We start from the raw sequence: 144,179 nt of genomic DNA, 5'->3' as shown, positions 1-144,179 counted from the left end.
ATCAGATAGCAATTGTTTTTAAGAAGCACTGTGATGTTGCAGTGCAGTGCTCAGTATTATTATTAATCATCTTCAGGGGCTATGCCATGGCTTACTCCACTGAGGCCAGTAAAGAGCTTTGAGTGCCCCAGGTGCTATATATAAAGTGCAAAATGGTATGAGCTGAATTCAGAGGAGATGGAAAGTGGGATACATTTCCTCTGGAGCCTCTGCTTGCCACTCCGTAGACAGCTACAGGGGAGTGGGTTAACGCTGAGTGACTTGAATAGCAAGGGATGCCGAAGGAATTGGGGTGTATTGGACAAAGCTACATGCTGAACCCGGGATAGGATATTAGGGGATCAGGTTTGAGCAATATTACTTAATCGTCTGAGGGGCTCAGGATAGGAACAGCAAGGGATACTGAAGGTCAGGATTGAGAAGTATGGGCAGATCTGGGCAGGATGCTAAAGGTTGAGACTGAGGTGCGTTAGCACAGCTGTGGGGAGGAAGCTTGCTTTATGCTTGGCTCTAAGAAGAACCATTAGTCCTTCGCTTTCATGAGCATTAAAATCACCCTCAAATGTATTTTGGAGGGAGGAAGGGAAAAGACCAGTAAAGTCTTATGGACGAGACATCTTTCATCTCTTATGCTCCGGCTGCAATACATCTGTTATCAGTGCAGCACCACAAAACCATTCTTGCCTGTGGGATGCGAGCTGCGGTGACAACAGGTGTTTAGTACCTGGCAGGCAAGCTCTTTAGAACAAACCTTATTTGAAGTGCTTCCTTCTGGAAATCGTCGGCTGTAGTGGGTTTGATGCTGAAAATGTTTTATCTGGCATTTCAGACAACAAAAATAATGGGTAGGCAGAAACTGCAGCCACCAGAGGATGGCATAAGTGGCAATTTGTGTAGTGAAAAGCTGCATTTATGTAGCTGATTTAAAGATCACCTGTTTGTGCCCCTCATTTTTGTAGTGGCTAACGGAAGCCTGAAAGTTTATTAAGAAAAGAAAGTCTGTCTCTTATATTAGGACTATCAAGACTTGTTTCACTTATTTTTGCTGCAAAGCTTTAGAACGGAAGTGGAAGCTTTCTTAGAGCTTAAGTGAGGAAGACTTGAATCTTCCACAAAGAAAGTTTTTCTCCCAAGCGTTTGCCAGTTTTTTGAGTTAAATAGAAGCTAACAATGAGTTTTAAGCAGTCTAACTAAAAATCCTTTCCCAGTGGATCACTTTTTATTCCCTTGATTCTGGTGATGTCATAATACCACTAGATCTCCATTCATCCATAGAGATGTCCAGCAATAAGCAGATTGAGCAAGACTTGGTATTTCTAATATCAAAGCAGACAAATCCCTCTCCCCACTTTAAAACAAAAAAATCAACAACAAACCACAGTGCAGGCCTCTCTTTGCTGCAATGAGGTAATATTAGGCCTTGTGCACACTGGGGATTTCAGCTATTGGTGGCTGGCCACAGGTGCAAATTGTGGCTCATAGCACTTTCCGCTACCTATCCTAGGGGTGGGCATTTGTGCAGCTATGCTGGTGTCTATCCAACAATGGCTGACATTGGGACAAATCTGTAGAAAAGCCCTCAGAGCCCATTAACTTTAATCTCCTGATTAAGTCCCCAGGTCCTGTATTGGGTGGGGAGAGGGGCATGCACCTGGAGGGCTGTGCCAGGTGGTTTAGAGGTCCTGCCACTCCAGTGAAATATCAGCACATCATAGTGATGCCATTGCTTGGGTGGCATCTGTACACATTGTTTGATTAACAAAGGGCTAAACAGTATGCCACTACTGTTAAAGGGGAGAACCCTGATGGCCCAGTGCCTGTCACAGGCCTTCCTGTCTCACCCTGTGCCCAGTTATTCTGGTACTGGGGGTCCTGCTAGCAGTATGGGATGAGGTGCTGGCAGGTTCCTATTTATTATTATAATGCCTAGCTCAGACATAGCACTTAAGAACATAAGAACGGCCATACTGGGTCAGACCAATCGTCCTTCTAGCCCAGTATCCTGTCTTCTAACAGTGGGCTGATGCCACATGCTTTAGAGAGAGTGAACAGAACAGGGCAATTTATCAAAGCCATCCCCTGTCATCCAGTCCCAATTTCTAGCAGTCAGAGGTGTGAGGACACTCAGATCATGAGGTTGTGTCCCTGACTATCTTGGTTTATAGCCATGGATGGACCTACCCTCTATGAACATATCTAATGATTTTGTGAACCCAGTTACACTTTTGACCTTCACAACGTCCCCTGACAATGAGTTCCACAGGTCGACTGTGCATTGTGTGAAGAGGTGCTTCCTTATATTTATTTTAAACCTGCTGCCTATTAATTTAACTAGGTGACCCACGGTTCATGTGAAGGGGTAAATAAGACTTAATTATTCACTTAATATTATTATTATTATTCACTTTCTCCACACCATTCATGACTTTATAGACCTCTATCATATGCCTTCTTAGTTGTCTCTTTTCCAAGATGAACAATCCCAGTCTTTCTAATCTCTCGTCATATGGAAGCTGTTCCATCCTCCTAATTATTTTTGTTGCCATTCTATGTCCTTTTTCCAATTCTATCTCTTTTGAGATGGGGCAACCAGAATTACATGCAGTATTCGAAGTGTGGGCGTACTATAGCTTTATTTAGTGGCATTAGCTTTGGACTTAACTATTTTGAGTAATTTTGTATCGTCTGAAAATTTTGCCACCTCACTGTTTAACCCTTTTTCTAAATCATTTATGAATATGTAGAACAACGCGAGTCCAAGTAGAAATCCTTGGGGGAATCCCACTATTTACTTCTCTCAACCATGAAAACTGACCGTTTATTTCTACCCTTTGTTTCCTATCTTTTAACCAATTATAGATCCATGAGAGGACTTTCCCTCTTATCCCATGACAGCTTACTTTGCTTAAGAGCCTTTGGTGCAGGACCTTGTCAAAGGCCTTCTGAAAGTCCAGTGGATCACCCTTGTTGATGTTTGTTGACCCCCTCAAAGAATTCTAGTAGATTCATAAGGCATGGTTTCTGCTTACAAAAGCTGTGTTGACTCTTCCCTAGCATATCATGTTTATCTGGGTGTCTGATAATTCTCATACAAAACCCAGCCCTCCGTAACTAACATATCCTGGAGCAGGTACAGTCTCAGAGGGAAGAGCGCCACCAGTTGTGTCAGAAGCACCAGTGCCTGCAGCGCATAGCTGTTCTGCTATGTTCTTGTTCAAAACCCTACTTTACCCTGACCTTGTTTAGTTCAGAACAAGATGACATGGCAGCAGATCGAGTATTAATTCAGCTAATCCAAGAGTTAGTACAAAAAAAAGGTTAAAATGCAATTCTGTTCTTCATATCTAGGTCACTTGTAATTCTGGATAGTCTTGCTACTTGGCAGTCACTATACCATCATCAATAAACCGTCAAGCCATCTGAGACTGCAAGATTAGCAGCTATGGTGCTGGTTAGTTTATTCTATGCAGCTGAGATGAAGAAAAACAGTCTAAGGACACGATCTGCAAATTATCTAAAACATGATGTGAATTATTTGTCAATTTCATTCAGGTGGCACTTAACCAGGCCAGACTGTACTTACTCCATGAATAGCCAGAGAAGCAGTGGAAGGGAAAGTCATAATCGATTTTTGTGTTCTTAGATTATTGTTATCCAGACTAAACAAAGATTTGTGCTTTTATTGGTGTTCTCCCTTTGCCTCCATTTTAGGCTTGACTATTACACTGTGACGTTGTCTCCACAGAGCAATATTGTAGGAACCTGTCAAAGAGAGAATCTCTATACCCCTAAATTTTAATGCTCCTCCTGACCTTCATTTAAGAGAAACCTGCCATTCTATTTTATTATCGACTTAGGTTGCAAGACTTTTGCGGGCTGCAACACAGGCTGTAAAGAGCCAGGCATGCTTATGGGGTTATATATAAACTATAATAACAAAATACTATGTTAACTTGGAATGTATGAAGGATCAAACTCTTCCAAATCTAGCTGGAGTTTCAGATTGCACTGCTTCATTGCCAAGGATACTGGCCCAGATCCTTAAAGGTATCTAGGCTCCTAGCTTACATTCCAGTTAGGAAGTTAGGAGTCTAAATACCTTTGAGGATCTGGGCCATTGACCCCAGGTTAGCAACAAGATCTCACAATGGACCTCAGGTCACATCTGAGCTATCAGTCACTTTGGCTGGTTGGACTCTTACTTGACTCTTAGTTGAAGATCGTGCTGTATGTAATTGGAAAGAGGATTAATCTCTAAATTTGCAATATGGTCTCTGATCTGGCCTGTGAACTCAGTGTTCTGACAATTTGACCATCTTTGATATGCTCATTCCTTGGATTTGTACCAATGTGGAATTTGATCCGGTCTCATTTAACAAAGCTGGTCTTCCCATAGCTCTATTGCATTTTACTGCCTGGTGCGCTGGAAGACTGGTCTTTGAACAGATGTCTTCTTTTGTAAGGGCTTCACTGCACTTCTGCATTGATTTCCGTTTGCTGCACAGAAATGAATACTCATTGAACAACAGTGGACTTGTTTTCCCCACTTTGAGAAGGGGGATGATAATGGTGCCCTAGCTCACAATGGGCTTCTGAGGATTGATTAGTTGAGGGCTGCAAAGCCTTTTGAACATGAAAAGTGCTTCCACCCCACGAGAACCAAATCCTCCAACCAGCCGTCATCTCAACTAGCTGTTCAGGGCGCTGGGCTGGCGTGCAGGAAGAAGGCTGAGAGGGAGAAGTCTACCCACAGAACATGGCGCTCCATGGCGGAAGTAGCACTGTGGGGATCCACCCTGCCTTGACTCTGGGGATTCAGCCAGCTGTGGATCCTCTGTCCCTTCTCTGCACAGCCCCCTCCAAATCCTGCCCCACCTTGGGCAGCAGCATTGTCGCAGTGGTGCTGCCAGGGAGTCATTGGAGGGCCTGGAGCAGTGGGCAGGGTTAGCTCTGTGTATCTCAAACGGCATTGCTTTTTCTGTACAGGATGTGCCAGCTTTCCATCAATATGGAAATCTCCCGTTCTCAGAAGTAATCCCATATGTAATTATGTTATCATTATTTAACTTCTTTCGATAGCCTCAGAGTGTGTGTGGTGCTTTACAGAAGGCATGATAGCTAAGTTTTTAAATGATGATGAACACGTGTGAGCTGGTAGAACAGCTCAGCAGGGAGGGGAAAAAAACCCTGTAATCAGCAAGGCCTTTTCTAGTTAGCGTTTATAACAAGAAAGTAAAGTAAGCTATCCTCAGAAAGGAAACCAGGAACTTTCCATATGGTCTGATGAGTATAGAGACCTTCCTTCCTAATAGCATTTTCCCCTTCTGTCTCCAAAGCAGCCACTTTATAATCCTTCCCCTCGGCACCTGTAAGGGGGAAATTAAACTGGGATTAACCCCTTGTTCACTGAAGACAAGGTAGCAGCCCTGTGCCCTGTTAGAACACGGAAAGCCATTTATTAGTTAAAATTGAAAATCAGAAACAATTTGCCCATTCTTCTCTTTGACGAGCTGAACCCAGATAGCACTACTGAACTGGAGACAGATTCTTCAGACAAGATGTTTATTTCAGAAGGGCTCAGACTCCCACTGGCTCTTATTTATTTCTGTTCCCTTCAGAACAGACCGTGTGACGTCATTGATGGAAATTGCGAAATCACAAATTCCAGAACAAGAACCAGGAACACTTTCCAAATGAGGCAAATGGTATTTGAAATAGCAGCAAATCAGCCATGAGAAAAAACCTTGGAAGCTGCATAAAATAAATGAGGGAGCTTTCCAAAGCTGTCCTGTATTAATGATTCTTCATTGCAAAGGCATTTACCCCAAAATTGCAAAGCACCCTGCAAACAAAGAGCTAGGATTGCAAAGCCAATTCAAAATTCAGGGACCGTACTTTCAGATCAGAACACTCAGATTTAATTCCCTACTTCACCACAGACCACTGGCAAAATTACTTTATCTCTTAGTTCCCCACATGTAAAATAAGGATAGCAATTCTCTACAGGGTTATTGGTTTGGCCTTTTAGCCATCCAGTGAGCAAGATGTTACATTAAATACCTTGTGTCAGCTCATAAGAAAAATGGAGCTGGGTTTAGATATTATTTCTCTTAAGATTCAGTCACTTGAGATTTCTGTGGAAAAGACAGGGAAACAATCCAACCTGTCCTAATGAAGGAATAAGATCAAATTAAATTGGAATTGGAATAGTTCCTTTGCATTATCCAATATGCTGGCACAGAATAATGTCCTACTGCTTTGTAGAATGGAGACCCTGGAGAATAAACGTGGGGCTACCAGGCACCAGATAACGTGCTTAAAGGCGGCACAGAGGGAGATGATCCTCTTCTTTCTACTTTGTCAAAACAACTAGTGGAATTACTGAGTGAGAAATTCAACCCCATATTATCCATCCAAAGGATGTGCAGTCATGGAGTGATGGGTTGGAGTCCTGTCCCATCTGCGTGCTGCTAGTGTCTGGCAGCAGGCACAAGGAAGCACATGATTTCCTCATGGCAACATGAAGGGCCTGATCCAGCGCCCATTGACGTCTGTGGAAAGATTCCTGTTGACTTCAATGGTCTTTGAATCAGACTCTAAGCCCAGTTCTTGCACAGTCTCTACAAGCACTCCAAAGCTTTCTGCACTGGCCCAGTTCTGCATGTCTGCCCACCTCCCATCGCTCTTTCCAAAAGCTAGAGTCGACCTATGTGTTCCTTGTAGGTAGGAATACCTCAGCCCGGACCAGTCCACACAAGAGATCCACTTCCTGGACACTACGGTGCTAATAAGCGATGGTCACATAAACACCATCATATACCGGAAACCTACTGACCACTATTCCTACCTACATGCCTCCAGCTTTCACCCAGATCACACCACATGATCCATTGTCTACAGCCAAGCTCTACAATATAACCGCATTTGCTCCAAACCCTCAGACAGAGACAAACACCTACAAGATCTCTATCAAGCATTCTTACAACTACAATACCCACCTGCTGAAGTGAAGAAACAGATTGACAGAGCCAGAAGAGTACCCAGAAGTCACCTACTACAGGACAGGCCCAACAAAGAAAACAACAGAACGCCACTAGCCATCACCTTCAGCCCCCAACTAAAACCTCTCCAATGCATCATCAAGGATCTACAACCTATCCTGAAGGACGACCCATCACTCTCACAGATCTTTGGAGACAGGCCAGTCCTTGCTTACAGACAGCCCCCCAACCTGAAGCAAATACTCACCAGCAACCACACACCACACAACAGAACCACTAACCCAGGAAACTATCCTTGCAACAAAGCCCGTTGCCAACTCTGTCCACATATCTATTCATGGGACACCATCATAGGGCCTAATCACATCAGCCACACTATCAGAGGTTCGTTCACCTGCGCATCTACCAATGTGATATATGCCATCATGTGCCAGCAATGCCCCTCTGCCATGTACCTTGGTCAAACTGGACAGTCTCTACGTAAAAGAATAAATGGACACAAATCAAACGGCAAGAATTATAACATTCAAAAACAAGTCGGAGAACACTTCAATCTCTCCGGTCACTCGCTTACAGACCTGAGGGTGGCTATCCTTCAACAAAAAAACTTCAAAACCAGACTCCAACGAGAGACTGCTGAATTGGAATTAATTTGCAAACTGGATACAATTAACTTAGGCTTGAATAGAGACTGGGAATGGATGGGTCATTACACAAAGTAAAACTATTTCCCCATGTTATTTGCCCACCCCACACTGTTCCTCAGACATTCTTGTCAACTGCTGGAAATGGCCCACCTTGATTATCACCATAAAAGGTTTTCCTCCTCCCCCCCCACTCTCCTGCTGGTAATAGCTCATCTTAAGTGATCACTCAACCTTACAGTGTGTATGATAACACCCATTGTTTCATGTTCTCTGTGTATATAAATCTCCCCACTGTATTTTCCACTGAATGCATCCGATGAAGTGAGCTATAGCTCATGAAAGCTTATGCTCAAATAAATTTGTTAGTGTCTAAGGTGCCACAAGTACTCTTTTTCTTTTTAGTAAAAGGAATGAAAATTAAACAATAGCAACAAAAAACAAACAGGGGAACAGGTGGAAGAGGCACTGTCAATATCATGGGATAGATCCTGGATCTCCAGCTGGCTGCTTTATCATTCTCAGGTAGCAGAAAACAAGAGGTGACAGTAGCACACAAATGGATGATACAGAGGAACCTAGATCAATGCCCTAGCACCATACTACAAACCCTGTACCAAATCTGCAGAAGAATATTTCAGGAATAAACCTGCTTCAATTGCAATTGGTTTGTAAGCAATTTTGTAACTTTTTATACTCTTTAATCTTGGGTTTTCTATTACATTTGGTTTTACAAAACCTAAATTGCTGCTGACAGTGCCCCTTTAAACTCCTGCACCAGGATAGCAGTATCAATAGAAGAGTGAAATGGAGTGTAAGGACTTATGTACAATGCTACCCCGTCCCTGTGGTCTAGAGATGTTTGCCCGGCCTACCCTGCCTTACTCCAGCTAAAAGCAGGAATGACTGTGGTTCAGTATGGTTAACCTTTCCTTTCAAAGCTATTCACATAAGCCAGAAACACTGGGGATAAGTTCAGTGTGACACATCCGCTGGTCCCATCATTTCTCCCACTTCTTTGTCTGAGTGTTGTGCGCTTAGGCCCCAGTCCTGCCCTTGACTCCGCCTGGGCGCAGGGATCCACATCTATGGAATCATTGCAGGATCAAGGCCTGAGTTTATGAGCACTTAGGAGCAGGAACCCATGTAACTGTAGGTTTGTAAAACACCTAACACGATTTTGGGGTTGAATAAACAAGGACTTTTAGCATAGATTCTTCAGGTCAGGGCCTGTCTCTTACTGTGTGTTGGTCCAGTGCCCAGCACCACTGGCCTCTGATCTCAGCTGTATAATGAATAATATAAAAATAGCCAATAGAGATTTTTTAAAAGGAATTTACTACCTAACCCCTGGGTTATGCTTCTACTGGCTTGTTTTACTGAACGAAGCTGTTGTTTGTGATGGTGACAGTCCCCCTCTTACCTCCTTGTCCTTCTCCAAAAGCCTAGTGTGGCAGTGACCCACGCTCTGCTAAAACCATTGGATACAGCTTCTTGAAGAGTCCACCAGGAAGAGTCAGCTGAAGGAGAACAATATGACGTACTCCTGTCCCTCTAGATGAGCATGGTACTTTCAGAATCCAGGCGTAGAGCTGCTGCTGTTGCATAAAGAACAGGGTGTGTGGCTGGACAGTTTAAGTGAACAGCATTGAAATTTTAATGTAACAATGCCGTGGGGCAGTTTGCTCTGACAGAACCCAGCTAACGTAATAGGGGATAGGGGCACTTCTTTTTCATTAGATACAGTTTGGTGCTCTGCATCCTGTGACATGAGCTAGAGGCTGTCACACTGGAAACCCCACATCCCTTACTCCTGCCTATGGAGGAGGAATGCATTTCATGAAAAACAACAGTGTTAGACAAAGGGCAATCTGAGGTGGGGCAGCAGCTAGCATGCTTTCACAGAGCTGGCTGGGCTGGGATCACTGTTTACAAACAATAAATCGTGCCAGGGCTGCTCACACAAACGTTTCGGAAAAGTCTGCATCACCATTTTGACCTCCTGTCCAGTTGGTTTGTTTTTTTGGCTACAGATAGACTAAGAGGGGCCCCACATCAGAAACTGAGAAATTGTTACAAAGACAAGTAGCGAGAAGTAGATGGAACAATGACCAATTCAGACAATTTGGGGGCCTTTTGCCCATTACATACATCAGTACTTCCTCATCCTGCAGAAATTCCCATAAAAACACAATGTGTCTTTTATTATAGAGTGGGTGGCATTTGATACAGCATTCTGATTGGCTGAAAAGGTCTATAAAAACAGGCATTATTTCATTGCTGCATCTCAGCTATCTCCCCTGTGGGATACTGCAGAGGGTTAAAGATCAGTATCTCTGTTTGGCACAGTGCTGTGCCACTCACTTTTAAATACTACACTGACACACTCACCTTAGAAAGTTGTCATGGCATCATAAAGCCTAATAGGAAAAGTCTCTGTTTTCTTCATTCAATGACAGCTCCCTCCCTCCTTCCCAAACATATGACATGTAGAGAAAATGCAGAATGGTTTCTAAACAGGATGTTTTTCAATGTGGCCCAAGCTTTTAGGAAACCTGCCCAGCTGCTGTGAATGGCGAATTGCAAAACATTTGAAATAATAACGATAACAGAAACAGTTTCAAGGGCTAGCTCCTGCACCCGCACAGAGCTCCATGAAGTACACGGGTGCTGTGGTTTGCCTGCACAGAATCATTTGCAGGGTCGAGCCTCATGATTCCAAATGAGAATGAGAAGATGTGACTTTAAAAAACCCTACACATAGATTCATAGATACTAAGGTCAGAAGGGACCATTCTGATCATCTAGTCCGACCTCCTGCACAGCACAGGCCACAGAATCTCACCCACCCACTCCTATGAAAAACCTCACCCATGTCTGAGCTATTGAAGTCCTTAAATCATGGTTCAAAGACTTCAAGGAGCAGAGAAGCCTCCCTCAAGTCAACCATGCCCCATGCTACAGAGGAAGGCGAAAAACCTCCAGGGCCTCTCCAATCTGCCCTGGAGGAAAATTCCTTCCCGACCCCAAATATGGCAATCAGCTAAACCCTGAGCATATGGGCAAGATTCACCAGCCAGATACTACAGAAAATTCTTTCCTGGGTAACTCAGATCCCATCCATCTAATATCCCATCTCAGGGGATTTGGCCTATTTACCCTGAATATTTAAAGATCAATTACTTACCAAAATCCCATTATCCCATCATACCATCTCCTCCATAAACTTATCAAGTAGAATCTTAAAACCAGATAGATCTTTTGCCCCCACTGCTTCCCTTGGAAGGCTATTCCAAAACTTCACTCCTCTGATGGTTAGAAACCTTTGTCTGATTTCAAGTCTAAACTTCCTGGTGGCCAGTTTATACCCATTTGTTCTTGTGTCCACATTGGTGCTGAGCTTAAATAATTCCTCTCCCTCTCCTGTATTTATCCCTCTGATATATTTATAGAGAGCAATCATATCTCCCCTCAACCTTCTTTTAGTTAGGCTAAACAAGCCAAGCTTCTTAAGTCTCCTTTCATAAGACAAGTTTTCCATTCCTCGGATCATCCTAGTAGCCCTTCTCTGTACCTGCTCCAGTTTGAATTCATCCTTTTTAAACATGGGAGACCAGAACTGCACACAGTATTCCAGGTGAGGTCTCACCAGTGCCTTGTATAACTCCTTATCCCTACTGGAAATGCCTCTCCTGATGCATCCCAAAACCGCATTAGCTTTTTTCACAGCCTTATCACATTGGCAGCTCATAGTCATCCTATGATCAACCAATACTCCAAGGTCCTTCTCCTCTTCCGTTACTTCTAATTGATGCGTCCCCAACTTATAACTAAAATTCTTGTTATTAATCCCTAAATGCATAACCTTACACTTCTCACTATTAAATTTCACATGTACTCGTAGATATTTGAAAATCATCTTCTCCCTCATTTACTTGCAATGGCATGACCTGCAGCTGTTGCTGAGGAAGTACAGGCATTCCGAACTCCACACTTAGCAAGTAGTGGTTCCCCGGTATGTATATGTACTAGTGGTTACTATCACAGCTTTTAACCCACTAACCTTGCCAGGCAGGAAGTGCTTTTGGCACTCTCTAAACAATTAAGCATGTGAGTAACTTTACTCTCATAAGCAGGTCCAGATGGTTTAGTACGCCAGCTCAGGTGAGGGAAGTCAGATAAAGGGCGGCTGAGGTGGGTTCCAGCCCATCTGCGGGGCTCCTAGCAGGCACCTCACCCTTTTCTTGGCATGCCATTAGAATGATTATCCTTTTCATTTTCACCTCCTTCCTGCAAGCAGTCCCCCCCCCCGCCTCCATGTCTATTAGGTGGGTAAGCAAGTAGACATTGCAGACTCCCACAGTATTTTCCCCCCATTATACAGAGGGGTTCTGGAACAATTTTTATAGTGCGGGGTGCTGAGAGCCACTGAACCAAACAGTAAATTCTATATATAAGGGAAATCACTTCAAGTCAGGGGGTGCTGCAGCACCCCCAGTACCCATAATTCCAGCACCTATGACTATACTTCCTTGGTCTTTTCTCCCTTTGAGAGAGACAGAACAGGAATTGGAAGAGCAACTGGAAAGGAGAAACTGGGAGGGAGTCTCCGTCAGTCCAGTGGCTTCTGCAAAAATATCCCGTGAACCCCTTGCCAACCTTGGAATTGAGGCCATGAAAAGGGAACCCGGAGTGGGGTGGGGTCCAGCAAACGGACAAAGGTATTTGGGGGCAAAGGAGGTACACAATGCTCAAAGAGAGGTATGGGGTGTACAGGACAGGAAAGATCTGCGTGGCAGCGTGTGCTATTTCTTTAAAACTGTACCAGGAGGCCAAGGTGGGTTGGGGGAGGCTCTAGGCAGCTCTGCACAGACTGGGCAGTTTAAGGATGATTCTATTCTGAACGCTAAGTTCCTTGTTCAGTGTTAGAAAAAAGTGGCTGCCTCTGGGACGCGTTACTATTGGCACGTGGCAGGATGCCAGGCGCTGACCCAGCATCCATAAGAGGAAAACTCTTCCCCTGGGAGAGACGGCAGGTGTGAGAGGTGTTACTCACTAGGGGCCTGGCTTATAACGAGCCCCTGTAGCTATTGTTTTAGCTTGGGAAGGTGCTGGGAAAACAGGAGCACATTATATAGGGCTGCCAACCCTCCAGGACTGTGCTGGACTCTCCAGGAATTAAAGATGAATCTTTAATGGCAGATTATGTCATGTCACTGAAACCTCCAGGAATAGGTCCAACCAAAATTGGCACCCCAAACTTTATACCAAGCGCCCCTGTAGCCTGGTGGGGAGGGGGGGGGCGGGCCTGAGCGTGGGGCTCCCTGCAGCTTTGGGGGTGGATGTCAGGGGTCCCTCCCAGGGCAGTGTCTGTGCTGGGGGGGGGTGTAGGCACGCGGGGGGGGTCCCCCAAGGCTGGTTCTCTCTCCCCTCCCCCCCATGGGCTGTAGAGCGGCCCCCGTTCGCCGAGGGCGGGGGCGGGCGGGAGGCGGCGTCGCGGCTCCCAGCGCCGAGGGCCGGGCGCGGTGTCGCAGGCGGAGCGGAGCCCCGAGCCCCGAGCCCGGGCAGGATGCGCCTCGCCGCCCCGCTGCTGCTGCTGCTCCTGGCTGCGCTCCCCGGCCGGGGCCGCCGGGAGCCCCCCGCGCCGGGGCCGCCGCAGGCCGCGCAGGGCCCCGCCAACGCCACCCGGCCGCCGCCGGAGCCGCCGGGCGCCCCCGGGAACCACAGCGGCGCCCGGGTCAGCCTCCTGCCCGCGCTGCTCCGGGACCTGTCCGCGCTCAAGGCCGCCGTGATCGGGGCCTGTGTCCTCAGCGCCGGCCTCATCGGCTGCCTGCTGCTGCGGGTCTGCAGGTACCGGCCGGGGGGCGCTGCTCTCTGTACCCCCCGGTGGGGGGCTCTCCCCCATGGAGACCGGGGGGGGACACTGCTCTCTGTACCCCCCGGTGGGGGGCTCTCCCCCATGGAGATGGGGGGCACTGCTCTCTGTACCCCCCGGTGGGGGGCTCTCCCCCATGGAGATGGGGGGCACTGCTCTCTGTACCCCCCGGTGGGGGGCTCTCCCCCATGGAGACCGGGGGGGGACACTGCTCTCTGTACCCCCCGGTGGGGGGGCTCTCCTCCATGGAGATGGGGGGGCACTGCTCTCTGTACCCCCCGGTGGGGGGGGGCTCTCCTCCATGGAGATGGGGGGGGGCACTGCTCTCTGTACATCCCCCAGTGGGGGGGGCTCTCCCCCATGGAGATGGGGGGGCACTGCTCTCTGTACATCCCCAGGCGGGGGGGCTCTCCCCCATGGAGATGGGGGGGCACTGCTCTCTGTACCCCCCGGTGGGGGGGCTCTCCCCCATGGAGACCGGGGGGCACTGCTCTCTGTACCCCCCGGTGGGGGGGCTCTCCCCCATGGAGACCGGGGGCGGACACTGCTCTCTGTACCCCCCGGTGGGGGGCTCTCCCCCATGGAGACCGGGGGGGGGACACTGCTCTCTGTACCCCCCGGTGGGGGGGCTCTCCTCCATGGAGATGGGGGCCACTGCTCTCTGTACCCCCCGGTGGGGGGGGCTCTCCTCCATGGAGATGGGGGGGGGCACTGCTCTCTGTACATCCCCCAGTGGGGGGGGCTCTCCCCCATGGAGATGGGGGGGCACTGCTCTCTGTACATCCCCAGGCGGGGGGGCTCTCCCCCATGGAGGCCGAGGGGGGCACTGTGCTCTGTCCATCCCCAGGCGGGGGGGCACTGCTCTCTGTCCATCCCCAGGTTGGGGGGCTCTCCCCCATGGAGGCCGAGGGGGGCACTGTTCTCTGTCCATCCCCGGGTTGGGGGGCTCTCCCCCATGGAGGCCGAGGGGGGCACTGCTCTCTGTCCATCCCCAGGTGGGGGGGCACTGCTCTCTGTCCATCCCCAGGTGGGGGGGCCACTGCTCTCTGTCCCCACCCCAGCAGTAGCGTTAACACAGTGTCTCTCTGCTGATGGTTTCCAGAGGTTTCCTAGGCCATATTTGCACGTGACTAGTAAGGTGAGTCCATGCAGGGCTACCATATGCCGTGAAAGCCCTTGATCACAGCAGCACTATCACCTTTCTAGGTTGTGGGTGAGGGTCTCTGGGATGGGACCTGAAAAAGTGAGTCCCTGACCAGTCCATGTAGAAGTTGATGCTCCGATGGCCTTTTCTCTTAGGCCAGGGGTTCTCAACTGGGGGTCGGGACCCTTCAGGGGGTCGTGAGGTTATTATATGAGGGGTCACGAGCTGTCAGCCTCCACACCAAACCCTGCTTTGCCTGTAGTATTTATAATGGCGTTAAATATATAAAAAAGATTTTAATTTATAAGGGGAGTTGCACTCAGAGGCTTGCTATGTGAACGGGGTCATGAGTACAAAGCTTTGAGAAGTACTGTCTTAGCCATGTCTACCCGTACAGAGGCGCAGCTGTACCAATATAGCTGCATCACTGCATCACATCTGATGAAGACACTATGTCAGGAGAGAGCTCTCCTGTTGGCATAAAAAACGCACCCCCGGTGAACAGCAAAAGCTATGTTGGCGGGAGAAGCTCTCCTGCTGCCATAGCGCTGTGCCCACGAACACTTATGCCGGCGTAACTTATGTTGCTCAGGGGGTGGAATATTCACACTCTTGAGCGACATAAGTTTTGCTAATGTAGGTGGCAATGTAGGCATAACCTAAAGCCAGAAAAGCTGAAATGCATCTTCCTCTGGAGTAAAGGCACTCAGCACAAAGGGGATGGAAGTGGGTGAGAAGGCAAATTTTGGCCAGCCCCTGGCCGATTGTATGTCGTTTGTAAAATGTTGTAGATCCGCTCGTCAGAAAGGGGTTGTTAAAATGGAAAATAGAATGCGTATACTTTTGAATTGTTTGTTCCCTTTCTAGAGCATTCTATATTTGTTCTCAAGGAAAAAGTATTGTTCTGTTTCATTAGCTTAAACATGAATAAGCTCTTGAAATAATTGCCATAATATGAGTGTTTATGTGCTGTAAAGCATAGTGTCCAGGTGGACGGAGCAAAGACTTGAGTTTTGACTTGAAAATAGATTTCCCAATAGTTCTCAATAATCTCTAAGTATGAACTGCTAACTCCCTGCCTTCCACTGCCTGGTATATACCTGGCGTCCTGATTTTCCTTTGTGATTTTGGTAGACTGAACATCACAGGGTTATGTCAGTGTAGGTGCTAGAGTGAAGGAAATGCAGGGAAGCGTATAAGAGTGTGCAACTGTTTAACTGGGGATAACTTATTTCATCCAGTGTTTATCAGGAATAAAACCCCTTCATTTATAGCATGCCTACCTATTTGTGTGTATGTTGTCCAGTATTAATGATTAGAGAAGTGACAGGAGAGTCTTGTTTCTAGGTTTTGAAACTCCAACCCATATCAGACTTGATCTCTCCCATTTGACTCTGTTGACATCCCTTCTTGAACACCGTTCAAGACTTGAACACTTTGGATAAAACATCTTTTTTATCAGGTTGTGGTGTTAGGAAACAGCTATGACTTTGGAAGAGATACTGGAGGTGTCATTAAAAACCCCCCAAACTTCCCTGAATGTGTTTTCCACCCCAATTTTAAAATAAACTCAAAGCAGGAAAATGGGGTGAAAACTTCCTTGAGCAGTAATTTAGGTTGGGAGTAGTTTTCCTCTAGTGCAGCAGGGAGTAGGCTCATTCTGTCAAGTTTTCAAAGGGGGTGTCTCTTGTACGTGTGCGCAGATGGCGCATTGTGGGCAATTGTGGTGCAGTTACCCAACTTTTGTGTACAAATGAGATAAGTCTTTGCTTAGTGCTGAGGCCAGAGTTCAGCCCTAGGATAAAACCCAAATAAATGGGCTGGGATTGGGCTGGGTCCCCAAGAATTAGGAGTAGATGGAATTCTGGGCCATGGAACTACTCTGTGGACACTTGTGCAGCTGGAGCCCTGCACAGTGTGGTTGGATGGCCTGGAGGGAATGGGGGACTGGTTTGTGGATCCAGCCCTTCCTCTCCCCCAAATCTACGTTATGTTGGATTGATGGAAGCCTTGACAGAACACAGCTCTGCAGCGTGCAAGAAGTCTGCATCTGCCTGGTGGGATCCTGGTATTTTTTTTTCTCTCTGCAGTGTAACTACAGCAAATATATTGCATTCACCCTCCTCCTCTTCTGTGGGTTGGAACCAGGATGTGCTGAGTAACATTGTAATACTTGAAATCTTTGTATGATTTTATGTTGGGAAGAACACAAGCAAATCAAAGTCAATCACATTAGAAAACTGATCTCTCTGTTGGCTTGTTGCCGAGTTAGGACAAAATAAACTTACCAGTGTCAAACTGAGCCTTTCATGTTCGTGTTCATAAATTATTGTTTCTGTTGTGGTAGCAGCTAGAGGTTCAGTTGTGCTCGGCACTCTGTGTACATACAGTAAATGAAAAGTTCTTGTCTCAAAGAGCTGACCATCTAAGAGTATTTAGCTCTGGTTTGTTCACTCCTGACTTCATGGTGGAAAACTATAAAACCTTCAGTAGTTAACAGGAATTCTTTCTTACAGGTGTGTACAAAAGAAAACAAACCTGCAGGGTTGAGTCATATAACTTGTTCTCTGGGAAGCTGTGGTTGGTTGTTACTTGTAGAAGGAGGAAGTTGGGCAATGGAGGTATTTGAACAGGTGTATTTTGTGAATTCTTCTTCCACCTACTTGCAAACAGCTCTTCTGCAGTTACGTGGCTGTTCCAGCTAACTGTTCCTGTTCTTCCCTGTTTCTGAGGTCTTAATAATAATAATAATAATAATTAATAATAATCTTAATTTATTCATGCTGATGAGCAGAGTCTACATGAATTCTGTTCTTAAAGGGTTCCCATCTCATAAGTCTGTCCCAGTGAACAAACTGCAAAATATTTGCCGATGCGTGTCAGTGACTAGCACAGCGTAGCAAGATTCAACTTACCATGGCAAGTAATTTGGTTTAGGGGCAAGCAAATAAAACATTGCTTTTTAAAATAATTCTTCTCATCACTATCATCTACTCATCCAGGTTTGCAAAGTTGTCGTGGGATTATACATCAGAAGACTATTAGGCACTTGGGTGGGTCAGACTAAAGGCGGCATAGTCTACTAGTAAAATCAGTATAAGGTAATCTAAATAGCTCTTCTACTAACTGGCCTTGGGCAAGTTCAGCTTCCCTGCCTCAGTTTCTCCATATGTAAAAAGAGAGAGCAGGGTTGACATTCTTGATATTTTCCAAGGAAAAAACCAAGCAGCAGAAAACCCAGTCTTTTGAGTCTTCTTTCCACATCCTACAGAAGCCAAAGGGGACACAAACCCAATTATTTTAGAAAATTTTTTGCAGTCACCTTTACCGGCAAGCACTGCTGAGCTCTCCCATGCCAAACTCATTTAATCTGTACACGACTGCTTATAGTTAAAGCACATTTCATGTATGTGAGAGATTCCTGCTGTTCTTGTAATAAACACAGTGGCTCCCCTAGAAAAATGGAGCTTTTGACTTCTACATGCAGTAGTTTGTTTATCTGACATAGCCTCTAGTGTGTAAGCAAAGATTGATCTGAGTTACAAAATAAGACAAGCAAAACAACAAGCATGTTTGTACCATTTCTAGTTTACAGCTGGCAAAATAGTTTGGAGAGGAGTTCATTTCTGTTGCAGAAGAGAGATCACATTTACTCAAATGAAAAGCCTTTTTTGATCAAAATAAGAGCTTTGTTCATGCCCATTTTTAAAAAACAAAAAACAAAAATAACACCCCAAAACAAAGAACCTTGCAGAGACTAGTATTGTAAATTGCTGTTAAGCAGAATTTGTTGAAATCCAATATTTGATTAAACTGTCACTATGAAATTACACTGGTTTTCTGCAAGTAAATTATCCCTTTAGATACGGATTGTTGAGATGCAGTGTTTTTTTGTTTTTTTTTTCCATTTGAACAATTTATTAGTATGCCTGTTTTACAAGTTTTAGAAAAAGAATCCCAGAATTTTGCCTCCTGTGTGTTTTTGTCTTGCTTCCTCATGGTCCATGATGCCAGTGGAAGTTGTCAGCACTATGTACCCAAACTGACATGAAGGCAAAAGGTTGTTCTGCCACTTTTCCAGGTCCTTCAACTGAACATCAAGCTGGCAGATGTTTTATCACAGGCACTGGCTTGTGATACTTACATTCTTGCTTTCTTTCCAACTCACTGTTTTTTGTTTTGTTTTTTTTAATGGATGCTTTCAAAGATGACCTGTTCTTCTTCCTCCTTAGAAGTGTTTTGATCTGAGTGGACTTGGGATAGCCCAGTGGAGTAGAGCTTGGCACCGCCATAAGGGATCTGAATTCCAGCTCCCTCTCCCCTGGGCTGCTCAAAACTGCGCAGGCTGTGAAAGTGGCATGGTCCACAGTAGCAGGAGGCAGCATCTAGTTAGCAATAGCAACTTTTCTGGCTGACTCAGAGATGTGCCTGGAAAGGATGCTCAACCACTTCCAATGGCAGGGGGAATGGAGTATTTTCTCAGCATCACGTGTGTGCTGAGTACCTCCTTCGCTCCCACTCGTAAGCCAAAATATCCTCCACAACTTGCCAAATACTTGCTACTTCAGTAAGTGCTTCTGTCATGTTTTGATTCTGCCTTTTTGAATCCATATTTTGCAGCTCTCTTACTCCTCTCCGTTGATGTCAGTGTAGTTACTCCAGAGGTGAATTAGGCTTCTAGCTTACTAAGTAAACTGTGAGGGTTAACAACACTCAAAAAGGAAATGAAAGGCTGGAAACTTGGTTGTCTATGTTGCTTGATGAGGAAGCCACTGGGACATTAGATAAATCTATCCAATATATTTTTTTTTTTAAATTAGCAAACTGCACCTGCAGTGTCACAGTGGGGCAATAGGCGTTATCAGCCATGGTCAGTAGTGTTTGCTGTGACCTGCTGTAAAAAGTGTGAAAATGAGTAAGACTCAAGCTGGATGTGAGCACTGTTTACAAGGTAGAGGTCTGCCTGTTGAGAGACATGCTACTCACTTAGATAACAATAATATTTTGACCAAAATAACCTTTGATTACATCATTGCTGTCTGAGCCTCAGATTTCTCTACCAAATAGCTTTCTCTCAGGCCTACCTCTTTAATAGCTTCAAAACTGGTTACATTGCTATGGTTTAGGAGAGAGATTTAAGTACAGTGACTCATCATCTAGTCATAGGTTACAGGACCTGCTTATCCTACCTAGCTGGGTGGTGCTCTCTACACCTAAGGCTCACCTACAGTAGAAGGCCGAGTTGACTAAGTATAAATTGTTTTATAACTAGTTACTATACTCCAACAATACAAAAAACCCCTTTCTTCAATCCATAGGCAGCCAGCTGCCAGCTACTGGAGGGAAATAGATCACTTTGAAAGCAGGCTGGATAAAAATCAAGGATTTAAAAAAAAAAATCTTAAAAAAACAAACCCCCACTTTTTATTTAAGTACAAGTTTATTCTTTCAAAAAACCCAATTTAAAATTAAATTTGAAATTGACAACCTATGTTGATGCCTAAACTTATAATCTATTAAAACCATTTCAATTAAATAAAATTAATACACATTTGCTGCTGAGCTTTGAAGAAAGTTAGACCACTGAAATGGTGGAAGTCCCTGGTAAAACACCTGGAATCAGAGTTTTAGTGCTAGAACAGCTTTTGACAGCAATCACCTCTTCTGCAGGGAAAACATTTTCTTCATTTCAGTCTATTCAACTTCAGTGCAGTTCAATGACTAGTTCAAAGTTAAGAAACCAATTGGGAACTGGAAAAGCTGGGAAGCTTGTTTTCCTCTGCCAATCTGAATATAAACTAGGTGTGACGGTGCAATCTACTAGTTCTAAAACTGTTTCTGGTCACTATGCCCTTTATTATCAGTTCAATTCACTATCTATGGATAATATTGCCTTTGTTTAATAAATCAGTTAGTTCTAAATATAAAACATGTTTTGATGAACTTCATCTTTTTTTTCTTACATAGGCAGCAATTTAAGGCTTTTTAAAATTTGATTTAAAAAAAATGCACCATTTTTGTGCATTTTTAACTGAATTTTAATTTCCATCCAAATAGAGCTTGGCACATATCACAAGTTTAAAAAAAAAACAAATAAATGTATCATTCACCATTTTCTAAGATAATAAAAATGTAAACATTAAGAATCTGAATAAATGTAAGTTAAAAGTATACAGATATGGTGTATCCTCCTGGTTAGCAAGAAGTACTCCCAAACTTAGAGTAAAAGCTATATTTAGTTGCAGATGAACATGTTTTACTGGTTACCATTCAAAGACAATGAACCCCTTTCTTTAAGAAAACAGCTAAGATGGGTGCAAAAAACAATTTAAATCAGTAATTTAAATCAAGGCTTCCTGCTTGCTGGTTTAAAGCATGATGAAAATCAGTGTCTTAAATAGCTTTCATTTAAAATCAGTCCACCCTGTTTGAGAGATTATTATATGGGAAAAAAACAATAAAAAGCCAACTATGACCCCTACTGGAAACCTCTCTTCAGATGTCTGTGTTTTATTGGTCAAAACAGGAGTCTGGGTGCCCTATTTCTGGGCTTCCCTGCTCTCTTGCTTTATGAATTTAGATAAGTCATTTAAATTCTCCACACCTCAGTGTCTGTAAAATGGGGATAATAGAGATATAGTTGGTCTTACGAGACTAATGTTTGAAAGTGCATATTGGTCTTAGTACTATAGACTGGATTTGCATACGGTATTATTTTAGTTACTTTCAGGTACTACCTTTTAATTGAATCATGGCAAAGCCTCAGTCAGATGTTCCTGAAGTTTTTCACAACCTTCTTCCCAGCCTCCAAACCTCTTAACAGTTAGTGCAGTTGAACAAGCCTATGCTTCTGTTCTCTGTGGTTGAGTATGTTCCATCTCAAGAAGCTGGTTGTTAGAAAAAATGTGGCGTGTCATAGGGATAGCTTGGTGGTTTGAGCATTGGCCTGCTAAACCCAGGGTTGCGAGCTCAATTCTTGAGGGAGCCATTTAGAGATCCGGGGCAAAAAAAAATTGGGGATTGTGCCTGCTTTAGGGGGTTGGACTAGATGATCTCCTGAGGTCCCTTCCAACTCTGATATTCTATGATTACAGCAAAATGAATGCCTGCCTGAAAGCATGCAGAAGAACTCATCTTAATGGCTTCTGGTTTAATTTCAGGGTTTAAAATGATCATGTGAGCAAAGAAGCATGGTTCAATAGAAAATAGTAAAATGTCAGCGGTATTAATGAAGCTCGCATTCAGTGACTTGTTATGAGTCTGGAGTTTTCCTAGGTTTATTATCTGGAATCTTGTAAATGTTGCAGGAGCTAATTATTGCTAAATATGTTGGGCCCAATTCATTCCTAGTAGCACTTAATTGGAGCTTCAACAGGAATGGATTTAGTCTATTGTTTTTGGTGGAATTACAAATGAGAAACACGCTTATTGGAAAGGATAATTTAATCTCCCCTCCTACCTCCTCATGGCTGTTTTCAGGAGGTGTTAATGCTGGATTGAAAGCTCTGAGATGGTTCTCTGTGGGGTCAAGAAAAATGTTATTTCTGAGCATCAGGGTTGTTCACTAAAATAAATTGGAGGTTTAAAGTATATAATGAACTAGTGAGTTGACTAATGCATTTCTCCCACCACATGATCCTTCAGTAAGGAGCATGAAGTGCTACACATGACTAGTGTTTTACCAAAACAGCCCCTGGTCAAAAGACTGACATGAGTCATAAACTTTCTCCTCTCCAAGCCAACTTTTCATACGCTATGTTTCAATATTGAACACCCCTTCCCCAAGCTGTACTGAAATGTGCAGGCAGTGCATCCTTGTTCTTCTGGAGTTGAGAGCACTGTCATGGGGGGTGCAATTAACTGTCTTTAAATAATACAATGTTCTTTCAGTAGTTGCCCGAAATAAGCTGTATCTGCCTCTGTAGGAAATGAGCACTGATGTCTTGCAGCAAAAGTAGATCTGATTGCAGACAGAAAAACGACCTGTTCTTTGAATATGCAATCCAGCGTAGCCTTGCTAATTCATGCACACACATGGGAGATTCATTGCAGATTGTTTTGTCATGGCTGTTCACTTCCTAATTCAATTGTAGAATGTGCCTCATTCACTTTGAGGAATGTTCAGTTTAGTTTTAATGATGATGACATTTCATATTGTCTGAGTAAATGTTCTCTTGTAAAAGCAAAGCTTTCCTTGTAAGATGAGATCTCAACGCATCATTTTTCTCACTGCATCACTTTGCTGTTAGGTCTTGGCTGAAAAGGGGAGTGAGACTGCCAGGTGTTTTTGTGAGGATTATCAGGTGTTTGGTTAGTAAGGCCCTACTGGGTGGGGTCTGAAACGACTTGTTTTAACTGCTGGGATAATAGAGGGGTTCTCAAACTGGGGGTCAGGACCCCTCAGGGAGTCGCAAGGTTATTACATGTGGGGTCGCGAGCTGTCAGCCTCCACCCTGAACCCTGCTTTGCCTCCAGTATTTGTAATGGTGTTCACTACATTTAAAAGTGTTTTTAATTTATTGGGGGGGGGTCGCACTCAGAGACTTGTTATGTGAAAGGGGGCCCCAGTACAAAAGTTTGATTACCACTGGGATAATAGAACAAAACGCACTGTGCTCTGCTTGATGTGATACAGCACAGATTGTTACAGTGTAGCTTGGACCATGAGAGTTTCTTGACATTTTTGATGCAAATTAGTCCGTAGAATGCTCAGGAAATGAAAATTGCATTGCCCCAAGGTCTGGGGCTTGCGTTACTTAGTCCTGGACCAATGCCCCAAAACAATGCTATCTTCAGAGGCCAGTGACAACTTTTACATCAGATATTTCTTGAACGTGCATAGAGTTCAAGGCCAGAAGGGATCCTATGATGATCTTATCTGACCTGCATAACACAGGGCAAAGGATATTCCCCAATAATTCCTGCTTCAAGTTTATATCTCTTGTTTGAGCTGTAGCATATCTTTTAGAAAAATATCCAGCCTTGGATTAGAGATTTCAGGTGATGGCAACCCCAACCTATCTTGTGTGATTGGTCATGGTGAGACTTCTGGACAGCAGGAATGTTTTCATGACCTGTTAATGCTCCTGAACTGCTAGTTGGAAATTTTCCAGACATTTGGCTGTCCTCTGTTATCCTACAGATTTTCAATCTGATTTTTTTTAACTAAGAATTTAAGGAGAAATAGTCTGCATTGTGTTGGATAAACCATTTCCAGAGTGCAAGCAATTATGCTAAGATCTTTGTTTCTTCCCCATATCCCCAAAAAGATGGTGATATTGTAGCTTCTTTATTTAAATGCAATATAACTGAAGCACAAACCAATGTAACCAGCACAAACCTAGGCTTATGTCTGAGCAGTGTGAGGTAGCTCAAGACCTTGGGTTAATGGGTATTAATCTGTGGAATAAAAAGAGCCTGTAGAATACAGGAGCTTTGAGTTAAATAGATAGTGTCAAGCTAAGTACCATATTCTGTATCATTTTGGTTTTTTATGTCAAAATTATTTTAATGTAAGTAGATTCTGGAAAATGAGTCTAACAAGAGTAAAAGGTGCACAGGTGTATAAGTATCCTTGCTACAAAAGAAATTGAGCATTATGCTAATGGAAGGGACATTGGCTACACCTAAATCTTAAAACATGGCCAGTGATTTTTTTTCATGATACTTGCACAGGAGTGAGTATAAAATTAATAGAATATCAGGGTTGGAAGGGACCTCAGGAGGGCATCTAGTCCAACCCTCTGCTCAAATCAGGACCAATCCCCAACTAAATCATCCCAGCCAGGGCTTTGTCAAGCCTGAACTTAAAAACCTCTGAGGAAGGAGATTCCACCACCTCCCTAGGTAACCCATTCCATTGCTTCACCACCCTCCTAGTGAAAACGTTTTTCCTAATATCCAACCTAAATGTCCCCCACTGCAACTTGAGACCATTACTCCTCATTCTGTCCTCTGCTACCACTGAGAACAGTCTAGATCCATCCTCTTTGCTCAAGTGAAACGATTGGCTGTATTGGGGAGTGTTTGGAAACTTCACTCTGGTGTCCAAAAAAGGTAGAAGAAGTTGTCCACTCGTAAATATAACCTCAGATGCCCAGTCCTCTTGTAACTCTTCTCTGAACCCCTGTCAGCTTGGTAGACATTGACTCAGCCAGATTGCCGTGATTTTCTCATCTAAAGATGTTAGTTAACCTGTCGGCTGCCTCCTCTGATTAAGCCTTTGTCTGACTTATTGAGTATGGCAGCAGGGGGCTCTGAGCTGCTGTGCCAGCGATTGCCCTGCACACCAAAGGATCAATGGCTATGCCTCTGAAACTAAAAGACCGACACTGATCTGAATTACAGCTGACAGGAAATTGAGCTCTTCAGTGATGGGTGCAAGTGGTAGTGAGGAGGAGGGGCTGGCTTTGCATCAGGGTAGGGCTCAGCAGTCTGGGCTGTATATAGAATGGGTGGGTAACAGCCCACCCCAGCCCTTTCTGTAGGGAACACTTTCAGAATGAACCCCCTTTTTCTTTGTTTCAGGTCTGGCAAGAGGATTAAGAAGACACGGAAGTACGACATAATCACAACCCCGGCTGAGCGAGTAGAAATGGCCCCTCTGAATGAAGATGATGATGATGATGATGAAGACTCGACAGTGTTTGATGTGAAATACAGGTAGTGACATGGGTGGGTCTTGGTTAAAGGCTGCCTCCTGCTTTCTGTTAGCTGTGTGGACGGCTCTTCCTTTCTGCACGCTCACAATGCCTTGTCAAGGCTTAGCTCCGTCTCTGCTCTTCTCTCCAATCCACAAAAGCTTCACCACTCTCCTCTCCATGGCCCCTGCACCTGAAACCTAGTCTGCTATGCATCCAACCTCTCCTCCTTAAAGCATGTAATTTCCAACAAGCCTAAAAGCCCTAGTTCTCCCTGCAGTGAAGTGCCAACAGAAGAGATGTGCTCAAACAAAAAACTGTATAGAACTGACAAAGGTTAATGGGCTGAACTTCCCTGCTCAATCCTTTGCTGCTTGTTGCATCCCATGCCTGATCCTTCCTCCTACGTTGCATTCTTCCTGTGCTCGTATTTGTGTTGTGATACAGCATGGCCAGAGGGCAGCAGGAGAGTGTTAGTAGGGAGCCTTATTCCCTGTAGAGGGAAGAAAGTTTGCTACAGATTAATTAGAGCACCTGAAGCCAGTCACATGATAAAACCCCCCTGCTTCAATGGGACAAGAGGAGGAGTTGAAGCAGAGTGGATTGGCATTGGAGCAAAGAGCAGTTTGGAGGGAAGCAGAGGAGAGTTTAGAGAAGAGCTACGGTGGGCTAAGAAGACCAAGACCCTAGGTAAAGGGATACCGGGTTTGTGCAGAGGGAGGGCAGGAAGCCCCACAAGCTGAAGGGCAGGAGAAGGAAGTAGCCCAGGGGAAGGAACCGCTAGTTCAAGCAGTTTACTGCTATCCCTAGGGCCCCTGGGCTGGGACCCGGAGTAGGGGGCGGGCCTGGGTCCCTCCCTCTCGACTCCCCTCCTCTAGGACACTAGTGGGGCAGTTAATACCCCAGTTCAGGGGCAAGAAACAGTGCCCTTAACACCCTCTCCCTCCCCCCCCAAGAAGAGAAAGCGCGAGACCCATCATAGTAGTGCCAGCAATTTGCCACAGCGTGTAAAGGGCTTAGCTCACATCTGGTGCTCTTCATAAACAATATGCGTAGGGTCAGGCCCTACCAGTCTAGAGCTGCTTCTCTCCATAGCTGCTGTTGTGACTACGTGGGGGAAAAGCTGACAAGCTTTCACAAATGGTCTCTTGATTTGGGCATCTCTGGGTCTGAGGCATGCTGGTGGGACTTTGTGTTGGGGAAGCTTGCTTTGCAGATGCCTTTGCTGTATCAGCTCTGTGATAAACAGAGGGCTTCTGTCGCCAGCGCTGTCCATCAGGCCCCACTCAGCAGCATAAAATCATTATCAAGTTTTTGGGTTTTTTTAAGCCTTTGACAGCCAATAGTTTTCAGTTCCTGTCCTGTTGGAGAATTTCTAGCAGCCTCTCAGTGCAGGTGGGCTCTCGGGCGCTCTGATTTATGGGGTCAGTGTATTTGAGTCTCCTATTTTTATTTGCCTCAGAGTGGTGACAGCACAAAAGTCAGGTTTCTCATCCAAACAAAGACAGCCAAGATCCATGGTGCTTGGGCTAGAAAAAGCTCTGCTAATGATAAGGCTGCGTCTGAATCCAGGCAACTCATAATTAGGACCTTGTCAGAGACTTGCTCATGTCCCCCCCCCAGGCACAAATGCCCACCCACACACTCCTAGTTCTGGAGATGGTGGAAGCAGTGCATTCCTTCCAAGAGGCACTCAGTGGGCACTTAAGCATGTGGTGCTGTGTTTTGCTTTGCTAATTTTCAAAATAACGAAATACATCTCCCCCTAAAAGAGTTAGTCAGTGATAGGGAGCTGGTGAAGAATGACGGTGAGTCAGTCGTTTTGAGATTTGTAAATAAATAGCCCCCAAACCAGAATAGTCTCTTCTTCCCCTGACTCTTTTCTTGGCCAGCTGTCGGAGCTCCATATAGACTCTCTGTATTGGTGCTCATCCCCAATTAATCATCGTCTGGTCTCTTGGAGACAGCTGCTGTTGCGACTCCTACAGGGCTTTCTCCAATGCAGTTGTGAGCGATGTAGCACAAGCTGGCACTAGATCAGGACAACGAGGACCGGCTTGCTGCTCTCACAACCTTTGAGGGGCATGCAGGGTCACTGAAGTAGAATGTTTTTTGGATACTTAAAATGAGAAATGCAGCATTGTTGGAGGGAAAACCAGTGCCTTAGATTTAGAGCTCTGTTACTATGTTTGTATTACCTGAAGACCCCAATTGGAGATCAAGTCCTGTTGTAATAGGCACTGTGTGTAAGCACACCCCTCAAAGATGGTCCCTCCTCCAGAATGCTTACAGTCTAAGCATCTGAGGAAAGGCAATAGATGGATACAACAGACAGACAGGGAATCATAAGGTAACAGCAAGGCCTTGATGATTAAAGTAAAAAAGCAGTGTTCAGGATTTCTTTAATATAAGTGTACAAGTTTGAGTTACTCAAGTCTGGAAGATACGCTTTTTTTTTTCCCTCTTGTACCATTCAGGTCTTAGACTGACACTTGGATAGTGTTAGTATAGAAGAGAATTAGGTGAAGTTTTGCATGGGAAAAATTTTGACTTCTGTTTCTGGCTCTGCTGCTAACTTGCTGTGTGATCCTGGGCCTCTCTCTGCCTCCGTTTGCCTTTGTGTAAAATGGGGGTAATTGCCTATCCTTCAGGGACCTGTAGTGCTAACTGCTTGGAAAAGTGGCTTCAAATGATCAGGCAAAGAGTGCCTTAGAAGTGCAGGTATCAGAGGGGTAACCTGTTAGTCTGGCTCTGTAAAAGTGGCAAAGAGTCCTGTGGCACCTTGTAGACTAACAGACGTATTGGAGCATAAGCTTTTGTGGGTGAATACCCACTTCGTCGGATGCATGTCAAGTCTGCATGCATCCGATGAAGTGGGTATTAACCCACGAAAGCTTATGCTTCTATACGTCTGTTAGTCTAAGGGCATTGTTCCAATAAGCAGGGTATGCTTTACACCTGGGTATAGTTCTGACAAACCACCTCCTTGTCCCATTCAAATCCCTCCTGAGATGTGCTGTTTTTGCAGCTTTCCAGTGAATTCTGCAACACAGAGCACACTTTTGGTGCTTAATAAATAATATAGACAGCATGTTGCACTGTCTTTTGGGCAGCCTCGAGTGTTGGATTATGCATTGGAATTGCTTGAGCCTGAATTGGGGAGTTGAACTGTCTAAACTTCTGCTCTGACTGCTTCTACTGCTTTTCCACTCTCTTCCATGAGTTCCAGAGAACTTCCTTTACAGACATTTTGGGGCCAGGTTGGAGAGATTTATTCCTAACACAGTGAAAAGGAAAATCTCTGGAAACAGTAATGCTGTGGGAAAATGCATCCAGTAATGAAACATTAGGCAAGCCTATTGGAAACAATCCGACTTGAGAGTCGTAGCCATGTTTTCTACTATTTTTTTCTTCTCCAGAGCATGTTGTACTGCTGCTTTCGCAGAAATGAACTCAATCTTCTTGGGTTCCTTACAAGTGCAAATGGGCCTTCACTAGTCATAGATACATGTACACGTACACCCACCCCTCCACTTTGTACGATACTTACAGTATTACCACCAACGGGATACAGCGACCATAGATTTTGTTCACCATCCTATATCTCAGCTTTCTTTATCTTTGTTCTCGAGGAAATTCTAGTACAACAGATATCAAATTCTGCATTTTGAAAATGTTTTGCTACTTTAGGGATGTGCTTCCTGTTCTCCAGCAGTACAGCCCTAGTTTATGGGGAGTTACCATCAATCCCCTAGGAGAATTGAGATGGGGAGAGGTTCTCTGTGGATTTGAATGCTATAAAAAGTAACAAGGTCTCTGAATTGTGTGTGTTTAGATAGAGCAGCCTACTAGGCAGATCACTGATCTGTTAGACCCTCATCAAAGATTGTATCACATCCCAAAACAGTTTCTACCTTTTCACCATCACTGAAGTCACAAAGAGGTTTCTTTTTGAAGCAATGGGTTTGTCTTGGGCATTTCAGCACATGTCCCACCATTAAGAGGAAGGATTCCTCAACAGGATCCATTGTCTGAAAAGAACCTTTCCCCAGTTAACCGTGTTTCATTAGCAAAGGAAGGAGAAATGGGGATGGATCTCCAGAAAGAGCTGGCTGGGTGCCCTACCTCCAAGATTCCAGTTAGTGATTCCAGTCACTAATGCAGCTACTCTTGGAATTCTAAGCACCATGTCCAGCATCTTGTTCCTTCAGTGAACAGTTGCCTTGTGCTGTTTGCTGCCTAAAATGCAGACTGACGTGCATGCCAGGAACAGAATGAAATGGAGATCTGACACTTACTGACCTTGCACAAATTGGATAACTGTACTTTGATGCTTCCCATGTATTACTATTGTTCTACAAATAAAGAGGCTGTTCTGAATATTTAGCCAGTATGTATGGTTTGTAACAAGGCTTCACTAACTGCTGCTTTAGCAAGGTTTTATTTTTCTCCCCACCTCCACAAAATCTTGCAGACGCTATAACACTGACATGTTAAGTGAAGTTGTAGCCATTCTTCAGGGCTGATGAACTAGGGAAGGGACGAGACTGCTGTTTCAGCTCATTAGCTAATGAAACTGAGAAATAATGAGCCACCGTGAACGGGACTGAGGACTGGTGAATAACCTCACATGAGAAGTGCCTTCCATGGGCAGGAAGTTCCCTGCTCCCCTCCTTTTTATTTTCCTTCTAAGATTTTTAAATAAATTGAGCTTTGATGGGAGAGTGCCTTTCATCATCAGCTATGGCAGTGCTACAACTTTACTCCACTCATCTCTGATTGTCTTATCATGAAGCATTTCCTTTCCTGACCAGCTTTTCCCCTCCTCATACAGTCTCTAGCACCTGGGGATATGTCGGCTTTGTCTGCAGTAAAGACTCTTGGCCTACTGATCACTGATTGGATTCCCCTTGCATCCTATGACATCTCACTTATTCAGATACAAGCACTCCCAACAGTGCGTGGGCGAGCATGCCACCATTTGGACTAGAATGGCTTCAAGCAAGGCTAGCCACCATATAGTCTTCAACTGTGTCAGTGCCATTCTTGATGGGAATCACCGCTGTAATTGCCTCAGTGGTGTAAAGGGTACTCTATTTACTGCTCTGCAGTGCACTGGTCTCTAGGACCCAGAGATGGCTAATGTGTGCGTGCTGCACTGATGATAGTTACACTGATGCAGTGCTACTTATTGTACTGCCAGTGATTTGGTTCTCAAATGTAGGCCATGCTGCATTGTCACCTTCTGCTATAGTGAAATCCCACATGGTAATGTTCTGTCATCGCCAGGGAACCTAGAAATCCATTTGCCACGGAAAAACACTGAATTTGCATTTTTACAGAGAATCTTTAGTTTTTACATTTTGTGAAAAATAAAAACATATACAGTAGAACCCTGTTTATGCAAGGAGCCTCCATTATCCAGATCTCCATATTAACCAAACCACTACTGCCTGGGGCTGACAGTGGCTGCGGCTCGGGAGGGCAGCTGGTGGTTTGGTTAATACGAAGAACAGATAATGGAGGCTCCTTGGATAAACAGGATTCTACTGTATCAGTAAAACATTGTGTTCAACTGATACCTATATATGATGTGCCTTGGGAAACTAAAATTCAACGTTTCATTTTAATTGTGGAAAAACACAATTTTTTTTTTTTCATTGGAGAATTTTGTTTTTTTTATCACGGAAAACTAGGATCTCTGGTCATCAGTAATCTTCTCACAGAGGTAGCCCACAAACCTCCAAAAATTCCTTCTGGTTTCAAAGCAGCACGTGAAATTATCTGTCTGGTGGCTTCCTCGATTCAAACTTGAATCCAGGATGTTGAACTGCAGAGGCCTAACCGTGTATATTGGAAAAGAAGAGAGGAATATCTGATTCATTTGATCTTGCTTTTCTTTAGTACGTCCGTTGAGAAGGATTTCAAAGCACTTTGCATAGACGGAAATCCCTGCGCAAAGGGTCAGAATACAAAAGGAGAGAGAACTTGTTTAACAGGCAGTAATATAGAATGGCATATTGGCTTGTATGTACCAGCAAGGTATACTGCTGGTATCCCTACATGTTACTGGGATGTGCCAAAGCAAGACCATAACTTTCAAATATCTGGTGCTCTCATTAAGATGGCAACTGGGCAGATCTCTCCAGCTGGCTTGGAATATCTTTGAGTGAGTCCTGACACTCTTCTTGTTAACAATCTTAATGGCTTTCGTGCTATGTGTGAATACGAAATAACTCTTCTGATTTACCTGATGATCTGAAGCCCTAAATAACTAGCCTCATATTTTGGGTTCAAAGACTAAATCTGTATTTAACATGTAGGCAAGATCTGTTTTTACGTCTCTTCTTCACTTGCTTCTATATTTTGGAGCATAATTGAGATTGTTCTCCCCTTCCCCCATGCAAACAGCATTCTAACTGCAAGCCAGTTGCTGCTTAGCTGTGTAGCATCAGCAGCAGGGGAGAAGTAGCACTGATTGATTGTAAGTCTGATTGTTTTCATGCAGTTCATTTTCTTCGTTTGATGCTTTGTCCCCATGTGCAGTGGTTTCTAGCCCTGTACATCCATTGAGAAGCGGCAGATGGTGTAAATTGGGCTGCTGTCTGAAAGTGGCTTTAGGATTCCCCTGCATCTTTAACATCTTGCCACAGTGGATGTGTTGGTAAAATCCACCCCCTCAGGCTGTGCAACAGTGAACAATAATCACCTTTCATCTGCATAGCTGGCTAATTAGACCACGAAAAATTTTAACCAAACAAAATCCTGTCTGTGGCTGCTAAAGCCACTGGCTGCCTCTGACAAATACAGAAGCATATCTTTATTGGATTAGATTCTCCTGCAATCTCAGGAGCAGGAAAGTGGTTCTGTCAACATCTTCTCTCATCCAGAGAGCGCAACTTCTGTGTGACAATAATCTGAAACGTGTAACACAAAGGCTGCCATAAAGCAGAGATGCAAAACCACTTGGAAATAACATATGATTGAAAGCCTCGTGGAAACAATTACTAATCTGGAGTTGTGTTTTTGTATATTTTTTTTTATAAAATAAATTACGCTAAAAATTCAAGAATTGACTGAACGGTCTGTGAGGATGGATAATGAATATGGAGCCTTTTTGTTTCATGATCACTGATGGGTACCATGTAAGAAGCCAGGATAGAATAATGGGAGGGATGTAAGGGGACTTGAAGAGGCAGAATGTAAAAGCCAGAGATGGAATTTTGAGGCCAGGTGTCTGAGATCCCCTAAACAAATACTTAAAACTACAAACATTTCCTGGGTCTGATCAAACCCTCCACCCCTCCCCTAAAATTAGATGATGATCTTCAGTTTTTGAGTATAGATGCTCATTTTTCCTTTTAACAGCAGCAGTGAAAATGAGAGGTGTTTTAGAAATGTGGTATCTTCCAAAGTATTGACTGGAGGTGATGTTGCAGTTACATATCTGAGGTGCTACAGTGAGTAAATGGGGATTTTGTTCAACTGTCAGTATAACTAGCTTCAACCAGAGCGCAATAGTGTAAACACAGGATTCTTTACTGGATAGGTAAAGCATAAGTTAAGGTGTCCAGAACAACCTGCATCTTGGTGTCAGGGAGTCTCTAGGACTTGGTGCTAAAAAGGTTAGTGCCATATTAGGAAGCCTGGACTTACCACCCTCTGCAAAATGTTCCTTTCATGAGGCAATTTAAAACATCTGCATCAAAATTCTAGGGCCCAGAGTCCTTTCTGTGGCTGAGAGGTATGGGGCCTTCTTCTCTGTAAATAATGCAGAGTATATTATATTAATCGCTCTCCACAGAACATATCCCTGCCAGAGCTTAAATTGCATGTGCAGCCTTGACTGGAGTGCTGTACTGTGTGCTCGTTACAGCAAGGTGTTTGGTCTCCGGCGAGTGGCTATAACAGATTTATTGAACGTGAAAGCCGGAGGCCTCTTCTGTATGATGCTAGGCTGTTTAAATGTGTGGGGTGTTGTTTTTTTTTTTTTCCAGTAGGCAGAGTGGGGAAAGGTTCTGTATAAACGGAGGGTATCATTTATTCTCATGTGAAGGGGTGAAAATCACAGTAACTCGTTCAGTCGCTTACTATAAATACAACAAATTGCCTGGAGCATTGGTGCTGCTGTTAAGGGTTTCCTGGCCAGGTGCTGCTGTGGATTGCCAGTGCCAAGTGGCCAAAAGGCATTTTTGAAGCCTGTGTTCTTTTGCTGTTAGGCTATATGTGCTATGAAAATTAGTGCTGAGCACAGAGGCTCCCTGGTGGCTCCTTGGCTTAATATGCATAAGTGCTGCAGTTGTACCTAAAAGTTCTCCTGACTCCTGTCTGCTGTAACTGCCCCTGCCGAGGCAGCTGCTCTCTTCTCTGGTTTTTACCTTGTGGGTGCGTGGTGGAGGGAGGAAATGAGGGCTCCAAGAAGAAAATGGTCTGTGTAGTGAGCAGAAGGACCCCAAGTGAACCAGTTGCCTGGGGAAAATATCCTTTCTCGGGGGGTGCTCAAAGCTGTCCCATTCCAGGAGAGCAGCCACAGACTGTGGCTGTGATTGATTTAATTCTTATCCCTGAGCTTTACCTGTTGCTCAGACTGCTCTGGCTAATTTTCATATGCAGAAAATCAAGTCGATGATCAAAATCACCACAGAAATCAACCCCTGCTTGAGGGACCCAGTGGTGGATAGTATTGTTGTTTCTTTTGTTTTCCCCCTTGTACGTAAATTCCCATAGTTGCATATGATCTATTTTATAACAAAGCTTCTCTGACAGTACTAATTCTTTTCCCTGGCTGTCTTCCTTGCCAGGTAAAGCTGTTGTTGGAGCGCCGGTTCCCTGTGAGAAGTCAGTCAGCTGTCGAGAGCCCTGCTGAAGCTTAACTGTGAAGGAGAAGCTTTCATCTCTGCAATATTGAAACCAAAACAAACATTGCTGCCTCCCTGATGTTGTTTATACAGCACACAGCAGCAGGGTGTTTGATTCTCTGCCCAAAATGTCACCATTAAACTCCTAGTTTCCAAACTTCCACAGTAGAATGACCTGAGATCCTCCTCGTAGACTCTGATCTGTTGCTTGAAGAGGCTGTGGGGTTGCTAAAGCATATGGGGTGGATACAGCACTGTGTATAGACTTTCTGCACTCACTGCTCCAAATAAATTTTTGTAAAAGGAGGGGGGGGAAAAAACCCAAAATCAGACCCCAAAAGACTTTTTCCTCTAAAAACTGAATCAGATACTTTTGGTCTCTGTTAAACAGATCTTGCATTTTAAAGACTTGGAATTGTATGATCCTGGGCCTAGAGAAATTCTTGCCCATCTGATGAAGGCTGGTGGCTGAAACTGTGCTGAAATGTCAATGTGCATGGGTTGGGTTCTTTATTTTTTTTAATTTTGTGACTGTTGTAAAAAATTGTAATGACTTGCTACTGATTTTAACAATTGCACTAAACCCTCCTATAATGATGTATTCGTTTTCCAATAAAGCTCTTGTCAGACTTAGTTAAATAACATGAGACCATAGGGAAGCAGAAAAACTAGGCAAATACCATACTACAGAAATCTTGGATTGGAGGAAATAGATGTCTATTTTTGTAACTCCCCGCCCTTCATATGAAGTAAGACACAATATTTTTTGCCATCTTGTGTCCTCTCCTGGCTGTAATTCTTCTGCTAATCAAATTTTTAATCAATCTTTTTACGAAAGATCTGATATGCAGTTGTTAAATTGCAGGAAGAGAACACTGGTTCTTTCTGCCCCCCCCTCCTTGGAAGCATTCGTGCAAAGAATCCTCTCTGCACCAAACTGGAAATCTGCCCGCTGGCTGGCTGCCAAATCCCATATTACACTAAGAGATGGTTTTACCCTTGCTATCTACAATGCTTCACACTGGTAGAGCTGTGGGATGGCTATTTTAAAAAAACTAGAATATCTGTAATCTAGGCTGATTAAGATCCATAGCCTATGAGTTCTGTGCATAAATTCAGTGTGATTCTTTGAAAGCTCTGAATTCAAAGTTATTGGCATGGTTGCTCTGTTTTACGGTGTTCTTGAAAAGCAGCTGCAGTTCTGATGAGCTTTACTTGACATACTGACACTCTTATTGTGTGTTCTGCCAATATTTATGTCAAATACCCTTTTACTTCAGGATTTTAATCCATCTGGAGCCCCTCTTGCCTTTATGATGTTAAAATTACCTCCTGTTTTTGGAACGTACCAACATTTGCTTGACTCTTTTGGTAAATTCTGCAATTTGCTTGGTGGGTTGTGACTGCGAAGAGTCTGTTGCAAAGCTGCCTCTCTATAATAACTGCTCAAAGACTGCCCATGGAATTCTTGATTTGTTATCATGACAGTAGGTTATACTACTCTCACTTGTTCGGAGCACTCCCACGCCTTGCACCCTGAAACAGCCTGGTATAGATGCTGCACTCTTTCTTCACTCCACTTTGGCTCTTTGCAAGAAGGCCTCCATGTTCTGCAATAGCAATTTGCATTGACAGAAGCAAAATTGTAGTAGTCTTCTGACGAGCATACAGTGCAGTTTGGTGGTGTCCCTCTGAGTCCTTGCCTGATGTAGCCCCAGCATTCTAAATTCCTTTCCCCTTACCTGCTAAATGAGTGTTTTGTCACTCCATGTTTCCTCTTTAAAGTGTAGCAATGGTCAGAAAAGTGACAGAGTAAAAAGTTCACCTTCATACTCAATAGATCAACTTCCTGTGTGTCTGATTTCATACCTGCTTTATTGGCCTGTGCATTTTTATTCATAGTGACTATGCGGAGCTTACACAGCTCTGGAAGAGTGAACTGGATTCCATTCAGCTTTATGAATCTTTGACTAAACTTTCTGAGTTCCAATGGTGGAATTGTTATTGCTAGTGACAACATGATAGGCAGAACCCAGCTGCATTTTCAGATCCCAGGTGGCATTTCCAGCACTGGCAGTTAGCAAAACTGGCCTCTGTTGACTTGGAGTACATTTGCTGTGGGAGACTGAGAATGCAAAGGAAGCTCCTGATGGGATTTCTGCTGTTACTTTTCTGACTGTTAATGCACTTTTAAAGTGGATCGTTTGTTGGGAGAGAATCCCATTCTGTACAGAGCAATGTAGCAAATAGTATCATGCATTAAAAGAGGGAGCCAAGGCAGTTGTAAGTCAATAAAAAGTGGTGGTGGAAAATTCTTTGACACAATTGTGCTCTCATTTGAACTCTACATGAGAGTATTTAGCAAAGGCTTCACAGCTGGCCCATGTTGGAAAATTCCCACAGCAGAACTAATTAGATATCCAGACAATATCAATATAAAGTAAATTCAAGTCACTCCATAGTGCTGTTATTGAGCAATATTTAATGTGTCAGCTAAGAGGTAAAAGGTGGAGAAATTGATTAGGGTAAGTCCAAGCACACTGAGCTCTGGATTGCAGGAACTGCAAGAGGCCCATAGGCTATGATGACGCGCGATGGCTTGGGAACACTTTTTCAAGACAGCATGTTACAGAAATGGACTGGATGGCTCTAAGTAGGCAACGTGATGTCCTTTGGAGTTGGTAAAGCCTATGAAGAAGAGCGAGTTATGGGAAGTCCTTGGACAGGTTGAGTCCTGAAGTGAAAAATGGCAATGCTGGGTAGAAGGATGGGTTAAAGCTTCGATTTCCCCCTTCAGCAACAAGGTAAAGGGGGTGGCATGACTACTCTCTCAATGAAAGAGCCATCATGGCATGTGTTGGACATCCCTTTCAGAGGAGAATTTATGAAGAGCATCTGGAGCTCCAGAGGACATGTCCTTTGGTCAGCCATGGCTTGTCTGGAGTATCCTGAAACCTTTTCTGGGGACCGAGGGGCACTTTTTACTGCTGAAGACCGGATCCAGGTTCTGCAGATGTAGAGAGAGGAGGAAATAAGGCCATTTCAGTTTACCTAGTCTTTCAGATGGTCTGAGCAAACTCTCTTGCTGAATTCAGTGGGAGTCTGTCACTGGGATTTGTCAGACCCTATGAGCCCTGCTGAGTTTAAGTAAGTCAGAGGCAGTCTGCCTGACTTGCCTGTTGCTAACAAGCAAGATTGTTTGTTTCTGTAGTCCTCAGTGAACCTTTTGGTGGGGAACAATGTGATTTTTTTTTTTCTCCCTGCCCTCCTCCCTTTCTCCCCAAAGGCACCAAGGATGTAGGTGCCCAACTATCTTTGGAATAAGGACAACTCACTCCCTGGGGCTCCTTTGGTAAAACCAAACCTGTGTATATAAACTAATGGAGCTAGAGGAGAAATGGCTGCCTGATGAAAGAAATCAGGGCACCTTTACTAGTGTCATTCAAGGTCATGTCAACATCAGGTCAACATGATGGTCGTGTTGCCTGATGTTAAATTGCTATTGTAAACATGGGACGATATTTACCTCTTTCTAAAGGTCACTATATGTGATTTCAGATGTTTGTCTAGCTAAATATTTGTACAAGTTTATTTCAGTTAAGACATTAAGAACAGTTGATGTAACTCATTGTGTGTGTGTGTGTGTGTGTGTGTGTATTATATAAACTTTTTTTTTGTAGATAGTAATTAGTTACAACATAGCTTAAATGATTTTGGAATACCTAATTTTAGATTTCTATTGAAGAATGGCTAGCCATTAACCACTACATTGAAGTAATACATGTTCTGTGTGTCTTACACTGTAGAATTCCAGTCTGGTTGCTGTTGTAACCTGTTCAATGTTCGCAGCTCTTTGTATTGCATAGTCTTAAAGCTGCTTTGGCAGAGAGTGGCTTTTAAAGGCCCATTTTTATTTTATAGAAAATGGAGAAACACTATCGTATAACATTCATGTTAAATTTAACTTACTACTCAGCAAAATACACTTTAAATACCTGTTTAATCAAACCAATAGAGAGCAAGTAAACTAAAGTTATTTTTACTGGAACATGCCACAATGTGGACAAATACCTTACTTTGTGACAAATTACAGTCTCTTTACTCTGCTGACCATAATTCTTTTTGGGGAGGTTCCATTTGAGAAACCCACAATGCTCAGCTGATCAAAGGCTGTCCCAGCTCCCTTTCTCCCTCTGGGTCTGCCATGTCTGCTCTTCTGAGAGAGAGGAATCACTTGTGTAGACTACATGCTTATATGGCCCTCTCAACAAGCTGAACAAGGGACAAGGTCCGTCTCACCAGAAGAAGTAAGTTGGAACTGGATGTGACTTTTTTAGCAAAAGGCTGAAATGATTGCAAACCCTTTTATAACCTTGCTAGTGTATAACACTAAGTTGCATACATCAGACTTTATTCCAAGCACAAACTGATTTAATGTCAGTAAATGAGAGCACAAGCTGGAGTGTATTTGGAGAGCCAGTTTTGTAAGTATACCCTCTAAATTACTGTTGATGATGTAATTTCATCAGGGTGGAGATTGTGGATTTAAGATTTCTCTTTTCAGTTTCTGCTTATGCCAGTTTTGTATGTGGCTTTGTAAGAACCATGCAGTCACCAGGCCATTGATGAAAACGTTGATTTAGAATTTGCCCTTGTGACCAAAGCTTCCATTTAAAAAAAAAAAAAAAAAAAAAGGTAATGCAAGTTTGGATGGCCATCTCGTGTTACAATAGGAAACTGTTGCTATTAAACATGTTCTTATAAATCCATCCCTGAGAGCTCTGTTTGGGAAGAGGGAAGGGGATAGGCCTTTCTTGATAAACTAAACAGTAATAAGTCACCAGGACAGATGGTATGCATCTGAAGGAACTCCAATGTGAAAGTTCAGGACTACTAACCGTAGTCTGTAATCTATCATTTAAATCAGCTTCTGTATTAAATGACTGGAGGATAGCTAATGTGACTCCAATTTTAAAAAGGGCTCCAGAGGCGATCCCGGCAATTACAGACAAGCCTGACTTCTGTACTGGGCAAACTGGTTGAAACAATAGTAAAGAACAAATTGTCCAGATGCATGGATGAACATAATTTGGGGAATAGTCAACATGGTTTTTGTAAAGGGAATCATGTGTCTCCAATCTACTAGAATTCTTGAGGGGGTCAACAAGTATGTGGACAAGGGGGATCCAGTCGATATAGTGTACTTAAATTTTCAGAAAGCCTTTGACAAGGTCCCTCACCAAAGGCTCTTAAGTAAATAATTCGTCAGGGATAAGAGGGAAGGTCCTCTCATGGATTGGTAACTGGTTAAAAGATAGGAAACAAAGGGTAGGAATAAATGGTCAGTTTTCAGAATGGAGAGAGGTAAATAGTAGTTCCCCCAGGGGGTCTGTACTGGGCCCAGTCCTATTTAACGTATTCATAAATGATCTGGAAAAAGGGGTAAATAGTAGCGGTGGCAAAATTTGCAGATGATAAACTACTCAAGATAGTTAAGTTGCAGGCAGACCAAGAGCTACGAAAGGATCTTTCCGAACTGGGTGACCAGGCAACAAAATGGCAGATGAAATTCAATGTTGTTAAATGCAAAGTAATGCACATTGGAAAGCATAATCCCAACCCATACATATAAAATGATGGCGTCTAAATTAGCTATTACCACTCAAGAAGAGATCTCGGGAGTCATGGATGTTTCTCTGAAAACATCCACTCGATGTGCAGCGGCAGTCAAAAAATGTGAACGATGTTAGGAATCATTAAGAAAGGAATAGATAATAATAGGACTGAAAATATCACATTGCCTCTATATAATCCATCATACACCCACATCTTGAATACTGCATGCAGATGTGGTCACCCCATCTCAAAAAAGATATTTTGGATTTGGGAGAAGTTTCAGAAAAGAGCAACAAAAAATGATTAGGGGTATGGCACTGCTGCCGTATGAGGAGAGATTAGGAAGACTGGGACTTTTCAGCTTGAAAAAGACGTCTAAGGGGAGGGATGTGATCGACGTCTATAAAATCATGACGAGTGTGGAGAAGTAAAAGAAGGATGTGTCATTTACTCATAACACAAACTAGAGGCCACCAAATGAAATTAATAGGCAACAGGTTTAAAATAAAGGAAGTATTTTTTTCACACAACGCACAGTCACCTGTGGAACTCGTTGCCAGATGATGTTGTGAAGGCCAAGACTATAACAGGGTTCAAACAAGAACTAGAAACATTCAGGGAGCATAGGTCCTCAATGGCTATTAGCCTGGATGGGCAGGGATGGTGTCCCTAGCCTCTGTTTGCCAGAAGCTGGGAATGGGTGATAGGGGATGGATCACTGAGGATTATCTGTTCTGTTCATTCTCTCTGGGGCACCCGGCATTGCCACTGTTGGAAGACGGGATACTGGGCTAGATGGACCTTTGGTCTGACCCAGTATGGCTGCTCTTAAGAGAGAAGGTGTCACTGGTGAGGGGAATAAAGGGGAATCTTGCTTCATCCCCCAATAATGCCGACTCCCAGAATCTAATGTGCAAGCCCCTTTGTCCGGGGGTCCAAAGTAGACAGATACAAGGAGGCCAACACAGGCAGCATGGCGCAGTGACCGGCGTGTCTCAGGGAAGAAAATGAATCAACACAATCCAGCTTGGTCCTCACCACAACTCAACTCAAACTCAACAGCCTGGAATCATGCAGACAAAAGTTGCCAACAAGTCAACCCAGAATGGTGGGATGGTGACTGTAGGTAACACTTAGTCCTGCTTCAGTGCAGGGGACTAGACTATGTGACCTATTGGGATCCTGTCAGTCCTACATTTCTATGATTTTTCTGGTGTAGTGGAAGGCTAACTCTGAAGGAGTTAAACTATGTTACTCTAACAGGAGAACACAAGCAAATCCTTAATGTTCCAGTTCTGTCCTAATTACTGCCGTTTTAGATGAGACCCACAAAGCATCGCGAGAATCTAAGCTGCAGATTCTTACACGTAACAGGAATTTATGGTAGGGTGAGGAGTATCTCAGAACTTCAACCACAGAATGGGAAATAGACTAGATGACCTACTGTTAGAGCTCCATTTCTACCTACAACAGTCCATGTTTCAAACGGTGTTAGCTTTGCTTACATATTCTACATCTATAGCCCCTAGCACTGTCTTATTTGAGCACCTTTCTAACTCTTCTTGCTTTGTATTACCTGTCTCTCTTTAAATATGTACTTCAATTTATATTATTACACAATCCTAAAGTTTATTGTTCATCAACTACCTTCCAATCAAGACCACTTTGTTGTTCATAGATTTTAAGCTAGAACGGCCATTGTGACCATGTAGATTCCTACAACAGACCAGTGATTGTAGCTGAAATAATAATGATGGTAGTATTCCCATTTTATAGATGGCACAGAGATGACAATGACTGGCCTAAGGTCATAAGAAGTCCGTGATCGAGGCAGGAATGGAACCTTTTTCTCTCAGCTCCTAGTCCTAAGGCTGGACCACGTTAAATCTTTGAGCTGAAACTTCATGTAAGAGCAGGCATCTCTTTGGGCTGTGGGAGGAGATAGAAAGGGACATACATTGCTTGTTATCTCATATCAACCTTGATCTTGTATCAGCCTCAAATAATCATTGTGCTGATGACAAGTGGAAAATGCTTCATCCATCTTAGCTCTTTCAGTCAGTGCCCCTGCAGCCTTTGCCACTGAATTCATGGGCTGCCCCTGCTTCCTGGAATAAATAATGTTTACTGTATGTGGCCTTTTCTCCAGCAGGCTGCTGCCCTGACATACGTTTAGTTGGAGAAAAGGTTATTTTATTTTTTTTAAAAAGATGCCACCTTTCTCCTCATTAGCTTTGGAATTGTAAAGGTTTAGATCAGGTTAACAACATTTGACATCTTCCTACTTCATTTCTGCTGGCATGCGCCTGCAAGAGTCTGTCACAGTGGTGCCCTTTCGGCAGTGTCAGAAATGATTGGTCTGTCTCTCGACTATTTTGTGTAACCGCTGAAGAGACGGATCACCCACCATAGTATCCAAGAGCTTCCCAAGTGAATTAAATAGTATAGAGGGCATGTAGGGATTTAATGAATCTTTTCACTATTGTCCCTTCCGTGGTTACACAACCCAAGCAGAGTCTTCTGTATGAAGGACTCAATCCTGTTGGTTATGATGGAAAAGCTTTACCAATGAGGAGGGTCATTCAGCATGTCCTGAAGGTGGTCACTCTTCCTTGCCCCCAGACACAGTGTGAGAGACTCTCTAATGCAGTCAGTCAGCTTGTGATGAAACTTCTGTCACCAACACTCGAGCTATCTCCCCTCCAGTTGTTATGGGGTCAGCCATGAACTAGCCTCACCTATGTGGACAAGGCCGGTGCAAAGGAAGTCTCAGGGCCATTTCTTTGGTAGCTGAGTACCAAAAGATTGTTATAAGGTCCTACTAAACCAATGACAGATTGGTCTTGTCAGAAAAGCACTATTCACTACCAGAGCTTTCGGGGAATGCTCAGGCTCCATTAACCTCTGGGGTCTGCCCATCGTACCAAATCAATCATCCCAACAGGAGCAGAACGCCTAGCCTGGAATCACAGGAAGTGATGGTCAGCCCACGGCACAAGTGAAATTTCCAATTGCCCAAGCTCAAACGATCCCAAATATTAAATCAAAAGTGTATTCTAGATGTCCTGCTACTGAATATGGAGGTCTGGCATCCTGAGACTACATATCCCAGCATGCACTGCCCTCTCACTCTAAGATAGCACATTCCGAGACCTGTATTGAGGCTCTTTTGCACAAGTCTGTACCTCACCCATTTGCCCAGGGCACGCCTGTTTGCTCCGTCCCTTGTGGTTCCTTGCTGGACTCGAACAAATATTGTGGGATTTTTTTGGTGGCCCAGCCAAACTGAAAAATCCTAAATCCCCCCCGCAAACATCCACTTCAGGCCAAGATTGATTTTTTGGTGTTTTCCTCGCTGTAATTTAAAAAAAAAAAAAAGACGTAACATTCCAAAGTCATTTTTAACATATCAAAACACTGGCATTTTCTGATTTTGATTTCCCTTTTTTTTTCTTCAGCCAAAACTATTTGCTGAATTTGCAAATAGCTTTGGTGCCCCACAAAAATTCGTTTTATGGTAAACTTACTGTTTCCTGAAAAACAGAATTTAATTCTGGATTCCAGCCTGCTCTCCTACAGTTGAAAGCCAAATATATGTAGTAGGATTAGCACTCCCAAATCCTGCTGGGCTTAAATAAAATGATAATTAGTAACACTCAAGATATTTAAGGAATTGGCATGGTTGGCACTAAACAGCTGCTTTTTACTGACCTGTTCAAGTTGATCCCTGCATGGCTATGTAATAATTTTAAATCACTTATTTACTGCACATTGTTTGTTCATGTTTAAAGAAACAAATGATTTGTTCTTAACATACCCACTATCAGAAGTAAATTATTCAGCGTTTGTCTTTATAGCCCACAAATAACAATCTGAATTTATTTTCATTTCTTCTATGTATAAAGCTGAAGGGTGTACTTTTATGCTCCCGCAGCTAAGATTTGTGGAATTGACCAATAATCTATGTTGCATATTTATAAAAACTATTATTATTTATTAAGGGAGCATTTCAGGAGTAAGTTTATAATCCTGCCACATAATACCAGCCTTTCAAAATGAAACATTCATGTAAAAGAGTCAAACTAGAGCTGGCGTAACAAAGGAATGAGTGAGAATAACTCATTAGTGCGAAAGCATAAGGGGGGGGGGGAAAGAGCTTCTTGCAAGGATGTATATGTTTTAAAAAAGACATGAGAAGTTAACGATAGAACTGTGTCCCAGGAGACTGATTCTGGGACTTTGGTGGGGGTGTAACACACTCGCGCTCTCTTTCTCTCACAGTGTGGCCCTTTGCCACCCTCGAGTGGCCAGGCTGTGTATTTGCACTAAAGCATTTAAACCTGGGGCACCAAACCTTTGGCCAGCGGAGGAGTGCATTGGCTGCTCATCCAGGTGCAGAGAGCTCTATTAAGTTTGAACGGAAGGAAGCAAGTGGAAGCGGCCCTTGTCTTTAACAGAGGGGGGAACTGTTGAGATGACCGTTCCTAGCATGCGATGCTGGGTTTTGATACAAGCAATCATTGGGATCAAGATGGAACATTGCGTATGGGGAATAATTTTAATTTAAGGGTTTATCCTGCTGCCCGGTGCTGTAGTAGGAGTTCCTTCCACATAAGATCAGTTCAGATCTGGCCATCATATGTATAAACCAGTACAGTACGTTAAACCAGCTAGACCTATAGAACATTGGTTCTCAAACTTATTTGATTGCACCCCCCCTTTTGTTTGTCTGGAGTAGTTTATGCCTCTCCCCACCGCACAATACCTATACCGATTTCAAAAAAATCAACTTGCAACTCCTCACTAAATATTAAGCTATCTTGTGCAAGCATTTCTGAGCATAAAACACAGTGGTTACTCCACTTTTTCAGTCCTCAAGTAGCAAAGCAGTATTGTATGTCTTCCTCTTGCTATTTCCTCCATTTGACTTTATGCTGTGTCATGGCCTTATCTGTACCACACTTCACTGTTTGTGTGGCTTGCTTCTCAATATATCCCAACTGTGGTGGTGGTGTCACTAGACTCAGTTTTGGCTTCTGTGTTTTTCACTTGAGGGTTTTTTGTTTTTTTGTTTTTTTCCCTTTCTGTTGCATGAATGAGCCAATGATCCATGGTAATAAGAGCAAAAGCAAAACTGTGATTGTGGTTGATGCTTACAATCAAATGTTCACACTGTATTGTAGCAAACAGATGAAGGTACAGGACTTGTCTCCACTTACTGTGGATGGATGCTTGATTTAGCATGTCTAGTGAAGACCCGCTAAATCGATTGCCGATTGCTCTCCCATCGACTCCGGTACTCCACCAGAATGAGAAGGGTAAGGTAAGTTGATGGGAGAGTTTCTCCCATCAACCCAGTGTGGCTTAGATACTGCATAAGTCAACCTAAAATACGCCTACTCCAGTTACGTTGTTCACATAGCTGGACTTGTGTAATTTAGGTCGACTTAATCCCGTAGTGTAGACCTGCCGACTGACTCCAACAACTTTGTATAATGCTATAATGTCAATATGCACAGTGCCACCTAGAGTCACATGCATAGCACCATCCGAAGACCTGAAATGTCCTGGAGGAATCAGCTTTGCTGGTTATTCATTGCTGTGGGTAAAATGTAGATTCATGCACCTGTTGGTTAAACTCCCTGCTGACCAGTTATCAATATGGGTGACCAAAAGACATGCTATTTTACTGGGCGCTTCGTTTGAGTAAACATAGGTGTTTGCACAGCAGTTAGGTCTATTGAGGTCTGGATTTGTCTGAAAGGGAGCAGATACTAGCTTTGCCTGGGCAAAATAAGTCTGCTTCTTGGTGGAACATTTGCCAGAAACAGGCAGTCTAGCGGAGGTGCTGCTGAACGAGCATATGGGATGTGTGGGGATGTTAAATTTAACATTCTATTAATTTCTGGCCAATGAATCCTTAAGATGCACAAGGTTTTCTTCATACTTACTGTGCTAATTGCTTTTCCCCGTTTGTCTGAGTGGGAATAAAAATCAATTGGCCAGATCCTGCTTTGCTATGCTGGTGTAAATGTGGAGTTATTCCATTGATTTCAGTGACAGCAAGACCCTGGTCTGTATTTTCTATGCCTGGATAAAACACGATCTAGTCTTCTTTTCATACAGCTGTACACAAGAGACTATAAACAGACACCACGCTGGCAACTGTAGGAAGGATGGTCCAGCAATCGAGTACTCAGGCTCAGGACTTAGTTCCCAGCTCTGTCACAGATTTCCTGGGGGACTTTGGGCAAGTAATTTAACCTCTGTTTCCCATGTGTAAACTAGGGATAGCACTTGCCTACCAACTAGGGATGTTTTGAAAGTAATTACAATGAAGAGGCCCAGTACGGTAATGGGGGCGATATAAGAACCTTAGAGACCGAGAGCTTATACAACATGCTCCAGCTGACTTTTTAAAAAAAAAAACAAAAAAACAAAAAACTGGCATCAAGCCTCCAAAAACGGGACTGCATGAGGTCTTCCCTGAACAGTTCAGACAGGATGCTCATGGACATACTTTGTGGGCTACACAGACGGTGATGGATCAACTTCCTTCCCCACCAGGAAGAGGGGTTCATGTAAAGGTCCAGTGACCTTCTGCAGAGTTCTGCAGCATGGGCTTGTCACTCCAAAGTCAGTGTTTACAGTTGCTTTGGGGAAAGTGGACTCACTGAGAGGAACTAGATCTAGCAGCAGCAGCCTGGAGCTGTAGGAGGTGAGAAAACCCTCTTTTACATCAAACAAGAGGCTAAAGTGACATTTCATGATCTGTTAGGACATGGTTCCTGCAGTGACCTACATAAACAGACAATATGGGACCAAAAGTGGGTCTGTGTCCTGGGAGAAGCTGCGCAGAATTTCAAGCTAGCTGTCATGTCAAGGCACCTCTGTCTGTCCAAGTCTGACCCCTAAAGAGCGAACGGGACTCTTATGCCAGACTGGCTCACCAAGAGCATTCTTCACCGAGGCAAACTGAAGCTGGACTGAACCACTTTCCTTCAGCAGACAGAAAGAGGGAGCTAATTACAACTTGTACAAAGAGGAAAGAACTCTGCATTGGGAGGAGACCTCCCCAACAAGCATGCATGGCTTTATCCATGATGTGATTTCTCTCTTTTGGATCCTTAGTCCTGAATCACTGGTCAGAACAGAGCTTGTCATTTGCCCAACTGTGCAAGCAGGAATAATAATGACTGCAGCCTGTCCCTGCGGCTTTGCTATCTCCTGCTACACTACCAAATGCACAGAGGAGAATTTTAGAAGCCCTGGTTTTGATCATAGCATGGCTCTAGAAGAGCAACTTAACAAGCTGGATGACCTGATCTTGCTGCTCTGATCTGCTGTGTGCCCATCACCATGGTATCTGAGCACTCAGAATATTTGCATAACATTCAATCCAAAGGGATGTGGCTTCTCCATTTCTTCTCTGATGGTGCTGTTTGAAGGTACAGAATATTTTTTCCTCTTAGTCTTCTCCTTCTTTGTGCTTAACTCCTGGGCGGTGATGTTTATAATCGCTGTACTGGTGTCATTTGAGACACCCTGCTAATTCTGAGCGGGGCTGTCAGCCTGGGCTCTCTTCTTGAGAGTGTTTGACTGGTGCTTGGGTTCCAGGCTGCATATTTGAACCATTCTGAATGACAAAAGCTATTCCAGGAGTTGGGGTTGCAGAGAGGAAGGTGTGAAGACAAGAGGTGGAGGGTGGACTGAAGGGAGTGGTGTGGCTGGCATCGCGGGTGGCAGAAGAACAAAGCAGCGTGGCATAGCAAGCATGGTCTTCAAGGAAACCAGCCTGCTTGCCCTCTGCCCCAGTGCGGAGTGAAATCCTCACTCCACTGAAGTCCATGGCAAAACTCCCATTAACTTGGATGTCACCCTTGGAGCCTCCGATACTAGCACCTCAGCATGCTCACACCTCTTCTAGATTGATGCACCAGTAGCCAGATCGCTATCCCTTCCACAACTGCCAATTGGTCCAAAGCATGGAGCTGGCTCTTTCCCCAAGCCAGGGAGCTGCGTTTGTGTGTCTGATTCCTGAGCTCACAGAATACTCCATTGCTGCCAAAGAAGGCACTCCAGGAAACCTGAGCTATTGGCATTACTGAGCTGCCATGATGGTGTTACCCATCTGCCCTACCCTTGTCCATGCCCTCCGCTTTGGCTACTTTTAGAAAGAGCCAGCACTCGTTATAAAAATCCATCCACTGTAGCATTTCAATTCTATCCCTATTTTATTATGAAAAAATATGCACATGCAAATAGAACTCCCTGTGCGTATCTCATATCTATAGATCAAGATCATGTTTGGGTCTGTCAAAGTAATTTTGTAAGCACACAGCGCTTTATAGAAATGTCTGGACTGTACAGTGTCTCATTAAGGAGATGGTTATGTCCATCTATTTGAATATAAAGGGAAGCTGGAACTTTCAAGCATGTGCTTCAGATTATTTTTGGACCTAGAAAAGCTCGATCTGGGAAAATGTTTCTATTTGAGGCTGTGAAACTAGGCCACCTCTAAGATCAGTGACCTACATTTCCCAGGTTTGGGACTGCAGGCTAATGTAGCAATTGTCGTGCTCCGAGACTCTTCTGCTAATGTCCCTAAGCAGGGATGGGAATGGGGGAAATCAGTCTTAAAGGTATGACTTAGTGGGCATATTGGGATGTGTTTAACTGGCCTAATGAAAAATGATGAATTTCTCCTGCTGCAGTTCTGTAGCTCCTCTGTGCTCCCCCCGTCGCGGTTGAGTGTGAATGCACAGAGGTAGTGGAGGATGTCCTGTGTGGGTGATGAGTTGAAAAGGAGACAGTACCATGCCTGGGTCTTGCCAGTATCGCACTGCTCCAACTCCTCAGTATTGCCAGCCCCAAGTATTCAAAGATTATGAGATTGCTTTAAAAAAATAAACGTGTTTTAACAATAAATGCATTTGGGATTTTTTTTTATTTGGCAACTGTTTTTGGAGCACTTGGGGTGGTGGGGGTTGCATTTTCAAACTTTTCTCTACAGCCATGAGGGCTAGACACCTACTTCAAAGAAACCTGAGATTCTCTCATAATCATAGATACTAAGGTCAGAAGGGACCATTCTGATCATCTAGTCCGACCTCCTGCACAACGCAGGCCACAGAATCTCACCGACTCCTGCGAAAAACCTCACCGATGTCTGAGCTATTGAAGTCCTCAAATCTTGGTTTAAAGACTTCAAGGAGCAGAGAATCCTCCCTCAAGTAACCCGTGCCCCATGCTACAGAGGAAGGTGAAAAACCTCCAGGGCCTCTCCAATCTACCCTGGAGGAAAATTTCTTCCCGACCCCAAATATGGCGATCAGCTAAACCCTGAGCATATGGGCAAGATTCACCAACCAGATACTTGACTTAGTAGTGACTTAATCACTTGACTCCAGTAGCTGGGTGGGGCTGTAGAGGGAAAAACCAGCAAAGAGCATGAGACTCACAAAAAAAAAATTTGCGAGATTTGGCAGTGCTGCCTAGCTTCTGCTGACTGTTACACTTAGCTTTAAGCTCAGTGCTTCTGCCTTCCTGGATCTGCCATTCACACAGAAGTCCATGAGTAAGTTGTGCAGCTGCAGGACTCGATTCAAGAAGCTCTATAGATGGCCCCATTCAGTCTCTGCTCCTGAAGGTACCAATTCCCAGAGTGAGCATCTCTTTATGGGGCTAGTTTACAGCAATTTGAATATTGAAGAGAGAGTTTAGGGTGGGATTATTAACTCTGTTTTTAAACTGCATAGAGGTTTAATATCAGGACATGTACTGCTTTGTCTTATGCCTGTGCAATTCACATCCATTTTAAATGTCCAACCAATGCAGGTGCTGCTGCTTCAGGGTAACCATGTAGTCTCTTGTGGGGTCCCAAAGTTTGAAGTTGCCGAGGTTATAAGGGGGAAACCAGTGCTAAAAACTCCATTTGCCTCCACTGATGTTATCTGAGTGACTAGTGATGATAATTCAATCACATTTTGTACTCCTTAGTGTAAAGTGTTTTATAGAGTTTGGGCCTGAATCCCCTCTGCCCTGCATCTTGTGAAGTCATTTACACAAGAACACAACGGGTGTCAAATGCAACCATTCTGATGGGCTGGCATTTTTGCATAGATGTAAATGACCAGGCAAGGGAGGGGCAATGGAGAATCAGTCCATCCTGTACAGGGATCACTTTACCAGCCACTGAAATGCAGTCATCTCTGGATGGAACTCAGGTGCTATTTTTTTCAGCCTGGACTCTACAGACCAGGGTCTGTAGGCAAAGAAGAGAAGACTAATGCATGCAGTTGAAACTATAGAAGGGCAATCAATGTAGGCAGAATAATTACTAGACTAAGAATCAACCCTGGCCCCCTACCTTAATGACTCCTATACCACAAGTTTGTATTAATATTTGTGCAATCTAGTCCAGCTAGTCTGTTAAAACACCAGACCCAAACAAACCCAACCTGCATGTGATTTATCCCCTGCCTGGGTTATTCATTTACTTTGCAAATGCCTTCTCTCTTGCTGTTCGGGGTGAAGTCCTAGCTCACAGCATTAAAATCAGTTTTAAAATGCTGAACCCCCTGCAGATTAATACTCACGTGATTATCACAATGTCTTTGGTACAGTCGTCTTGATAAGCACTGATTTAATCAGATCAATTAGAGTGCATCTTTAATGCCACAAGGGGAACTGCAAGATTCTGGTACAATTACCTGTAAAAGAATAAGAGCTAGTTCTTATTTTGTGCTTTCCAGCCATTGATTTCAAGTGTGTTAAAAAGCTAGACGAGCATCACGCTGTCCCCATTTAACACACAGTGGAACAGCAGCACCGAGATGTTATCTGCCCAAGGTTACATGACGTGTATTTAAGGACCAGCTAATAGAGGCGGTCAGGAATTTGCCATCAAATTTTTTTCTATGGAAAAATACAGTTTTTGCAAAATTGACATTGTCTGCAAGAAGACTTTCGGGTTGGCCAAAATTTTCCAACTGTCCATCAAAAAAATAAAAATATTTTATTTCAAGTCAGGTTGACTCAAATTGAAATGTTTTGTTTCAGGTGTGTTCAGCTGAGACGCCATGTGCCCATGATGCAGCATGGCTTTTGGGCAGGGGATTGAACTACAGAAGTGCATCATGGGAGTCACATGACCACAGTGTATCTTGGGAAATGTAGTCCAGCTGGGGAACCTGGCCAATAGAGAAGAATGGGAACATGAGGCATCTGAACTACAAATCTCATGAGGCATCACACCAACTCGAAGGGACAGAAATTTAGTGTCAAACCTAGCCAAAATAAAGCATTCTGACATTTCTGGAATATTTTTTGGAACTTTCTGTTGTATGAAAAATTGATACTTTTGTCCTGATTCCAGATGAAAAGGGATGTTAAAAGAGCAGAATTTCCTGTAGGATGAAAAATCCAATTTTGTCCTGAAAACACATGCTGAAATATCAGATTTTCCTGCAGGATGGCAATTCTGATTTTTGAGGAGCTCTACTGGCCAGACTAGGTGTTGCACAGCCTTCTACTGGGTGGAATGGAACTGCACACATGCTGTGTACTGCTAACAACTCCTGTCTCTGGAGTGGCTCTTGAGCAGTAAGGTCTCCACTTAAGTTCTGAGTGGCCAAACTATGCAACCTAATGACTACTGGTTGGATTCGTAGGAGGATACAGATTTTCTACAGTGCATGTGTGGTAGATGCTTGCTAATGCAAACTATCATTCTTTTGCATGAATCTCAAACTGTCTCCCCGCTCCTCACCTATGGCTTAGTAGTAGGCTTGGAAGACTTTGATATTTATAAATGCTTGCCGATAAAAATCAATTTCACTGTGTGTACACACAAACTGGTGAAACCATATTTCTGTCCATATTGAAATGTACAGATAGGCAAAGTAAGGGAAGTGTTGTTTGAGAACTTATGAGAGTTTGGTTTAAGGCTGTTTACTTTGTATATTTTGATAATTATTGACTCATCCCCATCCGCATTGCTGGTCCCCTCCATAAATTTAATGAAATTTAAATCAACTAGAAAAAATAAAACACAACCCTTAACCCCTTAATTTGTGCAACAGTGAAAATAGAAACTGGAAAAGAAAAAAAAAAGCTAAATAAACATTGATATTATGTGAAATTGCAAAAAATCAATTCTGCCAAGCCTACTTATTAATGAGATGAAACCAGTCCAAGACTTCATTATTTTTCTCTCAGTGCATTATGAAATATTATAATAAATAATTAAAATGACTGCTGTCAAAACAAATGGCCCAAGTCCACTTTGGCAATGCTATGAAATGTTATCCTTCTGGTCTTGTGGTTTGTTTATTAGTGTGTATTTCATACTGCTCAGCAACTTATAGTGTTGAGTAATTGGCAACGAGTTTCCCAGTTGTTAGTTCAAATTAGTGAGGCCCTGATAACACAGAGAATGGTGACACCTGGCTGTGAAGAAAGTTTCAATATGACCCTCGATGCAGTCAGAACAGTGGTTCACTTTATTCATATTTTTCGGAAAGAGATCCAGAGACAGAACAGTTACATAACAGTATCATCTCCAAGTGACTGTCTTTTGCAATCAGAGAATGTTCTTTTCATTTGGATCTATAGCTTCCTGTTGATGGAATATAGTGATATTTTAAATCACCTTGACTTTCTTTAGCCTTTTGCTCTCGAGCCACGTGTCGCACCTTAAATCCTAGACTGCTCTCTTTTTGTGGGAGTCCCAGCCATTTCTTTTGCTCCAGTTGGGCTTGGTGCAGTGGGTGTTCGGGATCACTAGATCCATTGTTGACGCAGTTCACCAGAAACGTGGGAGTCAGGGGACTGAGTCAACAGCAGCAAACAAAACTTAGTGTCGGAAATGCAAAGCAAAGCATCATATTGGTCCAGGGAACTTGAGGGGCTGGAAGCAATTAAAAGGCTCTTGTTGGGAAAGCAGCAGGTGTCTCTGACAAGATCTGTCAGCCCTTGCAGAGCTTGCTCTCTCCCTCCCTTTTCACACCATTGTTTCTCCATCTTTCATCCCACGTAAAAGCTACCTGGCATCAGCACTTGGCGGCTGCGGCCATTTCACCGCTATTCCCCTTCATTTCAGACCTGTCACTTCATGACACTCCTTGTTTGCAGCACTCCCAGTTCCTCCTTATCATTGCAGCTAGTGCCTGCAGCAAACCAAACACTTCAGGCAACACAAAGAGGCAGAACTGATGAGAACAATGGGGCAAAGGGAATAGCGGCCAGCAAGCTGCAACTCATTCAGGACAGCAATTTTCCCCCAAGCCAGGTACTTTTCCCTGAGAGGCATTTCACTTTCCATGCTGAAATGGCTTCTGAGGGTGATGGCCCAGAGCCAGGAGCTGTGTCGGAGGATTTGTTTTGTGGGGGAGGGAGAAGACATATGGCCTCCCCCATGCCTTCAGGAAGCTCCTTCTCTTATGCCATGCAGATAGCCTGAGTTATAAGCAGAGCTCAGCAGTGATCAGGAGGCCCAGCAATGTTGCCAACTCTCACAATTGTATTGTCAGTCTCCTGGAATCATGGAAATGTAGGACTGGAAGGGACCTTGATAGTTCATCTAGCCCTGCCTCCTGCATTGAGACAGGACTAAGTATTATCTCTAGACCAGCATTTCTCAAACTGGGGTCTTCCAGGGTATGCCCCGGGGGTCCATTGGCCCTGCTGATCAACTTCTCCCCCTCCCTCCCAGTGCCTCCTGCATGCTGAGGAACAGCTGTTCAGCGGCCTGCAGGAGGTCTGGCAGGGAGGGGGAGAAGTGAGGATGGGGTGCGCTTGGGGGAGGGAGTGGAAAGAGGCAGGGCTGGAGTGGGGAGTGGAGCCTTAGGGAAAGGAGTGGAGTGGGGGCAGGGCCTGGGGCTGAGTGGGAGGGTTGGGGTCCACAACAAATTTTAATCAAAATGTGGGTCCTCGGGTTGCTAAAGTTTGAGAACCACTATTCTAGACTATCCCTGACAGGTGTTTGTCTAACCTGTTCTTAAAAACCTCCAATAGTAGATACCTCTCTAAGTACTTTGTTCCAGTGCTTAACTACCCTGACAGAAGTTTTCCTTAATGTCTAATCTAAATCTCCCTTGCTGCAGTTTAAGCCCATTACTTCTTGTCCTATCCTCAGTGGTTAAAGAGAACAATTTATCACCCTCCTCTTTATAACAACCTTTTATGTACTTAAAGACTATTATCAGGGCTCATCTCCAGACTAAACAAACCCATTTTTTCCCAATCTTCTTTCATGTCTCATGTTTTCTAGACCTTTAATCATTTTGTTGCGTCCTCTGGACTTCCTCCAGTTTGTCTACATCTTCCTGAAGTCTGGTGTCCAGAACTGGCACCACATCCCAGTTGAGGCCTTATCAGCACGGAGTTGAGCAGAAGAATTCCTTCTCATGGGTTGCTTACAACACTCCTGCTTCTACATCCCAGATTGATGTTTGCTTTTTTTTTGCAACTGTGTTACCCTGTTGACTCATCCTTAGTTTGTGATCCACTATAACCCACAGATCCTTTTCTGCAGTATGCCTTCCAAGGCAGTCCTTTCCCACTTTCTATTTGTACAATTGATTAGTCATTTGTAAGTGACGGGTAGTACTTTGCATTTGTCCTTACTGAATTTCTCCAGTTTGCCAAGACCACTTTGAATTATAATCATGTCCCCTAGCTTGCATCCTCTCCCAGCTTGGTATCCTCTGCAAACAGTGGACTTTCTATGCCATTATACACAATTTCTGAAGATATTGAATGGAACTGGACCCAGGCCAGATCCCTGCAGATCCCCACTCGATATGCCCTTCCAGCTTGACTGAGAATCATTGATAACTACTCTGTGTATTGTTTTCCAACCAATCGTGCACCCACCTTATGCTAGGTTAGTCTAGGCTATTTTTCCTAGTTTGTTTATGAGAAGGTCATGTGAGACTATCAAACACCTTACTAAAGTTGAGTTTTATTACTTTTATTTTGAGTGTGTTTCTTAAGCCCCAGCTCCTGGAGCCATGTGATTATGTGAGACTTTTTTGGGGGGCGGGTGTCAAAAAGCTGACAAAGTAAGTTCCTCATACTTGCAGGAAAAGGCTTGAAAATCTGGCTCTGAAAGGTTAAAAGAACAGATGGGAAAGAAAAAGAACCAACATTTAAAAAAAATCTCATGATTTTTAGCCACTCATGATTTTGGGGGGTCAGACTCATGGCTTTTGAATGCGTGGGGTTGGCAATACCACAGTCTTAATGAGGGACAGATGTGCAGCTTTCCCCGGTCATCTTCCCTGCTGATTGAGAGGAGGTCTGAAATGGTTTGGGCAACAGGTGCATTCTGAGAATACAGTGGGAGGGACCATGGGATTTTGATCTTTCCTCTAGCCTTTGGGATGTATCCCACAATCCACTGGGAAAACTGGCTCACATGCCATTAGCCTGGAAGCAGAGCAAGGAGTTCTGGGATACCTGTCCACATTACAGTTGATACAAGACATAGCTTAGAGCACACACAATGGCTGGGTTACATTGAAGTAGCTTTATCAGTGCAATTTTTTGTGCTTAGCTGAGTCCTCCCCACTTTGACTAGGACAAGGAGTGGGGGAGGATCTGTGTTCAGGTGATACATCACATGACGTATTGGCTGCTGTGGAAGGCAGGATGCCAGTCTGGACATCCCAATGGTCTATGACTACTCCTAAGCTCTTGTGTTTAGTGCTTTAATTAGCTGGTTTGTGGATTGTGTTAGCTTGGGCCGGTCTCCGCTGTTCACTGCAATGCTACAGCTAGCTTGGGGCTGAGCCCAGCTGCTCTCAGCACTGGATGTTTCCGTGAATATCACCTTCTCTCCACCATGGGAAAGGGCCAGCAGTGGTCGTAACATAGGCCAGGGAGTAGGGCACAGGTAGGGAAGCCAGCAGGCCTGGGTTCGATTTCTGGCTCGGCCACCAACTTGCTGTGTGACTTGGGGCCAGTCACTTGGGATGAAATGTTCAAACGTGGGTGTCTGACTGTAGGCACCCACTCAGTATTTGACACTTAAATAAGTTGTTCTCAGAGATGCAGAGCACCTGCAGCTCCCACTGAAAATTAGGCTCTATATTTAGGCATCTATATATGGATTTGGGAGCTTTAGGAAATTTGGAAATTTTGGCAAAAACCCCTCTGGGCCTCAGCGTCTTCCAGCTGTACAATGAGGGTAATGATACTGACCCCCCCCCTTGTAGAATGCTCGGAAATCTATGTCTGAGAAGCACCGTGCACGTTCCAAGGGGAGTGTATATGGCATTTAGGAGCCCAAGTCCCATGGACAGTCAGTAGGACTTCCACTATTAAATGCCTGAGGTGCTTTTGAAAGTCTCTAAAGAGACTAGTTTCAGGCCTTGTACCTCATTGCCATAGCAGCAGTGAGAGCGCTTTGCTAGGATGCCAGCCTGACGCTCCCCCCACTCAGTAAATAAGCAGGAGTTCTCCAGCCCAGGCTGCAAACTGCCAATGGAAGTTGGCCTCCCTCAGCTCCAGTGCTCTAAGGCAGGGTGATTCTCTAGTCCAGAATTAGCATTATGTCAGGGAGGGCATCCTACCACGGGAGTGGCTGATTGAACTCACTTCCGTGTGGAGGTGAGTGGCAGAGCCGAGTGGCAGAGCCCGCTGGCTTCTCTTCAAGGAACATCCCAACAGACTGCTTTGTTCTGTTTCCTTTCCCTTCAAGGAGCCAGCTGAGCCTGTCAGGTAGCTTTCAAATACCAGCTCCTCCGGGACTTGTTAAAATACTTCATCAATGCGCCTCTTCCTCCGCAGGGCTGCCCTTTCACTCATCTGTTCTGCTACCTGACTTGGATCGCTTCGGCAGAAAGGTTTCCATAGTGATCTGAGATTCGGCTCAGCTGCCCTGCTCAATAAACAAATAAATTCCAGCTGCTGTATTATTAAGTGTTCCTTTTAAAGGACACAATGTGAGGCCAGCCAAGGCCAGGGGTCACCCACATTCAGTGAGGCAGGTTTGTGTCCCCAAGACAGTTCGGTTGTCTGAGGATCATCTGCCAACTCATGCTGCTTCCTAGCTTCTCCTTACCCCTTCACTGTGCCCTTTATGCCCAAGTAAAATGGTCAGGTGTTAGTGGTGGTAGTAGTATTAAAAACATCTCTCTGCAAAATGTCAATCTGCTTCGCCAAAAGGATTTTTTTGCAGCGCTAATCTAAACTGTGCTGTCCAATATCAGAAGTGGCTGTATAATGAGGATCTGTCAGAAGCCTTAATTGGATGGGTATTCAATGTTTTTTGTTTTTTTTTGGTGGTTGTTTTATCCTCGGGACTCTGTTTTCGCAGCAATTCTCATTAGCTTTGAAAATTTAATCTTCGTTTAAAGTACCAGCTTAGTGCCCCTCGCTCCTCAGGAGCTGCTCAGAGGCACACCAGCGACTGGTGCCTTGCATGATAACTCTTTGAATTCCCCCTGCAGTTAGAGAGCAGATCCACAGGCAGGATCTCAGCAGGAGCAATGAGTGCAATTTCTGTCTTTATCCAGGGCTGTCGCTACTAAAGGGAAGTCTAAATATCACAGGGAAACCAAACCAAACCTCTCTGAAGAAGCAAATTGCAATCCTGACTCTACCAGCTGAAGAGCAGCAGCCAGACCCTCTCCCCAATGGGGCATAAATGCATGTGACGCTGCCATGTCTTGTCTTCATTTCATTGAGAGGGAATGGAAAGGGATTTCTGAATACTCAAAGTCAAAGCTAAGGTTTGGTCCCAGCGTCAAGGCCAACAGGGTAGGTATGGCGGTGGGGAGAGATGGTGGATAGGCAGGAGGAAGGCACCTTCTCACGAGACCCTGGAGCACGGAACATGCTATGCACATCAGACATCCCATGTATATTTCTAAGACTCCCTTCGGTAAAGTATTTGGCCTTCACTAGGGAAAGGTGAAGATAAAAGGGTCATTCCCAGATGGGCAGCAGTCATTTACCTGCTTCAGTATTTACTATGCCATTGTTATAAGAGAGCCGGAGTCTGCAACAATCACGTTGATATTATAATAGTTGTTAATAAATGGCAAAGACCTGGCAACCTCACCACACTGTACAACTCTTTTTATCTCTTCCAAATGGGCAAAGATCCTTCCTCTGCTTTCTGAAACAGCCTCTCTGGGCCTCATTAGCTTCGCTTACTTTGATCAAACCCTCTGTCTTCCCTCTGGACTGGGACAACTTCTAACTCCCGTGTCTACGCTCTGGGAAGTATCTGTGGCTGAGAATGTGTGCAGAAGAACATGGTTTAAATGCAGAGGTGGCCACAGGCAAACACGAAATGCCATTTCATTTCAGAAATCAGAGCTGAGCAATCCATAAACCAACCCAACCCAAATCATACCCCCTGTTGTCCATCAGATATATCCACTGCGTTCTGTCTGTCTCAGCCCCATCTCAATCCAGATCCTCCCTCCAGCACATAGCACAACCTGCATTACATTGCTGGTATAAGAGTAGCAGCCGTGTTAGTCTGTATTCGCAAAAAGAAAAGGAGTACTTGTGGCACCTTAGAGACTAACAAATTTATTAGAGCATAAGCTTTCGTGAGCTACAGCTCACTTCATCGGATGCATTTGGTGGAAAAAACAGAGGAGAGATTTATATACACACACACACAGAGAACATGAAACAATGGGTTTATCATACACACTGTAAGGAGAGTGATCACTTAAGATAAGCCATCACCCACAGCAGGGGGGGGAAAGGAGGAAAACCTTCCATGGTGACAAGCAGGTAGGCTAATTCCAGCAGTTAACAAGAATATCAGAGGAACAGTGGGGGGTGGGGTGGGGGGGAGAAATACCATGGGGAAATAGTTTTACTTTGTGTAATGACTCATCCATTCCCAGTCTCTATTCAAGCCTAAGTTAATTGTATCCAGTTTGCAAATTAATTCCAATTCAGCAGTCTCTCGTTGGAGTCTGTTTTTGAAGCTTTTTTGTTGAAGTATAGCCACTCTTAGGTCTGTGATCGAGTGACCAGAGAGATTGAAGTGTTCTCCAACTGGTTTTTGAATGTTATAATTCTTGACGTCTGATTTGTGTCCATTCATTCTTTACGTAGAGACTGTGCCAGCAATGCCCCTCTGCCATGTACATTGGCCAAACTGGACAGTCTCTACGTAAAAGAATGAATGGACACAAATCAGACGTCAAGAATTATAACATTCAAAAACCAGTTGGAGAACACTTCAATCTCTCTGGTCACTCGATCACAGACCTAAGAGTGGCTATACTTCAACAAAAAAGCTTCAAAAACAGACTCCAACGAGAGACTGCTGAATTGGAATTAATTTGCAAACTGGATACAATTAATTTAGGCTTGAATAGAGACTGGGAATGGATGAGTCATTACACAAAGTAAAACTATTTCCCCATGGTATTTCTCCCCCCCACCCCACCCCCCACTGTTCCTCTGATATTCTTGTTAACTGCTGGAATTAGCCTACCTGCTTGTCACCATGGAAGGTTTTCCTCCTTTCCCCCCCCTGCTGTGGGTGATGGCTTATCTTAAGTGATCACTCTCCTTACAGTGTGTATGATAAACCCATTGTTTCATGTTCTCTGTGTGTGTGTATATAAATCTCTCCTCTGTTTTTTCCACCAAATGCATCCGATGAAGTGAGCTGTAGCTCACGAAAGCTTATGCTCTAATAAATTTGTTAGTCTCTAAGGTGCCACAAGTACTCCTTTTCTTATTGCTGGTATAGACGGACTTGGACTGTAATTGATTATAAAACCCTCAGGTTATTGTCTTTGATGGGCTGTAGAGGCAGGATCCTGCATGCCACTCCATTGTGCACCAAATGGTTTGTAACAGAAAGACCTCTCAGAAAGGGTGTCTGCCTCCATATGAAATAATATCAAAAAGTGCTATATAAATGAGCCCTCTGATATTCTTGCCTAAAAAAATGGATGGCAGATGATTTTTTTAAAACATTCTGGTTTTCCAAACCAGCTTTTTATTGCATTTTTTAATTGCAATCTCGAGAGTGCCATAAAAAAACCACATCACAGATCCTCCATTACCTATTTCACAATTAAAAACCCACCTATAAATGGAACAGACCCTCTGCCCCCAATCAGCCTCCTTTGCCCCCTCCCTCACACAGGCTAATAAAGGACCCACAGTGTTAATAAATCCGTTAGCCAAGAAATAGTTTCTGTTCTGACACCCATGTAACACCTTCTCTTCCCTGTCTCTATGCCTAATTGCATTTCATTTATACACACGTAATTACTGAACTGACTTCTTCCAAAAATAAACGGTGTGGTATTGAGAGCCGCCTCGCTTCTCAGCATTAGGGTTGTTTTCAGCCAAGAAATCTATGCCTTTCAGCTCTCTCTTGGCAAGTTCAGGTGCAGGCCAAAGCACTTGTGATTCTTCCTCACCAATACAGTCCTGGAAAAAGAGCTAGAAAACCAGGAGCTTGAGAGACACAATGGTCACAAACCATGATGCTTGCTCAGTCATTAAGCATTTGTTGTGGTGCCTTAAGTCAGCAACCTCAACAATTCATTGGGTCTCAAGCCAGAAATAAGGGTGCTGGAGGAAATCAGACCATAGTAATTTCCCCAAATTAAAGAGCTAACATGCACGACAATGAATTAGGTGCATTGAGGTTTACCAGCTGCCTATGAAAGTGTGTGGGGGCTGACGCAACAGTCCTCACACCTAGGGGTGGCCCAGATGGCCGCCCATGGACTTCAATCAGTTGTTCCCTACAATTCTACAAAGACCCTTCAATGAAAATTTTCCAACCTGGATTTCTAAAAATCAGGCTCCAAAGACCCTCCCAGTCTTTAAAGTGGCGGTGCAATATTCACAGACTGTGGGTGAAATCCAGGCTCCATTGAAATCAATGGGAGCTTTATCACTGAGTTTGATGGGGCCAGGATTTCACCCTGTGTCCCAGTATGGACTGGCTTCTCAGTGCAAGATGCTGCACTGCATGGTGGGACCTGTAGTTTTTGTAGCCTCTGCGTTAAAGGTAAGGGTGGCTGCAACCTGGTCCACTGTTTTGCAAACTGGGCATAACTGTAAGGCTCCTGGCCAGCAGGCTCCTCAGTTGAACAAAATTTGTCTGCCCTCGAGTATGTCCAGAAACAAAGGAGCTTCAAGAATGCCCTGCTCAACCCTCCTCTTGAATTTGAGATTGAAACCTTCCCAACTGGTGCTTGAAAGCCTCCGTAACTCTGATCACAGATGGAGCTGACATGCCACATTATTGAAGTTGAAGGGCACAGCTTAGTTTCTGGGGAATAATAGAGTGAAATAATTTGATAGAGACCAGCTAGATTTTTTTTTTTAAATGTTCTCTTCCTTCAAGGGTGCTGTTGAACATACAACATCCAGCCACCCCCCATAACTAATTCATTATTATGCGCCAAGTGGGTGCCTCTAAAATCAAATAGGGTACAAATGATGGGTGTTTAGTGCCATTACTTTCAATAGTTTTATACAATATTTAAATCATTGGCTCTCCCCTCTTCTTTTGGAGGAATACCAAAGCTAGATGAATGTATTAGCATTAAAAGCCATTCATGGGGCCTGGCCAGGCCCGCCTAGCAGATGGAGGCCCTTATGTTTTGGCATTGCACCCATATGGAAGCCTAATATGCAGTCCAGGAATAGAATGTGTTTTTTCTCCTCTTCCTAGCAATCGTCAATCCAAAGGCTCTTTCAAGTCAAGCAAGTTCATCTGGACCTTGTACAGCAGGATGCTGCAAGACTGAGGGTTCAGGCATAATATTTTTCTTTTTTGTAGTTGATATTAAACTGGAAGCCTAAATTGCAATACTTCCTTGAACACAGCATGTCAGGTTTTGATCATGCCATTTGAAAAACTATAACAAGGCAGGAGTGGGCAAACTTTTTGGCCCGAGGGTCACATCTGGGTATGGCAATTGTATGGCGGGCCATGAATGCTCATGAAATAGGTGTTTGGGGTGTGGGAGAGAGTGAGGGCTCCAGCTAGCGGTGCAAGCTCTGGGTTGGGACCAGAAATGAGGAGTTCAGGGTGCAGGAGGGGGCTCCAGGCTGAGGCATGTGTGTGACAGCTCCGGCTGGGGGTGTGGGTTCTGGGGTGGGGTTGGGGATGCAGAAGGGTGCTCTTGAAGCACCGGCACATTCCCTCTCTGGCTCCTATGTGGAGGCATGGCCAGGTGACTCTGCACTCTGACCCGTCTGCAGGCGCCATCCCTGCAGCTCCCATGGGCCTCAGTTCTGAGCCAATGGGAGCTGCGAGGGTGGTGCTTGGGGCAGGGGCAGGGGCAGTGTGCAGAGTCCCTTGGCTGCCCCTACATGTAGGAGCCAGAGGAGGGACATGCCGCTGTTTCCGGGAGCCACGAGGAGCCATGCCATGCGCAGAGTAGAGCAAGCCCCAGACCCCACTCCCCAGCAGGAGCTTGAGGACTGGATTAAAATGTCTGAAGGGCCGGATGCAGCCCCCAGGCTGTAGTTTGCCCACCCCTGAGCCAGGGGTTCAAATCAGCCGGAGGCCACATAGGAACATGGAGTGTTACTTCAGCTCCATCTCAAGTGGGACCTTCTCCAAACAACCCTGCAGCTGGATACATACCACCGTGACCAGCAGGCTTTAGTCACTGGAGACTCAGAACTGGCATAGCAGGGGGTGTTGCATGTCTACCCATTCGCTGTCTGTACCTAGCTCTATCAGGACTTATTATTCATGATCACTTCAAACGATAGGGCCAGCTCCTGAGCTGGTGTGAATTCACTGGTGCTATGTCTGGTTGCACCAGCTGAGAATCTGGTCCATACACTGTTCTTTTTTGCTGAATGCAGTGACTGAATTGTGTCTGTTACTGTACGGTTCATGGAAGAGGAAGAGGTGAAGGTTTCTGCAGCCGAGTTTTAATGAGTACAGTATTTTAATCTCAGGGCATCAAAACCCTTATGACTGTACTCAGCCAAAACTCTGCTCCCACTGACACCAAGTAAGGATTGCTGCATGTGGTCCATTAACCCATATGCTGCACCCTACATTAGGGTCCAGAAAATGTTACCCTAAAGATGTGTCTAACAGAGAAATTGCTCCCAGGTACCTGCCTTCATGAAACAAGGACCAAGAAGCCCACTGGTCTAACCAGCCCCCAGGAACCACGGTGGTGGTGGCAAACTCCTTCCATGCTGGCTGGGTGTATAGGCTGCGAGGGGGCGGCGGGCAGGGGTAGGGATGAGACTGGGTAGCTCACACTCCCTGCAGGCTCACTCCCAGGGAGCACGCTCTGGATGATGTCATCCTGGTTCCCTCATAGAGCGCAGGTTGGTAGCTCCCCGTTGCCATGGGAACCTGCTGTTTTGAAATCCTGCTTCCAGAGGTGCAGCAGCAGGAGCTGAGCAGGTAATGGTTCAGGCTGCACCCCCGTTCTGCAGCACCCTGCTGCCCCGCGCCAGGGTGGGAAGGGGGGGCAGCCTGCGGGTCAGGGTCACCGTAGCCAGTCTGTGGAGCAGGGGATGGTTAAGGGAATGGAGGATTTCTTGCCCTATTGTCCTTTGTTCTGTATTGCTGGGGTTAGCACTAGCTGGGAAGGCGGGGGCAGTTTGGGGGTCTGGAGGGTGCTGCTGCTGTTTCCTCGCTGGCTGTGAGCTAGGGAAGGAGCTCAGTCAAAGCTCACTCTTATCTTCCACAAGGTGAGCTTTATTATTGTCACCCTTGGGAAGGACCAAGGTGGAGATGATGCCCAGAGAAGTTCTCTCAATACTGTGGCCCCTGCAGTGTCCTATGGGAAGCTAAGCGACAGGAAGGCCGTTAGGGTAAGAGAGCCACTGAGTCGTTCCCAAGGTGATAAAACAAGATCGAAAAACAAGATTTCATGGTGCGAGGGAGAGGGTGAGGGTGAGATTAATGGGGAATCCTGCCATGTTTGACCAGAGACAAGTGCAGATGATTTGCCCTTGTGCTGGACCTTCTTTGACCCTACATGGTACAAGGTACTGGTACCATGTTCTATGAGTAACAAAGCTTTGGAGTGCTGCGGTTACTAGATGGGCAAACAAACCATGGAGAAAACCCTCACCTCAAAGCTGTGGCCATGCTGGAAAAGGCAGCAGCGGGGACTGAGTTTCATGAATGGCTGGTATGGCGTGTACAGAACTTAGATCTCAGAAGCAAGATGTTTAATGTCAGTTGTAAGGATAAGCTCACTTCTGTCAGTCACATATTTATCACCAGCTAGAGAAGCTCGTTGGGAATGAATGCAACCCGGCTGCTTGTTACCAGGACCTGCTGGCGACACAGTCACACAAACAGCTTTGTCACCTAACAGCAGCCAGAACCCAAATCCCATAGAAAATGGTTTCAAGCATTGGAGGCCACATGATCACTGTGAGTGTTATTGGAGCAGAATATGTGGTCACTTGGCCAAAGCCTAGGAGGGTCCACAGGCAAGAAACAGGTTCAGCAACCAAGAGGCTTGGTACAGCTTCCAGTGAACTGCAGCCAATATTTGGACATGCCGGTTGGTGGAGGAAGCAAGGCTGTGCCAGAAGCACAGGGAAAATTCTATAAGGAACTGGTTTTGCCTCATGTCCATGAACCCAGGACTGTGTGCAGGTTGGTGGTACACTGTGGTACAGTATGCCCTGTATTATGTTGTTTCTGGCCTGAAACCTGCCATGTACAGTGCGGGTAGTGGCTGCTTTGTAGAAATGCCTAGGACACATGGTTAAAGCCTATTGGAGCTGCCAGGAAGCAGGATAAATACAGGTGACTGCAAATTCAAAGAACACAGTCCTGTACTGGCTTCACAGGGGAAGGTTTCCTCCAACAATCAGCATTTCCTTCAGGCTGCTGCATCTTATTTTAGTCATTGCCTGATGGCATAAGGTATTACACTATCACCAAAAATATTAAGGGAGGGTACCAAGGAGCAGTACTCCAGGTCCCCCTCACACCTTAATAAAGCTAAAGCATTTTTGTCCCTGATAAATTACACTAGTTTTACACTCAGTCAGTGCTCTTGCTGCAGTCCATGTGAGAATCATTGTGGAAACGGGCTTTCTTGGGAGCAAGCTACTGCAGACATCTCTAGTAGCCAGTTAAGCAGCTAAACATGGTCTTCCACCCCAGTCTTCACTTCTTAAAGCCCTATATTGCAGTTATATTGGCACCTTATGGCTCAGCTGTTGGGTCAGGGACAGAAATAACTTTTAAAATGGGATCGATCTGACAGGGGTTATTCTCAGGTGGAAAAGGAGCTTATTTTTGGAATCATTAAATGTCATGATTGCCCCAGTTCATCCTAGTCAGGGATTACATCACTTTTTTTGGTTACAGTTTGGGGGCTCCTGAAAAAGAAGGGCTGCTTCTGACCACAGCTTCCCTCCATTGTTGGGCACTGTTGCTGGTAGCATAGGGTTGTGAGATGTGCTATCAGAGAGGAGAAGGCAGATGCAAGTGTGATTATTTTGGCTCCCCCAACGGAATAATCCCACTCAGTGGGTGGCCCTCAGGATACACCTGTAACAGTTGCAGAGATTTCCTAAGCCCACATCTCAAGATGTGGTGGGATCCACAGTGAAAAACTGATTGAGGACGGCTGGCATTCATGAGACTCCCTTGCAAGCCTACTGGAATTGTGGAAGCCCAGGTCTCTTTGCTGTAGATAAGAGATCTTCAGTATGGATTGGAGATGGGAATTGTAGGCCATGTCGCGACCCCTGGGCTGTACCTGGGGTAAGGATGGCTGTAGCCTGCTCCATTATGTGTGGCAAATTGCCTGTGTAACCTTCAGCTGGGCAAAATTTGGATGCCCTTAGTGTATTGCCTGGAGAGCTAATGATTGTCATGTCCTTTTACTTTTCCTTCAGGTGAGGTGGATGCAGTATCCTCGAGCCCCACAACCATGGACAGAATGACTAGGGAGCGACCCCTGACCAGACAAGAGAAGGTGAAGATTGTGAGCAGTCTCTTGAAGCAGGCCCTGCCTGATGAATTCTGCGAGGCCTTCAGTGATCTGCGCCTGCTGGTGGGTGACGACAGCCTGATGTGCCAGGAAGCTGCCTCCCTCTGTGCCCTGCACAACAAGCTCTACTTCACCCCGGTCATGAGGAAGGAGTGTGAGGTGCTGCTGACCCGCCACAACGAGCTGGAGGAAAAACACTTCCTTGACTCCCAGAGACAGGTCTCTTTCAAATTTGACCACATGAGGAAAGAGGCAAGCGAGTTTCAGGCTCACCCACAGGAAGATGAGAAAGGTGAGGCATGGAGAAGGGCCCTCTATGAGGGCCTGAAAGCATACGTCAGCAGCCACTATACTGGGGGGATTTGCAGTGTCTTCATCAAGGATACAGCGATCCGGAAAATTCTCATCGCCTGCATTGCAGGTCGTCTGCACCGGCCCTCCGCCTTCTGGAACGGCCTGTGGAAATCAGAGTGGACTTTCACCCTGACTCCCACTTCCACTTCCACCCAGGTGGCCGGGACCATCATGGTCCAGGCTCACTACTTTGAGGACGGCAACATCCACTTGACAGTGTGCAAGGATGTGGCAGAGAGTCTTCCTGTCACCACTGAGATCCAGACCTCCCAGGACTTTGTGAAACTGCTGGAGCATGCAGACAACCAATTTCAGGATGGGCTGATGGAAGAATACCAGAGGATGAGCAATACCTACTTGAAGGCTTTCCGAAGACAGCTGCCCATCACCCACAGCACGATTGACTGGGAGAAAATAGCGACAGCTAAGATAGTGGCAGCACCTGCTGTCCAATGAAAGGCCAGTTTGTATGGGATATCTGAATAAAGTGTTCAGGGAAGGGAGAAAGTACTAAATACCCAATAAAATAAATAGAGAAAAGAAAAAATGAAAAAAAAATCAGAGAAAATGAAGGTCAGGAAGAGTTCTGTGGTGTCAGGAGATGGGGCACTCTCCTGGGAGGTTGGGAGATCCAAGTGGAGGTGTTCTGCTGACCAGTGCTAAGCACAGGTTAAGCGCTCACACAGATCAATAAGCAGTCACATTGTGTATCAGCTTGTTGTTAAAGTGGAGGGAGTTCCAAGAAGAGCAAGCAAATTGATGAGTAGGCTGTAGGGAGAGTGTGATTTAATGATAGAGGGCAGGTGCTGTCCAGTGCTCTGTCTCCCCACCTCTCAGGCCTCTTCAGTACATCAGACCATAGTTATATAGTACACCCATTCTTGGGGACTAGCTTATTAGCATATCATAACTTAAACAGTCTCTCTTCCCAATCCCTCAGTGGTCCTTCCTTTCTGTGGCCTGGCTGTTTTGCCCTTTTAAGCCATCTTTCTCTTCTCAGTCTCCCTTTAGACAAACACAATTCCTCCTTCACAAAGTCTGGTCTTCAGTCATCCACAGCCGAACATACAACCTTAGGCTCTCCAGCTAGTCTCCCAACTCTTGTCCCTTTAGAGAGTCATGGAGTTTCCCAGGACTCTTTTCAGGCTGCTCCTTGAAGGCTTACCAGCCTGCTTCTCTCAGGACCTCAGTCCCAGCTCACTCCCCCGGCTGCTCCTGACTGCCAGTTCAAACGTCTTCCTCCTGGTGAAGCAGACTTAATTTCTGAGTCTATAATCACTACCTATTATATTCCTTATACACTCATATATACACACTCCACCTACTACATTCCTCATATACCCTTACCCTGCTCTATATTCATAGACATTAGTTGGGCTTTTTTAATGTTACCCCATGTCCCAGCACTCTCCCTAACCCCTTCATAGTGTATTCTGTCACCTTAAAGCATTTAAATTCTTCATCAAAATCCTTTTCTGGGAATATGCCCTGCATTTCCCTTTCTGGTGATCAACTGTTTCTTTAACATTCCATATGTTATAACACCCCTTTTTGTGTCTAGTCAATAACTATAAATCATCATCAAGCCACATTCTTCCTTTTAGTCCTTTAGAGTAGCACATTATCCTCTGTTTTGGGGCATACGTCATAAAATCTTCCTCTTTTCTCCTTGGTCCACAATTCTTGCTATTCCTTTTTTAAATAAACTTTTAAATTCCTGCTTACTCAAAGGAATCTTTAGATCAATTTCTCAATTTTTAAAGCATTTTTTCTCTTCCATTTCATTGCCAGGTATCCCAGCGTGTGCTGGAATCCATGCTAGTATTATGTTCACACTCAAGCATGCTAGCGTTGTTGTCAACAACATTTCATTTATTAGCTCACTTCTGCTTTCTGAGACACACCTTTTAATTGCCAGTATACCTGATAATGCATCTGAAAAGATAACAGCACCGGTAGGTCATATGTCCCTTATGTTAGCATCATCATCAATTCAACTGTCATCATGGCTACAAAATTAGATGTTTTTTTAGATTTCTTAGCTCCAGTCTCAGGGATTCAAAAGGCTATTCCCACTCTGTTTTTTCCCATCTTTAGATCCATCAGTGTATATATATTCAGCAATGGTGACCCCACTTTGAGCATAAGTCAAACTTTATCGGTCATACAGGAAGACTTTTTCTCTTTATTTTATTATATAATTCTAAATCCACATCCAGAGAGATGATTTTTCCGGTATGATTTACTGTTGAATAACTATTGATTTTAATCTCTTCTAGCCCTTCCTTTTCACCTAACTCTTCTACCCACATTTTAACCCGAAAAGTATGAAGGAATTTATTGTGCCAGGCTATATTTTGTCTGCTTAAATTCCAACATTCAATTGCCCAGTTATCTTTTGTGTGCTGTTTCCCTTGACTTTAGCCCAAAATATCAGATCTAACATTTCATTCTTAAATTGATAGGTATTTCTCCATGAGTGACACAGGACGTATCATAAGAGATGCACCACATGGAATTTACAGTGCTTGAGCTTGAACTGATTCTAACTTTTTAAGCTTCAACACGTATGCAGAGCTAAAGGCTCGACATCCACAACCTATGACTGATCTTATAATCACTCTATACAGCATAACCAGCACTGCCTTATCTGCTCCCCAATTAATCCCAGCAATACTTTAAAGTAGATTAATCCTACCTTTTGTTTGTTTGTTTGTTTGTTTGTAACATTTTCTATATGGCCCTCCCAACTTTGATGATAAACTAACAGTACATCCATAAACTTCAATGGTTAACTACATGCGCCTTCATACAATATAAATTACACTCATCTTTAATTTTTTTCTAGAGAAGATCATTCCCTTTGTTTTAATGATTGTAAATTTAAATCCCCAAGCATCTCCCCACCCTGAGATCTCCCTGAGGGCTTCATTGGATTCTTTCTCCAGTCACTTTAATTCTCTTGTGTTTAACCATATAGCATAATCATCTACAAATAAGATAATACCCATTCCTGTCCTTACAATTTTTGGGAGATCATTTATCATAATGTTAAGCAAGGTAGGGTTGACAACACTCTACTGAGCAGTGCCATTGGCATTACTAGAGATACCTGATAAGACTTTCTTTACTCTAACCTGTAGGGTCCTCTCACTCAAAAAAACCCATCTAACCAACCAACCAACCAACCAACCAAAAAACCAACACAACAACAACAAAAAACCTTATTCATCAAAATATTCTTCCTTTTATCCCTACCTTGACCAACTTATACAACAAACCCTCCCTTCATGACATATCACATGCTTTTTCAATGTCCACACAAAACCCACACAGTTATATACTCTTTGTTCCTCATACTTTTTTGTATTTCTGTTTCTAATTTGACAATATGATCAATCATGGATCTCCCTCCCCTAAAACCACTTTGCACATTATTTAAGATGTCATTTTTTCCAACTATGAAACTAGCCTCTCATTTATTATTCTCTTCTCATAACTTTACCCACACAAGATATGATAACAATTGGTCTATACGCATCAATTCTCATAAGCAACTTGGCTAGCTTCTTTATTGGTACTATCCCCAGATGCTTCCATTCTACTGGAATTACTCCTTTTCTCATATACTATTATATAACTTTAATAAAATCCTGAAACTCCCTGCAGGTCAGTATTCGAGAAAGCATCATATTACATATGCTATCTTTACCTGGGGCTGTTTAATTTTTGTCTAACTTTTTTGAGTTGCTGCATACTGAAGTTTTCATTCAGTATCTTATCATCATTTCCCCAACCATTTATGATCTCAGTTTTCTTGATCAAAATTTTCTCCTCACCACCCCCTGAAAATCTGTACTTTGATTCTTCTCATTACTAACTTTCCAGAACACTTCTGCTAGGATTTCTGCTTTTCTTTTGTTAGAATTTAGAACTTCATCCTCTTCAATAAGATCAGGGACAAAACTGTTACCCATGTTCTATTCATTTTCCTAACTTGCTTGTAACCTTGGTATCTGTATTTAATTTTCCCATAATACTCCTTTCAACTCTTGTTTAGTCCTCTTATTAATTTTGTGTCACTGCCTTTCTTCTTTCATACTTTGTCAAGTCCTCATTGTGGTTTAGCTTTTCTATATGCCTCATTTCTTCTTTAATTACAATCTTGTATTCCAGCACAGGTTTCTGATTTTAGGGCAATTTGTTACCTTATGAATAGCTACTTTGGCTGCTGCCACAATTCCCTTTATCATGTTATCACTAAATTCCCCTGTATTATCACTTACATACTTACTTACTCAGGCATTCATCACACATATGTCTGAAGAACTCCCAATCAGCGCTTTTGAAATTCCAAGTAAGAGTACTTCCAGTGTCTTCATTATTACCCTTGCCTTGGTACATAAGTGTAGGTAAATGATCACTACTCATTCCCTCTTAACGGTAAATTTACCAGTTACATTTACTAGCTATATTGCTTGTTGCAATTCCCAGTGCCAAATGGGAAAAGGAACCCAGTAACTGAGCTAAACCTTGTTGGTGCTGTTATTTAGTATTACCAGATTGTGTTCATCAATGTACTTTTCCAAACATTTGCTATTGCTATCCAATTTCCCACTTTCCCATAACTCGCTATGGCTATTAAAATCTCCATATGTAATATATGGACCTTTTACTTCTCTAATGAGCTCTTTTAATTCTGAGCATTTCAAATCTTTATAGGTCCTTAAAGAAGTGTTTTTATTCTGCATTGAAATCTCTATAGTAGTATTCTCAAAACTGAGTTTCTTTACATTTATTTCAAGATTAATTTATAGAGGAAAATAACTTATTTCTCTATCATATCTGACTGTACCATATCCTGGGACTTCAAAGACAACTTTTCCATTAATCATGTTTCCAGTATACATAACATCAGGTTTGATCTTCATTTCAGAAATAGTCTTCTTTAGTTCCTGACCATGCGCTATTAAGCGTTGTGCATTCCCACAATTTATTTAAGCACCATATTAGTTAAACTGCAGTATTGCTCTCACACAAAATTGCATTAACATGCAAATACTTTTCTGCAGCTTTTATTATCTGTATTCTTTCTGTTCTTTTCTGTTTGTGAAGCACATTTTATTACTTCTACCCTAAATGCTACAAATGCCATCTTCTCTGCAAATATGGCTTCCCTTACTGCTCTTACATTATTTACCATATCCTTTATAACACTGTGTTGTAGCAATGGTTCCTTTCCCTTACTGGTTTTCTCCTTCTTCCCCACCTGTCGCTTTGAATACCTTTTAGCAGCTTCTGCATAAGATATCTTGTTGGTAATCCTGGTTCTTTGTATCTCCCTAGCCTGTTTAGCTTATGGAGGATTCATGGTAGCTACTGTTCTTATCCCCACAGGTTTCATATGAATGCTCCTCTACACATTTACCACATCTTGTGTTTCCCCTTTATACACATCTGTCACATGGCCAAATTTTTGGCACTTGTAACATCTCAAAGGGTAAGGCATGTATGGGTTAGTCCAAAATATAGGTATCCTAGCTTTACCCAGTCAGGTAAAACCCTTCCTCTAAGTGTTATTTGCACACCTGTTGATGGTTTGTTTTCTCCCCCTCTAATTAATTGTTTGATGAATGGCACCTGGGCCTACCTATACCTTTTTAAATTTTATCCTCAATCATTTCCAGTGGGATCCCATATATTAGCCCGGTTGTTTCTGTCAGAAATTTGGGGGGCTGACAAACCATTTTTATTTTCCCAAGAATTTTAGTTTTAAGCAGTTTCTCAGCCTGTTCTTCACCCACACACTCCACCAATAAATCTCCACCCTGTAATAGTCTAGCTCTTGATATAGCCCTAACATTTTCCCTAATCCATGTAGCTATTTACAAAGGATTAATGTCACCTATCTTCACTTCCTTACCCAGCAATTTGACAATTGCAATATTTTGGCATTCCATCCTACTCTTGGTTCCCTTCCCCTGCTGCTTCTTCTGATATTTCTCATCTTTTCCCAACTTTGCAGCCATTCTTCATTCCTAGCTTCTTCTCTCTCATTTTCCAGAGTGACTTCTGTACTATTCAGTATATTTTTTCCTTCAGCCCTCCAAAACACCTGTCTCCCCAGCCCATCTCCCACTTGATAGAGACAGGCATTTGGCTTCACCTTCTGCTAAGGCTTGCAAACTTTTCCCACCTCCACAGTGAATTCTCAGCTCTGTTTATATCGTCCTTCCTTAACTCCTTCCCCTGAAACACCAGCTAGGGTCAATTATCATTTGGTTGCTAGGTCACAGGCCAGGCTGAGCCCAGCTTGCCTTAAAGGGCCAGGCAGCCTGTGATAGGGACCAACAGGCCTGAAAGACAAATATGTGGAGAGGGAAAAGGTCTTTGTGGTCCTGCTTCCAAATCCCTGCAGTCCTTGTTTGAGACCCAGATGACAGAGGAAATGGGAACCACGAAGTATGGAACAAGAGGAAAAATCAGCAAGACACACAATAATGTTCATGATACAACGCTCATCCACATGGTTGGTTTTGCAGTTCCCAGAAGGAACCGTTGCTTTGGATAACGAAACACCATCACACCATAAAATGGGCTGGCTGCACAGTCTCTCTTGTAGACCAGTGCATGTTCCACAGCTCACCCATCTTGCACTGACTAGCATGGGGTGCAGTGTTAGATGGAAGCCTGCACAGCTGGCATGCCAGAGTCCTCTTTAAGGGTGCCCAGATGACTCAAGCATGCAGTTAAATGATATGGAGCCTTTCACCTCTATATCCAAGTTCAAGTTCAAATCCAGCCTAGATCAGGAGCGCTCAAAAGTTGTTACCATTTGCTGGCCTTTTGGCAGTCTATGTAAAACCATTTTGATGGTGTGAGTTCAATCCCTAGTACCACCACAGCTGGCTCTGATTGGCTGTCTTGTGGGGCATCAACTCAGACACCAAGGACTGGAATGATTATAGAGAACGAAGTCTCCTCTCATTGCTAGAGGTCAGGGTTGGGATAGTTCTGGCCTTGTGTTGCTGCACTCTCGTGGTGACTGAGAACTTCCTGCTCCAGCACTCGGAGGCTGGCACCATTCACTGATACCATGTAAGAGTATCTCTTCTGTACCATTAAGGCCCCGCTCCATCTACACTGGGAGACTGGCTCATTATTAAGAGCTGATCTCAGCAATTCACCCCGAGGCTGAGAAATGCTTCTAGTGCAGGTGGAACCAACACTCAGCTGAGCTTTCTATAACAGTGCTGAAAATGGTTTAGTCCTGGCTACACAAGCAGTGTGTGAAATTGCTTTTATAGGCTATGATAGAGGTCTATAAAATCATGAATCGTGTGGAGAAAGTAAATAAGGAAGTGTTATTTACGCCTTCGCATAACACAAGAACTAGGGGCCACCAAATGAGATTAATAGGCAGCAGGTTTAAAACAAACAAAAGGAAGTATTTTTTCACACAACGCAGTCAACCTGTGGAACTCCTTGCCAGAGGATGTTGTGACGGCTAAGACTATAACAGGGTTCAAAAAAGAACTAGATAAATTCATGGAGCATAAGTCCATCAATGGCTATTAGCCAGGTTGGGCAGGGATGGTGTCCCTAGCCTCTGTTTGCCAGAAGCTGGGAATGGGCGACAGGGGATAGATCACTTGATGATTACCTGTTCTGTTCATTCCCTCTGGGGCACCTGGCATTGGTCACTGTTAGAAGACAAGAAACTGGGCTAGATGGACCTTTGGTCTGACCCAGTATGGCCATTCTTATGTTCTCATGCCTTCAGCACCAGTTCAAGGCTTGCCACCAGTTCCATTTCCTAGCATAGAGAAAGAGTAATAAACTCTCCACTCTACATCTGCCATTTCTGTTCCATTTTAACAGCTTTTCTGCATTTTTTATTTTGGTCCATAGAAAGCATGTTCGGTTTTACACTAGCAATAGTAAGAAGCCCACTCCAGGTTACTATAGGGCAGGGATTGGCAACCTTTGGCATGTGGCCCACCAGGGAAAGCTGCTGGCAGGCTGGGATAGTTTGTTTACCTGCGGCATCCGCAGGTTTGGCCAATCGCGGCTCCCAATGGCCGTGGTTTGCCGTCCCAGGCCAATGGAGGCTGCGGGAAGTGGCGTGGGCCGAGGGATGTGCCTGCCGCCCTTCCCGCAGCCCCGATTGGCCTGGGACGGTGAACCGCGGCCAGTGGGAGCTGCGATCGGCCAAACCTGCAGATGCTGCAGGTAAACAAACCAGCTTGGCCTGTCAGTGGCTTTCCCTGACAGGCTGCATGCCAAAGGTTGCCAATCGCTGCTATAGGAAATGCTGGTATAAGTTGCAGTGAGGTTTGAAATGTCCTTTTTAATGCGGGGGGGGGGAGATAAAAGAGGGCCAGACCCACATATGGAACCAGACAGAGATGGAGAGCAAGAGAGGAAGAGAGAAAAAGGGAAAAGACAGGCAGTAGAATGAGAGCATGTGCCAGCCTGTGTGGGAAGCTGCTGCTGTCAGTTGGGGGGTTATTAAGGACATTCATAGTGCAACACATGTGCCTGAATTCCCATTTGAGCAGCATCAATAAACTTTTTGTTTCATTCGCTTTGGAAGAGGAGCCTTAATTAGGCATGAAGAAATTTATCAAGCAGCAGCCTCCTGGAGCAGGTTAGTCCCAGTGACATCTGGTGTGATGGCTTCCTGCACAGTTCCAAGCAGCAGCAGTAAGAATTTATTAAGACCCCCCCCACCGCCACCATTTGACTGAGAAATCCAAACTGCATCCATCTAATAGCAGCCATTACAGAGGGGAAGGCAAATGTGAAATTCAGCAGCTCCCGTATCCTCTAACAAAAAAGCCAACCTGCTGTATTGGCTTGTCTAGGCTCAGATGCTGGGTTAGTGCTGGGGTGTATTGTGCCAGTTGGCCTAGCCCTTTAGGTAAAGCAGGGATGGTAATGTAAGTTTTCAGTGAGTTTTTCAACTCATTGGCTACCGCTGTCCATTGGAGCTGGCCAGGCAGCTGTCCAGATGTCATGTGAGAGCTGCCTAGAGGTGGCAACATACTGAGTAATGTTTCACAGGATGGGTCTTTAGGGCCAAACCCAGTAAAGCTAATGGGATTCTTTCCAGATGCTTTTGTGCACACAAATAACTTATAACTGGCAGATCCTAAATATGATTTTTGCCGGTGATTATTGTGTAAAGCAGAGTCATTGTTTTAAACCACCAAACCTGATCCCACTGAAGAGAATGGGGGGATTTGCCATTGAGTAAATCATCCCTGGTTTAATGCATTTTGTTTCAAGAGTGAATGCCGGGGGTCCATTCCAGGAGCAGCAGTGTCACTGGGATACTCGGCCTGCTGAGTTGCTTTGTGTACAGCTGGCATGTGCTTTGATTCAATCAAACAGCAAGCCCAGTAGCTGGTACATGTGAACCAGGAAAACAAAAATGCATTTTTTTAAAGAAAAAAACTGCCCGTTACGTAATGCTCTCGGCTAGACCTCATGCGGCTTTGCAGGTGTTTTAAAATATCTTGCAGGAAGACCTTAAAGTAATAGCCACACCTTCTTTTTAGCAAGGCAAGCAATCCCTTTCGCTTCCGAGACCCCCAATCTCTGCCGCAAGGAAACTAGGCTGTGCTACTGCCACAGACGTGGAACGTGCAAGGGTACTGGCTATGGCACTGTAGTAGCTTTTTTATTTTCTAATCGGTTTAAGAATAAAAGTCACACCATTTATTTTATTTCTGAACAAAGTTATGGCAACAGAAATCGCTACCTGGCCTAGGGCCACTCGCAAAAGGTAAGAAGTTGAGGTTAAGAATCCAGTGGCTTCACCTTTAGCCACCACCGCCTCCTAGCTGGGCATGAATGGCGGAGAAGATGGGCTGTCTTGAATGACCATTCATTACTCCATTGAGTAAAGCCTCTCATGATCATAAAACAGATTTGGTTTTTGATGCTTCTTTCTTTTTAATCTCTTCCCGTCTCTCAAAAATTACAAGTAATTATATCAAGGTACAAGGTAGGATGTATACTCAGAAAATCAAGATGAATTTAAAAATCTGGGCTAAAAAATAAAATAAGGGATATAATTTCCTTGGGTTAGGAAGAAACTTCTCCTACAGGCGGGTTAATCCATAATGGTTACCTGCACCTTAATGTGAATCAGGTTGGACACTAATTATTAGACTAGATGGTCTTATAGGCATGGCAATTTTTTGTTCATAAACATGACATACAGTTTTACCTTTTAAAAGTTATGGAGGCTGGCACTCAGATTTCAAAGGATCAGTCTCAAGTAGTTTAACCCCACAATGTAGGCATATAGATAACAAAAAACTAATACTAACAGGAACTCTTTCACAATTTATGACAAAATTCTGTAATGCCATTTGTTGCTGTTGTAGTTTAAATTAAACCTTCTTCACTCTTTGTAACCCAAACCCAACTATGTTCTGCTGACAAAGGAGAGTTAGGCAAGGAAACTGGAATAGAAACAGGAAGTGAAATTGACTAACCAGATCAATCTAGTCTCACTGACAAACAAACAAACAAAAAAAGTGGAAAGCAAATTTGTTTTTTTAAGAACGACTTCACTCTTTTTACTGTAAGTAGTAATAGTAATGCAGGGAAGGGGCTGATTTATTTAAACTATGAGTGAAATTCACCCGTGTGTGGAGGGCCAGCTTGATATCTATATACAGTACCACTTAAGTCCTACCTAAGTCTTCAACATAAAGATTAGCTAGGTCTTAAGTAGTGCACAGGCCTCATGGTGGTTCTCTGCTCAGACATGAATGTCACCTGTATGATTTAATCTTGACAGGGTCCTTTTACACCCTCACTTTTGAGCTTTCTGCTTAGCTGAGACTTAGGCCTGTTACTAATTTTGGAGTAGGGAGAAGGAAGGGCTGTTTAGCAGGCAGTGATCGGGAAGCAGGAGTTACAATGTGCTTATGGTTTTCATGAGCTCTGGAAGATGCTGAGTGGCTTTGACAGTGTAAGACTTAGCACTGACTGCACTGGTTTCAGCAGCCCACCTGCTACTTTCCAGTGTTTTTGCTTTTTCTGTTAGTTTTTTAGGAGAGGAATAAAAAAACATAAACACAGCGTCCTTCTGAGATGTCAGCCCAGTCTGATCTTCACTAGCCCCTGTGTTGTCTCCTGCTCCCGAAAGGTCCTGTGTCTCCTTTGACAGCAAACTTCATTCAAACCTGCCTTTAAGGGCCCTGTCCGGTGTCTCCTGGAGTCACAGTCACTAGGGTGAGTCTCACGCTGCATCTCAAGGGCTCTGTCCAGAATCCGATGGCCTTTCCAAACAGGCTGCTCTGACTGTGGCACCCTTCTCACCAAACCACATGGGATAGTTCTGAACTGGTAAGCATCTGAACGATGTTGCGTGCCATTCACCGGGAGAGAGTATGGTCGTCCTGCTGCAGAGAAGGGACCACGGTGCTCAACTGGGTCCTGCTGCATTTCTCAGTTCCTGTCCAGTCACTCAGGCAACCTCTCAGCTCTTTAGCCACAAACAAAGGCTCCCTCCCCGCTCCCCCCACAACCCCATTATTAGCACTAAGCCAAGAACACTATATACTGGGAAGTGCCAGCATGTGGGTTCTTGGCCAAACAGACCCTAACTACCCACCTTGGACCAGTCACACACATGGCCCAACATTTACCTGTCACCCTAAAGTACTCTGAAAAACCAAGGTGACCTTCAAGCATTTTTGACATTGTAGAACTAACTTCCTTCTGAGCCTAACCAGCTCAAGGCAAAGCCTCGAGCCCGGGCAGCAGCTTCAGACTCTCCTGCAACTCATCTGTCCTTCCCTGGGGGAACACCAAACACTTATAATACTCAGGTCAATATATATAGGCACCATGTATATATATTTTTGTCACTGTTCTGCATGTTAACAAAGAAAACCAACCCCACTAGCCACTGCTCTGCCTTTTCTCCCGCTCCCCCATCCTCCCATGGTGTGTAGCCTGCAGGAACGTGAGCCACAGAAGCCTGTCTTACGTGGCCCCATCGCACTCTCCGACTGTCAGTTTCAAGGCTCCTTCCTGGTGCAGCGTCTTTAGGGCTTTGAATTCCAAAGGCATGGTGTGGGGGCTGGCCTGGGAGGTGTAGCCGTACTTCAGGCTGTCATAGTAGTGGTATTTGACGGGGTTCTGGTTCTGATCCCGGGGAAAAGGCCAGAAGCCATAGAGATAGATCCTGTTGCAGAAGCGGGTGGCCAGGGTGTACATAAGCAGGCCGGTGGTTGGTCGTTTTATGTGCACTTTGTTTGTTAGCCAGTACCTGGAAAGGGAGAGAAAACCAAATCCTGTTATTCATGCCATAGCAAGACTCGCCATGCGCAGCCTTCATGTCACATACTCTCCCCTTTCCTTCCTCTGCCCTCGCTACATCAAAGACAGATTCAGTAGTGAGAGAGCATTGATTGATGTAGCAGTTCTGCTGGCCAAGAAATAACTACTGCTGCATTTGCTTCATGACTGAGCAGCTGTCTCTCTGTAGGAATTTACAACACACTTGTCACTGAGGTATCTGAGTGCTTTACCGTTCTTCAATCCCTTATGAAAAAAAATCTCCTACAGTAGTGGCCCACAGTATTTCAGTCCATAAACATCTTCCTTACAGCAGAGAAGACCAACACTAGAAACAGGTCAAGTAGTCTCTGTCAACCTCTCAAAACACACACTCACATGAACATTATATAAGCAGCTCATTTTTATCACTGATGCATGATGTCTTGACTCTCTAGTAACTGTAATGGGATTGTGAACATTTTTTACTTTGAATAAGGTGTTGCTGAGTTGAAAAGCTGGAGAAACACCGAACTGTAGACTATTAAAGCCAGTGCTCACCTCTGTGGTCCCTTGTCAGAACATACCACAGCATTTTGGAGTAACCGTGCATAGAACAGGAGCATTCACTAGTGTTACTGAGATGGTTTGGGCCCAGCACTGTTAAATACTATATTATTTTTCATGAAGGATGACAGAGAAGATGGGTGGAAGTTGCATCCTGTTGCAATGGGTCAAGATACAACAGAAGCCCTGTTGAAAGTGGGAGTGTTTTGGGCTGTGACTAGAAAATAATATTGTATTGCAGTAATATTGTATTTTCACAAAGAATGTTACTAGCTCCTGGAGTTTGACAGCATGAAGCATCTGCCTGCCTTCCTGAGCAGAGAGCACTGTGATGGGGGGAGGGTGGAAAATCTCCCCCAGGTGTATCCTTTCCCTACCGAATCACATTTGATATTGTCCTTGTTCTACACCTGACATCCCTGGCTGCAGACTGAACTGCTTGTAGCGCCTGCAGCTGCTGCTCGCCTGTGATCATGCTTGGCTTGCACTTCCCCAGAGTCAGCCTGTTCAAATGCCCGCCATGGGGTATGTTCACGTTAGATGCCCATGAATTATGTGTAATTGGGATTTCAAAGAGTCTAGTTTCAGGCTCTGCAAGGCTGACGGGGCTTTTGATAGGAAATGCAGAGCAGGGTTTGGCGGCTCTGTGCAGCATTTCTGGGAGGTTGCTCAGCATTCTGAACTTCGATTTTGCCCTCTCAGGTCCCACTCCACAGTGCAGGCCCTTACACTTGCATGCATTCCCACTGACTTCTGTGGGACTCCTTGCAGGTGTCCACTCAGCGGAATCCCTGTGCAGGATCTGAGCCTCAACTCTGCAAATTAGCTTTGCCGGGGAGCCATGAACATTTAGTAGCCCAGGTATAAAACCTACTTGTCTGCCTTCTACTAGATGGGAGGAAAATGACACTCCCTGAGTGAGCTGGTGAGTAGAGGTTTGTAAGTGTAGCTAAGTTGGAGTAGACCTCTCAGGACATGCTAGGAACATAGTCCTCCTTTCCTGTAGGTTAGTGGCGGTGACTGCTGGCTGCTAAGCATTCACATCACCTGCTATCTGAGTGCCTGTGGCTACGGCAAAGCACTCTGCTGTGACCTTTCTGGAAGGAAAGCCTTGGTAAGATGGTGCTCTTTCGAATGGCTCACCTGCTCGCCAGACAGCATTTGAGAGGGGTGATGCTTCCAGGGTCTGACAGGGAAAGAAACATGGTGATGTGCAGCTGCCTCTGAATATCCCCGCTCAGAGGCATTATCCCTGCAGCTTCGACCTGGCCCCATATGTTGTCGTAAGAGAAAAGCAAACTTTGCTATTGTAAAGCCACACAGGGTTATCCCACAGGTGGCCGTGAAACAGCTGTGCCTGTGTATTTCACACGGCAGCCCAGAGGGCAGCCATTAGACCGATACAGCCAACGAGAGACATGGGCTATTATTACAGCCATTTAATACTGAGAAGCTGGGGAAAGTCCTTCAGCAGGGAAGTTACTGTAATCCAGCTACACTGGAGATACCTGTAAAGCCAAATTCATTCGTTTGCGCTGGTGGAGTTACACCAGGGATGAATTTATCCCATAAAGTTTAACAGCCTCAAAATTCCCTCTACTACTGCTGCCGGTCTAGCACTGGCATCTTAACAGTATCTTATACTGTGCCACACCTTGGGCCGTCATACGACCCCACAAAGCAGAACACTGGCTGCATCACAACCTATCAGAGGTATTTTTTTCAGGAGTTGTTTGTTTATAGATACCAGGAAACCTATGTATGAACCACAGCCTTGTTCAAGTTCCACTGCAAAGAATGGGAGGCCCGAAATGATACTCAATGTCCCAGTCATAGAGACAGCTTAACCATTAAGGGTAAGTCTACATTGCAGTCAGAAATGTGACCGCAATACATGGAGATGTAGCTGAGCTTGCTTTGATCTAGGTAGCTCGAATGACAACAGCAGTGAAGCCATGGCAGCATGGGCTGTCCAAGCCCACCAGGACCCTGGGTATGTCCTCCAGCAGCTAGTCAGTGCTGCCATGCCTTCACTGCTGTTGTTAGGTGAGCTAGCTAGATGCACGCTAGCACAGGTAAATCGACACGTGCGGAAGTCCCACTTCTGACGGCAGGGTAGACAGACTCGATCTGTCTCTGCTGCAAAACAAACTCCACGGCAGCACATCTGAGTGCCCAGGTCAACTGACTCGGGTATGTGGGGCTCATGCTACTGGGCTAAAATTAGCAGTGTAGGTGTTCTCACTCAGGCTGGGGTCTGAGACCTTCCCCCTTGTTGGGTTTTGGAGCCTGGGCTCCAGCGCCAGGGGGAACATCTATGCTCTATTTTCAGCCCTACAGCCTGAGCCCCCACAAGCCGGAGCCAGTTGACCCCAGGGTCGGAGACTTCCTGCCACGAGGTTCTTTTTGCATTGTGGCTATACCATAAGGGTTTTAGTAATTAGGGCCTTAAGGCTGGAGTACACAGTAGCAGGAGGACATGAGCTCCCCTGCACTTCAGCTGCATTTCCTGGAAGGGGAGATCGGACAACCCTGCAGCCAAGGGGTGAACGACTATTTGTAAAGCCCCTGTCCTGAGGGGAGAAGGCCTGGCGTGTGTGGTTTCTGGTTTGCACTTTTGGGTACCCTGGAAAGGGAGAGCTTTTGATTTGGCTGGCAAGCCAAATTGCCCAACTGCTAGGAAATGGAGGTACTGAAATGGGGGAAAGACATGGCTGCATCTGGATGCCAGACAGATACGGCCACACTCTTGCAGTCCCTCCTTGCATCTATGTACAAAGTCTGAGTAATACTTGATGTTTCATGTCATTTTAAAAAATGTTTTAATGGTAGAAAAAAACCACAGTGCCAGCAAGAGGAGCAACCCTACAAAACCAAACTTACACATGCAGCCCAATATTCACGAGTAACCCTACAATAAAAATCCATGCTCTTTCTCCCGTATTTCCTTGTATTGCAGATACGAAATTCTGACACCGAACACTGAGCCTGACACTCTGGCTCCAACCCCCTCATGGTCTCAGCCATAACCAGATAGTTCCAGCCCTTTTACCACTTTATAATCATCGGGGGCAATTAGCAGCAGCAGTGCCCATCCTCTGAAGTACTTCTGGGAGGCACATGGGCAAAATATTTTCCCTTCTCAACATCCAGGGATCTGCTGGTGCCAGGAGGCAAAGGTGCAGGGATGAGGTGGGAGGGAGGGAGGCTTCAATTCTGGGCCTTTCTGGAGACAGAGAAGATGGATGTGCTGAAAGGAAAGAGCTCAAGGATTGTAAAGCGCTCAAGCTATGGCGCCGGCTGGACTGTGGTGAATGCATCTTGTCCTCACTTTGCAGGAACTGAGAGCTTCTCCGGTGATGTCTGGAAAGGACACAGGGGCGCTATTTAATGAGCAGCTTGTAATAGCAGCCACATGAGTTATGCAGGAACAAATCACTCTCTTGTCTCTTTCGCTGCTCTGGTCAATTTAGACAGCATCCACATTACCAGTGCATGTGCCGTTCCCAATTCGGGAGAACAGCTGGGGACTGAAACAAACACTAATTAATTTTGCAAACCCAAATGAGGTTGTCTGGGCGCACATGGGATGCTGTGTCAATAGCACACCTTTAATATGCAAGGTCCGGGATTTTAATTAGGAGGAAAGGTAATCTTGAGGAAGGCAGTAATTATTTTTCAAATTGGCTACTCCAATCACCATAACTATTAAGTGTAATGTTTTATGGAAGCAGACAGCAATTAAAGGAGACAGTTAAGAGGAAAGTCTGCAACTTGAGACCCCCCTTTCCTGAGCTATTCTGGCAGTCTGGACCTTCTTCAGAAGGTAGCTGTATGGCATTTATGTAAATAAATCATCAGAGGCTGATGAAATGGGCTGATGTCTAGATGGGCCTGGGTGAGTAATAGAAACTGTAATACCATCAGGCAAAAGCTGCCTGAAACAATTCTTGTACAGGATCCACAATAGTTACCAATGAAAAACCCAGTTAGATCATCATGTCTGTCCCCTATAAGGACAGGATGCAGCTGCTTATGATGGACCTGTTCACTATTAAACGGATACTTGATTGTAATAAAAAAGGCAATAGCTTCAAGAAATAAAGCCCCAGCAATCTTGTGCTGTAGAGAGTGATGCTGCTTGGGACACATTGTTCCTGTGTAGCATTGCTAGAGGGACTATCTTTCGTAGATGACTTAAAACAGAAATCCTGAGCCCTGTGGTCACTGGAAGGTCCCATGGAACTGTTTTTTCCCCAAAAGTAGACCAGATATAACTGCCCCAGTTAGAAGCTGAGCAGGACACTGGGCTGATGTCAATTTCCAATACAATTCCCAGTGGCTCAGTATTCCTTTTCACCTTGTCTCTTAAAATGTTGCATAGCATTAGTGTGTGCTGTTCAGCACTTGGTATGTTCCACTCCAGAAGTGGTTGTATCCCAATCCTGGAGGAAGTGATCTCTGTGAAGTACCTCTGTATTGTAAAGTAAGTCCTGTGAGCCTCCAGGATGAAAAACACTCTGTCATTCTCCTTTGTGAAACTGTAGCCTCCACCGAGGATGGTGGCGGTTCCTCCACCCTGCACATCAATAAGATTCACAAGTCTCCCTTACACTCATCTCTGTGTAGCATCACTCTGCGTAGAGTCTGTCCGTAATTTGTGTGGAAAAGTTCAGTGTGCGGAAAAGTTCCGCTCAGCCAGACAACATTGTGGGACTGCCAGCTGTTCGTTTCAATAACAGAGAGAGCTGATTTGCAGCTAAACATCACGTCTGATCCCCATGCTGATGGGTCCTACAAAAGCCTGGGTTGGATTGCATGTACCCTTTGAGTTGAACAGAAAAATCCTGTAATAGGAGAATGCCACTCGTGTGAATATAAGAAACCCAGGTCAGCCAAGAAATCAGGTTATAGGAGCATCAGCTGCTGTTTTTCAGTGATGAACGTCACAATAAATAAATAAATAAATAAATAAATGTATGTATATAACTCCAAGCTTTTTTAAACCAACTTATTCATAAAAGTGAGATAAAAATCAAACACACTCTTCTGGAGAAGCTGGTCCCTCACTGGCAGAAACATGCTATAGGTCTGCCCTATATACACCAGTCAGATCAGTGGGTCAAATTCTAATCTCAGTTACATTAGTAGAAACCTGGAGTAAATCTATTGCAGTTACTCCAGATTGATGTTGGTGTAGCTGAGAACAGAATCTGGCCCATTATCTGTTAAGTGCCTAGCATGCTGTGGCTGCTATACATAATCAGAATACACCCAAAATATAGGGACGATCATCCTTCCACCAGGCTAGCATCTGGCAGACCTATTCTGTCGGTCAATCTAGGTTCTTAATCTACCACGCTTAACTATGTAATAACCGAGCGCCATGTAAAACAATCAAACTTGCATTAGTCAATGTAGAAATGGGACCAGATCACCTTAACGCCCTTTTAACTTTGGCAGGAATTTGGATTCCAAAGCTGGATCAAGATCTGAATTTTACAGTTGGCCCTAACTGTATAACAAGCCAGATCAAACCCTCGCACTGTGCAGAGTTTGGAATCCACAACGGCATTCGAAGTGTGTGGCTTAGGCCCATCTCTAATGATCAGACCTAGAATCAAGTTGAGGGAAGAGAAGCCATCGCACATCACCAGTGTCTCTTGCCTTGAAAGTAAACAGCGCTGCCTTTACTGTACACAGAAGCTGTTACATGCCATTCAGCCGCTCTCTCTTCATTCCCAATTCAGATCCTTCCTTACAGCTCACTCCTTGTGGTCTAACTCCTCCTCTGAAACTCACCTCAGCCCTTTGCAGTGACAGCTGTGTACATTTCACAACATAAAGAGGAGAGAGAGGGAAAGTGACTCTCAAGAGAGCTATATGCCTGCCTGTCTTTTCCTCGCACGGGAGACATGTCCCTCTGGACATATCCCCCTCCTATTACTTTCCTTTGCCTCTCCACTCCCCCCTGCCCCCACCTGTCTGTTTCTTTTGTCATTTGTTGACTCTATCTTCACCTTGTAAGCTGGGACCTCATCTGTAAAGCCCCAGGCTACAGGTGGGACAGCGCAAACCCTAGGCCCTACTTCAATCCCACTTTAAGTCTTATTTTGAGGACATCAGTGGTACACAGACTTTGCGCAGGGCCCCCCTCTTCACAGGGATGAATGTCACCCATTATTATTGCTCAGCCTTTTGGCTAAGATCAAGTGTTTAATTATTATTTGTGCTGCTGTAGTGCCGAGCAGCTCCAGCCGTGGGCCAGGCCCCCTATGTGCTACGTCTGTACAAATGCAGAACACAAGGACAGTCCTTGCCCCAGAGAGCTCACATGAATCGTACTCACTATTCTGATGCTGAACGCAAAAAGAGACCCCGTCCAGTAGGTTCAGGCTAACATTGATTTACCCATTTTTTTTAACAGAGGGTGTTAATAAAAAGCCAATAAAATTAGAAATGGTCCACGCCTGGAGGCCATGGTGAGGGGTATAGTGACAATGCCAGACTAGACAACGGAAGGCGGACTGAAACGTGTGCATGAACTTTCTATACAAACAGTTACACTCAAACCTCCACATACACGGCCACTTAAATTCCACCCCCCATTCTTTTCTCCTGCCTCCCGCAAATGTACATCTCTAACACAAGCTGCTTGGCAATGAGATTACAGGGTTCTTAGGAGCCACTCACAGCTGACTTGTCAGGTGGCTTGCTTGCTTTCCAGTCTGTGAGAGAACCTCTCAATTCTGCACGCTCCTTGCCAGCTTGTTCAGGGGGCGTTTTACAGAATCACTCAGAAGTGCTTGTGCGTTCCAGGAACCTCATGGCCCCAGGGCTGCCCTGGAGAGTTGGCTGCAGGTATGATGACAGATTAAGCCTCATGTTTCTAGTGCGGCTATTCTTATTCCTAGGTAGAAATACCATTTCAGAACTGCGATAGTCTCCCCCTCCCCTTCTCTGTGCCCCTCATGTCAAGATGTTCATGCTCCTTTGGCCTCCTGCCTTAGAATAGGGTGACCAGACGTCCCGATTTTATAGGGACAGTCCCAATTTTTGGGTCTTTTTCTTATATAGGCTCCTATTACCCCCCACCCCCATCCCGATTTTTCACACTTGCTGTCTGGTCACCCTAAGGAATCCCATCCACACCATAGGGATGCACAGCTTGTCATGTCTGACTGAATAAAGACGCCCCCTTTCCTGCTCCACAAATCATCTGGAATTTCTGATACCCTACTCCACAACACGGCCTTCAGGTGCCTATTTAAAGCGCATCCCTAGCCAGAGAAGCGATGTTTTGGCTGCCATCAGGGTGGACAAAAATAAACAATATTTTACATTTACAACAGCACCTTTCCTTCCAAAGGATTCCAAAGCGCTTTCTGAACGACCCGGCGAGATCTTGTTCCAGCCACCACTGAAATGCAGCTGTCTCTGGGTGGAAGACAGCCACATTCTAGCAATGGTAAATAAATTCCTTCTCTGGTTCCACCAGATCCTCACACCCGATCCTACCCAGTGCATGGCTAAACAGCTTCTAAGACACAACTTTCTCTCTCCAAAGAGTGCTGTGGAATCTTTAGTAACTCCAAGCGTCAGGGCTGCTTGGCTGGCAGACAGTCCCCGGCCCTGTCTTGGTGACATTCAGCTCAAGCTGGCTTAAAGCTCACAAGTCCAAAGATCTTTCCCCCTTACATTCCTCCGGAACGGTCACTACATTCCTGCTATCCTGCGCAGACCCCGGCCCTGCGAAGGTTTAATCACACGCGCAGTCTCAGCTGTGCTTCTGGGCTAGTGCAGCTGCGTAAACGGCTCACCTCTCACCCAGCCTCAGTGCAGCGATTGTCGTCATATTGGAAATTCACCCGCCAGCTTCTCTTCAGCTGCTCTCCAAGCCAGCTAGTGGCTAACCCTCCGAAGTGCCCGTATCCAGCCCTGTGTCCCTGAGGGTGACCTGGAGTCAGGATTGCAATGATGCACCACTAGTCATTCATTAGCTCTCAGTTTGCGGGCTTGTTCTCCTGCCGCTGGGCTGATAGGGACGAGAGCCAGAGCGGCAGAGCAGGTCAGTCTGTCGCCTTCATGGCTGCAGGGCTGATCCTCTTGGTGGGGTCGAGCTCACTCTGTGCCTGTAATTGAATTAACTCTGTTCTGTACCAGCTGCCAGCTCTCCTTGTCCCCTCTTGTCGCTGTCATGCTCATTACAGACGTGACTTGTCTCGGGAAGAGCCAGCGATTCTGCCCTTGTGCTGCTCACTTCACTGGCTGCGGGTCCTGCCCCTGAAGCCTTTAACTAGCCCAGTGGCCTCTGCTGTAGCTCTGACCAGTCATGCCACCTGAGCCTGCCTGAAACTGGAAGGGGAGAACAGTCTGCCTTGAGTTTAATGGCAGCCCAGCGCCTCACTGAATGGGAGGCCAACGTGGTACTTAGGATCTGCAGTCTATGCCTGGTCAATATGTATCCAGCTTCCCTTTGTAAGGCTCCTGTGCACCAATGCTCTGGCCTTCTTGGGCACCCATGCTAGCTCTGGGCAGTGCACCAGTGCCATGGCCTTAATGGGCACCCATCCTAGCACCGGGCAGTGCACCAGTGCCATGGCCTTACTGGGCACCCATTCTAACACCAGGCAGTGCACCAGTGCCATGGCCTTACTGGGCACCCATTTTAGCATGGGGCAGTGCACCAGGGCCATGGCCTTACTGGGCACCTGTCCTCGCATTGGGCAGTGCACCTGCCTCCTGATTTGACTGGTGCTGTCTGGCTGGGCACCTGCGCTCACAGGAAGCATTGTCAGAAGGGTGAGAGAAGGATGTCCCTTCCTAGAGTCCCAGTGTGGTTCCCCCTTGCCAGGAGATCCCATCAGATTCATTACACTGTCACTTTCCGTGTCCTGAATAGTCACTGAGATCTGCTGATAGGGAACTCGATCCCAGAGCAAGGGAGCATGCACAGAAAGAGGCCCTGGGAATCCACCCCCAATTGCACCGAGAGACGCCACCTAGGGGCTGCCCGTAGCACTGCTGAGCCTGGCACTTGGAAGGCCTCAGGGTTCTGGGACGTTCACGCTTTGTGGCTCCTCCATCCCCTCATTCACTCAGGATCGCCAGCCTCTCTTCTCTAGCAGCTGCACCATACAGGCCGAATGCAGCTCCTCTTGCCAGCCTTGCATCTAGTTTATTTCAGGAGAGTACAATATCCATCAGCTCCCCGTCAAGCCCTGACAGGCCTCCGTTTGGCTTGCTTTGTGTGCCAGAGGCCTCCAGCCTGGCTTGATGGGTTGCTGCCGCAAGGAGCCGTTCTGCAGGGCCTGGCCAATCAGCAAAGGAGCTGCAGCATCAGTAGGTGCGATCCGTTACCAGACTGGGCCATGGAGCCCCTCCTTCGCCCTGCTCTCCTCCCAGCGGGAGACACCACGAGGACCTTGCCAATATCTCATGCAGCATCTCCTGTGGGAAGTTTCTGGCACAGGGACATGCTGCAATCATAGGATTAGCAGCCTGTTGATTTAAAGGGCTTATTACAGGAGCTTAATTTTATTTTGAAAGATGAAAGTAAGTTTATTACAGATGGAAATAGCTCAAGGTTTGGGCTATATTTTGTGCATCCTGTGTCCTGTAGGATCCTTCCCCCACTTCCTTCGATAGTGACTCTCCTGCCTGAGAGTCCTCTGAGCCAAAGGAAACCACCACCCCGTCAAGGGAAAGCAGGAATTAATTTTGATCCCAATTTGTGGTTCGTCCAGGCAATAGGATCCCCCTCTCCCCCAAAGGGCCCCACGGTGGCTGCTGTCTGCTCAGGTGGCCGTGCTCTGAGTCACACACCATGCAAACGTGTGATCAATAGTCCTTTGGGTTTGTTTCTGCTGAAAACCAGCCCCCCGCTCCCTTCACACACATGCCGGCCCTCAGGTGTGTTCCCAGGAGCTGACCTGAGTGTACACTTGGTGGTGACCGTTCTGCCCCCTCAGGCTGGGATAAGACTCTATGCAGCTCAGATCAATGGATCAAATGTATGGAAACTGACAACAATGCTCTGGGAGGAAAAACAACGTTCGTGGGGGAGGCAAAGCCACAAAGCGTCAGTGGGAAGGGAATGCACGTGCAGATAGGTGTGTGCACAAATTCACATCCCAGGAGGGGTAGGTACAAGGGAAAAACACCTCTGCAAGGAAGGGTTGCTGCTGACCCCCCTTCAGAGGGCAAAGCTTGGATCACCTCTAATAGTCCACGCTGACAGATCATGGCCCAGCTGCCCATTACCCTGTGGATTCTCCTTTTCTCCCTCTTTGGTTTACATGGACGCCTCAACCCTGCATTAATAAACCCCTTTGTCTTGGTGCCTAAACCACTACTCATCTGACCCGAACAACACATACATCTCACGGCTAACCCCCACTCACCTGAGGCTCCGCTGTCAAAGTGGGCAACACCTTCTCCTCTATTCCATTCCATTCATCCATCCACTCATCCATCCATCATTAAGCTAATCTATTCACCTGGCCCTCAGCACCGGAGTACCTTGTACAAATGATGTGACTGACCATCTCAGCCTTCTCTTTGGCTTTCTCTGCCAGAGCAGTAAGGCCAACTCCAAATCCACACAACAGTGCTGAATTTCATAGCCGTGCCACTGTCCAACCACCCCGTCCCAGCCTGCAGGACAATTACTAGTTCCTCAGCGTTGCCACAACCTGACGATGTTGCATCTCCATGCAGTGTTACAATGGTAGATGAGGACAGTCCTCAGCTGTTACTCCAGCTCCCTGCTGGTTTTGTGAACAAGAAAGCCAGTTCTAGGGAAGTTCTTGTTTATCTCCTGTGAGCCTGTGATCTCAGGAGGCTTTAGTAGAACCCCTGAGACATTTAACTTCGGTTTTGGATCTGATGCAATTAAAACAGGGACAGAAGAACTTAATCGCATCCTCACCACTCCTAAGCCTGCAGCGTTTCAGGGGGAGGGGGATGTAATAGAGAGAAGCAGAAATAAAAGGGGAGAAGGATTCTGTATTGTTAACCCTGGGGAGAAGAACCAGACTGACAGCCTGCGAGTCTCTCTAGTCACAGAGAAGGTAGACCAGAAGCTCCTCTCACATTGCTTCACCTAGACATAACCCCCTGAGGCATAAAAGGAAGTTAAAGCCCATCCAGTCCTTGGCCTCTCGCTTGAGACTAGCAATGAAGTTGCCACTTATGGTGATGGGGTTTTATGAGATGAATGCATACCCACCAAGAAGGGGGCTGAAACCACCAAAGTCATTTCACCTGGGCTACTCTGGAACAGCCATCAGATGGTAGCAACTTGCCTTCATTCCTGACCCAGGCTAGATTAGAATCAATTAAAGGCTTTGTAGCTCATTCCCAATCTCCTGATCCAACTAGCTCCACAAGGACCATGCCTGTGACTAAGACAGAAGAATGGGGAAGGAGCAAGAAGATTAATCACTAGCTAAGCTGACCACGGCACAAATTCCTCACAGGGAAACAACAAATATGCCAGTCAAACTGCAAATCTGAAAGTTACGCTGATCAGAAATCCAAGCCCAGAGCCAACAAAGCATTCACAGCCTGAGGGACCAGGGACACGGTATAAGGTTTGCTATCACCCCAAATTCCAGGGCTATACACAAACACTTTCTGCAATGGGACCAGAGCTGGGAGCCTCAGCTTGCAAATGATCTAAAGCAAGGGTTCTCCAGCTCTGGTCTATGGACCATCCATTGCACACACAGCCCTTCCTGGTGGTCTGCAGAATGACACACCGAGAGACTTGTAGTGGGTTTGGCTCAAGCCAGCTCCAGCACAAAGCACTCTCACTCGAGAGGTTCATAAGATACCCGCTATTAAAACAATATCAGGACCACTCTGCTTTGTTGGGCCTGCAGCCCATCTGTGTCCAACTGCCAAAACCTGGTAGTAGATCAGCCAAAAAAACCCCACAGGTGCCCATAACCCATCCTTGTCACTGAGAAGAGCCTGCCTAGTTCCCAGCGCAGTGTCTCGGCCCAAAGAGGGATGGGGAGCCAGGCAGGAATTCTCACCCTCGGACAGCGTGCAGCAGGCGCAGCGAGGGGTAGGCGGTGCGGACGTTGACGCGGTGCTTGAGGATGAGCTCGTTGACCCACTCCACGCGCTCCTTGCCCCCTTTGGCCATGAATGCCGGGATCCAGAGGATGCTGCCGTTCAGGCTGTGGAGGCGCTGTAGCAGCTTCTCCCTCCAGGTCTCGTTCACCAGGTCCTCGAAGGCCCGCTGGATGACAGACGGATTCATAGTCACAAGGTCTGTCTTCATCCCCACGTCCCAGGCATAGTCCTGAACAGGGGCCAGATTACACCTACAACACAGGAGAGAGCGTCACAGTGTGCTCCAGGGAAGGGGAAGGACAGACACTAGTCGGTGAATGTTAGCACTGGGGAAAGGTGCCTGATTGCCAGGCCTGGGGCTGCACAGGTACGGCACAGGCAGTGCCAGGGGCAGCGGGCTGCAATCCTGCCCTGGAAGGATGAAAGCGGAGCTCAGTCGGTCTTTGCCCTCTCTTCGCAGAGACCACCACCAAAGGGGCCAAACAGAGTGATGGTGACGAGGCAGCCTCGGGTGGTGGCTGAACACAGTTCTAGGGACTAGGAATGCCTCACTTTGACTCCTGGCTCTGCCACTGACTTCCTGTGTGACTCTGGGCAAATCCCATAGACAGTGTCCCCTGCCTGAACGTAGGGATAGCAACCCCAGAGGGATGTTATGAGGGTTGGTTAATGTTTTATAAAGAGCAGGGGAGCATTACTGTGATGAGGACAGCTGCCTATTGGTGGAGTCTGTTCAGCGAGCTACATGAAATGCCTTTCAGTCACTACAACCCCAGGTCAGACTCATGGCAGGTACTTTGAGGAAAGACCTTCTGCATCCCATTACCAATTCCCTAGAACGTGACCTATCAAGAGCCTGCTAGGAATATCAGTGACTAACTAATGGCCCCTGGGCACCTAACTATGTTGCTAATGTGACTTCAGAGCACACAGTACTAGAATGTTATAGTAGCCATTCAGGTCAAGGCGATGGTTTTAATACAGAAAAAACACTATGATCAGTGCAAACTCAGAAAGTGTGTGTGTGTGTACCAGGCCAGAATGTGGGGCATGTGTGTGCCTGTGCATGTATGCATCTGTGTGCACAGGTCTATGTATGCACGCATGTTTGCACAGCTGGGTGAACGGCTACATCTGTGCATATACAGGCCTACATTGGCTTTTGAATGTGCGAATATGTGTGTGAGTATGTCTGTCAGTTTGCATGCGTGTCTCTGTGTGGATGTTCAGAAATGTCCCAGGGCATGAATTTTTGGTACACATGTATGTGTGTACCGACATGTATCTGTACATGTGCACAGTTAACAAACACAAGATAACAAAATACCTATGGTTACTGCTATGACAAATTTGAATCAAAGTGATTTTTCCAGAGCAGGGAAACCCGCTCTGCAATAGAGGTCTTGTATGTCTCATTGCATCAGTATCACAACATCCAGTTCTGAATGTCAAGTGGTGTGAGGGGCACAGAGTCCACTGTTACCTCTGATGATGGTATGTGCACCAGGGGAAAGGGGAGACACACAAAGCCTGCAGCTTGCTGGAGCAGCACCCATGGGGAGGAGAGAAGAGCTGGTCATGTAGCTTCAGGAAAGCTGCAGTGGCTGAGGAGCAGAGTGCACCAGGGGGCTGCACATGCTTGTGAGTGTGTGTATTGAGACACCCATCTCTAGTGACTCGGCAAGTCACTCCAAGGAACTTACTGCACCGGAGCATGCAGAGAGCTGCTCTAATTGGAAGGGCTAGTGATATCCTGTGAGAGTGTTTCCGTCTCGCCCGGAATGACAGTGTGACACCTGCAGTCCTTAATTCTAGCCTGGCTGGAGTAATATTATCCCTTCTTCCCTGCCCGGCAACTGTGTGTTAAACAGCAGACCCCATGGCACCAGCAATGATAGTGATACCAGCAGGAGGTGGAAGCCAGGGATATCAGTGATTGTGGGCTCCAGAGGGCCAGGCTGCTTATGGGCTGTGACCTTGGGAAACCTTTGTGCAATGCAAGAATGGATGCATGCACATGCACAAACACACATGCATGAGCACACACATGCACACACACAAAAGGAATTCACTCCTGATGCTCTGGAAACTCCTCACACTCACTCTGTCTATGATTCCAGCCCACGTGCGAGGGCAAGGAAACCCGTGAGGCACTGTGACTGAGGGCTGCATTTGCATTGAGCTGGGACAAGAGCACCCCCTTTCCCTGTTGCTCCTGATGGTGGAATCCAAGTCACTTATTTCTGTTGCTTTGGGTGCTGGACAGATGACTCTACTGACCCATACTATGCACCAGAGCCTGGTGCTGGCAGAATGGAGTGTGTGAGCAGCTGATGTGGCCTCACAGGGCCCTGAAAGGTTGCTATGCTTCTGACAATGTGCCGAAAACCTCAGAGCACCCCTACGCTGCCTATCACATGCATTTCTGTAATGCTTGTCAGCTGAAGGTCTCAAAGCATGCACTGAACATAGATGAATTAATCCTCCCAACTATCCCTATAGCACATCATTATCATTATCCCCATTTTACAGAGGGGGAAACTGAGGCACAGATAGATTAAGTGAAAGCAGAAAGCCTGCAAGAAATGGAAGCTGGCAGGGATCAGCAAGAAATGCTACGTTTTGGAGATCAGACAGTGTAGGGATAAAGTGAGAACTGCCAAAAGCCAAGCAGAGTTGGACCTTGCAAAGGGAATTAAAACCAGCAGTAAAGAATTCTATAGCCATATAAATAAGAAGAAAGCAAGGAAAGAAGAAGTGGGACCACTAAAGCCTGAGGATGGGGTGGGGATTAAGGATTATCTAGGTATGGCCCAACCCCTAAACAAATACTTTGCCTCAGTTTTTCACGAAGCTAATGAAGAGCTTAGGGGTAGTGGCAGGGTAGCTAATGGCAATGAAGATATAGAGGTAGAAATTACCACATCCGAGGTGGAAGTCAAACTCAAACAGCCCAATGGGACTAAATCGGGGGGGGGGTGGGGGGGAAGATAATCTCCATCCTAGAATATTAAAGGAACTGGCAAATGAAATTGCAAGCCCAGTAGCATGGATTTTTAATGAATCTGTAAACACGGCGGTTGTACCCTATGCCTGGAGAATTGCTAATATAGTTCCTATTTTTAAGAAAGGGGAAAAAAGTGATCAAGGAAACCACAGGCTTGTTTGACCTCAATTGTATGCAAGGTCATGGAACAAATTTTGAAAGCGAAAGTAGTTAAGGACATAGAGGTGAACGGTAACTGGGATAAAATACAACATGGTTTTACAAAAGGTAGATCATGCCAGACCAATCTGATCTCCTTCTTTGAGAAGATAACTGATATTTTTAGACAAAGGAAATGCAGTACATCTAATCTACTTGGATTTCAGTAAGGCATTTGATACAGTTCTACATGGAAAATTAGTTAAATTGGAGAAGATGGGGATTACTATGAGAATTGAAGGGTGGATAAAGAATTGGCTAAATGGGAGACTACAACAGGTCGACTTGAAAGGTGAACTGTCTGGCTGGAGAGAGATTACTAGTGGAGTTCCTGAGGGATCGGTCTTGGGACCAATCTTATTTAACATTTTTATTACTGACCTTGGCACATAAAGTGGGAGTGTGCTAATAAAATTTGCACATGACACAAAGTTGGGAGGTATTGCCAATACGGAGGAGGACTGGAATATCATACAAGAAGATCTGAATGACCTTGTAAACTAGAGTAATAGAAATGGGATGAAATTTAATAGTGCAAAGTGCAAGGTCATGCATTTAGGGATTAACAACAAGAATTTTACTATAACCTAGGGATTTATCAGATGGGAGTGACAGAGGAGGAGAAAGACCTGGGTGTATTGATTGATGACAGGATGACTATGATCCGTCAGTGTGATGTGGCTGTGAAAAAGGCTATACAGTCCTAGGATGCATCAGGTGAAGTATTTCCAGAAGAGATAGTGAAATGTTAGTACCATTATCCAAGGCATTGGTGAGACCTCATCTGGAATACTGTGTCCAATTCTAATCTATGTTTAAGAAAGATGAATTTAAACTGGAACAGGTGCAGAGAAGGGCTATTAGGGCGATCTGAGGAACTGGAAACCTACCTTATGAAAGGAGACTCAATGAGCATGTCTTGTTTAGTCTAACCAAAAGGAGGCTGAGGGGAGAAATGATTGCTCTCTATAAATATATCAGAAGGATAAATACAAGGGAGGGAGAGGAGTTATTTAAGTTAAGTGCCAGTGTGGACACAAGAACAAATACTTATAAACTGGCTGTCAACAAGTTTAGGCCTGAAATTAGGGGAAGATTTGTAACCGTCAGAGGAGTGAAGTTCTGGAACAGCCTTCCAAGGGGAGCAGTGGGGCAAAAAACCTAACTGGCTTCAAGACTGAGCTTGATAAATTCATGGAGAGGCTGGAATGATGGAATTGCCTACAATAGCATGTGGCCCATCAGCAACTACCAGTAGCAAAATCCCCAATGGCTGAAGACTGGACACTAAATGGGGAGGGCTCTGAGTTACTACAGAGAATTCTTTCCCAGTTATCTGCCTGGTGGGTCTTACCCACGTGCTCACCATCTAACTGATCACCAGATTTGGGCTTGGTAAGGAATTTCCCCCGGGTCAGATTGGCAGAGAGAGACCCTGTGTTTTTGTTGCCTTCCTCTGCAGCATGGGGCACAGGTCACTTGCAGTTTAAACTCGTGTAAGTGGTGAATTCTCTGTAACTTAAGGTCTTAAACCATGATTTGAGGACTGCACTAACTCAGTCAGAGGTTAGGGGTCTCTTACAGGAGTAGGTAAGCGAGGTTCTGTGGCCTGCAATGTGCAGGAGGTCAGACTAGATGATCACAATGGTCCCTTCTGACCTTAAAGTCTATCAGTCTAAGTGACTTACTCAAGGGTATGCACAGTGAGAAATAGGATACAAGGGTCCTGATTCCTAGGTCCTTGCTCTAATCATTAGGACATGCTGCCTTAATGGTTAATAAACTCAAAGGAAATACAGGGACTGAAAGACAAAGACATGGCAATCTGTGTGCCCAGGAACGCAGGAGCCAGCTCTCCTTGTCACCATCCCTGCTGGAGCCTAGTCTACATTAAAAAAGGCTGGCTGGCATGGTTATGCTGGTTTAGTTGTACCGGCAAACCCTCCTAGTGTACATTCAGTTGTTCCAGCAAAAAGAGCTTTTGCCAGTATAGCTTATTTTGGTTCCCTGAGCAAAATAAGTTATACAGCAAAAACACTTTTATGTAACTGAGTCTACACTAGGACTTGAGTCATAGAAATGTTGCAAAAAAATCACCCCATCAGTCAACCTTACTATACTCGTTCCTAGTGTAGACCTTGCGTAGGACAGTTGTCACTGTCACTGCCATAAGACCACTGGCCTAACCCTTACTGTGACCATGACAGCCTTTGTTTTCTAGGCTGGCTTTTGTTTCATTTCAAGCTGCAGATCAAACTACCCAGGGAACATACCCCAAAGATCAGAGAGAGGCCCTGGGTTCCACTCTGACCCACAGAAAGGTGGGTTGGCTGTGTTCATCCAGAGGGCAGAGGTGGCATTATCTTCATTCCCATGCCTTTATAAGCCAATGATAGATTGGGCTGTCTCCATAATAGACTTGCCAGAAAGCAAATGTCTGCACAGACATAAATCACCAGCAGACATGCAGAGCTCCTCAGCTAAAACATCTGCATAGGCTTGAGGGATAAAGAAGCAGGATCTTTTCCTTCTCTCTCTTTGCTACTGCAAGTATTATTTTGACAATTTAGTGTGTGTGCCTGCATGTGTGTGAGAGGCGAGGGTATGGTAAATGTTTGGCTTGTGTAGGGATAGTATGCATTTCTGGAGGGGCAGAGGGAGTGGTACATCTGTGTGTGCATGGTAGCTTGTGTATGTGTGAGTGTGTTTATGCATAAGAACAGAGTGTGTATTGGGGTGGGAATGATGCATGTGAGGGAGGATTGAGTTGGGGTGTCTGTGGAGAGTGTGTAGGTGACAGTTGGAGAGGGTAGAGGGTGTTTGTATAGGAATGATGTATGTGTCTGTAGGGGTGTGTAGGATAGGGTTTGCTTGCATCCAGGGGGTTTGGCTGGGGTGTGTGTCATCAGTGCTGGTGTACTTCTCTGCCAAGGTGTGGGAGCAGAGCATGTTGTGGGAAGAGAGTGGTATATATGAGAAGATGTGTGGGTTTGTAGGGTGGACAGGGCACAGTGTGTGTGTAGGATATGAGTGGTTGGTGTGTGAGAAGGACGTGTATATCTGTGGGGGTATGGGAGGGTGATGGTGGAGGTGTTCATGACTTGAAAGGCGTTTATGTGGATGGAGTGTGTGTGTGACAGTGCGTGCTTGTGGAGTGCGTCAGGTTGTGGCGGGCAGGCTTGTGATGTTGTGCAAGGCCCCCTTCTGAAGTACTCTGGGTACATCACAGCCCTGGCTCCTTTGCCGTCTGTTTCCAGCTCTTTGAACTCATATTAAACACTCCCCATTGGATTTTGTTCAGTGCCCATCCTTTCTGCCCTGACAAGGGGGCTCCCTGCACTCCTTAGCGCACACTGGGAAGTGAGGGCGGAGGCTGGAATACGCAGCACTCTGTCAGGCCCCCAGTGACAGGAAAGGCTCTGGCCCAGTCGCCTGGTTTGGAGCCTGGGGGTCCCATCCCTGGATCCCTGTGCGTTTTGTGGGAGTGAGTAGGAGCCCTGCTGTATGGGAGGCATGGCCTCTCTGACCCCTCACTACCTGATCACGAAGCTGTGAGCATCGATTTCTCTCCCGCAGCCACTGTTCAGCAGGATCCCTGAGTTGCCCACAATGGCACAGGTCCGGAAGTGCTTGCCCTTCAGGGGCGAGGTCCTTGGCAGCAGCTCATAGAGGTTCTGTGAGACATTCATGGTGCTGTCCCGGTCAAAGATGTAGTGTATGACGTCCCCGGGCTTCAGGGTCCCCTTCAGCACTGAGATGTCTTTCTCTGCATCCAGGAACTTCAAGATCTGTTTCCTTGGGAAAGAAAATAAAACAGATATAGGGAAAGCTTGCGGCACAGCCTATGACTGCAAAGCCCTCTCCTCCTGCCTGTTTATGCTCCACAGCCTGGCTGCAGAGAGACTGACAGCCTTCAGGAGCAACTCAGACTTTGGCACCTTTTCCCACCTGCTACCACATGTATGCTATAAAATGGTGCCCCATCTTAATGTATGCATCTCCCATGCCCCCCTTTCCATTGGAGGAGGTCCTTAACAAGCCCATCACTGCCAGTCTGCTCTCCACCAGCAGGGGTCACTGTATTTACCCCCAAGGTGGCAGATTTCCTTCCCCCCATGAGTGGCTGATCATGGTGAATCTGCAGCGCACTCTGGCCCCCACTTGTCTCCAAAAGTGGAGGCTCAAGCGTGTGTCGCTCTGTTAATGCGAGGCCACGTGGCTGAGCTGGGAATTCGTTTCCAAGTGATCGCTTACAGATATGATGGCTAGCCCAGCAGGAGAGAAACATTTTATTTCTTTCTTGACTTCTTTAGATGATATACAGAGGCAATTTGCCAGCTTGCACTGGAGAGGACCAAATCTGTCTCTTGTCCTGTAGGTAATTACCAGTACCTGATCTTCAAAGAGAGTGTCTGGTTGTGTCTCCATCTGAATGAAGCTGGTTTAATGTGCTTAATGCTTTCATTACTTCTGTCAACAACAGCTGGTGATGAAGAGCCATTTATTACTACTTCAGCTCTAGAGAAAAGAGAGACAGAGAGAGGGGGAGCGACATGATCCGTTAGCTTCCCAATGGCATCTCTAATCGCTCTGAGGTGGCTGGGATTCAAACTTTTGTAGAAAAGCAAAATTGCAGTTATTACCTGAGCAGGGAAGGAAAGCCTATTTATTCTCTACTACACACACACACACACAAACACAGACACAAACTCAGACACAGACATACACAAATACACACAGATTTACAAACAGACACACAAACACAGGCATACACAGACAGACTGATACACACACAGACTCAACAGGCAGACACACAGATATACAGGCACTCACACAAACAAAAACACACAGAGATTCTCACAGAGACTTAGACAGACACAGGCACGGATTCACACACGGAGATGCTATACACAGACAGCAAACACAGTCCTGCTTACAGATGATGACACAACCAGATACACATCCACCCATACGCATGCCCGTCTCACAAATGACAAATCAGATCCACCTGTTGTGCTGGGTTAAATTCACATCAGAAAAATGTGCTCTTTACTTCACCCCAGCAAGAGAAATGAATTTAGCGGAGATGCTGGGCATCGGTAGTACTGGCAAATGCCCCATTACAAACAGCAGGGCTCTTTGATAACTTTTCTTCCCTTCAGAGGAGAACAATGAGATTTCATGGCATCTACTTTGTGCTAGGGCACCAGACCCTGGCAAATGACTGGTCGGGGAGGGCCAGAGAGCAGTCAGGTACCCAGGTGTTGCAGCTCTGGAGATGATCATTGTGAGACCCCAAATTTAATCACTGAATCAGCAAAACAATCAAGGCCCCAACATTTCAATTCAATTTGCATCAAGTGGCATAAATGATGGGAACCGCTGCACTCTTTATGCCTGCGAGCCTCCCTCCAAAAAGAATAACCGAGAGGCTTCTCAGGAAGCAGACTACGTGTGTGCAGCCCAGAAAAACCCTTCACACCCCAGAGTATACTGAAAAATTCACAGCCAGAGTGTTTGCTGCCAGCTAAGCAGAATGTCCCTCCTCATTGCAAGAGGCCACTCTCAGCAGGGAGAGAGTTGGCAAATAAAGAGATTTACACCAGGCAGGTAAACACCCCAGAAGGAGAGGAATTACCCCTAGAGAGCACTCTAGGAGACATGGGGTGAGAGTAGAAAGGGATGCTTTTGAATGTATCATGTAAAACTGTCCTGACAATGAGCTACGGCCGCTGAGGGCATCATGACATAAGGCTGTGTCCATTCACAATGATGCAATGTGTGGTACAGCAGTGCCGTGTTGATTCCATTCCTTCTGGAATGCTGGCTGCTCTCCGTGGGCCACCTTGGCAATTCACTGCCAGTTGAGAGGAGGCTTGTTTGCTTCAGGTACAGATGGGGAATGATTGACAGGAGATCTCAGGCACAGGTGAGGATATTTTGGGACTCCTGCTACTTAATATTTAGGGAGGCAAGCTGAATATATTTCTAGATGCTAGTTGTCACTGTGTGTATATATGCAAAATAGCAAAGTATGATCTGTGGAGACTGCCAACAAGGCTAGCTATCAATCTTGCACTTCACCACATAATCTGATCTCATGCAAGGCAAATTTAGAAAATGCAAAAAATGCCAAAGTTAATTGAGTGGAGAAAACCTTCCTAGCAATAACTGATTTTTTTTGTGCTTGATGCTTTTCTTATTTTGATGAAGTGTGTGGCATCACCATGTCACAATGCAGTGCGATGACACCTAAGCTACCCAATTATAGCACATAACAATGTAGTGATGACATGGGATGATCTTGCAAATGATCTAGAAGGCACTGAATGCCTGTAGTGCCACAGAATGACTTTGTGATGGAGTGATGCCTCTGTGTCATTGAGTGCCATTATGATGCAACAGAATGACAGTCTGATGTCATAGAAAGAAATCCCTTTTGTAATACCATGGTGGAAAATTGCAAAGGTGGCAACTTTCCCACTGACTTATTCTGTACAATAAGTAACTCTCTTCCATATTCTCAATCACTGTAACTTGCAGATCCCTGGTCATTTGCAAATAATTATTGCATTGAATAGAGGGGGGAGAGTGATTAAGAAAATGTAAAGCACAAGGGAAAAGAAACAGATAAATTTGCAAAATAGGAAGAGTACCATCCAGCAAAGAAGAAGAAGAAGATTAATAGCTGCCTTAGAGCAAAAACAAATGAACACAAAATCTAATTTACAAACCTATTAGATTTGCTATGTAAGCTGTTCACAGCTGATCTGATTGTACCTCTGCCTCCAGAATTCCTGTAAGACAAAAGAAATGCATTATTTATAAACCCAGCTCCTCTTTGCAAAGCATTGTTCAACACTCAAGAGATCCTCAAAGCTGCTATATTCACACTTCACGCCATCCAAAATGGCAACATCTAGGGGTGGTTGGGGAGGGGTTCTCATGCCCTTCTTCAAAGTGGTGCCCCATTGTGACTAAACCAAAAGTGGGGAGCAACCCCCTTCTGGTAGTCCAAAGAATCAGTTAAAAGTCATTTGCATTAACCACTTCAGAGTGCAACAGGCTTCAACTAAAGGGCCTGATCCTCTCACCCTGACAAGCTGCACGTGGAGCAAGACGGGGGTGGGCAGCACAGGATCTTTAAACCGCCTTTATGCTACCCTGATCCTAAGGTAGGCCACAGGTCAGTCCAGCCCAGTTTCCAGCATGCCCCTCTAACTTACACTTGACTGCCCCAATGTGGCAGCTGCGCATCAGAGGGGAGCAAGGATTCCCTAGCCATACCCTTTTTTGCCTGACCATGTTCATATAACAGTGACTAGAAGTGAGAGTCACATAGGAGCTAAATTTCCAGCCAATGGTCACGTGTAGTAACAAAAAATCTCCAGATGGGCCAGAATCCCAGACCCAAACAGCTTCATAGAGAGGAAATTTGGATCCGAATCCTGATCTGAATGTCATGGCTTGGGCCAATCTCCAAATAGAACTGTGTGTCTGTAGATGCCCCTTTCACCTAAGGATTTCATAGTACTTCATGTTAGCCCAGTTTTACAGGTGGGATCCAGAGGCTGAGAACGTACACTGGAGTCTTCTTTTTCCTCAATCCCCATCCCATCCTGTCCTGTCCCTAGAATGTTGTCAGCGTGGATGAGGGGAAGGATTAGTTTAATGGAGGAGGGTGCTTTTTTGGTTGGTTATTTCTGTGGGTTCATACTCTGAATTTCAAACTAACATCAAAACAGCCCAGAGTGCTAGGTTTTTGCACGGTGTCTGCCACTGCCACAAATTCTCAAAAATAGCTTTGGTCCCCCGATGAACGACCATTCCATGGCATCTCAGCCTTTGACAGTGGATCCCAAGGGCCCACTGACTCATTTACAAGCCCTGGCTGGGGTGGACAGCATGGCTCCAATCTGGTCCTGATCATTTCTCTCCAGCAGATTCCAGTTGAGTGATGAGTAACTGCTCTTTATCCTCCCCAGCCCTCAGAGGCTAAGCGCCTCAGTGGTCAGCCCTGGCCCCCATCCTTTACAATGTACAGAAGAGCACTTTAGCAGAAATGGTCAGATTCCATGGCTTGCCCTGCTACTAGCATGTTGACTAGACCCCTGGCTGGACTACACCTCCCATCATGCACCTACAATGTGCCACACAGCTTAGTCAGAGGGAGGACTGCACTGCATCATGGAAGCTGTAGTCTGGCCAGAGAGCCCAGCCCACTGGACAGAATGGTGTTATCAAGCAACGCAAATTTCAGCTCCCATGAGGCACCACACCACAATAGAGAAATGCAGTTTAATGTTAAACTGACTCAAAATAAATGTTTTGGGTCAGTACAGCAATCCAAAATATTACATTACCATTCGAACTGACCTGAAAGGAAATATATCATGTCAGTTTTCCCAATGGAAAATCAAAAATTTGCAGCAAAATCAAAATTTGTCCCCAGAAAATTTTGATTTTTCCAAAACTCCATTTTCCATCAGAAAAATTCCCAACCAGCTCTATTAATAATAACCTCACCCACCATCACAGGTGTCTGACTTCCAGATCATCAAAGCTGTGCACAGCCTAAGGGTCACACTAAATACATATCTGCTTCTCAAGAACTAGGTAGCAGCAACGGCTAGGAATGCCTTCCTCTATCTCCAGGTCACCAGGAAACTTCACGCTTCCCTCTCAGAAGAGGACATGGCAAACAAGATCCACTTCTAGACTTGACTCCTGCAACTGCTTTTATCTTGTGCTGTCAGTTAAGGCCAACCAAAAATCTCCATCCTGTCCAACAGACAGCAACCCACCTCCTGGGTGAGTCATGGGGAACACATCACACCAGTACAATCTCCACTGGCTTCCTGTGCCCAAGGCTGGCTCCAATTCATAGATTCATAGATTCATAGATAGTAAGGTCAGAAGGGACCATTCTGATCATCTAGTCCGACCTCCTGCACAGTGCAGGCCACAGAATCTCACCCACCCACTCCTATGAAAAACCTCACCCATGTCTGAGCTATTGAAGTCCTTAAATCATGGTTCAAAGACTTCAAGGAGCAGAGAAGCCTCCCTCAAGTCAACCATGCCCCATGCTACAGAGGAAGGCGAAAAACCTCCAGGGCCTCTCCAAATTGCCCTGGAGGAAAATTCCTTCCCGACCCCAAATATGGCAATCAGCTAAATATTAGTCTATGAAAACCTTCGGGTCAGACTGTGGTACGTTATCACAAATAGTCTCAATGAAATCATGGGGACTATTTGGTACAGACTATTATGGGTTGGACTAGATTCCCAAATTAAGCCTTGTCAATCATGATCCTGAGACCACTGCACTCACCAGAGACACAGAAACTAGATCTTCCCAAAGTCAGACTCTTGGGAGCCGGAGGTAAGACATTTCTAGTGCTGGCTCCTAGGCGAATGCAACATTCTACCGGGGAGAGGGGGAAAAAAACAGGACAAGTGTCCAATCTGCTGACTGCAGAGCTCACTCCTTCTTTAGCCTGGCATTCTTAGGGAATTGGCCCCCAGTTCCTACTGATGCTCAACAGGAGTTGGGCATGTAACTCTCTTAGACCCATTGGAAAATAACAGCTTTACATCTTTTGTCCTTAGTTTTCTGTGCCCATGGCCCAGGTTCTAGATGATTGTGCTCTGTAAGTACCAAAGCTGCTCCAAAGATTTGTTTGAAATGTTCAGCTTTTCAACTGGACATTTTTTTAATGAAAAATTCCCTTACGGGCCTGTTTTCTCCCACAGCCCAGCTGCACCAGTCCCAAGGGGATAAGCAACAGAAAAGAAAAGAGTACTGTACCTCCAGAAATAATTTAAGTTTGGAGTGAAAACTCAGGGAGCTAGGAGACAGGTTCCTTGTTTTATCTGAGCGGGATCCTCACCCCCTCTTAATATCAAATCCTCTGAGCAGCTCATCTGGGACATGTTGCTTTGGAGCATGCCATCATATGCAGTTTCCTGCTTCCCATAGGACACTGTATATTATCAGACTGAAGGGATCCCTCCTGTAACAGCTTTTTCATTCCTTTGACAAGTCTGAGAATCAATTGCTATTTCATCTCGTCAAGGGGGTGGCAGGGTAGATTCATTCAGAGAACATTTATCAAGCATCCATTTTAATAAGGTTCACTGCAGGGTGTAAGAGCAGTCTAGATTAGTGTGCAATCTGTGCATCCTTTTCAAACACTTGTCCTTTGAAGAAGCTGCCCAAATGGGATTCACACTCCCTCACACTCTCTGTAATACAGATAGGAACTGGATTAAGGGCTTAGAAAGGGAAACGAATAAGTGGTTGCCCAAAATCTCTGCAACACACAGGAAAGGGGAATCCTTAGAAATTAGGAGATGGAGAAGACCCTTGTGGCTGCGGCTGTGTTAAGCTGAGAAGATGGTTAATCAGTGGGAATGATGTCAGTGGAAGAACCCAGCTACCTAAGGACAAAGCTGTATTGACCCTACAGTCATGTGACAAGAGGGAATGTAAAATGTGATGCATGGCAGATGATCACCCCGAGCCACTTGTGCAGAGTTCTATTTCCAGTGCTCGCTGGTTAATAACCTGATAGAATAACTTCAGGAGAAAACAAACAATGGTTCTGCCTGCAAATATTTCTTGTATGTGCTTTCCCCTTTTTCTCATCAGTGTTTGTCAAGTTTTTCTCCCGAGGGTGGATTTAAAGCTCATAGTCTGGTGGATATGTGAATGCCAGTCATCCGAGCCCATCCGGGGTTGGAAAGGTATCCTCCCATTTACATCTCTAGCCTGAGGGCATCTAAACCAGTTCTGGTGACTGCTCTCACATAAGGGAATTGCAGAAGAACTCTACGCCCTATGTCTCCAACCTGGTGGCATCTCAAATGAGGGACAAGGTGTGACCTGATGGCAGGAGTTCAGGCAAACATTTTGTTTCCCCAGCTGAAACATGCAGCAGACACCCAACTTGAGGACATCTGCAATGCTAGTCATGGTCACTGGAGCAGGCACACAGCTGGCATAAAGGATTCTGGGTGGCACTCTCTTGAACTAGGTGGGCAGCTGAAATGCTGCCCATGGTGACTGCGCCAGGCCCTGAGCTGATTTCGTTTATTCTTCACCATCACCTGAAGCCTCAGGTGTTGACCACTGGTTTGGCATGACATCAGGCTTGATGGATCAATGGTCTGAGATGGGGAATCTTGTTTCCCTCCAGTGAATAAATACTAAAAATACGGTTGGACTCTGCACCTTTTCCTCTTTGCACTCTAACATTTGAATACTTTGCCCACATCTCCTCTCAGTGTACGGTTCAAGTCATCATGCAGCATGAACATGGTCTGCAGGGCTGCTCGTCTCTTCCCAGTTGGGTCACTGGGCAGCTCTCCAGTGGTGACTGTCCAAGCAAATCTACTGTTTAGACACCATGATCCTGACAGGCAAAAGATTTCCCCAGGTTTTTCATGCTCACAGACCACACATGCAGGGCAATACCCCTGGGCCACTCCACTTCACTGCCCTGCAGAGAGGAAAATACTAAAAGGTGCTAATTAAAAGGAACAATCAGAAATTCAGCCCATTTTACTCTTGCTCAGTTGATCCAGACTTAAATCTCTCAGCCTCATGTGGTAAAGACCAACCACTATTGAAGTTATACGGACAGACGTCGATGTAAAAAGCTTCCTAATGCTGCATGGCTGTATTCACTTATTGATCTAAGTGTTATCAATGATCTTACAGTCAGTCCCACAGCATACTAACCTGCTTCCCAATTCCATTCTCATAGTGCAGGTCCTTTGACTTCTGTTTGGAGATGTGTCCCAGTGACCAAGTAGCATAGCTGTATGGTAATTCTATATCATGGATGAGTACTCTGGGCCCTTTTATTTTCGCTTTGAGGTAGTAAGGCTGAATTTGGGCTATGGAAGGTGTTATGTTGGCCAAGAAGTGCTGTATACAAATGTAAGGTGACATGATTTATATATCACAGGATGGGGATGAAAGATTGTCCCATAGTTCAGACTCTAGAGTAGAATGAATCATTTACCATGAATAATTTATTTGAAGAATTTTCTATTCACATCTTGTTTGTGACCAGCCTGTGATTTTTCTCAAAGGCACTTTTTTTCTGAAATGATTTACTTACTTTTCTTTGGGAACCGTTCTTAGACTGTAGCTTATTCACAAGCTGTGTGTTGTGAGTTTTTGATATGCAAGTTCCAATCTGCTTTGATTGGACTACTAGGTCATGTTGCATATTAGGAAGAGTGGAACTCGGGAGGCAGTTTTCTGGTTCAAATTCTCAGGATTACGAATTTGAAATATACTCCAATATCCACTTAAAATTCACAGTTGCCATAAACATCCTTGCCAGTCAGCTCATTCACTAGAATATTCATGGAAAATGAATACAAAAAAGGGCACAGTAAAAGCGAACTTGCTGAAAAATTACAAACAAAGCTCAATGTGTTTTTGCAATATTTTTGCAATATTCACCTCGTTTTAGTGGCTGTATAGCTAGTTCTGCCACAGACTTCCTGAGTGACCTTGGGCAAGTCATTTTAGCTCTGTCCCTCAGTTTCTTCATTTGGAAAATGGAGACAATCATAGCTACATAGTCCATGGGGGTGGGGAACTGTTAAACTAAATTCAAGCCCTTTGATATTCCCAGAAAACAGGTTCTATCAAGGTACAATGTATCATGGTTATAAGTGATGATCTCAAATACTAATTCATTATGTTCCACCCCCCTCCTTTGAGCCAAGTACATTTGATCATCTCCCTATTATAGATAGGGTAGGGAAGGTAAGTGACTTGGCCATGGTCACCCAAGAAGACAGTGTAAGAAGCAGGAACAGAAACTCACACACAGTTATACAAACAAACACTCAGGCACAGATTTACACAAACAGAGACATAAACTCATACACAGCTTTACATCTTCATCATCTGGACCCATGGAAAAGAAGTCCTTGAGGAATTCCACCATGATTTCAACTAATTCCATCCCACCATCAACCTCAGCCTGGACCAGTCCACACAAGAGATCCACTTCCTGGACACGACAGTGCTAATAAGCGATAGTCACGTAAACACCACCCTATACCGGAAACCTACTGACCACTATTCCTACCTACATGCCTCCAGCGTTCACCCAGATCACACCACACGATCCATTGTCTACTGCCAAGCTCTACGATATAACTGCATTTGCTCCAACCCCTCAGACAGAGACAAACACCTACAAGATCTCTATCATGCATTCTTACAACTACAATACCCACCTGCTGAAGTGAAGAAACAGATTGACAGAGCCAGAAGAGTACCCAGAAGTCACCTACTACAGGACAGGCCCAACAAAGAAAATAACAGAACGCCACTAGCCATCACCTTCAGTCCCCAACTAAAACCTCTCCAACACATCATCAAGGATCTTCAACCTATCCTGAAGGACGACCCATCACTCTCACAGCTCTGGGAGACAGGCCAGTCCTTGCTTACAGACAGTCCCCCAACCTGAAGCAAATACTCACCAGCAACCACACACCACACAACAGAACCACTAACCCAGGAACCTATCCTTGCAACAAAGCCCGTTGCCAACTCTGTCCACATATCTATTCAGGGGACACCATCATAGGACTTAATCACATCAGCCACACTATCAGAGGCTCGTTCACCTGCGCATCTACCAATGTGATATATGCCATCATGTGCCAGCAATGCCCCTCTGCCATGTACATTGGTCAACTGGACAGTCTCTATGTAAAAGAATAAATGGACACAAATCAGACGTCAAGAATTATAACATTCAAAAACCAGTTGGAGAACACTTCAATCTCTCTGGTCACTCGATTACAGACCTGAGAGTGGCTATCCTTCTAGAAAAAAACTTCAAAAACAGACTCCAACGAGAGACTGCTGAATTGGAATTAATTTGCAAACTGGATACAATTAACTTAGGCTTAAATAGAGACTGGGAGTGGATGGGTCATTAGACAAAGTAAAACTATTTCCCTATGTTATTTCTCCCCCCCACCTCACCCCCACTATTCCTCAGCCATTCTTGTTAACTGCTGGAAATGGCCCACCTTGATTATCACCATAAAAGGTTTTCCTCCTCCCCCCCTTCCTGCTGATAATAGCTCATCTTAAGTGATCACTCTCCTTACAGTGTGTACGATAAAACCCATTGTTTCATGTTCTCTGTGTGTGTATATAAATCTCCCCACTGTATTTTCCACCAAATGCATCCGATGAAGTGAGCTGTAGCTCATGAAGGCTTATGCTCAAATAAATTTGTTAGTCTCTAAGGTGCCACAAGTACTCCTAGCCTTACAGAAAGACACAAACACATGCATACACAGACACACCTACACACACACACACACAGACTCAATATGCAGACACATACATATACACACACAGACACACACACAAACAGAAAAAACACAGATTCTCAGACAGACACAGGCACAGATTCACACAGAGATTTTATACAGACAGCAAACACAGTCCTGCTCACAGATGCTAACACAACCAGATACCCCCCGCCCCCGACACACCCCATCACAAATGACAAATCAGATCCACATGTTGGAATGGGTTGAATCCACATCAGAAAAAAATGGCCTTTCTGTTACCCCAGCGAATGAAATGAATTTAGCTGAGATGCTGGGCACTGCATGCAGGAATTTGTACTAGTGGTAAATGCCCCATTATGAACAGCAGGGTTCTTTGATAAGTTTTCATTAAAATCAGACCATCTTTGCAAAGCCTTTTGATATTGGTGAATTGGCAAATTCCCACCAAAAATATTTCACTGATGTTTTTCTGACTAGCTGTAGATTTGGGGTTTTGGCTTGGCTCTTTACAGAGATAGGAGCCAACTGTAAGATTTGGGTTTGAAGTATGAAATCCTCATCTGCACCCCAAAATGTGTAGGTGCTCGGATCTGCAATTTTGCATTGGGACCATGCCCAGGTGTGATGCTGTCTGGTGAAAGTTCGGCCTGAGTCCAACAAGCCTGACTGTGAATGGTTCAGCTAGGCTTCAGTTTATATATGAACCTTTCATTTGGACATGTGATTCTGGCTTGAAAATTAATTTGGTTTGTCTCACCCTGTTCTCCATTGGAGCATATCGCAATACAGCACAGCTGGCTCAAGACAAGACGATCTGTGGAACAGCAGTGGGTGCTATGCATGAGGAGTGAACCGAACGGACAGAACAATGGGGGAGCCAGGAATGGACTAGCAGTGGGCATCAGAAGTGAAGTGGGGTGCACTGGCAGAATTGTGTCGGGTCTAGGACTGGGACAGCAGCGAGTTCTGCAGGTCAGGCTGGTTGAGGTAATTTGCAGAGCTTGTTGGGTGCTGGCCTGCAGTATGCTTGGTTCTCATAGGGTGACCAGACAGCAAATGTGAAAAATTGGGACAGGGGGTGGGTGGCAATAGGAGCCGAAATAAGAAAAAGACCCCAAAATTGGGATTGTTCCTAAAAAATCGGGACATCTGGTCATCCTAGACTCTCACCACCTGTCTTAGTCCTACATTTCCGTAAGTACTAACCTGACTCACAAGTCAGAAATAAAATCCAAAGTCAGTAGAGAAGTGAGGGGATCAGAGAAATATTTTTGACGCTTGAGGTCAGATACTTAAAGGCCTCCTCTGATGCCACTCCTCCCAAAGCCCAGATTTGTCACTACCATAGACACATCTTGCTCAAATGTATCCCATTTCACAACCCACTGTAAGGAGTCAGAACATTTGATATTAGCAGATTGTCCATCTCCCCCTGCCCAACTTTTCAGCAGTGGCCTTTGCGCTTGTCACTGCAGGGTATGAAAAAGACCAAGATTGAGCGGACATTGGAGTGGGAACCATTAGAGAGACCTGTCAACTCCCACTCTCTTGGCAAGTGAGGTTCTCTCTTTTGGGATTAGGAAATTGTGAATGCATTTCTCTGCTGGGATGAAGGACCTGGCAATGTGTCTCAATGAGACATTTGAAATCTTGCTTACAAATGTTTAAAATCTCACTTGTTCGTGTAGTCACAGCTTGACAGCCTCGGTGTTAAAACCTTCCTAAATATTAGATGCTATTTTTATAGCTGTGAGCTTAATTCCAGCTAATGTCATGAGACTGAATGCTAGAGACCGCGTCCATGCTGAGCATTTCAGGGAAATTCCCGCACCCTTTCTGTAGGGCTGATGCAGCTCCAACAGGACTAGCACCAAGGGGAGTGCTGGTGGAGATGAGCCACTGATGAGGTCTAGAGCAGGTCTACAAGACACAATGGTAAAAATGCTGACTTCTGAACTATGCTACATCTCCCAACTTTGCTTGCATCAGTGGAGGAGCACTGGTGCTAGACCAGTGGTGGGAGAATGTTCGACAAGTCTCCATGCAGACATGGCTATGCCATTCAGATGCTGACTTCAGTGGAGCCACTCCAGGTCTGCCTCCATGTAAATGAGAGCAGAATTTGGCTCTCAGTTTTCTGCCTTGTCACAAATAAGTGTTTGTCTCATTGCAAGTGTAACCTGAAGACACAGGAACCGAGACCCCGGCCTAGTGCCTAAGAGAGGAAAAGCGAATTACGTTGAAGTGCTGACATGGGAAAATCAGTGAAGAATCAGTATGAAAGGAAAAAATCTAAACACAGAAGTGCAGCTGAGGTAGCCTAAAGTGCGGCAATGAGAGGGAATCCTCAAACTGCCTTTCACAAGGACATGATGCTGGGATCTATTTTCATTGATGGTGATGGGAGCTACACAGCGAAACCCCTTTCCGTTGCTTTCAAACAGGCAACCTAAAGAACAAACAGATGAGAAAATGGCACTTGGTGCAACCAGATCAGCACTTGTCATGGGTTATCTCAGTCTCCTTTGGTATCTGTCTTGGTGTTTATGGGTATGGTTACCGGGTAGCAACTGTGAAAAAATGGGACAGGGGGTGGGGGTAAAAAGGCGCCAATATAAGAAAAATTCCCAAAAACCAGGACTGTCCCTTTAAAAATGGGATGGATGGTCACCCTATTTATTGAGCACCCAGCCCCAGGAGATCTTGGTTCTAGGTTCTTGACTCTTTCTCTTTCTAAAACTATCTTACTGTCTCTTTAACAGGTTTCAGAGTAGCAGCCGTGTTAGTCTGTATTCGCAAAAAGAAAAGGAGTACTTGTGGCACCTTAGAGACTAACAAATTTATTTGAGCATAAGCTTTTGTGAGCTACAGCTCACTTCATTGGATGCATTTGGTGGAAAATACAGAGGGGAGATTTATATACACACACAGAGAACATGAAACAATGGGTTTTATCATACACACTGTAAGGAGAGTGATCACTTAAGATGAGCCATCACCAGCAGCAGGGGGGGAAAGGAGGAAAACCTTACATGGTGACAAGCAAGGTGGGCTATTTCCAGCAGTTAACAAGAACATCTGAGGAACGGGGGGGGGGGGGTGGTCGGGAGGGAGAAATAACATGGGGAAATAGTTTTACTTTGTGTAATGACTCATCCACTTGTCTTAAAACAATGAGCTAGATGGATAAAAAAGGAGGCATCTCTGAAGTGTCAGGTTTCAGATCCACACACGCCCAATATAATGGCAATGGGGCATGACTTATCAGTCATTATTACTCTTGTTTTACAAAAAGAAAAGGAGTACTTGTGGCACCTTAGAGACTAACAAATTTATTAGAGCATAAGCTTTCGTGAGCTACAGCTCACTTCATCGGATGCATTTCGTGCTGTAGCTCACGAAAGCTTATGCTCTAATAAATTTGTTAGTCTCTAAGGTGCCACAAGTACTCCTTTTCTTTTTGCGAATACAGACTAACACGGCTGCTACTCTGAATCTTGTTTTACAGTAAAAGCAGTAGCATGCATCAGGAAGTGGAATTATCCACACATTTCACATCACCATTCATCTATGCGTATTCCTCATTTATCCCACAGCCACTCTTTCAATGGTAGCATTGGCTCTTTTTGGAGCAGAACACCTCTGCCTGCACCCCTCCCCCCCATTTGCTCTTACTTCATCACAGCTGAATTTACACTAATGAAACACCCAGCAAAGGAAGACAAGAAGCAGCCACACAGAGTTCAGAGAGAGAGACTCGGGTTATTTTGCTTTTTTTTTTAGTTTACTTGGGTAAAAAAATCCCCTGAAAACCCTAATAGAGACTTGGACAGGACTGGAGGAAAAATCACTCTAAGACTGACAAGTACTTCACCTCTGAGACAGAAGCCGCAGATCAGAGTGCCTAAAAGACCTAAGCAGACCATGAGTGCTCCGTGGACCACAGGGAGAGATCCTCTGGGCCAGGAGTGTTATAAATTCAACCCATCAAGTTGTCACTCCAGACTTGTCAACACAATCAGGTTAAAGCATACAAGCATTCAGCCATCATAACTGACCCCCAAAGCCACCCCCTGTTGTTTCTTCTGCCTTACAGCCGCAAACAGGAAACAAAAGCAAAAGCACTGGCAAAGCATCAGCTAATGCTCAGTGAGCACTCAGAAGCCAGACACAGCCCTGTAGTGGGATCTGAAGCTGGCCAGGCTGAGGATCTGTTGCACTGTGAGGGGGACTCTCAACTGACAACCGTCTGCCAACTGAACCGGGAAAGCTGAGTTCTAGACATTGGTAGCAGACACACGTCTGCATATAAAGAGATAGTAACGGTGTCCCAGGGTTTAAACATTTTCACCAGCAACACCTTGCATTGCACTTTCAACTGAAGAAGTAGCCAAAAGAGACTACAGACCTGGTGAGTGACAGTAGAAACCCACACCACTCGAAGGGCGAGGTGCCACTGTGTTCTGCAGCCGCTACAGCTTCCAGAAGCTGGATCAAGGGCAGGTTTACAATAATCCAGCCAGGAGGCATGGCTGGGAGAGGCCAGCTTTATGCCGGAGAGGAAAGGCCACAGTCTCCTGGAAATGGGCACTACAGGCTGCTGTTATTCTGTTATAAAAATAGCCGGAGCCTCGCGAACCAGCTGAGCGGCAGCGAACCAGCGGAGCAGCGGGGACAGCAGAGCAGCTCACAGCAGGAGTTTGCCTGGGACTGGTAAGTATCCGAGTGTGTGTGTTTGCTTGCTGAGGAAGTATCCGAGCGTGTGTTTGCTGGGAGGGAGCCTGAGTGAGTGTCTGATTGGCTGCTAGCCTGCAGGGGGCGGGCATTAGGGTGTCTGTGTGTTTGCGTCAGGGAAGCCTGGCTGTTTAAAAATAGCCAGAGCCTCGCGAACCAGCTGAGCAGCGGGGACAGCAGAGCAGCTCACAGCAGGAGTTTGCCTGGGAGTTCGCCTGGAGTGAGCCCAGTGAGGCTTACATCTTGCCAACGTCTCTGAGGAAGCTCATAGTAGGTAGGTGATATGGAAGGGGGGGGTTCAGCTGTTGTGACCTGCACTGGATGTGCCATGTTTGTCTTTCTTCCACAGGACAGAAGCAACTTTGTCTGTACAAAGTGCAAGCTGGTCTCCATATTGGAAGAGAAGATTGAAGGTCTGGAGCAACAGGTAACGACCCTGCGTTGTATACGAGAGACTGAGGATTTTCTGGACCAAACTCAGGATAGCCTTCTAGGGGCACAAAGCTCTAAAGATGTAGAGCAGGTTGCACAGAGGAGCCAAGAGGCCAGTGAAGAAGCTTGGCAACATGTGACCTCCAGAAGAGGTAAGCGGAATGTCCGGGTTCCAGTAACACAGACACAGGTAACTAACCGCTTTCATGTTCTCTCCACAGGTACCAATGCGGAGAGTGGACCAGATGATACGTCTGGGGGGAGAAAGCGGAAGGAGACTCCGCTGGTTGGGAGGCATGAGATGCGATGTCCTGAGGTTGGAGGTTCCACGACCACCACTCCCAAGAGGAGAAGGCGGGTGGTGGTGGTCGGGGACTCTCTCCTCCGGGGGACTGAGTCATCTATCTGCCGCCCTGACCGGGAAAACCGAGAAGTCTGCTGCTTGCCAGGGGCTAAGATTCGTGATGTGACGGAGAGACTGCCGAGACTCATCAAGCCCTCGGATCGCTACCCCTTCCTGCTTCTCCACGTGGGCACCAATGATACTGCCAAGAATGACCTTGAGCGGATCACTGCGGACTATGTGGCTCTGGGAAGAAGGATAAAGGAGTTGGAGGCGCAAGTGGTGTTCTCGTCCATCCTCCCCGTGGAAGGAAAAGGCCTGGGTAGGGACCGTCGAATCGTGGAGGTCAACGAATGGCTACGCAGGTGGTGTCGGAGAGAAGGCTTTGGATTCTTTGACCATGGGATGGTGTTCCATGAAGGAGGAGTGCTGGGCAGAGACGGGCTCCATCTTACGAAGAGAGGGAAGAACATCTTTGCCAGCAGGCTGGCTAACCTAGTGAGGAGGGCTTTAAACTAGGTTCACCGGGGGAAGGAGACCAAAGCCCTGAGGTAAGTGGGAAAGCGGGATACCGGGAGGAAGCACAGGCAGGAAGGTCTGTGAGGGGAGGGCTCCTGCCTCATACTGGGAATGAGGGGCGATCAACAGGTTATCTCAAGTGCTTATATACAAATGCACAAAGCCTTGGAAACAAGCAGGGAGAACTGGAGGTCCTGGTGATGTCAAGGAATTATGACGTGATTGGAATAACAGAGACTTGGTGGGATAACTCACATGACTGGAGTACAGTCATGGATGGTTATAAACTGTTCAGGAAGGACAGGCAGGGCAGAAAAGGTGGGGGAGTAGCACTGTATGTAAGGGAGCAGTATGACTGCTCAGAGCTCCGGTACGAAACTGTGGAAAAACCTGAGTGTCTCTGGATTAAGTTTAGAAGTGTGTGCAACAAGAGTGATGTCATGGTGGGAGTCTGCTATAGACCACCGGACCAGGGGGATGAGGTGGATGAGGCTTTCTTCCGGCAACTCACGGAAGCTACTAGATCGCATGCCCTGATTCTCATGGGTGACTTTAATTTTCCTGATATCTGCTGGGAGAGCAATACAGCGGTGCATAGACAATCCAGGAAGTTTTTGGAAAGCGTAGGGGACAATTTCCTGGTGCAAGTGCTAGGGGAGCCAACTAGGGGGAGCGCTTTTCTTGACCTGCTGCTCACAAACCGGGTAGAATTAGTGGGGGAAGCAAAAGTGGATGGGAATCTGGGAGGCAGTGACCATGAGTTGGTTGAGTTCAGGATCCTGACGCAGGGAAGAAAGGTAAGCAGCAGGATACGGACCCTGGACTTCAGGAAAGCAGACTTTGACTCCCTCAGGGAACAGATGGCCAGGATCCCCTGGGGGACTAACATGAAAGGGAAGGGAGTCCAGGAGAGCTGGCTGTATTTCAAGGAATCCCTGTTGAGGTTACAGGGACAAACCATCCCGATGAGTCGAAAGAATAGTAAATATGGCAGGCGACCAGCTTGGCTTAATGGTGAAATCCTAGCGGATCTTAAACATAAAAAAGAAGCTTACAAGAAGTGGAAGCTTGGACATATGACCAGGGAAGAGTATAAAAATATTGCTCGGGCATGTAGGAAAGATATCAGGAGGGCCAAATCGCACCTGGAGCTGCAGCTAGCAAGAGATGTCAAGAGTAACAAGAAGGGTTTCTTCAGGTATGTTGGCAACAAGAAGAAAGCCAAGGAAAGTGTGGGCCCCTTACTGAATGAGGGAGGCAAGCTAGTGACAGAGGATGTGGAAAAAGCTAATGTACTCAATGCTTTTTTTGCCTCTGTTTTCACTAACAAGGTCAGCTCCCAGACTGCTGTGCTGGGCAACACAAAATGGGGAAGAGATGGCCAGCCCTCTGTAGAGATAGAGGTGGTTAGGGACTATTTAGAAAAGCTGGACGTGCACAAGTCCATGGGGCCGGACGAATTGCATCCGAGAGTGCTGAAGGAATTGGCGGCTGTGATTGCAGAGCCCTTGGCCATTATCTTTGAAAACTCGTGGCGAACGGGGGAAGTCCCGGATGACTGGAAAAAGGCTAATGTAGTGCCCATCTTTAAAAAAGGGAAGAAGGAGGATCCTGGGAACTACAGGCCGGTCAGCCTCACCTCAGTCCCTGGAAAAATCATGGAGCAGGTCCTCAAAGAATCAATCCTGAAGCACTTAGAGGAGAGGAAAGTGATCAGGAACAGTCAGCATGGATTCACCAAGGGAAGGTCATGCCTGACTAATCTAATCGCCTTTTATGATGAGATTACTGGTTCTGTGGATGAAGGGAAAGCAGTGGATGTATTGTTTCTTGACTTTAGCAAAGCTTTTGACACGGTCTCCCACAGCATTCTTGTCAGCAAGTTAAGGAAGTATGGGCTGGATGAATGCACTATAAGGTGGGTAGAAAGCTGGCTAGATTGTCGGGCTCAACGGGTAGTGATCAATGGCTCCATGTCTAGTTGGCAGCCGGTGTCAAGTGGAGTGCCCCAGGGGTCGGTCCTGGGGCCCGTTTTGTTCAATATCTTCATAAATGATCTGGAGGATGGTGTGGATTGCACTCTCAGCAAATTTGCGGATGATACTAAACTGGGAGGAGTGGTAGATACGCTGGAGGGGAGGGATAGGATACAGAAGGACCTAGACAAATTGGAGGATTGGGCCAAAAGAAATCTAATGAGGTTCAATAAGGATAAATGCAGGGTCCTGCACTTAGGATGGAAGAATCCAATGCACCGCTACAGACTAGGGACCGAATGGCTCGGCAGCAGTTCTGCGGAAAAGGACCTAGGGGTGACAGTGGACGAGAAGCTGGATATGAGTCAGCAGTGTGCCCTTGTTGCCAAGAAGGCCAATGGCATTTTGGGTTGTATAAGTAGGGGCATAGCGAGCAGATCGAGGGACGTGATCGTTCCCCTCTATTCGACACTGGTGAGGCCTCATCTGGAGTACTGTGTCCAGTTTTGGGCCCCACACTACAGGAAGGATGTGGATAAATTGGAAAGAGTACAACGAAGGGCAACGAAAATGATTAGGGGTCTAGAGCACATGACTTATGAGGAGAGGCTGAGGGAGCTGGGATTGTTTAGTCTGCAGAAGAGAAGAATGAGGGGGGATTTGATAGCTGCTTTCAACTACCTGAAAGGGGGTTTCAAAGAGGATGGCTCTAGACTGTTCTCAATGGTAGCAGATGACAGAACGAGGAGTAATGGTCTCAAGTTGCAATGGGGGAGGTTTAGATTGGATATTAGGAAAAACTTTTTCACTAAGAGGGTGGTGAAACACTGGAATGCGTTACCTAGGGAGGTGGTAGAATCTCCTTCCTTAGAGGTTTTTAAGGTCAGGCTTGACAAAGCCCTAGCTGGGATGATTTAACTGGGACTTGGTCCTGCTTTGAGCAGGGGGTTGGACTAGATGACCTTCTGGGGTCCCTTCCAACCCTGATATTCTATGATTCTATGATTCTGTGCACATCCAGATGAAGTGAGGGATTCAATGGGACTTTTAAGCCACACTAGCAAAGGGTAGCGTGCCATCTCCAGTTTTCCAAGCTGGCCAAAAATCACTGGCAATACCATTCATTTGAAAAAGCAGTAGATATTTTCTCTAGAACGGAGGCTGAGAGGCATGCAGTTTAGTCCAGCAGAGAAAGCGTTAATACATAGTAAGCATGACTCAATGTCAAGTTTCAGAGTAGCAGCCGTGTTAGTCTGTATTCGCAAAAAGAAAAGGAGTACTTGTGGCACCTTAGAGACTAACAAATTTATTAGAGCATAAGCTTTCGTGATCCGATGAAGTGAGCTGTAGCTCACGAAAGCTTATGCTCTAATAAATTTGTTAGTCTCTAAGGTGCCACAAGTACTCCTTTTCAATGTCAAGTGTGCACCAGGATGGCTTATTGACGAAGTCACCTGGTGACAGCAAGTGTACGGGCTCCCTTAATGGCTGTGACGGATAATCAGGGCAGGGAGGTATCCCTGTAGAACTTGCTAGGGGACACTGTCCCTTTAAACTTCACAAAGAGAACCACATTTTTACTCTCAGTAACTGACAATAATTATTCCACCAGTCACTGCAGCCTTTGTCTCTCCCTGCAGTGAGAGGCAGAAGGGCAGGGCAATTATTTTCCATTACGCTACACTGGCTAAGGTGAATAAGAAAACAGCCACGCTCATGACACAGCTTCCCCAGGGTGTGTTCTAGAGGGAAGCCTTACAAGGGAACTTTGCTCTGAGTATTTCAGGGGAAACAAAGGACACACCACAGAGGGACCTACGCAGAGGAAGTCTCCATGAGATTAAAGTTCCCATAGCCTGGAATCAGGCGAGTCTTTGAAAACTAAGTATCAATGTCATTCGAAATGCCAGTGCAACATACCAGAGAGAGGTGAATGGACTTGCCTACCCACACTTCTTTTACTATGCCCGTATAGCCAATGTGGACACTGATATACCACTATAAAGGCATAGCTTATTCACCTACAAGAAGGGAAACTATTATAACTCACTAAATAGATGATCTAGTGTCCACAGTAGGGGTTGAACCAATATAACTTGTTGGCACAAATCCCACCCCTAATGGACATAGTTATACTGCTACAAAAACAGTACACAGGCCACGCGGAACAGAAAGAGAGGGATGGGCTGGTGGGCAGAGCACAGCCCTGGCAGTGAGTAGTTCTTGAATTCTAAAGCTGGCACCAACTCCCTCTGTTTTAATTCTTTGCCTCAGCTTGCCCCCATCTGGAGCAAAGTGGGGTGGCTAATAATACGTGGAGCAGCAAGAAGGATTGCTTGAGAAACAAACAAACTAAATGACTGGCTTTCCCTGAAACATCTGTCACACTTCAGTAGCTACAGCCACCCCTGCTCCTTAGCTCTCACTCTTTAGACTGTGATGCTGAGGACTTATTGTCCTTGGAAACAGCCTGATTGTTTTTGACACCTGGCCAATTATATTCACACCCTTCACTTTGCATTTAATGAGCATTTTATGCATTCATGCTTTTATTGGGGTGCTTGAGACTTCCCAGTGTTTGAGGGTGAGAAAAGCAGGTTGTTCCCCACTCACCCAACCCCCTTCACATCTGAGCCATCTTCTTCTGGACAGGATGCATGGCCCCAGAGCCCAACACCAGAGCTGGGGGGAAGGGCATGTGTAAAAGCGGGCAAGCTGTTCTTCTCCTTAAAATAATCAAGGGGCATGTCTGAGCCAAGGAAAGACATGAGGGGAATAGAGCCAGCCCTGAGTCCCAGCCCCAGTTGGTTACTTGGTCCTTCCAGAGGACACATGACAGACTGTGCTTTCATTTCAATAGGCCAAGAAAGCTGAACAAAGAGAAAGGAGAGGATTGAGAGCAGAGGAGGGGGGCTGAAACATAACCTGGGATCTGAGCATTCTTGAATTTGGGGGGCTGAAATGCAGATCTGGATACAAATCCAGCTTCCTGCCATCTCTAATTTAGAGCAACTTTGAAGTGAGCTGTAGCTCACGAAAGCTTATGCTCAAATAAATTTGTTAGTCTCTAAGGTGCCACAAGTACTCCTTTTCTTTTTGTGAATACAGACTAACACGGCTGCTACTCTGAAACTTTGCTCTCAAAGATACATTAAGAACTGTTGGAAAACTTTGAAAAGATCTGTTTCTCTATGTTGACAGGTTTCAGAGTAGCAGCCGTGTTAGTCTGTATTCGCAAAAAGAAAAGGAGTACTTGTGGCACCTTAGAGACTAACAAATTTATTAGAGCATAAGCTTTCGTGAGCTACAGCTCACTTCATCGGATGCATTTGGTGGAGAAAACAGAGGGGAGATTGATATACACACACAGAGAACATGAAACAATGGGTTTATCATACACACTGTAAGGAGAGTGATCACTTAAGATAAGCCATCACCAGCGGGGGGAGGGGGAGAGGAGGAAAACCTTTCATGGTGACAAGCAAGGTAGGATATTTCCAGCAGTTAACAAGAATATCTGAAGAACAGTGGGGGGTGGGGAGTGGGTTGGGGTGGGGGTGAGAAATAACATGGGGAAATAGTTTTACTTTGTGTAATGACTCATCCATTCCCAGTCTCTATTCAAGCCTAAATTAATTGTATCCAGTTTGCAAATTAATTCCAATTCAGCAGTCTCTCGTTGGAGTCTGTTTTTGAAGCTTTTTTGTTGAAGGATAGCCACCCTCAGGTCTGTAATCGAGTGACCAGAGAGATTGAAGTGTTCTCCGACTGGTTTTTGAATGTTATAATTCTTGATGTCTGATTTGTGTACATTCATTCTTTTACGTAGAGACTGTCCAGTTTGAACAATGTACATGGCAGAGGGGCATTGCTGGCACATGATGGCATATATCACATTGGTAGATGCGCAGGTGAATGAGCCTCTGATAGTGTGGCTGATGTGATTAGGCCCTATGATGGTGTCCCCTGAATAGATATGTGGACAGAGTTGGGAAGGGGCTTTGTTGCAAGGATAGGTTCCTGGGTTGGTGGTTCTGTTGTGTGGTGTGTGGTTGCTGGTGAGTATTTGCTTCAGACTGGGGGGGCTGTCCGTAAGCAAGGACTGGTCTGTCTCCCAAGATCTGTGAGAGTGATGGGTCGTCCTTCAGGATAGGTTGTAGATCCTTGATGATGCGTTGGGGAGGTTTTAGTTGGGGGCTGAAGGTGATGGCTAGTGGCGTTCTGTTATTTTCTTTGTTGGGCCTGTCCTGTAGTAGGTGACTTCTGGGTACTCTTCTGGCTCTGTCAATCTGGTTCTTCACTTCAGCAGGTGGGTATTGTAGTTGTAGGAATGCATGATAGAGATCTTGTAGGTGTTTGTCTCTGTCTGAGGGTTTGGAGCAAATGCGGTTATATCGTAGAGCTTGGCTGTAGACAATGGATCGTGTGGTATGATCTGGCTGGACTTTACAAAAACTAGACAAGCCATTTACAACATACACTTTGCTTCTCTACAAAAGAAAAAGGACACTAAGCTATCTAAACTACTACATGCCACAAGGGGCACAACAGTGGTTCCCGTAACCCACCCGGCAATATTGTTAATCTATCCAACTATACTCTTAGCCCAGCGGAAGAATCTGTCCTATCTCGGGGCCTCTCCTTTTGCCCCTCCACCCCCACGAACATGATACGGTTCTGTGGTGACCTAGAATCCTATTTTTGAAGTCTCCGACTCAAGGAATATTTCCAACACACCTCTGACCAACATATTAACCCACAGAGACCTTCCTACCAACACTACAAAAAGAAGGATTCTGGGTGGACTCCTCCTGAAGGTCGAAACCGCAGACTGGACTTCTTCATGGAGTGCTTCCACCGACGTGCACAAGCTGAAATTGTGGAAAAGCAGCATCGCTTGCCCCATAACCTCAACCATGCAGAACACAATGCCATCCACAGCCTCAGAAACAACTCTGACATCATAATCAAAAAGGCTGACAAAGGAGGTGCTGTCGTCATCATGAATAGGTCGGAGTATGAACAAGAGGCTACTAGGCAGCTCTCCAACACCACTTTCTACAAGCCATTACCCTCTGATCCCACTGAGAGTTACCAAAAGAAACTACAGCATTTGCTCAAGAAACTCCCTGAAAAAGCACAAGAACAAATCCGCACAGACACACCCCTAGAAACCCGACCTGGGGTATTCTATCTGCTACCCAAGATCCATAAACCTGGAAATCCTGGATGCCCCATCATCTCAGGCATTGGCACCCTGACAGCAGGATTGTCTGGCTATGTAGACTCCCTCCTCAGGCCCTACGTTACCAGCACTCCCAGCTATCTTCGAGACACCACTGACCTCCTGAGGAAACTACAGTCCATTGGTGATCTTCCTAAAAACACCATCCTAGCCACTATGGATGTAGAAGCCCTCTACACCAACATTCCACACAAAGATGGACTACAAGCCGTCAGGAACAGTATCCCCGATAATGTCACGGCAAACCTCGTGGCTGAACTTTGTGACTTTGTCCTCACCCATAACTATTTCACATTTGGGGACAATGTATACCCAATGTATACCTCACCTTCAAATCAGCAGCACTGCGATGGGTATCCGCATGGCTCCACAGTATGCCAACATTTTTATGGCTGACTTAGAACAACGCTTCCTCAACTCTCGTCCCCTAATGCCCCTACTCTACTTGCGCTACATTGATGACATCTTCATCATCTGGACCCATGGAAAAGAAGCCTTTGATGAATTCCACCATGATTTCAACAATTTCCATCCCACCATCAACCTCAGCCGGGACCAGTCCACACAAGAGATCCACTTCCTATACACTACGGTGCTAATAAGCGATAGTCACATAAACACCACCCTATATCGGAAACCTACTGACCGCTATTCCTACCTACATGCCTCTAGCTTTCATCCAGATCATACCACACGATCCATTGTCTACAGCCAAGCTCTACGATATAACCGCATTTGCTCCAACCCCTCAGACAGAGACAAACACCTACAAGATCTCTATCATGAATTCCTACAACTACAATACCCACCTGCTGAAGTGAAGAAACAGATTGACAGAGCCAGAAGAGTACCCAGAAGTCACCTACTACAGGACAGGCCCAACAAAGAAAATAACAGAACGCCACTAGCCATCACCTTCAACCCCCAACTAAAACTTCTCCAACGCATCATCAAGGATCTACAACCTATCCTGAAGGACGACCCATCACTCTCACAGATCTTGGGAGACAGACCAGTCCTTGCTTACGGACAGCCCCCCCAGTCTGAAGCAAATACTCACCAGCAACCACACACCACACAACAGAACCACTAACCCAGGAACCTATCCTTGCAACAAAGCCCCTTCCCAACTCTGTCCACATATCTATTCAGGGGACACCATCATAGGACCTAATCATATCAGCCACACTATCAGAGGCTCGTTCACCTGAGCATCTACCAATGTGATATATGCCATCATGTGCCAGCAATGCCCCTCTGCCATGTACATTGTTCAAACTGGACAGTCTCTACGTAAAAGAATGAATGGACACAAATCAGATGTCAAGAATTATAACATTCAAAAACCAGGTTTCAGAGTAGCAGCCGTGTTAGTCTGTATTCACAAAAAGAAAAGGAGTACTTGTGGCACCTTAGAGACTAACAAATTTATTAGAGCATAAGCTTTCGTGAGCTACAGCTCACTTCATCCGATGAAGTGAGCTGTAGCTCACGAAAGCTTATGCTCTAATAAATTTGTTAGTCTCTAAGGTGCCACAAGTACTCCTATTCAAAAACCAGTTGGAGAACACTTTAATCTCTCTGGTCACTCAATTACAGACCTAAGAGTGGCTATCCTTCAACAAAAAAGCTTCAAAAACAGACTCCAACAAGAGACTGCTGAATTGGAATTAATTTGCAAACTGGATACAATTAATTTAGGCTTGAATAGAGACTGGGAATGGATGAGTCATTACACAAAGTAAAACTATTTCCCCATGTTATTTCTCACCCCCACCCCACTCCCCTCCCCACCCGCCACTGTTCCTCAGATATTCTTGTTAACTGCTGGAAATAGCCTACCTTGCTTGTCAAAGGTTTTCCTCCTCCCCCCCCCCACCCCGCTGCTGGTGATGGCTTATCTTAAGTGATCACGCTCCTTACAGTGTGTATGATAAACCCATTGTTTCATGTTCTCTGTGTGTGTATATCAATCTCCCCTCTGTTTTTTCCACCAAATGCATCCGATGAAGTGAGCTGTAGCTCACGAAAGCTTATGCTCTAATAAATTTGTTAGTCTCTAAGGTGCCACAAGTACTCCTTTTCTTTTCTCTATGTTGTCCCCCTTCTCTTTTGTGCATTATGAAGCTACTCTCTCCTGTTCATATGCATTTAAGGTATATCTACACTGCAATTAAACACCTGTGGCTGGCCCACGTCAGCTGACTCAGGCTTGTGGGGCTCAGGCTATGGGGCTGTTTAATTGCTGTGTAGACATTCAAGCTTAGGCTCTGGGACCCTCCCTCCTCAAGGGCGCCTCCTCCCAAGCCTGAATGTTTACACCAGTGGTTCTCAAACTTTTGTACTGGTGACCCCTTTCACACAGCAAGCCTCTGAGCATGATCCCCATTCTAAATTAAAAACACATTTTTAAATATTTAACCCTACTGTAAACGCTGGAGGCGAAGCGAGGTTTGGGGGTGGAGGCTAACACCTCACAACCCCCATGAAATAACCTCGTGACTCCCCAGAAGGGTCACGATTCCCAGATGAGAACTGGTCTACACCATAATTAAACAGCCCCATAGCCCAAACCCTGCAAGCCAGAGCCAGTTGACATGGGCCAGGCGTGGGTGTTTAATTGAAATGTAGAAATATCCATAGTGTCTCCAAAAGATGCTGGAATCACACAGCCCTGAATCCAAAAGCCAAGATTATATCCCCAGAACAGTTGCAGAAAAGACAGTAGCAACTTGGCTCCATTGCCCCACCAATGTCCCTTAACCCTAACAAGGAGGCACCCCCTGAGTAGATTATTATTCCTATTTATTGTATTGTGGTAGCATCTCGAGGCCCCAATCAGGGATCAGGACCTCTTTGCACAAGGCACTGTACAAACATATAACAAAGAGCCGGTTCCTGCCCTGTAGTGTTTACAGAATAAGGACAACTGTGCAGCTGAACCTCCAAGGGCCATTCAGTCCTTGGCCTCCTTGCAGAGGCCACCAACAAGTGGGCAGGCAGAGTGTCCGGTTAGGTGATGTGTTTAGTTGTATACGAACAACTGAACGGAGCCCAGCAAACACATTTCAGAGCGGCCACCACCTGATACAGTCACTGCCAACCTGGGTGGGATTTGAACTGGAGGTGTAAGGCTCCACCGTCCATTACAAAGCCCCTGATCTCTTCTTACGATCTATAAACCATTGTGTTCCAACAGGCTGGTTGTTATTCTGGACCTGGCTGCCTCTTTTGCACCTGGATTCATAGGCAACCCCTCCTTTGAGGGTCTGTCCTCCTCGCCACAGCCAGAAACTCACATGCTACAGACTGGGGATACGGATCCTTCAGTAACACGCGTCCAGTTTTCATCCAAATGTACATAACAATGAGGTCTCTGTGGGTGGGTGGGGAAATAGGGAATCCCTAATGAAAATGATGACTGATCAGTAAACTCTGTAAAATGGTTTTCTGCAGAGGTGCATGCAAGCGTGAAAGAGACAACTCCAAGGGGGTAGAAGCTGGGAGAGAGGGAAGAGGAGAGGTGGAGAAAGACAAGGGGAGAGGAAAAAGAGGAGTGGGATTAGAGCTGTCTGACTGATGGGAACGGGGCAGGGAAGTGAAGCCACCTTTTAAATACATTTCAACAGCTTTATTATTTCATAAGAGCTGCCAAACCAGACTAGAGCAATAGTCCACCTAGGTCAGTGTCCCTGTCTCTTGGTGATTCAAAGGAAAGTTATTGCCCTCTGTAACCCCTCCTGCCCTCAGCACCAGGAAATGCACCCAGAATAATGTAATAATAAAACCATGAAGAGGATTAATGAATTTATTTTATGGTGCCAGCTGTGTGCTAGGCACTCATTGTGCTGGGAAGGAGGAGGGGAAATCTTTCCCTGCTCTTAACAGGAGTGAGGGGACCCTTGTCGTTTTAACCTGGATGGTGTTAGCCCGGCTCTGATTCATAGAAACGTCAGATCTTTTGCCTCCATGCTGCCTGCAGCGGTGAGTTCCGCAGGTTAACAGAAATCCCGCGCTCTTTATAACGTGCCCCCTCCATCCCCACTCTGTGCCCCTATAGAATGCTTGGCCTTTTAATGCCAAGCGGCCCCTAGGAGTAGGTTCTTATGGGATGGAGTCATGCCCAGCGGCCACCTGGCAGGGTCCCCAGCCCCACCGCAGGTAGCTGCGAGGCGTGGCTCAGCCTGGGGCTGGAGTAGAAGAGGGAGGAGCCTTCGGAGCAAGACACAGACGGATCCGGGGAGCAGGGAGGGCCAAGCGCAGCAGAAGGGGGAGCTGGGGACAGGGGCTGGGGGCGGGCGGGGGGGCGCACAGGCAGTTAATCACAGAACCCCAGCCCCACCTCGTGGAAACCCCTGCACATTTCAGACTGGGCTCTCTCCACTCCCATCCCATCCCATCCGGACCGGTACCGGCTCCCCGCATCTCCACCCCGAGCAGTACGAGTTCCCAGTCCCCATCTGGACCGGTCCCTGCCACCGCTCTCCCCACCCGGCCCGGCATCTGCTCCTCCCATCACATCGGGACCTACCTGCTCCCCATCCCGCCGGGACCGGGACCGGGACAGGGACCGGTGCCGGCGTCCCTCATCCCTAGTCGGGCCGGTTCCTGCTCCCCGCACCCCCTGTTCGCCTCTCAGAGACCCTCGTTCCCCACTTGCTCAATGCTCGTCCCCGAGAGGAGAGAGCGAAACACGCCCCTTCCCACATCGCCAAAGGCGACAGACCCGGAGAGCCAGACAAAGAAACTCGCCTGAACCCCCCGCCCCTCCTTCCTCTCCGCTCCATCATCTCCTCTCCCCGGCACCCACCCCCAGCGCCCCTCTCCTCCCCCAGCACCCAGCACCCACCCCCACACCCACCCTGGCACCCCTCTCCTCCCCCAGCACCCAGCACCCACCCCCACACCCACCCTGGCACCCCTCTCCTCCCCCAGCATCCACCTCTCTCCTCCCCACAGCACCCACCACCCACCCCGGCACCCCTCTCCTCCCCCCCAGACCCAGCCCCAGCACCCACCCTGGCACCCCTCTCCTCCCCCAGGACCCACCCTGGCACCCCTCTCCTCCCCCCAGACCCTCCCCCAGCACCCACCCTGGCACCCCTCTCCTCCCCCACCACCCACCCTGGTACCCCTCTCCTCCCCCAGCACCCACCCCGGCACCCTGTCCCCTCCAGCACGGAGCACCCCCTTTCCGCCGGGCAGTCGGCCCCCCGCCAGCAGCCCAGCGCCCACCCGTGCCTCCCGAGCGCCCGTCCCGGAGCCCGCTCCCCGGCGGCGGGCGGCGGGGCAGGGCGCGGGGCTGCTTTACCCGGTCTCCTCCTCCTCGAGCTCCGAGATGTCCGCGAAGATGAGGAAGCCCACGAGCAGGGTGAGCAGCGCCAGCGCCCAGCTCCGGCACGGCAGCTGCATGGCTCCTGGCCGGGGCCGGGGGGCGGCTGGCTGGGGAGCCGCGCTGGGGTCCTGGGCGGAGCCCCCCGGCAGGGCCAGCAGCTCGGGGGCTCGCCCGAGAAACGCCCCCAGCCCCTGCCCGACTCGCCGGGTTCGCTCCTTCTTCGCCCTTCCCCGCAGCCCTGGGGTGGGCCGGGGCTGCTGGCAGAGCCCGGTCCCCTCTTTGCAAGGGAGCAGGAGAGCGCTTTTTCTACCCTCCCTGACACTGAGAGAGGGAGGGAGGGAAGGAGACAGAGACTGGGAAATGTATCCCCCTCCTCCCTCCGTCCCTCCCCCCTCAAAGTTTGTCTGACACACAGACCAGCACCTGGGGACAGCCGCTCCTGCCTGCACTCACCTCACACAGACAAAGAAGGGCAGGTGGGCAGAGGCAAATGCTTTGTAACATCCCCCCCTTCTCAAGTGTGGGGCAGATCCATTGCCAGCACTGGGCACACTCCTCTCATGACATCCGGGGTGCTATACCCTGGCATAGGCAGAACCTCTGGCCTCTCCTTACGGACCCATGTGAGATCTACCATGTGCAGAAGATGGACTTAGTATGGTTAAAACTTACCCCTGCCGGGGGGGGGGCGTGGTGAACCTTCATTTATTAATGTCTGCTAAGTGCTAGGAGATCCTCAGAAGAAAGGCACTATGTGTCATGGACCAGCACCCCATTGCACAGGGGTCCAAATTTTATAGACAAGCCCTCTAGATTTGTACTGGCAAAAATGCCCATGGAAGTATTTTGCACGTACAAAATGATGTGTGCACCAGCCTTCCTGTGTACACAATCTGCACACGTAAATATAGGTGCTGGAGGAATTTTTGCAGGTCAGTTGCTTATGCATGTATTGGAGGGAGTGCCAACTGGTGGCAGCTTTGTCCCTCTACGGACAAAATATACTATTAATAATGGCGATTATTATAATCACATTTTTTACAGTAGTGATTGTACCTTTCCCCCTCTTGTATAATGTATTAAATGGGGTCCTTTGGGATAAAAAGCACGATATAAAAATAAATAATATAAGATTAATTATTAACATTCCTTATTAGTATTAATATATAACATGAGGAAAATAAGTATTTGAAAATTGTGATGCTGCTTTTGTAATAATAAATTATTGTCCTGCTGTGACTCACTCTCACTAGAAGAAAAGGAGAACTTGTGGCACCTTAGAGACTAACAAATTTATTAGAGCATAAGCTTTCGTGAGCTACAGCTCACTTCATCCGATGTAGCTCATGAAAGCTTATGCTCTAATAAATGTGTTAGTCTCTAAGGTGCCACAAGTACTCCTTTTCTTTTTGCGAATACAGACTAACACGGCTGCTACTCTGAAACTCTCACTAGAGTTACATCAGGGATTAATTTGGCCCATTGTGTTTACCAGCAAAGGCACACAATAGCCTTACTTCCCAGAGACCTGTCACACTCCTAGCCCCAATAACTTGCTGCAAGTTACAACCAGAATCTTAGTTTCTATGCTGGAGAGAAATGGCTGCTGGGGTTAGAGCTGCAATTTCTTTCACAGGTAGGGTTGTGATGGTGTGTGTGTGTGTGACGGGGTGGGAGGAGGGAAAAAGGAGGAGAGGTTGGACCAGAGAATGATCCAGGAGGTTCTTGCCTTCCAGCCCTATCATCGATGAGGCTATGATTCCAGGATGGATCCTGCCATGGAGATAAAGGGCCAATAATGCAATGGGGTTAGCCAAGGCTAAGCTGGCCTGCTGTATCCAAACCCAGGCTTGTTGCAATTGATCTAAAGGTTGCTGGACAGAACAGTGAACTATCTGGTGTTATACATGCCACCAAACTGGAGAGGTATGCAATGGATTATAATGCAGCAGATAGGAGAGGCACAGATGGGATGGGAGGGGGAGGGAGGGAGAGAGACTAATTGCTTACATATTTAAAACAGCATCTTTAGCCTGAATAGGAGGACTATTAAGCAAAACAGGGCTATTAAATGGGCCACTCGGAGAACTGCCATTTTCTATTCTACACTCAATTTTGTACAGATATAGCTATGTCGAGTAGGGGTGTGATTTTTTATTATTAGAGATATTCTGGTACAAATCCAGATGTGGATGCAGTTATATGGGACTAAGATACACTGATAAAATACGTCTACCACTATAACTGCACCCACACTGAGTGCATGTGGAGAGTTGTACCAATATAACTACTATAGTTAAAGTGGCACAATTTTTTGTGGGTAGCCAGGGGAATATGGTGTGTTCTCCTAGTACTAGATGCCAATATGAAAGAGGGGCGGGGGTCTTTTGTACCTGATGCCCTTTCATAGCCTCCTGTGGGAGCTGGGTTTTTGAAATATAATATAATTGTAAATAGGGGAAACAAACCATCAAGCACTGTGCATTTATAGGTTAAAATACAGCATAGGCCAGTCCAGTACAATTACACTGTGTCTCTGTATATACTAGAGCATATCCAGTAGATTTAGAGTCTGTATACAGTATTCAGAATGGAGCATAGCCAGAGATTTGGGTTTTGTAAGATGTTGTGGTAGTGGAAATAGCTCCATAATTTCCCCTCTGCAGCAATCCAGAAAAAAAGGCTTGTTTTCCTTCCAATTTCCATTTCCTCAGCTTCTCTGCCCACTGCATCTTGAGGCTCCACAGGAAATGGGCAGTATGGCCAGTCTCACGAGCAGGCTGTAGCGCGTGTGGTGAAGAAGGGCTTTGAGAGGGAGGCTGGATAGTGTGACGGCTGGCATCTGGGATTCCGAGGAGGAAGAGGAGTGGTGCTCTCATCCTGTGACTCTTGGGAACACCACACAATCGGCACTTTTCCCTGCTATGTGAATCTAGTGGTACAGAAGCTGTGCTCCTCAGGGTCCCTGCCTGCTCCACCCCAGATGGTGCTTCAGTCCCTTCAGTCTGGTCCTTCTGTTTAGAGTGTGCCAGCCACATTGGCTAAATATCAGAACAGCCTCAGAGCGGTCTGAGCAGGAGGGCAGGACTCTATGCTCTGCCTATGGCAGGAGTCATACTCCATAGGCTGTTTGTCTGTCCGGGTGAGGACTTTATTAGGAAATGGGGCTTGTTGGCTGGAGAGTCATCCCTTCTGCTAAGGAGAGACTTGTGTAAATAGATGCCTGCTCTGGGTCTTGATCCACTTGCCATTAAGTCTGTCTATGGGAGCCCTGCTATTGACTGCAATGGAAACAAGATCAGGCCCTGAAGGAGGCACACCATGAGTTGAGTTTGATGTCCTATACCAGAGAGCTCCATAGTTAGGTGCTTTCACAGAGAACTCTGCAGAATCTTGCTCTTGGTGCCATCATCTGCCTCATGCCTATTGATGGAGTGTTCTTGGAACCCTGCAGAGGGAAAGACCTTCTATAGGTGATCAGGCATTGGCTATGAGGACCAGAACCTTGAATTGGATCCAGTATTGGAGGGGGAGCCAATGTCCTGGGTGAAGGATGGTGTCTGGCTCCCTGGATTCCCATGGGTTAAGGAATCAGGCAATTTACTGACTTGTTTTGTAACTGATTAACATAGTCACATAATGTTACATAACTCCATGCAGCTCTGTGACATAAATCTGGGGAACTTACTGCATCACTTTCCATCTAAGTGTCTAGTACAGCAGCCTTGAATATAGGCACAAAATCAGTATAACAGATACAGACCATAGTACAATATATTTCAGCTTGCACACAGTCCTTCTAGAGGAGTCTGAGACTCTCCCATAAAGGATGGTGCAAGATTTGGGTTTAACACACCCTGTTTTGATAATATGCTATTTATCCCAAAGTGCATCACAAACAATGGGCCTGATTCTGCAGCTCTTAGTCACACTGCTGGCATTGCTCCTACTTATATAGCCCAAAATGCCGTTAGCCTTCTTGGCAACAAGGGCACACTGTTGACTCATATCCAGCTTCTTGTCCACTCTAGCCCCTACATCCTTTTCTGCAAAACTGCTGCCTAGCCGCTCGGTTCCTAGTCTGTAGCGGTGCATGGGATTCTTCCGTCCTAAGTGCAGGACTCTGCACTTGTCCTTGTTGAACCTCATCAGATTTTTTTTGGCCCAATCCTCTAATTTGTCTAGGTTCCTTTGTATCTTATCCCTACCCTCCAGCTTATCTACCACTCCTCCCAGGTTAGTGTCATTTGCAAACTTGCTGAGGGTGCAATCCACAACTTGAGGAGGTGGATTTAGAATGCAGATATTAAACAACAACTTGAGGAGAGATGGTGGATTTAGAATGTAGATATGAAAGACACAGATATGTAGAGAGAGCGCAGAAGTTTTACATATTTAAAACCAAGTCTTTAACTTGAGCAGGAGGCACCATTAAGCCAAGCAGTGGCATCCTGAACTGGCAGGGGAGGGACAGACAAAATGATCTAATAGTATCTTCTGCGATATGATGAATGATAAGTCCTTGTGCAGTGAGACTTTTCTCCTTCAAATTTGCAAAGCTGTAAAATTTACATAACCTTTATCATAGCTGTCAGTCCCAAGTGAACAAAGTTTACAGTCCATTTTATACAGCTAAACAGTGTGGTGACACGACAAACAGGCATGACAAATGGAAGCCTATATTAACCAGGGCCACAACCTTTCATAGCCTCATTATCAACACTATAACCTGCCTACAGGCGCTTCCTCCAGTGAAAGCCTCAGGCCTCCTGAAAAAGTGAAACATCTCCCACAGGCCAGGAAGTGTCTGTTCTTCCTCAGCAAGTTCATTATCAGGAAGCAGCAATGCAGATTTGGCAAAGTTCAGTGTCCCCAATCTTCTCCTGAAGGCTCTTGTCATACATAGCAGAGCCCACTTCTGCATAAACCCCACTCTTGCAGAATTGCAGCCATGTTAGACTGCATCCGCAAAAAGAAAAGGAGTACTTGTGGCACCTTAGAGACTAACAAATTTATTTGAGCATAAGCTTTCGTGAGCTACAGCTCACTTCATCGATGCAGAAAGAATCCATTGCATTTTTGGTTGGTGAATGGATCTACACCTAATCATGTCTAAGCAGCCCTCCAGTGAGCAGAACAAGGCACTGCGAACCAGGACACCTCGGTTCTTTTCCCGGATCTGTTTGACTTTGGACAAAGTCACTCAAACTGTGCCTCAGTTTAACTATATGCAAAACAACACTTACCTACCTCACAGAGATACTGTGGTGCTTGCAAAGTGCTTTGAGATCATTGGATGACTTGGCTCATGGGTCTAGAAGTGTGTTCTTCACTTAAGAGGCAAGACATATCGAGCCAGATTCTCAGTTGGGGTAATCTGATGTAGGTTAAAATCAATGGAATAGGGCTGATTTATTCCAGTTTAGGATCTGGTCCTCTAAATTCCATTTTTGGATGAACCATCCAAGAGAGAAATGTTTATACCTGGTTCACTGGGCTGGAGCAAATGATCCTCACGGTCTTGGGATGGAGAGTGTAAAGTATCAATGTACTCCTCTTCCCAATGTTTATTGTCCTCAGGAGTCGAGCTCTGCCATATTCTCTATACCTAGAGCTGTGCAACTGCAGCGAAGATCCTCATTGGCACAAAATAAATGGAGAGCACAAAATTAAATTGTATTAATTTCAAGCTCTATTAGGATTTTCTGGAAGTAAAAATCAATAGCAAAGGACAGAATCAGTAGGGAATGTGACATGATTTTCCCAGCTTCTGAGAGGGAATTGTAAACAATGAAGAGACAACAAAATACACAACTATAAAAATGTACCAATTTCTCTGATGGGGAAAAAGAGAAAACAAAAAGCCTGCATAAACAGCCACTTGACTGTTGTTTGGCATGAATGTCCAAAACAGATAATTGTCCATTATTCTCCTTTGTTTTTTCTTTCCCATAGGAAATTACAAAATGGGGTGATCCATCCCAACATTTCATTGTGTACAACTCACTATTGTCAGACTGAAATGTTTGATATAAAACAAGAATAATCTTTCTTTTTATTATTTTTTTTCTGGCCAGATAAACTGTTTTAGATGAATAAAAACACTATGTTGCAATGATATTGACAATTTGCATGTGAAAAGCTTTCCACCTGGTAACAGAAACAATTTTTTCAGTTGTGCCACCATTAGTCACAAGAGATAAGGTCCTTCCTCCTCCCCCTCAATTAGACATGCACAAAAAATTGAAAAGGTAGAAAACATGTGACAATTATACCTCCTGTTATCTGAGACTTTTGCTAATGTAGTGATATTTCCAAATGCATCTGCACAGCTGGCACTGTACCCAATCCATTATAGCCTGGCAGTTTGTGCATCTCTAACAGGGTACCTCCAATTTGGGAAGGTGGAACATATCTCAGTACTGTCAGATGTCAAATTTTTAAATGCAGCGTTAATGGCATTTGGCTGAAATCCCCAGATTTGCATTGCCTCTCTTTATTGCTGTAAAGCTTTGGTGGATTATCAAACCACGAGATGGCAGTGTGTGTGTGTAGCGGGTGGGGAGCATTCTCTCAGGGGGGCCATGAACTTGGGAATGTTTTGATCATGCTTGATGAGCACAGGGTCACAGAGGTGCCCAAGGCAGTGAGAAAGAGAAGGAAACAAGCGGGAGGAGGCTTTAACTTTAAAGAATGTTGGTTCTTGCTGCGTTTTCATCGACCCTTGTAAACCTCCACAGCCAAAGGGAGCAAATCCACTAAGTTCAAACCCAGTGTCAGCTCCACAGGCTCATGGAAGCAGTCAAAGAGTTCCATAGAAATTTGCACTTGCAAATTTTCCTTACATAGAGCCAAACAAACAAACAAACAAAGGAGTCTTTCATAGATCATAAAAAGAAAAGGAGTACTTGTGGCACCTTAGAGACTAACAAATTTATTAGAGCATAAGCTTTCGTGAGCTACAGCTCACTTCATCGGATGCATTTGGTGGAAAAAACAGAGGAGAGATTTATATACACACACACAGAGAACATGAAACAATGGGTTTATCATACACACTGTAAGGAGCGTGATCACTTAAGATAAGCCATCACCAACAGCAGGGGGAATTTGTTATTAATGAATTTGTCATTAATGAATTTGTTAGTCTCTAAGGTGCCACAAGTACTCCTTTTCTTTTTGCGAATACAGACTAACAAGGCTGCTACTCTGAAACCTGTGATTATGCAAGGCACTGAATTTAGCCGTATAGAGTGGAAATCTGTCAACTTCATGAAAAAACTCGCACAGATACAGACAGACATCATCTTCCTCTCCAAATGCAAACAGATGGACATCATACCGAAAGGACTGAAGGTAAAAAATCCATTACAATCTACATACCACACAGACTATGCTGACAGCTTGTGCCACACACTCTCAAGGAAACTGCAGAACCACCTGATCAACATCCTCTACAGCAAACAGGGAAAGATTAAGAATGAGCTCTCAAAACTGGATACTCTCATAAAGAACCAACCTTCCACACAAACTTCCTCGTGGCTGGACTTTACAAAAACTAGACAAGCCATTTACAAAACACACTTTGATTCTCTACAAAAGAAAAAGGACACTAAGCTATCTAAACTACTATATGCCACAAGGGGCCACAACAATGGTTCCCGTAACCCACCCAGCAATATTGTTAATCTATCCAACTATACTCTTAGCCCAGCAGAAGAATCTGTCCTATCTCGGGGCCTCTCCTTTTGCCCCTCCACCCCCACAAACATGATACAGTTCTGTGGTGACCTAGAAGCCTATTTTCGACGTCTCAGACTCAAGGAATATTTCCAACACACCTCTGACCAACATATTAACCCACAGAGACCTTCCTGCCAACACTACAAAAAGAAGGATTCTGGGTGGACTCCTCCTGAAGGTCGAAACAGCAGCCTGGATTTCTACATAGACTGCTTCCGCCGACGTGCACAAGCTGAAATTGTGGAAAAGCAGCATCGCTTACCCCATAACCTCAGCCATGCAGAACACAGTGCCATCCACAGCCTCAGAAACAACTCTGACATCATAATCAAAAAGGCTGACAAAGGAGGTGCTGTCGTCATCATGAATAGGTCGGAGTATGAACAAGAGGCTACTAGGCAGCTCTCCAACACCACTTTCTACAAGCCATTACCCTCTGATCCCACTGAGAGTTACCAAAAGAAACTACAGCATTTGCTCAAGAAACTCCCTGAAAAAGCACAAGAACAAATCCGCACAGACACACCCCTGGAGCCCCGACCTGGGGTATTCTATCTGCTACCCAAGATCCATAAACCTGGAAATCCTGGACGCCCCATCATCTCAGGCATTGGCACCCTGACAGCAGGATTGTCTGGCTATGTAGACTCCCTCCTCAGGCCCTTCGTTACCAGCACTCCCAGCTATTTTCGAGACACCACCGATTTCCTGAGGAAACTACAGTCCATTGGTGATCTTCCTAAAAACACCATCCTAGCCACTATGGATGTAGAAGCCTCTACACCAACATTCCACACAAAGATGGACTACAAAGATGGATACCAGGAACAGTATCCCCGATACTGTCACGGCTAACCTGGTGGCAGAACTTTGTGACTTTGTCCTGACCCATAACTATTTCACATTTGGTGACAATGTATACCTTCAAATCAGCGGCACTGCGATGGGTACCCGCATGGCCCCACAGGATGCCAACATTTTTATGGCTGAGTTAGAACAACGCTTCCTCAGCTCTCGTCCCCTAATGCCCCTACTCTACTTGTGCTACATTGATGACATCTTCATCATCTGGACCCATGGAAAAGAAGCCTTTGATGAATTCCACCATGATTTCAACAATTTCCATCCCATCATCAACCTCAGCCTAGACCAGTCCACACAAGAGATCCACTTCCTGGACACTACGGTGCTAATAAGCGATGGTCACATAAACACCACCCTATATCGGAAACCTACTGACCGCTATTCCTACCTACATGCCTCTAGCTTTCATCCAGATCATACCACTCGATCCATGGTCTACAGCCAAGCGCTACGATATAACCGCATTTGCTCCAACCCCTCAGACAGAGACAAACACCTACAAGATCTCTATCATGCATTCCTACAACTACAATACCCACCTGCTGAAGTGAAGAAACAGATTGACAGAGCCAGAAGAGTACCCAGAAGTCACCTACTACAGGACAGGCCCAACAAAGAAAACAACAGAACGCCACTAGCCATCACCTTCAGCCCCCAACTAAAACCTCTCCAACGCATCATCAAGGATCTACAACCTATCCTGAAGGACGAGCCATCACTCTCTCAGATCTTGGGAGACAGACCAGTCCTTGCTTACAGACAGCCCCCCAATCTGAAGCAATACTCACCAGCAACCACACACCACACAACAGAACCACTAACCCAGGAACCTATCCTTGCAACAAAGCCCGTTGCCAACTCTGTCCACATATCTATTCAGGGGATACCATCATAGGGCCTAATCACATCAGCCACACTATCAGAGGCTCGTTCACCTGCGCATCTACCAATGTGATATATGCCATCATGTGCCAGCAATGCCCCCTCTGCCATGTACATTGGCCAAACTGGACAGTCTCTACGTAAAAGAATGAATGGACACAAATCAGACGTCAAGAATTATAACATTCAAAAACCAGGTGGAGAACACTTCAATCTCTCTGGTCACTCGATCACAGACCTAAGAGTGGCTATACTTCAACAAAAAAGCTTCAAAAACAGACTCCAACGAGAGACTGCTGAGTTGGAATTAATTTGCAAACTGGATACAATTAACTTAGGCTTGAATAGAGACTGGGAATGGATGAGTCATTACACAAAGTAAAACTATTTCCCCATGGTATTTCTCCCTCCCACCCCACCCCCCACTGTTCCTCTGATATTCTTGTTAACTGCTGGAATTAGCCTACCTGCTTGTCACCATGAAAGGTTTTCCTCCTTTCCCCCCCCTGCTGTTGGTGATGGCTTATCTTAAGTGATCACTCTCCTTACAGTGTGCATGATAAACCCATTGTTTCATGTTCTCTGTGTGTGTGTGTATATAAATCTCTCCTCTGTTTTTTCCACCAAATGCATCCGATGAAGTGAGCTGTAGCTCACGAAAGCTTATGCTCTAATAAATTTGTTAGTCTCTAAGGTGCCACAAGTACTCCTTTTCTTTTTGCGAATACAGACTAACACGGCTGCTACTCTGAAACCTTTCATAGATCATGTTGCTGTAGAAAAAGCACAGGAGTTACCTGTTCTATTCCCTGCTTACCCTGAGCCTACACACTTCAGCCTTATTCTTGTCTATGGCTTTGTCTATACTACCAAGTTTTGTGGCCAAAAACTGCCTTTTGGTGACGAAACAGTGAGAGCGTACACACTGCAATGAGACTTTTGTCGGGAAAAACGCCTGGTGTCGGCGACAAAAAACTCCCCCCCCTCCCCAATGAGAGACTCTTTTCTTTTCCCCTCCCTTTATTGTTGACAAAGAGCCAGTGTAGACACTGCTGTTTGTTTTGTCGACAGAACTGGCTTCCACCAGTATCCCACAATGCCTGCCCTGATTGCTCTGCTCAGTGTTTTGATCTCTGCAGGCATGCGCCCCTCCCCTTTCAAAGCTGCGGGAAATATCTGACAGCTGAAGGTGCTGCTCCGTTTGGGGAACAAAGAGAAAATCATTGGAATGCCCGTGTTTTGCCCTGCACTAGGAAGGCAGCGGCAGGCAGATTGCTGTCGCAGGGAGAGCGGGTGGAGAGACTACTGAACTGCTTTGACATTCCTCAGCACGGAGAGCTTCCAGAGCTCCTCATGATGCTGCTGCGGAGGCTGTGGGAGAACTGGGAGGGAATCCTCCCAAGATGCGCAGTGATCAGCTCCACCTTCCCACAGCACTGCACTGCGGGGTACAAACCCACAATGCATTGCTCACCCTGTTGATGATGGTTTCCACAATGTGGACATGATCTGTCGACAGAGGGAGCAAGTGTGAACACCCTTTGGCAATTTTTGTTTGGTTGACTTTTGGGCGTCGACATTAAGTTTTGTTGACAAAACTTGGTAGGGTAGTCAAAGCCTGTGTTACAACTGGAGGTGTGACTATGGCTCGCGCAGGCATGGAGTTGTACACATTCAGTGGGCCAGCCTGCTGATTTAGAAGTAAAACTCATTCATAAGAGCAATAACATATTGGTAACTTGCACTATAATGAAATTGGGCTAAACAAGACCATATTTTCAATTAATCGGACTGGAGAGTGTGTGTGTGTGTGTGTGTGTAACACTTATATTTTCTATAGTCAACCTGCAGTGATTCAAATTTAATAGCACTTTGCACAATATAAGCCCCAACAGGTTATTATTTCTCCTTTACACTGATAGCTTTAAAGTGACTAGTTAACATAGAAGGGCTTCAGATACAAAATTCAGACCTGGATTTTGTCCTCAGCCCAGTTCAGAGCTGTTAGGATGTGATATTCCTCTTTGGCCTGATATTGTAATAAACCCTAATCATGATGTTTATAGCTGAGTTTCAAAACCCCTACAGTTCAGGGGTATTTTTGGATTTGAAGTTCTGATTCTGGTCTTTCTCTACTAGAAAGATTCCAGTAGTTCATCTTGTCCTGAACTTGGCAGAAACTCAATCACTCTTTATGGCTGTGTTGAAAAGCAGGTGAGAAAACTTGACCTATAAGGAAAGATTAAAAAAAAACTGGCCATGTTTAGTCTTGAGAAGGACTAAGTGGGAGACCTGAGAACAGTCACTTTTGGCCAGATTTTCAAAAGAGTTCAGTATGTTGGATGCATGTAAGTCACAATGGGAGCAGTTGGGACTGGGTACTTTTGAAAATCCTGCTGTCATTCAGGTGCCTAAATGGGAGCTGAGATCATTTTGAATATCTGGCTCTGCCATGGTACTGAGCCCCTGAAAACCCACTCCTCTGAACACCTGGTCTGTAGGTTTAGATGTCTACATTACCAGGGAAACAAACTTAAATTCAGGTAACATCTAAATCTGATTGTACTATGGTATTAGATCACTAGGGTTCTTTGTGGTCAGGAGTATGAATGATCAATCTTCTGTTGGATTAAGCCTAGTATACAGAGATACCATCAGAAGGGAGCAATCAAAAGTAGCATTCATGGCAGGTTTAAATGATCTGTACAAATACAGAGGGGAGGGTGTGAGAGGGAGAAAGAGGGAGACTTCCTGACCTAGTGATTTATTTATGAAATTCCTAGACCAGAGAAATGGCAGAAAGATCTTGAGGCTGCAGAGTAAGGTAAACAATGTGCCATAATATATTTAGCAAACAATAACACAAGCTGCAGAATACTCTATGGAGGGTGGAGATATATATCTCCTGCTTGGGAGGTTCATGACTAAAGCCAGGGAACAGAGAATTTTAGTGTGGGGAAGCAGAAAGATTTCCCTTCCTTCTTTCTATGAATAAATCACAACTGTGAGTCTGCTAAGAAATCCAGATCTTTGTTACCTACTTCCTAAAAAGCTCTGGCATCTCCCCTCCTGATGCACACATCATCTCATGCCCTTTTGGTGTTCTGTCCAACCCACTTGTGGGCCTCCCTGTGGAATTTTGGACACTGATGCTCATCGACTTTATAGACATCTCTAAACTATCTGGGGAAAAGACTCTATTAGGCACAAGAGCCCTGGCAGAGGCATCTCACAATGAATTGCAGTCTCTGGAGCATGGTCTGGGGCCCAGTGAAGGAAGAATTACAGAGGATGAGTTGAAGACACAGTACAAGAAAGGCAAAAATCAATGTTTAATGTCATCAGTGGCAGATAAGACTTCTTTAGCCTGGAAATTTCTATTGAAGCTGGATGGAGAAGCAGACTGTACTAACTGCACAGATATATTCACCAAGAAGTTAAGGGACCAATCCTGTGAGGGGCTAAACTCCCATTTCTCCTATAGGAGGGCATGTTATACTGGAGATATTGTACTGTTGTTGCTCTGGTGTACCTAGCCACCAGTGTAAACACATTATACCAGAATTGCTCACCCTAGTTTCAAACTAGAGTAAGCCACACCAATGCCAGCCCTATATTACACCAGAGCTGCAGCTCCACATCTGTATTTGGGGCTTGCACTGGTGTAGCGCCGTTCAGGCTTCCCGGACAGCTCTCAGCACTGACAGGTTTATTTGCATTCTGGCCTCCCAAAGAGTCTAGTTATCTGTGTTCATCCAGGGGGGTACTCCAACCTCATAGTGATGCATCTGTGATTAAGGGTCTCTCAGGTGTGGAAGAAGGAAGTGAACTCCCACACAAACTTTCCTTGTTTGCCCACCAAGTTAGGGGATCCTTCACATTGGAGGAAATCATTACTAATTTGTCTATGCTGTCTTTTCTTGGTGCATAAACTGTTCAAAGCCAAGCTAGCGGATATGGGAGAGAAGCCTTGCGAAAGGTGTTGCATAGGCGCATGATGCCGTGTGCCCTAAAAGGATAAGGAAGGAATTAACTGATGTCTTTAGATTCTTCCTGACTTGATTGATTAGATTGTTCATCTATTGGAATCTGCCTACGGGAAGACAAGTTTTTGCTCTGATAGAATCCAGAGTCACTCATATGGATTGTATAATTTGTGTTGGAGTCAGGACAGACTTTTCTGTATTCACACAGATGCCAAGTGTTGCCAGAAGATTGAGCAGCGGTTTCGTTGGGGTCAGAACTTCCAGCCAGGACCTGCCCATCAAAACCCAATAATCTAGGTATGTAAAGACTGTCAAGCCATTGTGATGAACATGTGCTGCGAACTACTGAGAATATTTTTGCAAACACACTGGGTACAGTTACTAGTCTGAAGGGAAGTACCCTGTATTGGTAGTTGCTGGGACTTATGACAACCTGAAGAACCTCCAGTGGGAGGGATGAATGTCTATGTCAAAATAGGCATCCTTCATGTCGAGAGTTATGAATCAAGTGTCTCTGTCTAGGGATGGGATTATTAATGCCAGGGTGACCATCCAAATCCTCAATTTGCAGATAAAGACATTGAGTTGCTGAAGATTCAGGATGGGTCTCCATCTTCCCTTTTTTCTTGGTGATCAGGAAGTATTTGGAATGAAAACCCTTTCCTTGATGTTGATATGGCACCAGATCTACGGCTCTGCATCAGAAAAGGGAATCCACCTCTTGGATGAGTATCATGAGAGCAGTCCCTAAAGAGGGAAGAGAGAGGAATTTGTCATGGTGCTAGGAGGAGCACTTCTCAACATCTCTGCCCGAAGAACAGGTTTGGCCTGCCTTGGATTAGACTGAGGCCTCATTGCACAATCCATGAGATGTTTCCTAAGCCTGAACTCCTGTGATTGCTGGGTGAGGCTGGGAAAAGAGCAGCAAATGGTACACTCCATGAAAAATGGGCTTCTCCCAAGCAATAAAGGCACTGTTCGTGGTCATTGATGCCTGGAAAGGAGTAGGGGCATAATCTCTGTCCTGTATTGGGAAGGAAGAGGAAAGGAAGGGAAATTCTCACATTCTAATTAGAAATTAATTCTAGGAAAACTAGAGCTAAATCTAACTAATAATAACTCTATTTACAATATTTGCAGGTTTGAAGACAGGATCAGCTTGGGATGCTGGAGGGTTCTGATTCAGACCATGCGGCAGTATAGGATGAATGGGAGAGGGGGGCTGTTCACATCATCCCTTTAGGCCCTTGGTTTGGAGCATGAGGAGGAGGAGAAGAACACAGGCCCGACCAATGGACATTGCAAACAAGAATCCTATGGTCTCAGATGCAAGGAGCTCATGCATACTCCACAGTGTTACACACACAAAAATCAGCACTTGAAGAAGAACTAGGGAATCTACCCATTACAATTACTTTGACTTCAACTATAAACAGTACATCCTTATCTAAGGGCCTGACCCTGCTTTCCCTGTGCACCCAAAACTCCCACTGAAGTCAACTATGGCATTTTTAAAATAAAAACTCCTTTAGTTTTTAGAATTTCAGGACATGGGAACCCATATAATACCAAGCTAACAAAAAAGCTTGGATGAAACAAACCACTAGATCGCACGTAGACCTTCTCACCAGATTTCCAGTCCAGTTTTGCAAACTCGATGTCCCAAAAACTTGACAAGTACTCAGAAAAATCAATGTAAAGGTCTTGACCTCAGCAGGTTTACACTGGAGCTGGATTTGATGCCTGGACTTGGCATTCAATCAAACTCTTGAACCTTCTGAGGTTCACGCATTCCTAGTGGAAAAAAATCCTTCCATTTATTCATGGAAATATAGTGATCAATCAACTTTTATCGTTCCAGCTTTCATTATAGCAGCTTAGAACAACAGAATAAAAGCACATAATGAAAACATTGTAAAGATGTAATAAAAACACACAATACTTGACTGTGCAAGCATTGCTGTTTTAGCACATCTTGGGGACCTGCACAGGAGAGGGTCCAGTCTTCTGGTGCTCCATAACACTACATCACACTCTTTCCACTCTGGGAATTGTGCGATTTAAACCACAGGAGTTATGGGAGACTTTCAAAATGTTTAGATGCAGCAAATACCTGAAAGGTCTCTGGATGGGTTTTGTCATCTTGGCATGGAAAGTTAGGTGGGAAAATCACTTGAGAACAGCCTCTCTTGTTGTACCATGGAACTTCCTGGAAATAGCAAGGAGAGAAAAGATAGGTTCAGTTTGGGATTTGGAAGAAAGTTAAGGGAGGTGTGGGTGATCATGATGTTCTTTGATCTGTCCAGACCCATCTCTAATTCAAACTTTTTGGACCAGATTCAGTCTAGATATGAATAGACTCAACTCCCAAAGTACCTGCCAAAGGCTGGATTTGGCTTTTTGTGGATGCCTTGTATCACAAAGGTGCCACCTGGTTTGCTTTCAAGAGATTATTTCATCTAATCTAATCTAATCATAGAATATCAGGGTTGGAAGAGACCTCAGGAGGTCATCTAGTCCAACCCCCTGCTCAAAGCAGGACCAACCCCAACACCAGTTCATGAAGCACTATGGTATATGAGCACCTAACTATCCCTTCTCCGGCTCTCATTATTATAATATTCTGGCTCCAGAATTAATCCTTTCCTGCATACATTTTCAGTTTGAAAAAAAAAAGTGGGAAATATCTCCCAGGATGGGAAGATCTAATTAGTTTCACCCACCCCCTTTTGGTGTGTTCATGCTCATGTCTCTTTTCACAGTGATAAATCAATCTAGGCAGTGATTTTACTGTCAGTTCCAAGAGGCCCAGAGAGTTTGTCTTTTATTTTAATAATTAACAATTAATGTTTTCACCTTCAAAATGTTTCATAAACATTAAAGAGTCACTATGAATTTAACGAAAAGAAAAGGAGTACTTGTGGCACCTTAGAGACTAACAAATTTATTAGAGCATAAGCTTTCGTGAGCTACAGCTCACTTCATCGGATGCTTCATCGGATGCTGTAGCTCACGAAAGCTTATGCTCTAATACATTTGTTAGTCTCTAAGGTGCCACAAGTACTCCTTTTCTTTTTGTGAATACAGACTAACACGGCTGCTACTCTGAAACCTGTCATTATGAATTTAACAGTCATTCTCTGATTTGAATATTTTTTTACCTGTTATTACAAGTAACACCTCAGATGACTGGACTATAAGAGGTTAAAGAAAATATTATTCTTGATTTTGTTTGCTTTTGACAACAGTTTGAGCATAAATATTTCCACTGCTTCTGTGGAACAGTCAATCACCTCCCCCTGCCCCTTGTTTGTGTGGATCTTTTTAATGGAAAAAGCAGAAAGAGAGAAATTTAAAACAAGTTGAAGTCATTGGAGTTGCCCCATTTACCCCAGCTCTGAATTTGGCCCAATGGAATTTTATTGTTTCTTTATCTACTGGAAAGAATGTTTAAAAGTTTAATTGGCATATAACGAGATAACTATAACAAGTTAATTAGTTCTCAATTATGTTGCATTTGCCATA

General features: G+C 45.4%; 3 protein-coding genes and 2 long non-coding RNA genes across 6 annotated transcripts; 3 read left to right on the top strand and 2 right to left on the bottom strand.

Moving 5' to 3' along the window:
* Positions 1-12,392: 12,392 nt before the first annotated feature.
* Positions 12,393-38,931, top strand: FAM174B (family with sequence similarity 174 member B). Its single transcript, XM_038420661.2, has 4 exons — positions 12,393-12,486; positions 13,096-13,495; positions 25,192-25,326; positions 34,106-38,931. The coding sequence occupies exons 1-4, from the start codon at positions 12,393-12,395 to the stop codon at positions 34,107-34,109; spliced, it is 633 nt and encodes a 210-aa protein (XP_038276589.2). The 3' UTR covers positions 34,110-38,931.
* Positions 38,932-65,649: 26,718 nt separating this feature from the next.
* On the top strand, positions 65,650-67,001 carry LOC119863064 (F-actin-capping protein subunit alpha-1-like). Its single transcript, XM_038420815.2, has one exon. The coding sequence runs from the start codon at positions 65,674-65,676 to the stop codon at positions 66,541-66,543; it is 870 nt and encodes a 289-aa protein (XP_038276743.2). The 5' UTR covers positions 65,650-65,673; the 3' UTR covers positions 66,544-67,001.
* Positions 67,002-72,626: 5,625 nt separating this feature from the next.
* ST8SIA2 (ST8 alpha-N-acetyl-neuraminide alpha-2,8-sialyltransferase 2) lies at positions 72,627-127,503 on the bottom strand. Its single transcript, XM_038419442.2, has 6 exons — positions 127,156-127,503; positions 100,981-101,043; positions 98,639-98,764; positions 97,784-98,041; positions 90,999-91,292; positions 72,627-78,382 (listed from the first exon to the last, which is right to left on the bottom strand). Exons 1-6 carry the CDS (start codon positions 127,254-127,256, stop codon positions 78,097-78,099), a joined length of 1,128 nt encoding a protein of 375 aa, XP_038275370.1. The 5' UTR covers positions 127,257-127,503; the 3' UTR covers positions 72,627-78,096.
* LOC122456116 lies at positions 127,088-143,573 on the top strand. 2 transcript variants are annotated; one of them, XR_006274795.1, is made up of 3 exons: positions 127,088-127,215; positions 140,863-140,951; positions 141,795-143,573. It is a non-coding gene; the product is annotated as an uncharacterized LOC122456116 (long non-coding RNA). The 2 variants fall into 2 exon arrangements; XR_006274796.1 differs by having other exon boundaries at positions 141,292-143,573.
* Positions 132,436-142,839, bottom strand: LOC122456117. Its single transcript, XR_006274797.1, has 3 exons — positions 142,768-142,839; positions 132,664-132,815; positions 132,436-132,556 (listed from the first exon to the last, which is right to left on the bottom strand). It is a non-coding gene; the product is annotated as an uncharacterized LOC122456117 (long non-coding RNA).
* Positions 143,574-144,179: the final 606 nt, after the last annotated feature.

The sequence above is a fragment of the Dermochelys coriacea genome, chromosome 10 (genome assembly GCF_009764565.3).
Source record: "Dermochelys coriacea isolate rDerCor1 chromosome 10, rDerCor1.pri.v4, whole genome shotgun sequence".
Lineage (NCBI taxonomy): Eukaryota > Metazoa > Chordata > Testudines > Dermochelyidae > Dermochelys > Dermochelys coriacea.
The sequence above is the reverse complement of the archived record's forward strand: the minus strand, read 5'-3'. Positions and strand labels throughout refer to the sequence as shown.

Excerpts from the sequence above, each read along its gene's own strand:
- FAM174B (XM_038420661.2), top strand. The coding sequence starts at position 12,393 with ATGCTCAAAGAGAGGTATGGGGTGTACAGGACAGGAAAGATCTGCGTG. Across the intron at positions 12,487-13,095 it reads GTACCAGGAGGCCAAGGTGG|AGCGGCCCCCGTTCGCCGAG; the intron begins GTTGGGGGAGGC and ends CATGGGCTGTAG. Across the intron at positions 13,496-25,191 it reads CTGCTGCTGCGGGTCTGCAG|GTCTGGCAAGAGGATTAAGA; the intron begins GTACCGGCCGGG and ends TCTTTGTTTCAG.
- LOC119863064 (XM_038420815.2), top strand. The coding sequence starts at position 65,674 with ATGGACAGAATGACTAGGGAGCGACCCCTGACCAGACAAGAGAAGGTG.
- ST8SIA2 (XM_038419442.2), bottom strand. The coding sequence starts at position 127,256 with ATGCAGCTGCCGTGCCGGAGCTGGGCGCTGGCGCTGCTCACCCTGCTC. Across the intron at positions 101,044-127,155 it reads CTCGAGGAGGAGGAGACCGG|GAATTCTGGAGGCAGAGGTA; the intron begins GTAAAGCAGCCC and ends TTTGTCTTACAG. Across the intron at positions 91,293-97,783 it reads GCTCACAGCTTCGTGATCAG|GTGTAATCTGGCCCCTGTTC; the intron begins GTAGTGAGGGGT and ends CCTGTGTTGTAG.